Source organism: Epargyreus clarus, unplaced genomic scaffold, assembly GCF_041222505.1.
Source record: "Epargyreus clarus isolate Ecla_fem2 unplaced genomic scaffold, WU_Ecla_fem_2.2 ptg000018l, whole genome shotgun sequence".
Classification (NCBI taxonomy): Eukaryota; Metazoa; Arthropoda; class Insecta; order Lepidoptera; family Hesperiidae; genus Epargyreus; species Epargyreus clarus.
The window spans coordinates 22,667-166,845 of record NW_027332226.1 but is presented as its reverse complement, the minus strand read 5'-3'; the positions used below and the strand labels follow the sequence as shown (position 1 = coordinate 166,845).

The window sequence follows — 144,179 nt, the reverse complement described above, 5'->3', positions numbered from 1 at the left end:
ATGATTCATGAGAATCCAGTTTTGAGTTAGCTGAGTAATGTTAGAACGAAAAATATCATTCTGGAGGGAAATAAAAAGTGTATTAGATATGGGAATTATCTTAAAATTCCTAAGTATCTTCCTTTGTTTGTTTGAATACTCAATCGTCATAGAACGTATGAAGATAATTATGAACGAAAATTCGAGTATAGTTCGTAAGTTGGTATAATAAAATCATCAATTTGTGCAAATGCAACATCTAAAGAATGCAAATAACTACGAGTAAAACAAGATTTGGGTAAAGTTTCCACTCAATAAGTCCGTAGTATGCACTTAGTAATAAGAAATAAGTAACTGTATTATAGATATGACGAGTGATAATAAATAAAAATATAATTTTAATATAATTGATGAGATTTAAGTACCCTCACACTAAAAATACTTATCAGGTGTCATTTTACGAAGATCGTATCGATTCCTATTGATCTTTGAATTTGCTTCTTATTTGTTATCATGTATTGGTATGTTTTTTGTTTTCCCAAAATAAATAAAACACCATGTTTTATGTGTTCAGCATTAAAATACAGTAATGTAACAGTATAAAAATATAAAAATCTTTAATACGACGCTCATTGGAACTTTTTATGAAGATTGCAAGCTTTCTTGATTAATAAATTCTATACCCAGATGTAAGTCCTACATTTTTATGTTATTTTCCTGTGACGCATAATGTGTCGGCGGCATGCGGATGTGTAGGGCCGAGGGCGTAATGGGCGCTGGGAGCCGCCGCGCGATATATGGAGTGGCGCCTGCGCAGCCGCCCGACCTGCTTTATTAGTATAATTACGACACGTATGCGACCACATGCTTTTTAGGTTTAGATTTGATTATTGCTTGTTAGTTAAGTTATTCGTGAATAATGATGGATATTAAGAGTTTGATAATATATAAAAATGTCTAAAATTTTACACCTGTTTTTATTGCGCTTGTGTACTCCGTGCACACGTATCGTGTTACGTGTACGTTTGGGTTGTTAAAGCTCAAAATTTTCAATTTTTTAAACTATGTTTGTTCAAGTTCAAGCTAATTCTGCTTCGGAAAATATGTGTTATTTTCTTTACATTAGCATAAAAATATATTTGGTGTGCACATTTATGTAAAAAAGCGACTTATGTTTCTGAGGTATCGATTTAACAGTTGTATGTGGACATGAAATTCAATAATAGATCGCTAGATAGATAGATCGTTATTCCTGAAAATTGGTGCAGACCAGATCACGGAAGTACATATGTGATCGTTACCGTACATCATGAACATCATTACCGCCACTAGAACTAATTCCTGAAGTAGCAGCCCAGAAGAGTACGTGCGACGGCGGGTGCGTGGCGTTCTCACGGCGTCCAATTGATCGGCAATTACACAATTGCGGAGTGGTCGCGGCGTGGCGATGGGAAGTAATTGTCCACCGTTGTTTTGTTGCCACTTTACGCCTTTGCGCCGCCGCCCGCCGCCCGTCGCCGCCCGCCACTGCCCGCCGCCGGGAAGGAAGCCTGTTAGGACGCTGTATGTACCCATTATGCTACAAAGCGTTCTGTTTGATTGATAGAATCAAACAAGTAGTGAAACCGCTAAGCTATTATAGTAGGTTCAAATTCGGCCTCTAATTTAGGGGGCCGAGGGTCGAATTCCAGGCAGGTACCTCCGATGTTTCGAAGTCGTGCGTCTTAGATATTAATTGATTATCACTTGCTTAACGCTAACCGTCGTGGGAAATTCTACATGTCTGAGGGTTTTTAAAAGAAGTTCTCAAAAGCTTGTGAATTCACGCTTCACACAATCTGCGTTCAACTTCACTTGTCACTTGAGTTTGTGGACTATTAGCCTAAATCATTCTCACTATGAAAGCAGGTCCGTACCTAGTAATGTAAAGAGCGAAAATTTCACAGCTGTATTCCACATGCAGTTACATTCAATGCAGTTCTTCTTTCAATTCTATGCAGTATTTTTTATTAAAATATAATTTATATAATTCGATAAAATAATATATTATTGGTAATTATTCCAGAATACAATGCAGAATGAATGATGCAAGCTCAGGTAGAGCCCACGAAGCTACGCCGACCAAAATGTAAATAGTGGTTCAAAATAATAGGTTGCGTAAGCTGCGCTAATCGGCGGAGGTTAATAGACGAGCCCGAAAGCCCACAAATCAGGCGAGCGGGCCGCGGCGGGCCGTACGCAAATTATTTAATTGTAGCGGCGCGCCGCTCTCTATGGTTAGAGACCATAAATCTAGAGGAATCATCCGCGAATTATTCAAAGGAGCCGCTCGTAATACATCCTTGACACAGTACAGATGAAACGGTAAGACACTATATAACAATACACACTATGTTTTATAGATAATATCAAGTTGCGTGGTTATGAAAAGCTAAATGAAATTATTTTAAGTTTACAGGAGGTTGGATTAAATCAGTATTCACTTATGGCAATTCTATAGGTAACTATTTTAGTGTACCTCATGATAATTTATGCAAAAGATACGGTCAATGTATTAGGTATTCTTCTGAGATTCTGTGTATTTCAATCAGGTTACACTAAAAGACGTTTTTGCCTAACATAATAATTGACAGGCTTGTCAGTTACTTTCACAGCATTATGTCTTATGACATTCTGCTGTGGGGTAGTGCTGCTGACATAGACTCTATATTTACTATTCAAAAAAGAGCAATAAGGTCAATATATAGTCTGCGACGTGGTGAGTCCCTAAGAGAACTGTTTCCCACTATTAACATATTGACGGTACATAGTCAATACATCTATGAAAATATTATGTATATAAGAAAACATACTGATATGTTTGAAAAAAAATAGTAACCACCACAACTTTAATACTAGAAATAGAAATAAATTAGCAATTCCTAAACATAGATTATGCAAGGTGGCTAGATCTTTCATGGGTAACTGTATTCGCTACTACAATAAAATACCTGACCACATTTTGAATGTCATAGAAAAAAAGTTCAAACATGTCGTTAAACAAACGCTATGTTAAAAAGCGTACTATAAAATAAGTGATTATTTGACTGACAAAACGGTGTGGACTGAAGTAGTTCCAGCTCCACATGTACCATTAGGTTAAGTTTAACATTGTAAACCTCGTTTAACATTGTAAGCCGCTTCTCCTCCATAACAAAACAACTTGTGTAGTGGTGGTAGTTTTACTGACATTCAAAAAAGTGCTCTGTAAAGAACCTATTTTTGATTTGATTTGATTTATTTTGTGCCTATTAGTTACGCGTATACGAAAAGCGGTCAGTCGTCCGAACTATAGTTATCTTACTGTCCTGCCTCTACTGTGGAACAAGCTCAATAATAGGCGTGCAATAATAATTCATCGTCTAAACAAATGTTAGGACTGAATACAATTGGCGCGGCCGCTGCAGCGGAACTAGTTATTGTCGGTGCGATTGTGCGCTTGATTCATGGCGTCCGTTTGTCCTTCCTGCTGGGTGTCACCTGATAACGCTATCGCGCGCCACACAATCGCCCTCTATCGCGCCATCTCCGTGAAATATTCCACCTTCGCGACAATACTCCGCTCGCTCGCAACGATGCACCTGCCGCCCGCGTAGGCCCTACCGACGCGCTATAAGTGCGATATTAGTGTGGTGTTGTGTTCGAGACAATGGCATCGGACAATAACGACCTGCGGCCGCGTAATTCACGCCACCGCGTTGATCATGCAAAGTGACTCCGGCCACTTTGTCGACCGATACTCCTCCTTAAACCGCGTCGCGGTGAGTTCATTTTGTGTGTGTGGCGCGCATATTTGTGTCGCGGGGGTGTACGCGGTACGTACGCTCGCTATCGGAATTTGAATGCGGCCCGCGGTCACAGAGTGTTGTTAGTGGTTAGTAGTTCAAATAGACAGAAACGAACTTCGTTGTAAATAATTTGTATACATTATTTAGAGTTTTGCAGATTATGTGTTCAAAAGGTGTCTTTTAAGTGTTAGATTTTTGTAACTAATGGCGTCAGTAAACTAAAGCAAAATTTAAGCCAACTGCAACAGTTATTTAATGCGTTTTTATAAAGGTGCAGGAAGCCGATGTAAGCTTTTTAATCTTGTTCAATATTTATGGTAAGTCTATGATAAGTACCTAGATAGTGTCAAAAATTCCTTGGAGATAAAAGTTATAGTAACTCTGATTATGCGGTCATGTGTTTGCGAGGTTGTCTAGAGCTCTCACTCAAACAGGGGATGTCCTATTAAGGTGTGAGAAGGGTTTAGGCTATCTATTGCAGTTTAAAGGTTTAAACTCTGTATAATGAATACATTTGACCCTCTGTGCGTATGTGTCGCTCTGTGCGTGTGCGCGGTGGCGAGCGACAGATACGCATCGTCTTGTTAGCGATATCAGATGGCGCTGTAATTGGCGCGGTGGTACGACACCGCCGACACCGCGCCGCGCCGCACCGCTACCACGCCGCACCGGTACCGCATCGCGTCATACCGTAAAAATCCTATGATTATTTGACAATTATCATCGAATTATGAATACGTTAAATGATTTGGCTGAAACCGACACTGAATGTTATTTATCAAAAGTACATTAGAATCCGACAGTAGGACGGGTCTCCTCTTGAGTAAGTTGTTAAAAGATCTAGCAGGTTTAACAAATCGTTAAATCAATTATTATAATGAACATGACTGATAGGAAAATGGTAGAGTTCTTTGACAAAAGTCTACAATGGCAACACCGCTTCACCTTTTTATTTTATAGTAGAGTCGATGCTGTGTTCTGGTTTGAAGAGTGGGGTAAGGTACATTCATTTTATCCAGAAGTTACCAATTATTATTTAAATAGCAGTGCAGTTTGTGATTCGTGAGAGTAATGACAAATTTTATTAGGTATGTCATTAAAATGGTTTTGCAGAATCATGTAGGTATGTGTGCGTTGTATTTGAACTAGGATTTCTAAAATGAAGAGCACTGAACTATTACTGCCCTAAATCGCACTAAACAGCACTCCGTAGGTACCTTATACCTCTTCCTGGTAAGCACCTACCTATGCAATAATCGTTAAACTGAAACAAGTGGAATTATTTCACTGGGATTGCTCAAAATGCATGTTAAGTGAATTAAATATGATGCACTGGACGCATTATTTTTAATTATGCGCTGGACGCACGGGCAAATTAAAACAATCTTCAGTAATAATGGCTCCTAATTCACGCTCGGCTAATTTAAATTAAGTTATAATGTGCATACAATAAAAACTCAATTAGACCACCTTTAGTATGTGACGGTTATTAACTTTAAATAAGCGGGTTATGATATTTAATATAACATTAATTTACTATTCAAAGTGATGTTATATGTCCCGCACAGATTCGCGGTAAACACATGCGTAATATACAAATGCTTAAAAAATATAAATAGTATAGCTTCCGTCTTCCTATTGTTGTCCATTTGGGGAATTTTAAAAATAATTTTTAGGTTTTAGGTTCGACACTTCAGGTCGTACGCAACGGTCGGTAGTTATCACTCTGTCATACATAGGATTCCAGAATTCATTATCGGAATGATTCGTGTGAATCTAGTGAACATACTGTAGGTCTCTTATTAGTGCCATTTGCTTTGTATATCTGTCTGGCCAAAACATGATTTTTTGAGCTTCTTGTTGATTTACTTATGTTTGTATACAGTTAATTCGCAAGCCTGGTACATTTAAGAGCAACATTCTGCTCCATATCCTGAGGGGGAGTCGTAAACAATAGCTGGCAATACTTCAGAACATCGTTAAGAAGTAGCTGACAGGTGCGCGGGAGTGGTCGCACGCCGCAGTCGCCGCGGGCACGCGACTTGCTTGCACTGTATGCTTTGCGGATTTTGTGGAATTTATCAATTGAAAGGGTACCAAATGAAAAACAGGGACGTTTCTACTTAGCTACCATCACCATCTGTGATACTTTAGGTGTAATTACTTCTATTTCACCACTCATGTTAGAGCCGTTTCATATGCAAAAAGTTCAGAGTTCGATTACCGGTTAAGTAACGATCTAAATTATGAATTTAAATTTCTATTCTCCGTCTGGTTATATATGCGTATTTATTGGTTTTGGCCTCATCACCCCCATCTACAAGGAAGCCTAGTGTGCTGCTTGCTGCATGCTTGATTACTGCTTCTTACATAAAAAGTATCATACAGTTAGCAGCATGTGTCTATCAGTAATCTTGTATAGTACGCCATATACGGCGTTCAATAACGGAGATGAAAGATAATGTGGTGCGATACAGGCGACAGGTGCGCGGGCGTGGCGGCGTGCTCGCCCGCGGCGCCGCGCGCTGCTCCGTCCGCAGCAGCGCGCACCGCGCTCCGCGCACCGCCGCGGGCGCAGCTACTGCACGCCGGTAATGATATCATTACGTAACTTGCCAATGACGCTTGTTTGTTTATTATATTCATGTTGATGTTTGTTTAAATTACGATGCCTAGTTGGCTTTGACAATTTGAATAATTTTGAACGTAGAGTTCTTAATGTCTGTAATAAGTAGTAAAAACTATGTTTGTGACGTGAGTGAAACGAAATGAATTACCCAGATTAAAGTTCGTATTTTCAATTATAAATCTGTCCGGACAGTAACTGAACCTGGCTCTCAGCGAGACATTTGCAAAATGGTATGACACAACCAAAATATGGTACACATCTTAGTACCATATTTTGAATGTGTCATACCATTTTGCAACTGTCATAGTTCATGGCAGTATAGGAAAAAATGTAGCGAGAATAAATAGATTGCTGGCAAGGGAAACAAAATAATTATGGCATGACATTACTCTCATCTACTCGTATGAAAATAGATTATTAAAAAAACTGGTAAATATTTAAATCTCAAAATCAGTTAATTACTCTAAAGCATGCAGAAAGTAGCGATTGGATATGGCATGTATTAGTTGCTAGAGTGTGGTATGACAGGAGTTATTTACGACGTGGGGTCGCGCTGCCGTGCGATTTCACGCACATCTGTCGCTGGACTGCCGCATCGGTGCGTTATTCCGACTAATCTGCATTGTAATTTAAATACATTATTATTTTACTGCGAGTATATATATTACATAAACAAACTAGAAATAACTAAGTATGGCGGTGGCGACATACTGGTTCTACTACCTTTAAAAATAAAGTAACAGTAAATTAACAAACTAGGTACTTACAAACACAAAATACTAGTATACACAAAGTTTATGATTAGACGAAATACAACAAATATTATGACCTATGCAATAAAACAAAAGACGAAAATATCATAACAGATCATGTACTTAAAATATAAAGGTTGTGACGCAAATAGAAGGTCAGCTGTTCAAGGGCGAACGAATCAAACAGCTCTACAATTGTTGTACCTCACAACGACCCAACTTTTAATGAAACTCACTCTTACGTTGCTGTCCATAAGGCTTACCGAGTGGACCTTAATGACATAAAACGGCTCTTCTAAAGAATCTCTTTATTAAGTCGTTAGTAGTCGGGCGACATGTGATGAGATTGTGACATATTAGCGGGCGAATTATTAGACCATTCTGAATCGTAATTTTGTGACGAAATGTGCTGTAGTTAATATTCTTTCTTTAAAATTTGACGGATAAAAAAACAAAAGTAATCAAAAAGATTAAATGAATTAAGATATTAAATGGTAAAAGTTGATATATAAACCTTAATTTATAGCGTTATCTTGATTTCATGGCATGCATGCTCCCTCATTAGGCATTCGACAAGAAATTATTAATCGTAGTTTATACCACCTTAACATATTGTTTTAGATATATTATTTTTTAAAAATGGTAACCTAATCCTGTGTCTATGTGATTGATAGCAAACAGTAGACAAACTATCGAGGCAAGTGATGTTATTCGAACTATCTCAACAACGCTATCAGTGGTACAAAAACTACTTATTATAAAAATTAGTTATTACTTATTTCGAAGTAGTACAAAAACTATACGTCCTTAGGGCTACAATGGTACTACAATCGGTAGTCTGTCTCATATAAAAATCGAATCCTATCTGGTGTCAATTATAGTTGTCCATCACTTACCATCCAGCTGTAGTTGTCACTTACCATCCAGTGGACCGTATGTTTGTCTGCCACCTAAAGATTGCCTAATCATTCGTTATGTCCACATAAAAAGAAACATCTATAACTGGTTAATTATTTTATCAACATTTGGAATTTCTTTTTTATATATCTTGCTACACAATTTAATGTCATATCGTAGGCTCATAATATGATAACATATGTATTCCACTTCCAGTCTATTAAAAAATATTTCTCATATTACCCGTTACCGTTACAAATGTCAGTTTAGTTTTTTATTTAAAACAGTTTACTGTCCTGTCCATTACGCTAATGAATTATGAATTTATGATACTATTTCGTTATTAGCTTTTAAGAAAAATTACCAGCATCGTTTTAGATAGTAGTCTGTCTGTCCGTTCGTGCAATTAACTGCAAGCTCACTAATTTAACTTATTGAGACAGAATACTTGAATATGTATGCACACCATACGGGCTCCAATTAAGGCGTTTCAATTGCCGATTAAAATAATCAAGCGAATGCAAGTCGCGACTTTCGCAAGCGCAGTGTGGCCGCGCCTTAACCGCGCCGCGATATGTCACTGTTAGTTCATGTTAATAAGCAAAATATTACTATTTGTTTTTTGATTCATACTTGTAATCCATATAAACAATGTAAAATGTTAACAACGTTTTGGTGTGGTCAAGTCATTCTATCATCAAATACTCATGCATTTTAATACTGGAGGCATGAGCATGGTCAGGTCTTGTTGACTTTGCTATAAGTATAAATTACATACAAAGTAACGAAGACTACGTAATTCAAGTAGTTTCTACGTACAACGTCCAAATGTCAAGGACGCTTTCTATAGGCTTCCTTGAGTCGTGGCCACTCAATCAAGTAGATCAGAGATCTAAATTAGCGGTTAAGACACAGAGACATGTGATAGCTGTCAGTTCCTCTACCCGGATTTATATGTGTGTTAGACCAGTATGTAAATAGCGTGGCCACGCGGATCGCCATAGATGAAGAAGAAGATGCTTTTTACAATCACAGTCTCATATTAGGGTTCCTTGCGTTGAGGGTGCCATGGTTACGAACATAGACGCATGAGTACAAACGCAGATCCAGAACTGAAATCTGAATTCATAATTTAAATCTGTCTGGCAGGGAACGAAACGGGAACCTTGACGCGTCGGACCGGTACGACGACAGCTCCGCCACGCGTCGTCAATACCAACTGGACGCAATAGCTGGAACATACAAAACCATCAACAAATATGACAATGACACGCATACGTAATACCGAATAATCACGAGTCCGATCTATTACAATAACTAATCTAGGCCAGTACGTAGGAAATGACTTAGCACGTGAGCGCGGGGTGTCAGCTCATCATCATTCACGGGCGGAGGCGCCTCGCTCAATTGTCGGCTCCTTTTTTAATTCCCGCGGCAAATTACACTCGTCGCCGGCAATCACCCGCGGGAGACCCGTGTGAAAGCGGACGAACAGATGCCAGCAGCCTAAGTCTAAATATTAGCTTAGTAATCGCTAGTCTTAACATATTTATTGACGTCACACTAAAGCAGTGTTGCCAAATGCACTGTAATAAGTAGATTTACTGTAATTTTACTCTATTTTGCTGCATCTACTGTATATTGTATTATATTTATACAGTGCATGAAAAATACTGTAATTCATAATATCTGTGTAAAACCTTTCGCATTTTGCTCTACTCAAACTATTCTATAGTATTTGCTGTGGTTTCAACTCTAATAACGTAAATACGCATCCACACACTTGGAAAGCTTTGAAAAAACAGGGAACAATAATAATTACTGTTTGCCTGTACTGATTGTGGTCACTATTGGTATATGTATATGAAATATATAATAAAAATGAACCTTCTCAAAGTGATACGGATAGGGATTAATTTATGTTTTTTAAAACTACAATGTGATTTTTCAAAAATATCATGTGTTTTTATTTACTGTAAAAATACTGTATTTGACTTTATTATTCACTGTATTTTCTTGCCTATCTAATGTATTTTTTTAATCAGTGCACTGTAATTTTACACATATGACCTGGCAACCTTGCCTGACTGACATATAATACATATGATGTAACAACATCTAAATGTACGCGAATCTAGAAACTAGTCAGAGTTCATTAAGAAGTTACAAGGGTCCCTTCAAAAACTGCTATAATACAATTCATATAAATGTAACAGATTTACGGTAATCATGATAGATCTTAGCAAAAATAATGTCTTTTATTTTGACTACGATATTTTACAACCAAACGATAGAATTTTCACAACATTTTTTAAAATACTGAGCAACATATAAAGAAGAATGTGTATGAAATGGTAATTGTACCAAGTTCATGTAAAAAAAGCCAAAAAGCATCTTAAAGCATACATTGAAACCAGCCAGTCCAACTAATTACCCTGCACCAGGTGAAAAAAATTGAAAACTGGCTCATAGCGAACCTGCTGACTAAGTAGGTGAAGTGATGTGCGAAAAGGGCAGAGAGGCAGCAATTACAGCAGTTACGCGGTACCAGTATCGCCGGCTCCGCGCATTGTATGCAAATGCCCGACACCTCGCTCCCATTAGCCACTATATCTCGCTCGGTGTGCCACACTCATAGCGCAGCGAGAGCTTACAGATGTTTCTTAAGAAGGAGATACATTTGGACTTTAGACACACATTGGAATATAGCATGTAGCAATTACGTATTATTGTTCGTTTTCAAAATGTATGATTGAGGCCTCGTTTATATCAATAAATATTAAACGTGTTAGATATGTACGGGCTATAATTTCTTTTCTGTCCAATAATTCAATAGGCTATCTATCGTAACATAAGCTCAAATATGAAGAGCTTATGTTACGATAGGTATAAATTCATCAATACCTGTGGTTAATAGATACTGTATAGGAAAATACTTTTTGTCTGCCACGTCACGTGTCTGATACACTCTACGTCTGTCGATAAATGAAGATTACTACAAGGCGAAGATAATATCCTGAAATCAATTTCAAGGCAATTGGAAAATAATACGATGAAGTGATTTATATAAAACATCAAATGGAGTAAAATATGTATAATGTCCGAAGTTATTAAACAATAAATTACGAAATAGTAAATAATAGAGTATGTGTATGATACAAGAAAAACTGTGTATTGTATGGTAATACATAACACTTTCCGTTCACCGTAGCGGTTCATTAGTTGTTTAATCTTGCGGCTCAGGTACTAATGAAGCGGGTAATTTAATTAATTAGGTATACCCTTGTACCGCGTACGCCATGTCGGCCATTGATAGGAAATTATTAGCAGACCTTGTGTTTCAGTCAAAGTAAAACCTTTGTAACGGAAAATTATTGTTTTTATACCCATTTGTCTTAGAAATACTATTGGTCCGGTGCGACGTTGTTAGTAAGTAAAGACGTAAAGTGTAAATGGCTTTAATAAATCAATGGTAAGTCATGAAGGTATTCAATGAAATAAGAGGTACCTCATTTAAAGTTCTTTAAATAAAATCATTTTGCGTCGTTCAAATTTGAAGACGTCACCACCGTACCAATTTCTTCCTAATATCAACAGTGTCACTGGAAATCTATGTGTTCTGGATTGAAAGATCTCGTAAGGTAGCAGTCTTATACGAGGCATTAGAACCTAGAGTTCAGCGATTACCTTCAGAAAGTTCTGATTGAAACTGACTACATGTTCGACTGATGTTTATTTTTTTAAGAAAATTTAAAATAAAATATTATACTCCACATACACATTTAATTTTATCGCTCACACTGGAAGCCTGGAACTATCGTGCAGGTTGTCATACGACATTCTGTTATCTGATGGGAGATCAACAATGTATCTTTCTACTGCCTCTCGCACCAACACACCCTTGTGGCTCGACTTAACGCAATGCATGTTGTTAGGAGTGTTCTAGACATTGTGTACAGTCAGCGTCATTAGTAGATGAGTAGATCGATATTCCAAAAATATATATACACCCAAACTTCCATCAGAAATTCAACACCCCTAGCATCATAATTAGATGAAGGTTAAGGTGGTAGAACAGGCGGACTGCATGTTCGTCTGCTACTCCATATTATAAAAAAAGAACATCGTAATGCGTCAAAATTAGATGAACACCGTATGTGCAAAATGGCTAACGTCACTAATATGACGTTCATCTACTTTTGAAACTTTATGACGTTCACCTAATTACGGTGCTAGTTGTGTTTAGCTACTTATGAACGCTTGCGTGTATATGTATTTTTAAAACCTGAATCTGTTCATCTACTTTTGGAGCTGACTGTACATTGTTCGGATGTGTTTACATGCGAGTTGTACGCCAACACCTGACGGTAATGACAGATGGATGCTTTAGGCTGTGTTTGCGAAGTGTCTTCGTTATTGTGGTAAAGTACAATTAGTTTCATTGTATGAAGAGCCGATAACACCAGATCATTAAAAATGCAAAATGAAGTAAAAGTTACTAAAGGTGAGGGTTGATTTACATATGAGGCGATGACATTAGCCCTAAGGCGAGGCAATGCGAAGTGAATTGGTGACAAATGCCCATGTCTAGGAGGGACTACTTACAATCAGACTGAACAGAATGGACTGCATACCTACTTTATTAGGTACTACTTAGTCTTATACAAATATTTTGTACGTATAAATTTATTTGTTTAACTAAGTAACTAGTACATTTAATTATAATAACATTTAATTGAAATACCATAAATATCTCCGATAAGAATAATTCGTAGTACCTACTGTAACTACTAAGGAAATATTTTTTTAACATTTTTTATATTCAAAAGAAACAAAGAGTGATTACGAAATACAATTTTTAAAAACGTACAAAGCTTATCGAAGCTCGCGAGTGTGAAATAAAAAGCAAAGTAGTGGCGCGGAGGCTCACGAGATCGCGATTTGAATACGACGCCGAACGCATTGCGGGCCGTGGCACGATACTGTGGGGCACGTTACGATTTATACGCTTATGTTACATACTTTTGTGAAACATCCAGGATCTGTTTTTTTTATATAGAAGTAATGGTAAGCTAAGCATGATTAAAAGTAGCTACTGCTATAACATGGACTTCTGCAATCCACCCCACATAAGATTAGGGTCTTACCTGAGGTCGGCCACAAATGCGCCACTACCCCTGAGGACTAAGCTGGAACGCCTCGGAAAAGTATGTCTCCCTTACCACACCCTTCAAACCAGAACACAGCAGCGCTTAACGCTGCTATTATGAGGAAGAAATAGGCGTGGCGGTGGTGGCGCCGGAGTTGAAACACAAAGGGTTATACTGTTGGCCACGGTGCGATTTATACGCTTATGTTACACACATTTGTGAAATATCCAACATCTGTTTTTTTATATCGAAGTAATGGTAAGCAAATGAGTGTGCGGTCCACCTGATGGTAAGTGGCTACTGCCGCCCATGGACATCTGTAATCAACCGCAGATAAGATAAGGGTAAGATTATCTAAGGTATGAAACTTAGATAGGCATAGATACTTTGCTGCCCCTGAGGACTAAGTTAGGACACTTCAAATACGAATGTTTCCCTTACCGCATCCTTTAACTGCTGTTATTAGGCAGAAATAGACGTAGATGCCTTCTTACTTTCTAATAATGTTGTAAATCCATTACTGCCCAGTGCTGGGCACGGGTTACACAAAGACACGGTTATAGGCGATAGCCCACCGCGCTGGGCAAGGGCTAATTGATTGACGTCACCCCCTTGACAACTTCTTTTTTAAATAACATCAAGCAATTAAATAATAATGAAAGATATAATTTATTTCTTTAAAAGACGTCTCGTATATTTTAAATCTTGTAATGGGATGTTTCAATTAACTTTATTAATTAATTAGCAGGATTCAGGTTATATTACCCTAATAAAGTGCATTACGAATATGAATAATTATGCAACCATTAATTCTTATATTATGATTATGCATTTAAACAAGCACATAAAAGCAAAACATAGTACCATTTTAATGGATTTGCGAAATTCTCACCACATTGTATGTAAACAGGTTGTCAGGTAAGATTTTTAATTTATTGTTAAATGTTTTTCAAATAACTTTAATTCTTTGATGTAATATCGCAGGGGTATATGTAAAATAATTAAATTGGCATATTAATTATATGGAAATATGGATAATGCATAATCCTATCCTGTTGTAATATAAATAAAATAGTGTACTTCAAAATTGTCACTTGTAACAAAAATGTAACCAGTGTGTATTCGTTAAGGGTGTGCCTTTTTTAATATACATATTATATGTTACAATAAAGCATGATTGTCTGATAATAGTGAAGTTGAAGGTGGTAGAACTCTTTGTGGTTCGACTCCGGCGGCACCACCGCCACACCTATTTCTACCTAATAACAGCAGCATTAGGCGCTGCTGTGTTCCGTTTTGAAGGGTGTGGTAAGGGAGGCAGACTTTTCCGAGGCGTTCTAGTTTAGCTCTCAGGGGTAGCGGCGCATCTTTGGCCGACCTCAGGTAGGTATATCGAATCATATCTGGGGTTGATTACAGATGTCCATGGACGGTAGTAGCCATTTACCATCAGGTGGACTGCATGCTCGTCTGCTACTCCTATATTATAAAAAAAGAGAAAGAAAGCCTTTAAGTCTTTAATAAATAAAATTACTCATTTTATTAGAAATTTTCAAACTCTTAAATTTAAAAGTTTGATGATATCGACTTAGGACCAAAACTAAACATATCAACAATCTTACGTTCTCACCTCGCATTGTGGTGGATATCGTCGCATAAACAACGGTGTGAACAGGCGACATGCATCTGATTATAATAATAACGGTGTTGGACTAAAGATATGTCGTGGGAAGCTCTACGTGGCGTCTCTACCGCCGGTATCGCTACTGGGAACGCTGCGGTTATCACGCGCGTGCATATTTCGGCAACACGTCCTCAGATTATCGCGCGATATAACGGTGATGCTGTACTAAATCACTGTTTTACTGTTAAAATACGTAAACTTACAATGCCGATAAATATTGTATATGATTTGCGTTGTTGAAACGATTGTTTAGACATAAAAATCATCAATTGAAAGTAAATTGTCACTCCCTACTATGGACATGTGTAATTACTCTATCTACCTATGTAAATATCACGCTATTTGTAAGCAAGTTTTAGTTTAAAATTTTCAAGTTTTGGGTGTATTTTGATATACCCGCAGTCCATATTCGAAAAATCTGCGCGTGCGTTCTACCGACCTTCTCTACCTTAAACCAACACCCGATCGAATCGCAATCATTATATTAATTATCGATTTACATGCACTTAGAACTGCTTACTTATTGACAGGAAAATTACCGACAGCACGAAACCCTGCGACAACTTGCCATATTTGAATTTGTAATTAGTACTAATTGCCCTCGCTACGCGTCCGTTTCAATGGAAAGCATAATTTAAACACTATTTATAGGGGCTTTGGCTCTTTCCAGCTAAAACCAGGACATCGGTGTGTCAAGATATCTAATTAAACACCGTGTCTAATTGATCTTATCAGGAGCCACCCATCTTTTGGTAAAGATTGCTGTATTAGCAATTCTATTATAGCATTTAAAAATCAATTATTACACGCTCATTGGTAGAGAGAGATATTGATGTATGAGCGGAGTTGCGGAGAAATAATAGTTAATTTGTACCTATAACAAAGCTCTGTGTGGATGGATACCTATTTATCATATATTATGTACTCATTGATCTGACAGGTTGATTAAATTTGATCTGATTTGAAAAATGATCTTTTTAGAAATAAAAAAATTTGAGCCGTCACGGGACGCCTGGCAGATGTGAAACATCGACATTATTTTGTAAAAGTAATATGCAGAAAAGAACATATTGTGATAGGAACTAAATATGTCATAATGATAAAATAAAATATTACGATTTTTTTCCAGATAACGATGACTATTTATTGAATAAACATTTATTTTCATTAAATACAAAAATTTACGAATTTATTTCAAATCGTGACTACTTAATTCGTTTAATGAATCGCACAGTCGATTGCGCACGGCATGCGTCGCCACGCCAGAAATCGGTTTTACGTGCGGCTATAGATGTTTCACATCAAAAAACTTAACCCTCTTTGGTAATTGGGTAGGTAAAAGTTAAAGTAAAATTAGATAATTTGCATTTTTCCAAAACTGAATCATAGATTGATATTGATTAAGAAATCATACGTATACGAAAGACAAGTTGTGGTACGCAAGTGAACAAACAAGGGTAGTGTTATCGTGACCTCCGCAGCACTAGCCGCGGCTCGCGGGCCCGATCAGATGCAGGCGCGCTGACTCAGGGAAGCTGAGTTATGGCTGGGAGGCTGCAGTCGTGTGTGATTTATCTGGCTCGTTCGCGATAGCGCGTATGATGGCGGGCCAAGATGGCCGACCTCGATATGATATAATTAAAGCGCTGGCCGGAGCACGAGCGCGCGAAATATTACCATACCCCGAGTATCGAACATCGCCGTCACCGTGCGCCCGCCACAGATCACCTAGCGACGATAGTGGTTCAACATGGTACAGCAACATTGTCACACCTCGAACGTTGAATATTGTCGTCATTGGGTAACTGTTGTGAATTCTGTAAACTATTGTTAATAAAGCGCAGATTGTAAGTTGTACTAAAAATAAGTAAGTACTAAAAATCAGTTTGAAAGTAATTATTACGAACAGATAAGTATTATACGAATTTAATAATCATACTAAGCTAATGATTTTGACACGGGTGGATTGTAATTTATAAGGAACTTAAAGTGTCTATTTACTTTCTTTTCTTTGAAGGGACAACGTGAAAGTTTATTGGTAAAGAAAAAAGTCAAAAGCCTGAAGGCAATACCGCATTGTGAATCCATTTATGAAATGGAACCTCTGGGATAATCCCATTTACTTTGCCACTAAAAAGCTTGGCCTTCTGAGGTCACGAGCATAATACAATCTGGAGCCGCGCGGTAAATCGATGCGCCAGCTCGCTTCAAAATTTATTTGTCAGTACAATCAGCTCCGGAGTTCAATTAGCCTCGCCGATGATGAGGATAGATACTGTGCCAGTTTATTGTTCAAACGGTAACGGAAATTCAATTACCAAACGGTACAGGAAGGTGAGCTCGGCCAGGCGTTTTCAAATTGTTACTACTTCAAGAATTTCTTTGGTTATGCAAAGATTTAAATGTATTGATACATTTATTACCAAAGGAGTATAAAATATTTAACTCGGGATGTAGATCATAGCTGTCTCGCTATCGCGCTCGTGTAAATCGGATCGTATCATGTAAGTTTATGTATTTCAAGAAAGATTTTGAATTCAAACCACACAGTAGGTTGTTATAGGTAAAGCATGTATAATGGAACCACAAAAAGTTGTACCTTCGCCAACATTACCTAATGTATAATTTACCTATTACGAAAAAGTCTTTTTAAGGAGCTAAAACTGGCATTGGTGGGTGAAACATTAGGGACAAAATCTCTTCATTTATTTCTACCTGCCTCGGGTTTTACATGATGTATTGCCACTCCTGAGGATTTACGCCGCTGAGGAAAGTCACCAGGCAGCCACAGATTACCACCTTTCAAATAAAAAATATAAAATTACAACAAGAAACATCGCCAAATACAAAATACAAAATAGAGCAGTGAGTGACTCCACTTCGCGTCTCGTTCAGATCGACAACAAAACGTAATATTTGCATTAAAATTTCTCAACGATATCAGATTCGAGAATATTCAATGCTAATTCAGAATGGGTTGTTAGAAATATCCCCGTGGTTGTTTGAGCAATCGCGCGCTATGATCGCCATAACGGCGGGTCGCGTGCGCAGCTAACACTTATCATTTATTTGCTTATTATTTGCGCTTAATACTTCCACTGATGTCTACAGGTCTGCTGCTCGAGAAAATAATATTTGAGAGCAAGTATTTGTTTAATTCGAACTGTTTGTCGCACACTCGCGACACGTTTAGAAGCGATGAAAGATTCTCGCAGTTAGTGAAATATTTATTTAGAATTGTACAAAATTTCCAACAAGAGTACGACTTTTCGATACAAATTTGGATAATTGAAAGGATATGCTAATAGAGGAAGACTTATCAGCCACCTGTGTGTGTGTTTAGATAAACCTGTTACGAGAGTAATAGCTAGATTTCTCGTCGTGCGAAACCTGGGCGGGACACTACAGAGATAGTCTCAAAATGAATAACGTATTACAATAATGTAACTATATGTATAAGTTCTTTCTTAACTTTCTTGATTAACAAAACTCGATGACGGACTGCGCTGCGGCGAGTTTTTTCCTTAAACTGGATCGTTAATTTTCATACATCTTCATGGAAATATCAATTATCATAAGACGATAAGTGGGCGATAAAGTTATGTGCGTACATTATGTACGACACACGACGGACGTTCTCAAACGAAACGGAAAAAACGGAGAGATCCACCGATTCATATTCATAGCAAATGTTCGCATTTAAGCCCAGTGCGCACCCTCCGCTGGTATTGTTTCACCGTACACGAAATTATAATGGAGAGAAAAAAGTTGAAGATGTGCACAAACTGGTCCGGTGTGGTCGTCGGCCGGCAATATGCCCAGCGCGATACCTCCAGTATTGTGCACTCCACTTAAATCTGCATCGAGATCGATCGGACGAACACCTGATTCGAAAAAACACTATGTAAAGACGATCTGTATTGTCAATATTTTGACTCGACTAATATGCGAACACGTCTGTCTTATATGTGTGGGCTTAAGATTGGTTTTAGTAGATTTGGTTGGTTTCTTGCCGGTGTTGGCAGAGCGCACAATATGTTTGTTATGCTGCGCGCGCGCCGCACACCTGCGTCAAGCGTGAGCTGCATGTTCGGACGCGCATTTTCGAAGTATGAGGCCTAATATTTAAACTACCTAAACTACATATTGATTATAATTTTATCATTACTCGCCGAGTTTTTTTTATCGATCACTTCTTAGAAATAAGTCACATCATCGGAAGTTTCATATAAACTTTATAATTTTTTGTTCTACCTATAAGCTGTGATAGCATAGTGGTTAAGAAACTCGTCCTGTTGATCGAAGGTTTCGATGTTCAACCTCGGTAGGTGTATTCAATAATAATTATCACTTTCTTAAAGAGCGAAGAAAAACATCGTAAGGAAACCTGCATACTTGAGAAACTTAAAAAAAGTTTTCAAAAGTATGCGAAGTCTACCAATATACACTTGGCCAGCGCGGTCGACTTCAGCCCAGCAGTGGGTTGATGATGATTCTTCCTAAAACATTAAAAAATAGGGAAGGTAATAAGGCATACTTTTATTATTTTAAAGTTTATTTTAAAGATTTGTTACTTAGTACTAATTTGTATTCGTATAGTGGCGGACATTCCGGCAGGATTTAGGCACAAGATTACCACTCGTCAGCCCTTATAGAGCCTGGGGTCCGCCGCTGTCGCCCGCTTCGGCAAGCTGTTGTCCTTGAACTTGAGGATATAGATTTTGATCTTGCTTTTGTAATATATTTTTTGCAACTTTATATATCTTAACATATTTTAGAAAACCACTGTAAATAAAGCTTCTTGCACTTGTAACCCTAAAGTAAGATGATTATGGACACACATAGACGCTATAATATATTGCTAGATTCACCTAACTGGAGATCAAAAGAGTTTATTGTATATTTAGGTTAAGTTCAAATATCTACTTTATTGCAGTTTAAGTAATCGTGTCCAGTTCAGTATTCTTGTACCTACTAGCTTCTATCTCCAACTTCGCACACTCTACTATAGATAAATGTACACAACAGTTACTTCCTATGTGTAAATATCTACACTTTCCTCCTATATTCATACCTTTTTTGGTGAAAAGCACAACAAAATCGTATTAGTGTCCAATCTTGTAGATTAGTGTCTCCACTGTATTTTTATTATTAAATTGAACTGATTGATTATTAAATTGAACAATAATACAATAACCATTATAAGGTAATAAACTTATTTCATATCGATTAAGTAAGTGCCCGGGTAGAGTAAAAACACTCTACCTGCTTTACCTTTTGTAATCAATTCCGATGGAGATTATTTCTCCAAACCTACTTCTTTCGGCCTATTTCTTTCGCCTTCTCGTATTTCCAAAATTATTACAAAACTATTACCCGACTACATCTTTTGAAATTTGATCCCAGAAAGCTTTTTAGCTCCGTAGCTTAAAACCGTAATAGAGATCTATTAAACGTATTCGCAAATACCAAAATCTACACTTTTTGGTATTTTAAAATATTGAATAAGTAGGCAAGTACTCATAGAAAATTATATATATTATGCTTTAAGCAATAGGTATTCATTAAAGTAATCAACTGAATCATTTTGCCGCAATTGCGTAAATTATTTGATTACTATTTAGTAAATAACTATAATTATAATTAATTAAAAAAATTCAATTATAATTACCGGAATTATTCGATTAAATACCGTTTCGTGTATCGGAACCTGATTGGGTCGCAAAAAATATTAAAAAACAATTTTGTAAATCCATACAACTGACAATGAAGTTAACATCAATATTAAATAAATTATAAATAATTTATTAATTGTTTATAATAAATCAAATTAAAGTAATTGTTTTCAAACGCGCTTACTACATAAATGTTTTTAACACGGAACATCATCTTACTCGTAATTTTGGAATTCGACGTAATCGCTACCAATCATATTGATGTCAAGTATTTAATAAAACGAAAATAATTAATAAAAGAAAAAATATATTTTTTTATTAATGTTAACGTTTCTTCTATTAAATAATATCTAAAAATTTAAGTACCTCTTCGATGTTCTTTTTTTCCTAAGCGATATTACTGCAATCAATTTACTTATTTCAGAATAATAATAACGTATTGTACAATTTTTTAAAACATGTATGAATAAACAATGTATTTCGTTTAACAAGTAGATTAAATTATTGATTCTTTGGTAATTTCAGTAGGTGTGAGGATTCGTGCGTCCTGTGCTATGAAAACACAGGAAAAAGCTATTAACGCCAAAAATATCAAATATATTATCTTTTAATTAACAGTTAAACCTTAGACATAATTGCTTCGTGATGACCAGTTGTAAATTTGCAAACTTTGAAAATAGTAGATAGAACTTAGTATAATTTAGTTATACTAGCTTCACCGAAACTTGTTTTCTTCTCAATGCCACTTGATCGCAGCAGTGTAGCGGTGTAGCACTACTGCGATTTAGTTTATAAGATATCGTGACGTAGACTGCGTTTCAAGTAAATTATCAGAGCTGACCTCTGAAAGTTTACTTGAAATGAAATGCATTTGAAATTAGCTTCACATATAAACGTACAGTTTGTTAATAACAGTAGTATAGCTACTTCGTACCTACCACGCACCTCATGATGTCTAATTAACTTTATTTATATTGGTTATGTGCAAAACTACTAGGTATTGATCGCAATCGCTTTGTGTATCCTATAGATAAAGGAAACTAACTCAATTGGCTGCCTCTATATAACCCTGCAGGAAGCGTATATTTTCCTAATAACACATGTCAGTACAGCGAAACAATAGCATGTAACTAATATGTGTTGTTGCGGAGTGGCAAGTACATCGATTGCCATTACTTAGTACAACAAGGACAATGCTCATATCACTAAACACCGGAACACCCAATCTATAAATCAGTGGCAGTCGATACGTATGTGTTGCGCGTGCGTCTATTACAATGGAGGCGATGCGCGCGCGCATGGCAAGCGCGCGTTCGGGGAAGGAAGCGCTCTCGGAACCGCGCACCTGCGACGCGCATTGATATGCGCGCTGGGACCCCACTCATGCTAATGGATCATCATAACCACAATCTTAGCACCCAATCGACACTTTCAATCTTCCGTGTAGGTGGCAGCACGCGGTCTGCGAGTGACGCGCACTTCACACCTACGTCACGGCACGTTACTTGCTTGATTGCTTACTTGCGTGCTTAGCTTAGCGCTCCATATGAAGGACCTAGGTTAGGAGATAATTTTTAGACCTTCAGACAAAAGCAAGAGGTAACAGACTTATGATATAGGTAGTCCTGCAAAGCATTTATTATACCTAGTCAAAATAAGATAGGCACTTGAATGCTTCCAATAATATGTCCAAAGTTGTATATTCTAAAATTAGCTCTGCAATTAAGCACAATTATGAACTACTTACTTAATTTGTAATTGGAGACACATTACAATTTTAATTTGTTTTATGTGCCCTTGACTTGTGATGGTCACTCGATATTGTGTGGAATGCGTCCACTTTTTTAGTTCCATCACATAAAAAGTTATTTTCCTCCTGAGAAATTCACTAGGTATGTTATATATTTGACATTTAAAAAAACAAATCTACATAGTCACCTTTATAAGGTCATTTTTGCGTTCACTTAACTTTAAAGTGCCATAAAATAAGTGGCGCCGAAAACATAATTACGTGAATTAGACGAGAACGAGATAAGCAGCTCAGCTCGTTAGCTCTGCTACTCGCAGATTTGCGCTTTATATTTGTTTTATGTATGAGAATTGTAATTCCGCACGGCTTATTTGTTAACATAATCAAGGCGCCAATTTTTATTGTTATGGGAACATCAAAATAAACAGTATTATTACATTAGACTTTGGCAAAAAATACCCGCTTAGACAATAAATCCAGTTTTATTACAATCATTAACTTAGATTATAAAAATAATCTTAATATCTTATCCTATAAAAATTAAAACGTACGACGCAGGCTAAATATTTTATTTTTCGTTTGCTAATGCTACACTAACTTTGCCTGCTATGGCAATCATTAAGTCTACTCTATGTAAGGATAGGATATCAGTGGATGATATGATATTATGTATTGAGATGCCAAGTAAGAAAATTTTCTAATTTCAGGTGTTATAATATTTTCTATAATAAAAACGATTTTTTATTATTATATTTAAATATTTATGATTTCTTGAGTGGAGGGTTCCTTGGTCACGCACAGAATGAAGTACATATATCCTCGACCTACAAACATACATCTAGGATTATCGTGTACATTTAAATTAATCTCATCCATCCATCTCAGAATTCGAACCTGAGGCTTCACATTTGTATTATGTAGCTCATTATAACTTATGGAACATTATGATAAATCCACTATACCTATGTAAATATTTAAATTATGTCGCAATAATTGAGAACCGTTGAAGTTCACATTATTTTTGTTTTGGTTCCATTAAGCGGCCAATCTTTATCTTGGTCACGGCGTTTTGTTTATCAGAAGCAAATGACCCACTATTGGTATATTCGTGGAATCGATGTGTACAGATAGAAGAATAGATTGTAATACAAGGAATCAGTGTGATTGATAAATGAATTTATTATATCGCCGCGTATTCCGGGAAGTCGTGACACACATCACAATAGCTCGCCCGTCAATACCTCCAAATTAGCCACTCAGCTCTTTGACGACCAGATCGAATACATGTATTATCTAATAGTCTAGTATTATCCGATTCAATACAACAACGGCTATTGTAGGTATAACTCAGTCTCTCAGAAAATTCTAAAATCGGAATGCTTTAAATGAAGTGTAAATGTAGATGTTTAGACAATGCAAACAATAACAAAATTACTTTAATAAATGTGGATATCAAATATTTGTAAGAAAATGATTTGGCATGAAATGTTTATGGTAACTCAATGTCACTTATTCAGGGTTTACATGCAAATGGGCCGGCATAGAGTATTTATCACTGAATTTCTACTCAGATCAGAAACAGTCGCATCGGACCCAAAGTTCCAACCTGTATCTGTAAAATCGTTGAATTAACGAGTATTACAATTTGAGTAAAAAAAATACTATGGTAATTCAATAAGTTTCAAATATGTTTGATAGCTCGGGAAAACTACGTACCTATTTAATAACAAGCTTTGATATATTGTACCCGATACGTAAGCCGTACTTAGATGCTCGCTAACGTAGCCTAAAACAAATAAGAGCACTAAAGTGTAATTCCAATTACACAAAATTAATTTGAATGAATTCCGTGTGGTAACGAGCCCAGCTGGTGCCATGCTAAAGATCACAATAAATAACACGAAACGAGGCAAGTATCATCATTTCTGCAAAAAGTGAGGATAATTACTACCTTATCACCTGATCTGTTCGGACCGGGCGCCATATTTTGTCGAGACACCTTCGTTTATTTAAAAACTCGTAAAATTATAAGCGCATCAAGTACTGTCATCGAGTGAGGAATTAAGAGGAATTCTCAACAATCGAGGTAATTAATCATCACCTGCTTTTAGTGCGCCGCACTCAGTCGAATTCAAACATTGTATTTTTATGCTAAGAGATTAGCGAACCGCCACGTCGGTCACCATATTAACATCTCATACTCATAATAATGGAGCCCCATTCTATATTGGTTTGGAAAGGAAGAAAACTAGACAATGACGCGGGTTTTAGTACCCGATATGTTCTCAATGAAACACTAGCTGTTACCAACGTTTTCATACGCGCATATCATTACCCTTTCTTAGTCGGTACCTACATCATAAAATGAACTTATTGTCCAAATTTACAGTTATTGAGTTGAATTGTTTCATTAATGGAGTTTTTGTTTTTGTTCTTTGCGACTACAATGTCTTGCTTTAAGACAAATAATTTTAAACATACATACAGTGATAGAACTGAAAGGTGAACATAATATATGAGAACAGACTATGAGTAAGTCCTAAATCGAAATGCTACTCATTTATATTTTATCCTTATCCGTTTATCATACAACTTCACTCGATAGAGCAGCTCTCGTATTATTTCCGACATTTAAACAAAAAGCGAGTTGACCGCGGTATAAAATATATCGTTATTAATTAACCAAGCTTAAAATTAAACCCAAATTAGGATAGAATATAATTTTTATAAAGCGAAATAATATAATATATCATGCGATTGTTCGATTAGCAACCTTTATATAAATTTATCGTAATAAATAAAATTAAGTATAGGGCGTTGTGTTTGTGTTACTTCATACAAATGCGATTGAACATTATTTCATTTTCATATAAACACCCTATTGTATTCTATTCTATTGTCCCTCGATATCAAGAAGTCGAGCGGGCCAGACGAAATCCCCGCAGTGGTGCTCAGGACGTGCGCTCCCGAGTTGGCTCCCGTCTTAACGCGCCTATTCTCGCTTTCCTACACCACAGGACAAGTACCGTCTTCGTGGAAGGTTGCCCTTGTACACCCTATTCCCAAAAAGGGTGACCGCAGCGACCCGGCCAACTATAGGCCTATAGCGATAACCTCCCTGCTCTCAAAAGCTATGGAGCGTGTTGTAAACACGCAGCTCCTTAGGTACCTGGAAGAGCACCGGCTGATCAGCGATCACCAATATGGTTTTCGCAAGGGCCGATCAGCTGGTGATCTTCTTGCGTACCTCACTCACCGTTGGGCGCAGGCTGTTGAGAGCAACGGGGAGGCATTGGCCGTAAGCCTGGACATCGCTAAGGCCTTTGACCGGGTCTGGCATAGGGCCCTTCTCGCGAAGTTACCATCTTACGGTCTTCCCGAGAGGTTGTGCACATGGACTGCCAGCTTTCTGTCTGAGCGGCATATTAAGGTCGTAATTGACGGGTGCTGCTCAGACACGAAGCTCATCAACGCTGGCGTGCCCCAAGGGTCTGTATTATCTCCCACGCTTTTTATTCTGCATATCAATGATATGCTGCTAAAAATCGGTGGCATTCATTGCTATGCAGATGATAGCACGGGAGATGCTGTGTACACAGGCCGTGCGAACACCTCTCGGACATTCGTGGAAGAAAGCAGAATCCGACTTGTGTCTGAAATCGAGAACTCTCTGGAGCGGGTCTCGGAATGGGGTCGTCTTAACCTTGTTGAGTTCAACCCCTCGAAGACACAAGTCTGCGCGTTTACCGCTAAAAAAACCCCATTCGTCATAGCGCCTAAGTTCCAAAGTACCCCGCTCACCATTGGTAAAAGTGTAGGGATCCTGGGAGTCGACATCTCGTGCGACGTGCAGTATCGGAGTCATTTGGAAGTTAAAGCCAAGTTGGCTTCAAAGAAACTGGGCGTCCTAAACAGAGCCAAGCAGTACTTCACTGGGGGGCAACTCCTGCTGCTTTATAAAGCGCAAGTGAGGCCCCACATGGAGTACTGCTCGCATCTCTGGGCAGGGGCACCACAATACCAACTTAACCCACTTGACTCCGTACAGAAACGCGCGGTGCGAATCGTCGATGACCCAGTGATCTCTGATCGGTTAGAACCCTTAAGCCTTCGGAGGGACATAGGTTCCCTCTGCGTGTTCTACCGACTTTACAATGGTGAGTGTTCTGAGGAACTGTTTGATCTGGTGCCTACGTCGCCTTTCCTTCATCGCACCACTCGCCGAAGGATGAAGTTCCATCCACATCAACTGGACCCGTGGCGGTCCTCCACGGTTCGGTTTAATAGATCATTTTTACCGCGTACGTGCAAAATGTGGAATGAACTTCCTCCTGAGGTATTCCCTCAGGACTATGACATGGGGCTCTTCAAGAGGGGTGTAAAAAGAGCTCTCCTTCAAAGCCGGCGATGCATTGGCGACTCCTCTGGTGTTGCAAATGTCCATAGGCGACGGTGACTGCTTTCCATCAGGCAGCCCGTCTGCCTTATCGTTAGGTTACATATAAAAAAAAAAAAAAAAAAAAACACTTGATAAGTAATTTCTTAAGTATGATGAGACATAAAAATTACTTAACTGACTTGGAAAGAATGTTGACTCAAAGTAATTTATCCAACGGGATCTTCATGAATGGAAAATAACGAAAATTTTTAATTTTGTAATTCTTGAGTAAATCAAAATCGTCAGCATTGTTCTCTATGTCCTCTGCATTTTGAAAAAAATATATAATTAAAATACCATTTTTTATACTATAGTGTTTATGTATTTTACCGAATTATTTATCTTTCTTTCTTTCTATCATTACATTTAATAACAAACACATAAACAAATAACGTCACAGTTACGTGAATACTGAATTTTTTAAATTTCCTTTATTTAAATCGTAATCGAGATGGAGATGGCTATAAATGCCGGCATTACGAGACGCGGCGCAGGCGCAGGCGCAGTTAACGAGCGGGGTTTATGGCGCGTGTCGGCGACGCCGCGACGCCGCGACGCCACGACGCCGCGCCGGCTCGCCCGCGTCCTGCGAGCTGGAAACCGACCCGGTTTATTGCTCACGCCAGTACTCCTGAAGACTAAGCTGGAAGGCCTCCGAAAAGTTTGTCTCCCTTACCCTTCAATCAAGAAAACGGCAGCGTTTAAACACTGCTGTTATGAGGCAGAAATAGGTGTGACGGTGGTGCCGCCGGAGTCGAGCCATAAAGGGTTCACCATCGTCGACGTCTTTTTGAACCAAAACTGAGTATAATAGTTTCTATCACTTTACTTCTCGTCGCTCACGTTGATTTGTACAGGTACAGTTCGTGAGGTCGACCTCAAACTCGATGTTACTCCTGAAAAGTTTACTGTTGTGGCAGTTGTCTCCAGAATCGAATCATTAAAAGCTCTACCACCTTCATTTATCTACCACAGCTGTCCTGTGCAACTATTAAATATGAAAGAATTCACCTTTATTCCAACATCCCCTTCTCTAGGTCATCATGATTGAATATGATAGCGATGAAGCGCACAGCTTTGATGGGCAGCCAATCTCAATGGAGTTTTGTTTTGGAGACACTATGACGTTGAATTTAAATCGATATTGTAGCCGAAAACGTATCAAAAATTGGACATAAATATATAATCATTAAAATAATTTATAACAACGAACAAATACTGCATGGAACTGTTATGTTAATGCCAATAAAAAAGTAATTATGTAAAGTCAATAAGAGAGTTGACATTAGGTATAGTTATACTCACGTGGATAATTTGCAGGAATTATACGGCAGTCCAATTGTTTCACGTAATCAATTATTCCAAGGAAAATACCATGTTATTCCACGAGAACACTTAGACCAACCTTACTGCTAATTATACGAATTTACATTAACTTTTGTACTTTTTAATCAATTTTCATTTCACAACAAACAATTTAAACTTTGGTCCGTTAAGAAATAATTTTAACGACAATTAGTCACGAATACGACTTTACTCCATTTCACTCGGTTTTTGTGAGAACTTTCTAGGATGTGAAGGTAACGGTCGCGGGTTCAGCGCTGGGCAAAACTGCACTGATGTTCGTCTGTAGTAAGCGATCGCGATAGACATATCCACAACGTGATCTACAAAGGTGTGCTAGACACGCGTATTGTCTTAAAAACGTCGAACAAACGCTGCGTACGCGCCGCTAATACCGTATACTAAGACGCCGCCGTTGATGACGTTTATTTACGAAAATATTGATGATTTGTAAATGCTATATTACTTTGTTATACTTTTTAGTAATTTTTGAAACAGTACTGTTACAGTTACTGTTAGTTTTTTCAATTCTTTTGTTCACGTTACTCCATCTTAAAAACTACACAATGTACTGCGACCATCGCAATTCACTTTCCTAATCCGTATCGACAAGCTACGCGCGGTGTACGCTACGCGCGTTTACGCGGCGGTTACGTCTGCGCTTAGCCAGCGTTTAGCGCAGTCCAGTACAATTTCTCCGGAGAAGCGCGAAGGACAATGGAAAGTGCGCAGGCATTTAGGTCCCGTTGCGTGCCCTTTGCGCCGCCGTACGGCCTTCGCCTTCAATTCGACGAGGTCAACTGTTGGTCAATTTAAACTTTTGAGACTATCTACTCGTAAATGAAGCAATGTTTAACATTTCCTAGCGGAATATTACGAATAGCCACCTTTTTGCCCTCCATTTTGAGTTTTTTATTGGACGATTACAAAAATAAACTTACCAAAAGAATTATGATTATTTGTACATTCTTTTCTGTTGCTTAACATTAAGTATATTTTTTTATTAAATATCATATTTAATTTTTCGTGAAGACGGTTGTAAAATTTTGATCTGCCTACCTTAGGACCGCTTACCGTTTTCGTAATTCTGAGGACACGTATAAACTAGTGCAGTTTAAAGTAGATGTACATATGATAATATAAGATTATGAGTCTAAAAAATAGAATCTAATTTGAAATTACAATCTTTCATTATAAGTAACCAAACAACGAAAAGTTCCTTGTATAATTTTTGAAGATCCTCTGTTCGATTCGATTTCTGCTTAAAAATAGCAGTGTTTAAACGCTGCTGTGTTCCGGTTGGTAGGTTATGGTAAGGGAGGTATACTTATCCCAGGCGTATCGAAACCCTTTTCTATACAGAGTTAGCATTACCATCAGGTGGATTGTTTGTTACTTATATTTAAAGTAAAATATGGTAGTGTTCCATCTCAATATATCGTAATGACTGATAAATTCGTCCTTAAGGCCGATGCCACGAGTGACTTATTCCCGTCTGGAAGCTGCCCGCTTAGCATTCACCGCGCGTCGAGATACATGTGCCGACCTTCCCTCCACCTCACGCAGAACCTTTGACATACACTAACAACGTACAAGTACAAAAATGTATGTAGGTAAATATATCATACGTGAACTTGTACGTACGCAGAAATAGTCTAATGGTTTGAAATTGTAGCTGTTTACTAAGAGTCCGAGGTTCGAATCGTACACACTTCTGATTTTCTGTCCAGCTTTGTAATACTGAAGTAAAGCATCCTGTAGAAATATATACGATAAGAGTTTTAAAAAACTTCTCAAAGCTCTGTAAAGTCTACCTATAGGCATGGCCAGTGTGGTGGACTGTAGCCTAAGCCCCTCTCAGTGTCCAGTAGAAGGATGATGAGTTGTAGATGAGACTTGCAATTAAACTGCTGCGATAAACTACAAGTGCACTTTTGTGTTTTGGTTGAGAGGCGACTTACTTTTTTTTTTAATATTTGAGCCTAAGGATAAAGCAGACGTGCTACCTGATGGAAAGTAGTCAGCGTCACCTATGAACATTTGCAACACCAGAGGAGTCGCCAATGCATTGACGGCTTTGAAGGAGAGCTCTTTTTACACCTTTTTTGAAGAGCCACATGTCATAGCGCTCTGGGAATACCTCAGGAGGAAGTTCATTCCACATCTTATTCCACTTATATGACTTATTCGAAGTTGATTACACAATTACAAATGTCCATTGACTGTATGGGTTTATTAGTTTGATTTGATAGTATATATTCTGCTGCTAAAGAGTCTGAAACGTCGTCTAGGTAACAAACAATATTATGGATCTGAGAAAAGTAGTGGAGTATAGGCCTCCCAGTTGTTGTAACTATTTATAAAACGAGTAGCCCACAAGGTAATTTATACGAATGGTAGCAAATAACTATAATTAGAGAAATTTTTGCTAAATAAGCTTTCATTGGTAACACTTATTTCTAGAACATATCATACATGTAGTAATTGAGCAAAATGTAGTACTGACTTAGTTTACTGAGGCACAGAGAGAGGAACATTAGTCAATATTTTTTAGCCTTTTAAGCAATCATAATTTTTCGTAGTATTGTAGGTTCTACGAAGGAACTAACTATTGTTCAGCTGTGTTGTGGCCCTTTCAATGTAAACTTTCACAGTCCCATGGCTTCCCCATCCAATAACCATACACATTGGCTTCTTGTCCATTTGTCGTAAGAAGTATGCGCGTGTGGTTGCGTGCGGGAGATAAGCTGGCCCTCGGCGACGGCCCTGTCTGGCCAAGCATGCGGACTGGACTTCGAGATTGCGGACCCCATTGCTTTGCTTTGTGTTCACCATATTCAAGTGTCATGTAAAATCATGTGACAGGGAAAATAACAACTTTCTACATCGTTGGGTTTCATGAGTTTTTGAAGGGTTAGGATGAGATTTGAAACACGTTTCGCAAAGTGTTGGTTCGGCTCAAAGGACCAAAATGTAGAGTTTTAGCGCGCGGAGCTATTCAATGTTGAGTAGAGGTGACTTAAATAATAAATGTTTCTCAACGTAAATAGTTTTGAATTAGGTACCTACAAATCATATTCTATTTAAAGGTTTTCTTATTAGGCTGATACGAGACATACGAGTGCGTCATGTATTGCTATTATGTAGGTAGTCCTAACGTCACATTTAAAAAGGTAGGTAAGGAAGGTATAAGATTAGCTTCTACTCTATTGTAGAGATATAACTGTCGTGATATTTCATTAGACTAGTTATTGAGATAGAGTTTTACAGTACTAGATTAGTAGTAGCTTTTGATACGCAAATGGATGAATAGTGGTTGGAAACGTTTGAATGGTGTTCATGGTTCCAGCAAAGTGGGCGAGGGGTTCTGGTGTCTCAGCGTGGCACAGGGTCGCGGGTGGCGAGCGTGGCAGCGTGCAGCGAGGAAATATCAATAGTGGAGCGGCGCGGAAGACGGCGGCCTTATCGAGCCGCACACGCGCCCCGCCGCGCGCCGCCCGCGAATTTACAATGTACGGCGCCCGGCCCGCCTCACACCCGCGCCGCCCGCTCCGCCACCCACCACGCCACTTTAAAACCTCCCCACCTCGCCTTAGAACCCAAAATCCCGCACCCACGCCCGTCCCCGACGTCGGTGTGCGTGAGATTTTCTCGCCTGGAAATTCTAATGCGCCGCGCGACTGCGATAAAAAATGACTAGCTCGGGAAACGTGAATACATTACCGAGCGAGACGGAGCGCGGCGCCGCCTCCGCCGCGACGCCGCCGCCTCCTCGCTATGTATTTTACACCGTTTTATATTTAGATTCCGACTGAAAAAGGGAAGGCCATGTGCGACATCGCCTGCTTAATATGTATTCGGGACGCCCGCTCCCCGTCGCCCGCTCGGTGTCCATCTCCGAGCTCATACAACACTAAATCTCAATTAGACGCACACCGAAAGGGGTCGAGAGCGATATTTATAGTATTAGACGATTAATATCGAGTAATCGTCGTGAGAATCTAACGACTAATTTGTTCCGGCGAGGGTCGGCGTTAGACGGCGGCGATAATTGCCGCGCAGAAAAAACGCGGAATAGGCGCGACAAAAGAGTTGTGTTTTTGTGCGGCGCGCGCGGCCTTGCGTTTTTCTAATGCTTCTTGCGTCGGCACCTGCGAGCCGCACGTGGGGCCCGTCAGCGGAACCCGTTGTCACTCTATTGTCACAATTAATAACGTCAATTGGAGCGCATTCATTAAGGAAACATGTTTAATAATAGCGCTCTTTTGTTAACTCCCGTTTCTCAGGAAATTATGTCTTCATTGTCCTCGATTAAATATGTCATTTGTCTTGTTGTAATTAAGTACGTAGCGGTACGACTTTGTGCATTTTAAATTGCGTTGTGTTATCCACAAAAACGTATCAATTTATTTACCCCTAAAGCAAATAAAATATTACCTTGCAAAATGCTTTGCTGGTAGAGCACCAAAGGTCTTGAAAAAACTTGTATCATTACTAACACACGTCTTCAATCATCACTCTAATCTCACAGTATCTATACATAACACATTCAACATAATTTCAGCATCGATAGAAACTATAAAGTATCGTCTAATGGAGCGATGATCGCTTGTATTCGATAGCTTATCGTAATAGAAACGGTCACTTTGTTCTTCTTTTGTATGTACCCTTTTTGTAGGCCAGTTAAAGAGCCCATAACTTGCTGAAGACAGCATGTGTTCAGCTCTATTGACTAGCATTTATTGATTTGTGGGTGCTGTCAATATCTACGCTTTTTTATCAAGTTACCTGTTAAATTGAATGCACCTATGACCATATATAAAATGTCAAGGAAGGCAGAATTCCGACTTAACAAACATTTTTGTATTGTTCAACGTATCTACAAAATGAACATCACCTACTGTTACATATACCTAATAATATTATTATGATTATATACCTAGGAACTAATTATAGACTAACGATGACTGTTTAGTAATCAGTCATCAAAATGTTAATATGTAAATGTTAAATCATATTACCTTCTCAGGTATTCTAATTTTGGGTAACATTTTATCAACACCATCAGTCTTTAATTGTTTCACGGTTGGCGCCGGTCTGCTCTTGTAATGAGAATGGTTAAGGCCATAGTGAACCACGGGCCAAGTGGTAGTAGTGTATACAGTCTTCTGGTGTCAGGTGATTACAACCCAGCGCTCCACGACCAACACTACATATTGTTGCTTCTCCCGCACTATAGTCCTAATAATCATAGAACGTAGTGGATACTGCTACTTGGGCGGTGTAATGCATATATAGTCATGGCAATGGTCGTATGCAGTGATAGCCTAATGGTTAAGAAACTCGGCCTCTCGATCGAGGGGTCCAAGGTTCAAATCCCAGGCACCTCTACGCACCTCTGATTTTTCAAAGTTATGTGCGTATTAGAAATTAATTATCACTTGCTAGACGGTGAAGGAAAACATCGTAAGGAAACCTGCATACCTGAGAGATTTTATAAAAAAACATGTCAAAGGTATGTGAAGTCTACCAATACGCACTTGGCCAGCGCGGTGGACTATGGCCTAATCCTTCTCATTCTTAGAGGAGACCCGTGACCAGCAGTGGGACGATAATGGGTTGATGATGATGATGATGATGATGATGATGAATGGTCGTATAGTCATCCCTTTTAAAGCAGCAATGTCCCTCTGTCTTGTTTTTTTATAATATATGTGTAGTAATTGAGCATGCAGTCCACCTGATAATTAGTAGCTACTGTCGCCCATGGACGTCTGTAATCAACCCCAGATAGGATTAGATTCCTACCTGAGGTTGGCCCTAGACGCATCACGTCCCCTGAGGACTAAGCTGGAATGCCTCGTTAAAGTACGAGTATGTCTTCATTACCACACCCTCCAAACCAGAACACAGCAGCGCTTAACATTACTGTTATGTGATGGTGGTGCCGCCGGAGTCGAACCATAAAGCGTTCTACCACAGTGTGACAGTGACCTTCTGTGGTGACAGGTTGTATTGTTATTGTTGCAGAGGCGCGATGTGTCCCGGCACTGGCTGGAGTACCCGGCGTCGCGGCTGCACCGCATCCTGCGCACCGCGTGCCCGCCGCGACACCGCACCGCGCCCGCACTCGCAGCTGTTCGTGCAGGTAATCTAGTTCATCATCTACTCATTATTCGCTGGTCAAGTGTGTATTGGTAGACCTCACATACCTTTGAGACTTTTTTTATAAATCTCTCTGGTGTGCAGGTTTCCTCACGATGTTTTCCTTCACCGTTTAATGTATAATACGCACATAAATTTAAATAAGCGGAGGTACGTGCCTGGTGTTTGAAGCTCGGACTACTCGATCTAGTGGCCGAGTTTCCTAACGACTAAGCTATCACCGCTAATAAGGTAATCAAGTTACAATAAACAGTTTGCTAGCAATTAGCTTTACAATATTATAGGTAATTATGCAGGAAAACCTTGTGGAGGCCAGCAGCCACCTCAGGACCTTGATTAGAGAATCCATTAAGTCCACCACCAAGATTGAGTAGGCACCATTTTGCCAGCCGTATAGATAGGTATAGTAACAACGTGTGGTCATTATTCCGATTACTTCGCATAAGTAAGGGAGTATAGGTCGTCTTGTGACAAGGTGAACTATCATAGAAAATGTTAGAGAATTGATCCGATTCCACCCAAACGGCATCAATCCAGGAAAACCTACCAATGCACATTGTACAGTTGTGGATGACGTATTCATAAAGAATTTCAGAAATAATAATCAAAAATAATTTGAAAAATGAAAGAGTTCTTGCTTCATAAACTAGAATAGAATAATCATAATTCATAGAGGTATCTAGTTTCGACCCTTCTAGCAATATATTAATGAACATAATACCTAGAAAGGTTTCCTGAGAAGTGTTATTTCAAGTAGGTTACACTTAAAATATGAACAATGTCCAAATACAAAGAAACACAAGCAAACAAATGTCGTATTGAAAAATAAAATTGGTTTTCATTAGTGTGGCGGCGGCGGCGGCAATAAATATGTGATGACGGGGCGCCCGCCGCCATCAAATATGTACACCTTCGCTATGTGGGCCGGCATTGTTGTTTTATGCCGAGATGCTATGGGTATTTCATACCTAAGGAGATTTGTTTGCTTGCTTATTATGTTTTATGTTGTTAAAGTGGCGAGAGTGGTCGGAAACTTGCCTCTCAATCAGGTGGTCCGAGGTGCGAATTTTAGACACACCTCAAATTTTCAATTATACATATCGACACTAGCTCACCCGGCAAACGTTGTGTTGCCATATAAATAAAAAAATGTGAACAACCCTTATCACTTAGGGGTATGAAAAATAGATGGTAGCCGATTCTCAGACCTACTGAATATGCATATAAAATTTGGTGAAAATCTGAAAACCGTTTCGGAGGATTATGGTAGCTAACATTGTGACACGAGAATTTTATATAATAAGATTTATTATCTTTTGTTTAAAGGGTGAAGGAAAAACTCGCGAGAAAACCGGACGCCTGAGAGTTTTTAAAAAGCTTTCAAAAGTGTGTAGGAAAAGACTAAAAATTCGCACTTGGCCAGCGTGGTGAACTATGGCCTAAACTGCTCACACTCTGAGGAGACACGTGCTCAACAGTAGATCTGATTAGATAGATACTGATTGACGAATAGAAGTGGCAAACGTTCAGAACAACCGTAAGTCTCGTAGCAGTGATTATATGCTATGTTTTGTTTTTAGTGGCAGTGATCACTTCAGGTAGACTGTAACGGTAGACCGCATATAACTTAATGTTAAACAGCTACCGCTGCCCATGGTTTCCGTAAATATCTCATAGCATAAAAGATCTATGAAGGTGTATTGCTTCCCTGAGGAGCACCTGATCTAATTCAGGTGCTCCTCAGGGAAGCAAATTTATTATCCGCCTACTAAAATTACAGAGATATATTCAGAGTTTGTTATATTGAGCTACTTTTCCGTCATATATTAAAATAAAGTTAGCAAACAAGCAAATGGGCCTATCGACTTCGTTCTTGTTCTTCGAATAAAACGCTTTCTTGCATTCTCCTTAAGGCACTCTTTCAGTTCACGTGGTTTGGTGAAACTGTACCTAGTCCTACTATATGTCTTCAAATTTTTAAAACTGTCACAGATATATCAATGTGTTCCAATTGTCAATGCCAATACTAGTTATATATAACTTGCTCTTCTTTAGGCAGTCATGTAGGTAGTATTGGCTATCTAGGTGTTAAGTATATGTACTGTTTACTTAAAAAAAAATTAAAAAAAATCCTTTCTCAAATATACCACTTCATTACCCTTCTGTCTATAACGGGCAGAATTTCTAAAATACATAAGAAATTAAAGTCTTATATACGTAATCTAAAAAGAATTAACTTACGATAACATAAATTTCATGCTCATTTTTCCAAAGAAATAAAAATTAAGAGACAATAAGCCATACCTTTATATATCCATCGGTAATAAAGTACCTCCTTACACTAACGAGGTATTCCAATCGGCTATTGATTAAGCGAATGACGAGAACATAAATATTAATCAGTTGCACTGTCCTTGGAGGTTCTCCAAAATGGCGCGCGATGTTTATTCTGCCCCATTGTGAGGCTGCTCGCTTGTTGACCTATTTTTAACACCCCAACGTCACACCGTCATGTGTAAATGCTCTAAACCGTACATTTTGATAGTACAATTGTATTTATTAAACCTACTTGTAAATTTGAAATGATTTAAAGATGGTAGAGTCGTCGTTCTATTCGTAGTTGGTCGTTTGTATGATTTGAAACACTTGTTCAAAATTCCCAATAATAATTTGGTAATGCTTGTGGACACGTTAATTTGTTCAATTAAAGCACCTGGGCCGATCATTATAGGGTAGTAAAAGCAGTCTTAGGCCAATCATTTATGACAAATCTATTGACAATATCAAATTGTTAAATTTCGATTTATAGTAAACATTGGATAGTTTGTTTATTAATAGTGGGGAAAAATCGGTAGAAAGAGTCAATGTTTTGACAGAGACTATTATTCATATGTTATGTAGTTCTTTATTTTCTTGTTAGGCATAATTTAAGTAACAATTCAAAGGTTTTAACTTATGTACAGGAAGCATCTTCGCTGAAATATTCTCGTTTCTTCGCCGGATTAAATAAACGGCAAGTTTTTACCAAGAACGTACCAACTGGTGTCAGTTGTCATCGAGCATTAACATCAGGGCTGTCAGAACGCATCAAAGCTGATAGCTGTATTACGGCAGATGATTGGTCCTGCAGCAGCAGCCGGCGCCCGCAGGACATTTCAATCCCGCGCGGCGTGCCGGCCCTTACGCGGCGCGACACCTCGTTATACCTTATACGACACTCCACACCGCAGTACACTTCGCACTCCGAGACCCGTTCCAAAATACACCTCGATTTTGGGAACACTCAAAAAAAGATGATTGATCATGATGCCCTCAAGATTACAAGCAAACACTTTGTTTATTGTGCCGTAAATGTATTACTGTCGGTCTGTACATGGTGTGTAGTATGTGTTACGTAAGAACACCTTACGTCTGCCACAACACTTTCTAAGAATCAGAAGACGTGACTTCGATACCTATAAGGGACCTTCAACTAAATCTGATTTTGAATCTGATCTTTATTGCCAATGAGATGTCATCCATACCTATATTGGAATGGTATACCTGTCAACCTGTGTACCTGTCCCAGCAATAATTGTTCTCTGGTGTCTCATCTTTGGCATTTTTACTTGTGCATAAACGCGTTTATGACACTTTCACAATCTATACAAAAAGTTCTACAAACTAATTGTATCGATGTTGGTATTAAATTTTCGATCCCAAATATAAGGGACAGATAAAGTTTTCTCTGTTTGTTAATAACTAAACTAATCGAAAACCGTTTAGGTTAGGTTAAGCTAGTTAATAAAATAAACAAATGATTAGAATTAACTTAATAATATCCAACAAAAAACCATATAGCAACTAATTTCATATATTTTCAGACAGCCAAGAATTTTATCATAGTCGATGAATCTTTATCTCAAATTATATTATTATGAATTCGTATCAGGCGTGAATAGAGTATAATTTCGTTAATTTATTGTTAACGTGTTTCAACTATAGGTTAAGGAAATCGCTAAATTGTTGGTTAAAGTAATTATACGGTTATCATACAATTATATACATTTCAAATTATATTATTATGAATTCGTATGAGGTGAATAGTCTAATTTCTGTTGTCTGTTTCTAAGTTGTTTATAAAGTTTAAACTAAACGTTAAGGAAATCGTTAAATTGTTGATTGACAATTGATTGACATACAAATTTAATATATATTTTAAAGCTATTTGAATAATAATATATTTTAATAAATTAATTGTAATAATGATGTTACTTTGTAACAATATAATGATAATTTGCACACCTTATAAAGGTAGAATAAGAGACGATGTAATTTATAAATTAAGATCATTTTATGTACCTTATCCTTATGCAAATAAAGAAATTGAAATTGAAATTGATTAAAGTAATTATGCAGTCATCATACAATTATTATAATAATATAACCAGCATACTGATACCCGCCTATTATAATTATTATACATATTTCTGTATAATGGCAGGTCCTTAGAATTAATACGGTTTAATAACTGGCCGACTAATATAACACTTTGCCTGGAACTCAGTAATGATATGGTCGTTTAAACATCGTGTGCATATAAATTACATAAAATATTTAAATAGAATTAAAAAAAACACACAAATTATATCAGTTAAATTATATATAGGTACTTATAGAATATAAATGTCCACGACACCTGTGATACTCAAAACATGGCTCTTAGAACTAGCAAATAACATGGGCACTATGGATATTTGTAATCAATCAATAAGATAATCAGTAGATGAGGGAGTCTTGAGGTCGGCTACGGATGCGCTGCTACGCCTGAGGGCCAAGTTGAGACGTCTAGTATAAGTGTCGTTACCTTATTTCACCTTTCAAACCAGATCACAGCAATGCTTAATACTGTTGCTATAAGTCAGAAATAGCATAGCAGTGATAGCCTAGTGGTTAAGAAACTCGGCCTCTCGATCGAGGGGTCCGAGGTTCAAATCCCAGGGCACGCACCTCTGATTTTTCGAAGTTATGTGCGTATTAGAAATTAATTATCACTTGCTTAAACGGTGACGGAAAACATCGTGAGGAAACCTGCATACCTGAGAGATTTATAAAAAAAATCTCAAAGGTATGTGAAGTCTACCAATACGCACTTGGCCAGCGCGGTGGACTATGGCCTAATCCTTCTCATTCTGAGAGGAGACCCGTGCCCAGCAGTGGGACAGTAATGGGTTGATGATGATGATGAAGTCAGAAATAAGTGAGACGGTGTTTCCTCCGGAGTCCACGAATGGCTCTTCCACCTGCACACAGTTCTTCAACTTCCTAAAAAATATTTTAGATGAAGTCTCTATTTGTCCTTTTCGTCGTCTGTCAGAGGGCTCTATCTCTCTAATTGTAATAGATAGACACTTGAATTTAGACACATACTTAAAATACTACTACTACTAGCTTTCCCATACACATACTAGGGTAGTAATTTAACAGTCATCTATATCTATCATAATATGTGTATACCTAATATGCAATCGCCATAAATAATGACTTATTATATTAACCCTGATGATTACCATATAATTGCTATAAAACAGCCCTACAATAAAACGGTTGACAAACCATTTCATTAACAATTGTCATTTGTTGTCATTTCATAACCTGATATTATTGTCATGATAATGCACACTTTTAATTCACCTTATAAATGTTTTCTAATTATATCTCTGAGGTAACGCAGTTGGACAAAGTACTAAAGCGCTTGGCTGTAGGGGGTGTTTAGAGGGTGAAAAACACAAAGTACTTAATAAATTTTGAAGCTCTAAAATAGGAGCTCTATGGATTAAGAAACGTCTGAATTAAACGTATATTTATTTAAAGGGTTTACAAGATGATACACTGGCGATTTTATAGGTTAAGTTCTAGGCCCACAACGGTAATTTATTTATTAAAATAATTGGTAGTCTAAGTTCTCCATCTAACGTCAGCTAGATGTCAGTGAAAATCCTGTCAAAATCGATTCAGTTGTTTCGGAAAATAATCGCAAGAGACAGTCAGATATATAATTAGGTTTTTGGTATATCTAAGCACTGTGCTTTCATATGCAATTAGTAAAAGCTGTTATATTGACATAACAAACAGACTTCAATTTTATTTACTTGTATAAACTTGCATGTACACAAATGGTCAAAGCGTGATGTTTATCAGGCAGATATTGTGATCACTAATGGTCCGCAGCTCGACACCTTTCAAAGGGTGGCTGCAAGCGCCGGACGACAGACGGACTTATCTGACGTGATGGACCACGACCTAGGATTACTGGAAGTGTCATAATCGCTTGCACCTCATACAAAAAAAAATTAAAAATCTACATATGCTCTACATTAGTAATTCAAATTTGTTCTCAATGTAATATACGTATTTTTGTACAGTTTTTAGAGTATAGAGATTTTTTCAAAAAGGACGCTCTTGAAATGTTATACGTGGTATTTTCCCTTCAATAATTAGGTATTTTAAACTGATTTTATAATTTCCTACTTTATATTCATTTTATACCATTGTAGATTGGGTGTCTCATACTAAATAAATTATTTGATAACAAGTAATCCCTTATCCGTGCACATATGACATGATGAGCATTAATGCTATTATCAGTCACGAATCGGATGATCGCGTTTCTTAGAAACAACACGATTAGCAATAAATTATTCAGATATCAATAATTTAAATACTTATTATTTTGATAAGAATTCGATGCATAATTTATATTGTGAACAGCTATAGTTTATTGATTAGATTTAGTAGTTCACAGGTAAAGTTTATGTACTTAGAGGTATTTTTAACTTCCTTAGTCATGTGTAGTACAAATAGTAAATTTCAGGAACAATTTCGCATGAAAAATAAGTACCTATTCAATCATAACTGTATCTAAAGTACTGTAGACGAAACGTACACTTGTATATTGGACGAACCTGTAACGTAATGTAATTTACCTGTTACTTGGACATAATTTCAATTCATTCATCTTGCAACCTGCGCTCACCGTTCACCTGTGGCACTTCAAGTCTCTCTAACTCCTTGGTCCATAATTCGGTTGTGCCATAAATCTGCATGCACTACGGGGAGCGCGTGCCGTGCGGGTGCGCGGGGGTGTGCGGGGGTGCGGGAGGGGGGTGTCGGCCAGGTGCGGGGGCGGCAGATGTCGCGTGACGTCACCTGACCTACATCTCCCACGCACTATTCCAAACCTTATCGTCGGAGCATAAGGCACTGCGAGCCCAGATTGCACGGTTAATGAGGGAGAGATCCGCGGGTCAAAAGCTACTTTACACAACAAAAGCTGATTGTGTCGTACCGTTTGGCTCCAGTTCGGTGATCGATGCATCCATAATATTGTCACTGGGCAATAACCGAAACGTTTTAATGTCTCTATGTTTAATACGAAATACATTACGAAAGTGGTAGTCATTACTTGAAGATAAGGAAACACTTATGATAATTGATGACGAAAGTTTAATAATGTAGCAATCGGAGTAATCTAATGTATTTTATGCTAATCAGGTTACACGATAACTCATAGTTATCTGCTATCTGTCGTCGACCTCCAGAGTCTCGGAGCACAGTAGGTGTATTAATCGCGCGGATAACAGTTTGTCGCTTACCCGCCAACTGTTAACACCTTACAAGATAAGACGGACAATAGCTAATTTATTAGGTGCCGTAGAAGGAAAGAAGTTTTTATAATAGAACGTTTATCTTTAAAAAGCAAATCACAATCAGATTGTTTTCATTTAACCGGCTAGAAATTACGCAAAGAATATTAATAGAATTATTACTACTTATTTTTATTAAACCATGGTTTTTTCAGTAACTATAGTATGTACAGTGTAACCTCACGAGTTATTTAGAATGACATATAAAATCCACCAAGAAATTTACATTGATCGAGGCACACCTATATAAGCAATAAATAAAGATATTTCAATTAGTACCAGTTTTTGTACGTCGTATCGCCCCCCGGTGAGTACCTCTAAAAGAAAATTGAACAATTTATAAGTTATCGCAAATAAGCTATTAAAGGTGTTACTTGGCAAAACCTTGTAATGTCGGCGACGATGACTGCATTTATAAATAAGGGTGGTTGTCAATTCTATCCTTTTTATGATGAATTTCTTGACACCTATTTACATTCATGCGACGATAATATTAATTTCGCCGTCATATCAGATGGATGGAAACAATTATTGCAGTAATTATCGTAAAATAGACATGTGATAAGCACCTACATGTGACAAGAATGAGTGGTTATGCAGTTTGCGTGATAGTTTCTGCCCCCGAAAATAGCACATCTAGTACCGAAGGTGACTGAAGCCTTTGAGATCAGATAATTCGGTGCATTCTGCTTCATCACACTTACATCAGCAAGATATGGAAAATAGTGAAACATACCAAATGATCTGCAGAGAAATTATGTTCAATATCAGTATTGTATAATCGCGTGACAGGTTGATACATATCGAGATATTGCAGTTAGAGTTAAAAACTAAAAAAATATTATGTAAAATTTTACTATGCTACCACTTAATATTTTAATATTAAAATCTTCAAAGACAATGTCTTGTTTTATTTTCTTTGATTCACTATCCAATGTAAAATAAAGAAATATATTTGAATTATTCCAAGTAAACATAATAAGTATATACCTACTAACTATTAATAACATTTGTTGCATAAGTATTTGTTATATTGATAGCCTTTAATTAAAATTCCTTAATTATCTCACCCGTGTGACATCTCAGAACCAATCATTGTTATAAAGGTTCTTTACAGGTACGTGTTAGCAAAAAGGGACATCAGTTACCATGATATTTAATTAAATAAATATACCAACATTTGAATAGTAATTAATCAAGATGATATTGGAGTGATTTATATCCGCGGTATTCAACTCAAAACACTTTACTCTAGTCGTAAGGATTCACGAGAACTTCATCTAGGTACTTATCTAATCCTAGCTTTCTAATATAGAGCTGCAAGCCTGCAATATAAAGTCATTATTGCGAGTTAATCAATGCATCCAATAATTTGCCCACCAAAGATCAATGACAATTTTTGTAAATAGTCAAATTTCGATTTTGGTACGCAAAAGTTATAACGAGCGTATAATAGCTGCATCTGCAAACAACAATTTTACTATCAATAAGCAGGTATTATAACAATTTTGTTATTTTTTATGAATGTCGTAAAACGGAGGCAGAATAAACGGTAGGCGAATAACAAATTTGCTATAAAACGCGGGCTGGCGTCTGCAATGTAGAGTCGCCTCTTGTTTTCAGCTACTGGGCGAAGTGGAAAATGTATAAAATGGAAAACTTCACACAAAGCAACCCCCCCTCCCTCGCTACCCCCTCGAGCCTCAACATACGAAAGTCACGTTCTGGGCCTTTAAAATAATTACGTTATCAGCAAGTTCACTCAAAGTAGAGTCGAGTTGAGGCATGACGTAACAGGAAAATATACATCATTATACTAGTTTCTGCTTTTCGACATTGTTTATAGGAATATAATTATATGGATACCTATAATAATTTTTTAAAATATAATTCCTTTTGTATACACTTTTCTGAATATATCAATTAATCTCTCACTCTAAGAGCAGACCCGTGCCAATAGGACGGTAATGGGTTTACGACGAAGGTTGCTTGCTTTGTGCATTACACCAATACGCATACAATTACACAAAGACAAAGTCACCAAAACACGACTAAAACTCAGTAAAAACCGCTACGTGTTTTTCCGAAGCAGTTACAATAGGAACAATTTAGGTAAGACTACTTTATAAACATCTATAGTAGTGACTTAAAAAGATACCGCATCCATCTTAATTTAAATATTTTTAGAACTCTTTAACGTTTGTCTGTGATGGTACCAACACTCCATCTATCTGCTTTATGCAATATAGCGCTACTGTTTGACGTGCGTTATAAGATAAATTTGTTTGTTTCAGGAATATTTTTTAAGGAATATCGCAATTACGCAATTATGTAGGTAGGTACATGTTTCTATGGACAGCATGTGACTATTTAACATCAGACAGGCTGCTCATTTACTCTTATCATTAGACGAAAAAAAAGTTCTTGCGGTTGAAATACTTTTACTGCTAATGAACTTCAAACATGTAGAGCTGATAGAGTAGCTCCTGTGGAATAAGGTACCTACGGGTCATGTACGTGCTGTTCTTCTGTTTTGATAGTAATGTACGAGTAAGAAAACTGTCATTTACAAAGATAGAGCCTCTACTCCTCCGAGGATTAACAATACCTCAGGAGTTTATACCTCACCCGTTTATAGTGCATAGATGGAAGGGTGTGATTGCCGGATGGCTTACATGATAATAGTACTTATGAGTGGAAATGCAGCAGTGATCGGCTTCATGTAGAACCCCTTCTGTATGTGATTGGTTACAAATGTCCGTGTGGCAGTGACCATGCATAAGTTATAAGTAGGTTAATAAATATTTCTAAGAAAATAATGGATGAAGTTAGCTCTCCACATACGAGTAGTACTAAACGCTATAACACTTATTATGTGGTTCAATAACAAACGAAATTTAGTAAGCAGATTATAGTAATCACAATAATTATATTTTCCGAGATAAAAACTCGTTTATTGTTATAGCGATGTAATTATGTATAATAATCAGTGTTCTACATCTATATATATTACATTTATTCTTGTAAATTACATTTTTCCTCTTAGAGAACATCCAACTTTATCCAAATCTATCTCTATCTCATAATTGTGAGAACGACTTCAGGGACTCTATTATAGATTTTTCGTAATCAAATTGATAAAATTACAGAATTTTGATTTATACGTGTAGCGTAAGGCTTTTTCTAGGTGAATAGTTAGTGTTTCCTAGAAGTGGTGAAGTAGTTTGAGAGCGTGCGGTATCGGAGCGGCGGGTGAACGACCGCCGCGTGACGTAACGCGGCAATGAGCAACCTCCAGGTTAAGCCTTTGTCTCGTCCGTACTTCACGATACAGCCTCTCTAATGTTAACTTTTTGACTGTTTTCTGAACTATTCCTAAAAGGTAGAATAAAAATATTAATCGTGTGAGACATTGTTCCTAAAATATATTTAATGAAGGCTTTAAAATCATTGCTTTTTGTCGAATGATCTTATTTAATTTTATGGAGTTTTTGCATGAAAATAATTTCTGAACTGTTATTTCTAGGAACAAGTAATATTTACAACAGCTGTAACATTCCTGCAAGTGACAGTTCAGTTACGAAGGCTCTGTTTTCTGAGCGAGGGTGAGGCGAAGCGTATCGGTCCGTATGTAAAGCGGTTCGGAAAATCCATAACGGCCCGCGGAAAACCCTTTTAATATACGGCACGTAAATAAGAGTAGGTTCGGCGCGGGCGGGCGGCGGCGGGGGGCGGGGCGCGGCCGCCGGTGGGCGGGGCGGGTCCGCCCCCGCGCGCTCCCGAAAAAAACCTCGGAAAAAAGCAGCGAGCGCGCGGCAGTGCCACACGGACGCGCTCGGTGGGCGGACGCTCGGCGCGCGCTCGGAGAGACGGCGCGACCCACGACCGGCGGCCGCGGCCGCGCCATGCCCGCGCTGGCCCTGCGCGACCAGCCGCTCGACTGCTCCATGCGCCTGCGCGAGCCCCCAGCCTGGCCGCCGCCGCGCGCCCAGCGCCACGGTCAGTGTCGCCGCCGCCGCTCGCCCGCTCCCGGCACGCGCAGTGCCCGCCGCGCGCCCCTCACGTAAACACCGGCCTCACCTTCTCTGGCACCGAGACCCCGAGGACCACGTGCGCGCCGTCTCTGGGGTCACATTCGGGATCTCCATTATTGTCATCCCTTCGAACCCGCGCGCGAACAAATCTCCACGTAGCGAACCCTTCTCTACATTATAATAATAAATACTTATTTATTGACGTGTGTTCGACCGATAGGCGTATTTGGCACGTGAATGAATTTGCGCTCCATGTGTCCAGTGATTGTTGAATTGTATTGCATGCACTTAATTCATTTTTTATTGTTATTGTTATTGATATTGACTTGTGAGCAAGTAAGTAAATACTCTTATTTTTATTATTTTTAATAACATTTGATTTCCTCTTCTTTAAACATTTTATTAATGTTATTTGTTCTCCGTGAAAAGATGTAACCTGTTTTGATTTTCTGGTTATTGTACCATAAAAAATCTTTCAATAACCTTCGGCCTGATGCCCTTTGCGGCGACCCGCCGTCAACAGGTCATCTGCCGGTAATCCCTGCAGCGGCGGAAGGGTTGTCCCCTCGACCGATATTAACTCTCTCCGTAGAGCCCTTTCGCTGCAAAACGATTGCTTTGACACGCCCCGCGTGCACTTCACCTCTTTATTGTGGAGCGGAGTGCCGCCGAGGGCCGCCTCGGGGGCTCTCATCCAATTTATTCTATTAATGCCGACCTGTGAATGTGATGGATTCCTTTGTAAACAAAGATAAAACCCACCCTCGGCGGAAGGGAACCCGCTTCGATAAGAGTTTCTCCGTTCCAATTCAATTCCAACCTTCTTGAGGAAAGGCTCCTTTTATGTTTAAATTAAAATCACTTTCCCTCCCAAAACATGTGTCCCCTCGCCGGCCAAAACATTGCATTCAGACATCGTTATCTTGATCTTGATAAGAATTTTTATTTACAATCTCTTCAGTAGTTGATACCTATTCCCTTTATCATTTTATATACTAATAAACAATTATTTTTTAATATTAAAGTCCTATGGACACATAATTAACTCTATATCAAGTAATTATTTTTCAAATATCTAAGCTTTAATTAATTTGGTACAATGATTTAAAAATATTTTAAATTTAAACAGGTTAATTAATTAATGCCAATCCCTTATAACGTTAAATAGTAAATTTAATATGATTATAATAATTGTCAATATAACAAGTCTCGCCCAAGCACTTGATCGTCTCAACAGTTATGTTGAATTAAAAACGCATTAATCGCGTTGTGGGCTTTTGGCGTTTCACATTCATCATTCAATTACTGGCATCGTGTTTTAATCACAATTTTGGCTCTATTAGGCATAATTAGTCATGTGGCAGCAAATTGTGGTGTTCCGTGTCACTTGCCGGCAGGGCCTGGGAGCGCGCTGCACTTTGCCCCGCGCACGCAGCGCCACCTGTCGACATGTTGGGGTTCACCACCAACCTATAAATGACTTGCTATACATTTTTTGTTTGGTATTAAATACAATGATTTATTGTTGAATACATTTCTTTTTCGTAGACATTTCGATACAAACATACTTTTGCTCAGACGTTTCCAATGATTTACACCGGTATATCAGGGATACGGAGCAAATCGCAATTAATTAATCAAGTCTATTTACGTTTTCCATTTGCATTAAGCTAGTGATAAATTCACCCACCCCCCACCGGCCGGTAAATATCATAGCGGACGCTAAAATAATGGCCGTGAGTGAGATTATCGAGTCGTGGTCGACGCGATATTGCCTTTAATTTATAACGTCTTTTGCTACAAAAAGGATTTACAAACTCTATGAATTATAATTGAGTTTTCTCTACTTTCTTTGTGCATCTAATCTATGCCTTATTAATACCACGGTAGGGCTTAAGGATAGCTAAATATTTGGTCCCGCGGTCCGTGCCCAGATCTCACAGTAATTACAGGCTTTCATATGGCAAGTATTTTGAATAAGTACTCACAGATTTAATTAACATATTTATTGTGGCTCATTAAAATACCAACTTTAACTTAAATTACATCGCTATTTCAAATTTATGGCCGGTTTCAATATTTCGTGCGCTTTGTCTCATGGTAGTAATATTATTTGGTTCAGATCATAGCAAAGGCACCTGCTGACAGAAGCTCTAATCAAATAAATTTGTCAATTTTAATGCAGAGATAATTTATAATGGAATTATTTCAATTAAATTGTAACAAATTGTAATTTTAAATTACAAAGAATGAACAATGTTTCAATAATTATTTTCTGATAATCATGCAATTATTATTTAAAAAACAGTAATAAACTGTTATAAAGCATCTAATATTAATAATATAAAATTCACTTAAATGATAACAGAAACTCTCCAATAGTAAATGATTTATTTATTGTTAACACTTCTTTGCTTTCGACTCTAGCTCAGTAACAGTATATCTAACAGTAATAAGGATAGGTAGCTTCATATGACCAAAGTTATAATAATTATACTGCATTTATAATATTATTAACGGTTCATTCCCTATTATTGTTTCAGACAGATTTAATTAGTAGTGGTAAAAATGTTACAGATAATAACCTGTTTCATTTTAAGTAAAAGATAAAATACAAAATCACATATGTTATTGTTGTATATTTGATAAAAATAGAATCTGGTTAATTTTTACATAAAGATAAAGTTATCCATAAATAATTCGGTATTTCTAATAAAATGTGAATAGTAATTTACCTATACAATAACATTCGTGTCTGTCAGTCAATTGGATTATGTCTGGCGACTCAGATTCTTGTATAGACTAGACCTCCGGTACACAAATTCCGTCTAGAGCTATATCGCAGACAATCTAAAGACAGCTCATAAATTGAATAAAGTACAAAATGAAATAAATCGTTCAGTGAACATTAGTTCAATGACACCGGCAGGACGATAGCTGATTTTATAAAATACTCTTAGAAAAACCCGTCGCTGAACTATGAAACAGTTTACGCAGATAATTAACGCTTGCCGTATTGATGATGTTGGGTTTATTAATACATTGTGGCATATGTAATTGATTTCGCCTTAAGCAGTAAAGTGATGGCCTACGGGTTCTCGGAACCATAACTGCGGCCCTACTAACTAACTAAGTGCAGGATGCGCTGAGTTAGACCCTCCTACTCGGCGCATGTTTGCGCGGTGACTGCCGCCGCACTCGGTGACAGATTGTTAGCATTTGCATTCCACTTTCACTCGATTTAAATCTAATTGTAGGACATTTGTCTAAATTTACGTAAGATGAACTCAGTTGTTCTATTCTTAACGCATTACTCAAGTTGTGGGTGCTAACCCGGCTAGAAATATCTTCGGTATAAGTAGATTTATTGCAGACATTTTATTATAGTTTACATGTGTGTATGCTATCCCAGTACTTACATATGATTAGTAAAATATTAATTGCGAATACAAAATGCAGTTTTTGAATACAGTTACATACCAAATCAAAATATAATTAAAAGTTAAATTGAGAATACTACAATTGATATTTTTTTTATCCGCCGGCGTTCTCCTGGACTCTACATTTCTTAAAATTTAAAATTATAACGATATTTTAACTACATGGTTTTAGTGTTAATTTATTTAGAAAGATATAGAATTTGATTAATGGGTTAATAAAATATTTTTCTCATTCATTCTGTATATAGTTGTATTTAATTTATTCGTAGTTTATAATTATAAATAGTAATATTAAAATATTGTTCGTTTGAGCTTGCAATTAACTTCACTTTTTTATTTGACTGGGTATTTCTCGACCGCATCATTCTATTATATTGGTACAGTAAGATACAATATCAACATAGTTATTAACGGGTCATAATTGATCACTTACTGACGAAACCGGGTTTAAAGAGTTATCAGGCGGGCGGCTACCCGTGTGACGCGGATATACATTAGGTTTCTTATTGTAAGTAGGTGTTTAAATGATAGGGGGGAAATAGCAGAACATCCTTATGTCAAATAAATCCTTGCTTTATAAATTTTTACAGTGGTAGTAGCGTGAGAAATACCGCAAATGTATTTTATTGTAACATTTACATAGTGCGCTCCGTAAAACTGCAGAGTGTAACGGCTCATATCAACGGAGATTAATATAATATGCTCACGAGAATGAAACATGCATATCTAAGTTGAAATAGAAAGATTTATTGCCTGCTATTTCAGCAAATAAAATTTATATTACTGTAGATATCAAGATATCTTTTAGAACTCAAATTGTGAATTATTTATACAGATGCAATTTTAAAACAGAAATATTTACAACATATTACAGTACTTTTGAAGTACCGTATGGTACGTACTTGTTTTTTATTAGGTATTTTAATTTTAAGATATTATATTTATAACGTAAGAAAATTCGTTCGTATTATTGTAAAGATTACGATAAACAAGACTTTAAATTATCTGAAATGAATTAAGCGCGTGGAGCTTTTTGTCGCTATTTGAGACAATTTACCTTTTTCCCTTTAACGGAGTTGATTACTGCAGTCGGCTGCTAATCAGGGCCCGAGCTACGTTGGCGCCATCGCAGCGGTTATCCGTTACGGAGTTACAAGTGGTTCCAACCAAACTAAATACAGAAACATTTACAATTCTAGTGTTTCTAACTAATTAGTCCATCTGTCAGGGCGTCCTCGCGGCCTGCGGTTTTTGCGGCGCCCCCAGCCCTCCGCGCGGCGCAATATGCGCGTACGCACAAATCGCGAACATGCGCTTCGACCGCAACTATTATATCACCGCCGGAGACCAACCTAAGCTTCTCATTCAGATGAAATACATTATTCATCGCAGAACTCCGCATTTTTATCCATACTTTCGATCCGAACGGTGTTATAGTGATTTAAAAGGGCTCATTATCATGTTACTATGACAAGACTAGACTTAGGCTGAAGACTATGGAGGTTGTATTCAAACGTTTACGCAATAAAAATACAAATAAAAAGTTAAAAGGGTAATCAACAGTCCAGGTACCCATGTTGCAAGAAATGCAGTAAAATATAAAAATACTGCGAAATGTGATTGGTAATTTTCTGTTCGTCTCAGTATTGAAGAACCACCAAGCGGTACTATAGACACATTAAAACGCTAATTGTTTTACGACTTAAACACTCGACGAAAAAAATATTGGACTGTCGAGACACGAGACGGTAGCATAGTGATTGAAAACTTGTCCTCTCAATAAGGAGGTCCGAGGTTCGAAAACTGACAGCTCTGATTTAGACGTTATACCTACTCGTATTAGAAATATGAACATTTCGATTAATCAATTATTATTTTTGTATTTATAGTTAACGTCTTTCTTTTCTGTTAGATGTGACGCGTATTAACTATAATTTGCACGGGGGTCAACACCGTGATTTGTCAACGATGTGTGAGCTACCACTGGGCTCTTGACAATAATGGGTTTATTCACGAGTTGGGTCTTCAGCTCCATCGACGGGGCTGCATATGTTGTGCATAGTAAGTGGGAAAGTTTATTCAAATGAGATCGATTTGAATGGCATGCGTACATCCGTTTAGAGACGCTATGGACTTGCTGGAAATAGCACATGTTTTCATCCATATGTGGTAAAAGAATTTATGCAAAGCGAAGAGACGCGGCTAACGGGCCAAGTATTTACGAATGTAGGAAAAAATGTTCATTCCGTAAAAGAAAGATATGTACAATAACTATTTAAACAAAAATAATCATTGATTTTTCGAAATATTATGAACATTATTTTTAGCAGTTTGGTAATTACAGGTTATATATAATGCCCAAAATAATCGCTCCATCAAAAAGAAAACACCAATTTTTTGATACGCTTTGGGCAAAACTTCCAAAATATGTTTGATCGAATTGTATATGCATTATGGTAACATTTTTCGTTTTTATTTAATTTTTCTTCGGAGCCGAAAGACTCTTACTTTATAAATTTATCGAAGATAGCTTAAAGGCTAGTTTGAATCAGATATGTTTGAATATGATATTACCCAAATCTCGTTGTTTTGGTCGGTTAGTGTTGTTGACGAGATAAAGCGTGGCTCGTCAAGCGCCAATTGAACTTGTGCCCGTTACGTGTTCATCGATTTTCGTATATAGGGCGAATGTGTTGCGTACGGCGACGTCATGCGAAGGTCTGCGTGACCCGGGGCGGGGGGTGGGCGGGGTACGCAATTAACCACCCGCGGTCACTCACCCCGTCTCGAGATGCGAGCTGGAAGGTGTTTTGATAGAAATATGTGTGTGTGCGTATGTGTGCCGCCAAAACATCACAAGTCGTAGCATTCTTCTCTGGAGGAGGCAGCAGCTTTCTATTCTCAATTACATACATTTTGCAATATTTGTAACCTATACTTTGTTTCTATCTATTTAAGAAATGTCGTTCTAAACTTCACATGTAAAATGTAGAGTCGCAGATAAATTTAAATCTCGGTTGGTTCACAAGCATTTTTTCATACAATTCAGTTGAGTAGTTATTGCAGGTATCCATAAATAGACTATTAATGTAGACAAACCTTTAAGACATTCTCTTTAACAAAAACTAGAAAACATTTAACTGAACGATACAAAAACAGGGAATAAGAACTCGATATAACCGGCAAATGAGATGTTGTCTCTACATTTGCATAGAAATAGGAAAACAACACTAACTATTTATATCACGCGGCCCCTCGATTAATCACCCCCGCTGCCTACCGTTATAATTCCTGCGTCTCTCCAAGTCTCCACATGTAGCGATGAATAAATATTATTGTACTGCTGAAGGTTTTGCCAAATACTATTAATGTTTCTGGCTACAGGTCAATGGCAGCAAAGGCATTCTTTAGTTGTGTAGTTGTAGGTACTAAGGCTTCGATAAGTTTCCCTTTGTGTAGGATTAAATTTCTTATTTTCTTAAGCTAGCAATGTTTTTGTAATACATAAATTTAACGCAATTAATCTGCCTGGCAATTGAGGTTGTCTTAAGCAGTAGTCAATTGTTACGATCTACTTCGATACTAATAAACGTAAAATGATACTGGTACATGGTTGGTTCGAGTTGGTTGCATTTTCTTTTAACAAAACGTTTTCTTTGTAATTTAAAATACGTAAATAACATTCCTTCATTTGATTCCTTGCTTAACCGTATTAAGAAAGGCGAGGATAAATGATATTTCCCTTATTTAGAATTTAAATTCATCGTATAAAACTTATTTTATTGTAGGTTTTCTGTAAAAATGCTCATTTTTCACACATATACACGTCTGTATGGAAATGAAGAAAATAAAGACCCTTCGAGTGTCGCTATTGTATATTCCACCACCTTGTCTTATACACAGAACTATTCCTGTACGACACCTGATGCCAGTGACATGCCTCCGAGAACCATGCCTCCGTTCGCGGACAATGATATACGATATGTTAACGCGCGCTATGGAAAGTGATGGAGAGTGTATCGACTACGCTGGACGCATATTGTATGACCGAGCGATGTCCAAAGCAGACGCGTTTATATACTGCTACAAATTAGTTTAGATAACTACAAATATTGGAGTTTACTCCTTAAGAAACGATTTGAGTTATAAGGCCCGGTACGGAAATTTTATGAGGAGTAAAATCAAGTGTAACACGAAAAGTTGAGGCGTAACGGTAACCAAAATATGAATCAAGAGTGCTATTATTAATTTAAAATACAGTAAGTTCAAATCCCATATGAAAGTAATTATTACAATAAAAATAATTAGCAATATATAAAACATTAAAACGTCATTAACTAATTTGTTTACATTTTTGCATAAATTAAGTTATAGGTTTGATCATTTATAAACACCGAAAAATATGAACATTGGCGCCATAATATGATTAACAATCTTTTATGAACGTTTTTAAATAAGAGTAACATATAAAATCAGTAAGCAATTGAATAAGATATAATATTAGCAAAATAAGTTTTTAACATAAAGAGGCTTTTGTAAGTTACTGATATATTAATTTAACTTATAAAAATGGATGCATTATTGATCAGCACCATCTATCAACGATAAACGGGCAAAATCAAAACAGTATTATTTAATATTTATTACAGAATTATTGCTAATGAATTATGTTCAAAATAAGTTATATAAAATTAGCAATACGTTTTAAATGAATTCTAGAATTATAAAACATTCAGAAACAATCCAAATTACATATAATAACATGTTTATTGAGTCTCATATACATTTCATCCGTAAATTGCAACAAGGATATTTTATAGATGGCAAAGAAATTATAATTATTAAGTTTTAAGTTATAAAACGTTTAACATTGTTTTAAATATAAATAATTATATTATATTAAAATTTACTTTAATATAAACAATTATATTAAGTTACCATTATAATATTTGGAACCAAAATACATAGATTGATAAACTTGCAAACTTACAATTTATAAAACTTGCCACTAGATGGCGCTATTTTATATTATTTTGTAACATACTTTATGTAATACGCATTATTGAAGTAATATAAATAATCCGAATAATTACAGATATATGTTTGTTTCTCTTATCATTTTAGCAGATGCGTTCATTTACCTACCCTTTTTTCTATTCGATATATATCATAATTATCATTCGTAAGGAGTAAACTCCAATCGTGCGACGTAGCTGACACACACACATTTTTTTCGTTTTATTCTGGTGTTTAAAAGCTGTAAGAAGTCTCGTATAAATCGATAAACTGCTAAAATTTAAACAGTAATAGCGTAGTGGTTAAAAACTCTGCATCTTAATTGAGGATTACGAGGCATATTCCCCGGGTCTTCTAATATCAATGACACAATGATAAGACAAATATCCCATGAAGTCATCCATTATCCATCCATCGCTGGACGGATCCATCCATGTATTATGTATACCAAATTAATCAACATATGTACTTCATCCCACAATATAGGACTGCTTAATTTCAAAAATACTCCACGAATTACTGCTACAGTTGAACTCTGAAGGGAATTCTTAGTGAAATTATAAACTTACTTATTTATTCTGCTTGAAGGTTTCCTTTAAATTTATAGTTTGCTTATAATGCGTAAATATCCAAGACTGTACCTACACACTACCTCATTCCTAACCTAAACGTTACTTTATTTTGTTCTAAATGTCTTATTTTACTGTCTTTAGAGAACACAACTTACTGTCATGGTAAATTTCAGTCGTCGTCAACCCAATACCTCAGAATACCAGGCCAAATTCAACCGCCCTGGCCAAATGCAAATTGATGGACATCACAAACTTTTGAGTTTCTTTTAAGATCTGTCTGTGCAGGCTTTCTCACGATGGTTTGCTTTATAGCAAGTGATTACTTATTCCTAATACGCACTAACATTTTTCAAAATCAGGGATACGTTCCTGATGTTTGAACATGGCATCCCAGATTGGGAGGCCGAGTTTCTATCACTAGGCCATCATCGCTTAAATTTTTATCGAGTTTATCGATTCATATGAAGCTTCACACAAAGATAGATTTAGTAGAACGTGTAATGGGCTATTTAAGCTAATATATTTTGGGACGTCTTGTAATTCGTAGGTAAGAGGAAAAAAGTGAAACTTTCTAATATTTTTTGTTGTTTTGAGTGAGAGCGCTCGAAGCATGTTTTGAAATATAATAGCAGTTGTAAATTTGAGCAAGAGCGAAGCATGTTCGGCGGCCGCCGTCGCCGCCGTCACTACACTCGGTATGACGTGAATACCAACCTTTTTGCAGCGAATAATCGGCCGATAATCTCGCATTACCATGTGATATCGCGACGGGCGATTTCGTTTAAAAAATGCGTGATGTCGTTTCTACTGTATCACATTATCACAAAATTCCTTAACACTCCATATATAGAATTGAGTCTCGCTGTCGTTAGATAGTCTCGTGTATATCGCTAGAAAGGAAAATATTATTTAGTACAAACAATATTATTTTTATAGGCAATTTGTATCATTTGATGACAAGCCACTATTCTCCATGCAATTCCAAGGGTGTGGTAAGGGCTCAGTTATCTTAAAATGAATATTTCACACTGAACCGGATTGTGCAGCTCAAGTCGTAGCGTACTGGATGTACCCCGACATACTCACGCACGACTGACGCAGGACAGTGAGGACAGCACGGGACCCGAAGGGTGCAGGCTGTTGATAATAAAAAATGTGCACATTTACATCAAAACAAATGGGATAAATAGCCTAAAATGCTGCGATGTAGACTAAAATGAGAACATTTCTCAGTCATGTACATTTCATAATACCTACCTACTATCATTAGACATTACGGAGAAAACGATATTTTATCTAATCTAGCTACCACCTCATAGTTTAATGTTACCTTGTATATTTTCTTGGAAATTTGTTAACATTTAAATGTTACACTTATGTTAGTCAAATTCATTCATACTATTATTATTCATTATGATGTTTCACGCTCCAAATAATGGAGCATGTATTTAGGTATGCCAATTCATGAAACAGTTTTGGTGGCATGATGCAAGTGCAACTGTAATTAATGATCGAAGGTCAGATCAGACGTGATGGACCTCGATTGACACATTGCGAGGAAGGTTGTCGGCGGCAATGTTTATAAATGACTTAATGTTGGCATATTGTAGCAAACACAACGTTAAACAGTTTAGATTGACATCAATTTTTTTGAGAAAGTAAGCAACAAAAAGACTATTTTTTCCATTTTTTCCTTTCAATTATATGGAAACCCAAAGATTATCTTGATCATTGTTAGGGTGAAGGCGCGCTCGGCGCACAATCGAGCGAGAGTAACACGCTTGCCCGAGGACTCGCGCGTGGAATCCTAAACCTCCGCTCGGGGGTGCTCTGTATTTGCAAGGAGTTAGCGGAGGCAGCCGTGCGCACGGCGACACGGCGGCCGGTGAGCCCTAACACTCGCGAATCATAATTTAAAACCGGCGATAAGCCGCCCGGGCGGGGTGAGCTCGGGGTAGGTTCAAATTGGATTTAAACATTGCGAATTACCTCTCTTTGATTCGCGGGTTAGCCAAATGGGGACGATTTATGGCGGTGGCGCGGGTCCCCGAGGACGGCGGGGCCGCGGCCGCCGGTCACTCGCAGTATTTCACGCGCGCGATTTACTGCGCGGGGGCCCGCGTGAGCGATGGCGGCCACCGACGACCCCGCTTTAAATACGGCCGCCTCGTTTATTTCCCTATCCTTTTAATACGATGCTATCTTTCGGGTCCGATTACGGCGGAATGAGAATTCTTTCGCGACTACATCTCTTTTCCCTTTGATGTCGAACGCGGCGGTGCCGGCCGCTGGACCCTCGCCTCCTCATGAATAACTAGAAAGGTTTTCTTCGTTTATTTTACTTCCTCGTGACCTACTATTTACATAGATTCACCGTCATAGGCACAGATACGCAGAGTGACTTTGGTACTTCAAATAATAATGATATTATCAACTTAGCATAATTAAAGGAATTACACCATTTTAAACTAAAATAAATGGTTTAGTTCAAACAATTCATAATCATACTGCCAACAACGGTTATTATAGTTAAAAATAACATTGTTTATTCGTAACCAAAGCAGGAAGAAGATATCAATCACTATTAAGAGTGGACATAAAAAGTTGTAATAAAAAGTGCAATAAAGGTAGGTAATCGATGCATCAGTGGGGTTCGTGGTGCCGTGGTCGAGGGGCGCGGTGCCGGTGGATCAGTAACCCTTCCGCACCCGCCACCTGTGCCACTGTGCGTACCTGTGCAATGTCTGTGCACATTGTTATCGATCAATCTTCAAACATTGACCTACTGCTATTTAATAGTGAGTGCTTTTTGAGTTACGTAGGTAGAGTTTCATGTGATGGAACACTTTTTGTGTCCCGGAAGATCTCTAAATGATATAATCTTGCAAATGACGTGACAGACATTACAGGTAGATAAAAATAACACGGTTGAAATGTAAGTTTTGCGTAAATATTAAAAAAAAAATCTTCCATCTCTACAATGATTCTTCATTCTAGACGTACGTAGGACACACGTAGATAATAATAATCGTCATATATGATAACCGGGTAGTCAAATCTGTAATATGTACCTATTTTTTCCAGTTATACCTAATATCAATAGTCGTTAACATTAACTTAATTACCTTAATTACTAGAGTAAAGTATAGTCTTAATTATTAATTAGTAATTAATAACTAATTTGTTGTCCTATAAAAGTATGAGTAAATTAAATTGACTATGTAACATTGTGCTAATAATATCCCACAAGTAGAAGTAAAGTCGACGTTAAAAATAAAAAAGAAACAAGTAAAAAGTTCGACGACAAACGAAATTACAGCTACCTACGGCAAACACCGGTGGTCTCGAAATGCTATTTAATTGAGATATTGTGGCCACTTCGAGAAGAATGCCCTCTAAAAAGACTTCAGCCTCCGCCAATTGGCACTTTCATGCTAGCTCCGAGCTCGAAGACTCAATTGCCTTTCCAAAGACTTAAAAAAGTATGCTCGTGCCGCGCCGCGGGCAAAAAATAGTCCATCAATTTATATTATGCCGAAGTATCGCCGATATTGAATTTGCAAAAAGTGCAATTCGATTGCCCAAATCATAAAAATGATTCAAACGTCGTGAAAAGGAATAATAAGGCGAATAAATTGTGGCATTATGACGCGGTGGCCAAACGTTTAGCGTTTGCGGGATTGTCCTGCGGTTCGTCTAGTCCCAAAAATGCCGAAAACTCTGTCGCACAATAAATTCAATAAACTGAAATAATAATAAACTATTTAATTTTATAAGCACTTTATGTATATATTATTTAAGGTATTTTGCATGTTTTTACAGTTACTTATTTAAGTACACGTATAGGTATCATTCATCTGGATTCAACCTATATAAAAATATTGTTGAAAATTTTCTTTACATATTTAAAATGTGTTAAGTGAATTAAAATATAGGGGAATAACATAACGGATTATACAAATCAAGCGTTAAGCTTTAAAGTTTAAGAAAAAACTTTAAATCCAAATACATTTATTTGCAACATTAAAGTAATTCTGAAAAATATCCTCGTTTACGTATTCGAAATTTTGGTCATCACTAGACCAGTAACGTGCCTGACTCTTGCCAGTCGATTCATTTAAAATAATACCAAGAGTACTGCGCAACCGCTTGCAAAACAATACTGAGCGGACAGCGGACAGCCTCCGCTCTATCTGCGATCTAGCTGCTCCACGTAATGTAGTCTAATGGTGGACCTATTTCTCTTCATAAATAACAACGGATTACGAAGATGCTCGGGTTACAAAAGCTAAAGGAGATGTTATGTTTTAGTTCAAAGTTTGTGAATAAAACTGCGCTACCGTTTAATCAATTAGTGGCGTTTAAAAAAATGAAAATATTACCCATAACTCAAATTATCCGAACCATCAGTAGATAACATAACTTAACATAACCATTTTAACCTTTCTTGCAACCCGGCCTTTCCCCTAAAAGGTCGAGTATCTTTTTCTCCCCGAAACCAAAAAAAAGGTAACATAACTATTTCTGATAAACCCCAGAAAGTAGGTTAATACATATTATTATATTTAGAGTACAGTTTCAGGATAATTCTGCATTAATTACGTAGCGATCTAATGACATCCAGAAAAAAATTGTACTTGGACATTAGAACTACGTTATAATGTTACTTCCATTTTAATTGCTGTTTTTATACGAAAGGGTATACGATTAATCACACAATGACTCAGTTAGGATATTAATCGTTAGATAATGGCTCATTTAACATAATATAATATATTTTTACAAAACCTATAATTAAATCTATATAAAAATGTACAAAATATTGCTTCTATATAAATATCCTTGACATTATACTAATTTTAGCAGAGGTGTGGGGGGTAAACGAATGAGCTGAATATGATTGTATTATTAGATAGATACCTGCCATTTTTCATGCTTAAACTATTTTCAATGATGTACAATCCCGGTAATCTTTATCAACTTTTACTTTTGCGAGCAGAGTCCATACCTGTAGACCTTTATGTTATTCACATAAGACTATATTGTATCGCACCTTATCTCTGTGGAGTATGTTTCACATTGTAATAACAAACGGTTAATATTCTGAATATTAACGCTACCGCCACAATTCCTTAACAAACCATCACAATTCTATTTGAATTGTGTCTATGATTAATAGATTTCATATTTTTATAATATAACAGTGGCAGACGAGCATACAGTCCACCTGGTGGTCTGGTCCACTAAGTGGCTAATGAATTCAAACCACAAAACAGCAGCTCTTAACACTGCTGTTATTAGGCAGAAATAGGTGTGGCAGTGGTGCCGCCAGTGTCGAAACACTGGCTTTTCTATCGCCTTTAAAGTATGAAGAAGCGGCCCACAATGAGTCGCTTTATAGATTTTACGCAATTGCTTCTAATTTACGAGTACAGGTTACCGTGACGGCGTCGTAAAGTTAACGACAAAGAACGCTTACCACTCCAATGATATTATAAGTGCATCAGACGTTATGCAAAAATAAATAAACGTAATACTAGTAATAAAACGATGTTGCGACTCCCTGTGCGTGAATGTAGCTTTCTGACTTCTTTAAAATCATTAATGAAGAAATGAAGAAGAACAATAATAGAATCCACTGTTTTCATACTATCTGTATAATAAATTATTACAATAGTATACATAAAGGTCATTAAAATTGTGTTAGCGGTCTAACATTAACAAGGTACTTATTATCTTTTTAAACATAATCATAACATTGAATTCGTGTAACTAACTCCATCATTTATTGGAACTAAACGCTGGAGAAACGTTTTAAAAAGTTTACTCCTTACGTTCTTGTCCAATATAAAAGTTAAATAACTATGTTGGTTTAAAACATGTTTTTTATATGGCTATAAATGAATAATTTAATTCCTTTACTTAAGACCTGTGCAACAATAGCCATGAATAAAATAAACGATTCAATAACGATAAATCGAAATAACAGTAAGATAAGTTTTAACTTAATTATAAAGATGTAGTTCGTATAAATATGCGCGCGATCGCTGTGCCCACAAAAACGGCGACGAAAAAACCGACGGAGTGACTGGCGCTTTATATTATTGTGATAGCCATCTATTTTATAACGTTCTGTACGTAATCGTTTGCATCGCCAGAACTCGTAAACACGCGCCTATTAATGACTAAGATTCAATTACATATATAATTATCTAACGCAATGAGCGACGTACTTGAGTCGGTGCGGTCCATTGGAATTGTAGTGTAAACAGTCGAATAATATAATTAGGAGTCTGGGTACTGGAGCTCTTATGTAAACATATGTGACACATTGTGAAATTCGAACCAAAAGGCAAGGTAATTATTTTTTACTTTTTCTTTATAGTGCTGATGTCTTTATTTACTCACGCGCTTAAATGAAATTTTGTTTAATTTATAAAGTGTCATTAGTTATTACAATACGTGAACCGAAAGATAATTATAATTATAGATTGCCTATAAATAAAAAAAATCGGTGTAAAAATAAAAAGAACAGAATGATTAAGCATTATAGATACTGTAAAGGCATCTAATAAAATAAAGAAGTGTCGAAATAGGTTTATTTCCTTGGCACCGTGCCACAACTAGACTTCAAACTTATAACAGTTTTATGTCACAAATTGCAAAATTTTACGTCGAGTCCCAATAAAATGAGTGAGTATGCAGGGTGTTATGCGAGCAAACCTGAGAACAAAAACTAGTTAGTACTAAGTTAACATATTTTTTCCTGCCAATGCCTCACAATGATATATTTGACTTTGATAACTTGTAGTGATAAGTGGCGGAGGTGTTCTACAATTGATCTTAATATACAATCTTGTCCATCATAATTGACACCGAGATTTGATTGAATGTGGACCGTAGGCAAATACCACAAATACTGCCGGCTCTCGATGCAGAGCCGGCGGGAACGATGGGGCAAACGTTTTGACTATAGTTTTATTTGACTGCGCAAGGACGGTAATGATTTCCGAACATTTGTGCTCGAGTATAGGTATGTCCATTTCTTCGGCACGTTGTACAGCTCAAACGTATTGACGGATTTCGACGTACACCTCGTATGTCTTTAGAATGAAGCTTATTCGCTACCTGGTGCAGGTTATTTCCATTCATTAGCTAGTAAAAGTTTCATAACGTCACTGATTGATTCATGTCGTCGTCAAACCATTATTGTCCCAGTGTTGCGCACAGGTCTCCTCTCATATTTTACCGCGCTGATCAAGTGCAACATGGTAGATTTCATACGTCTTACAGATTTTATTTTTATTTTTAAGAGCTTTTATTTCTTAGATGTGAAGGTTTCGCGACATTTTCCTTCACCGTTTAAGCAAATGATAATAAATTTCTAATATGCACATAATTTCGTAAAATTAGAGTTGCCTGGGAGTAAATCTTCGGACCCACCGCTTGTGAGGCCGAGTTTCTTGGCTATCACAAAACTTATTTTCTTACAATCCTCCTAATTTGAAATGTGTAATATGATGTTACCTATGTGCTACTTAAATTTTCTTATTAGCCGACAATATAATGCTAAAGTACAGAAAATTCATTCGTTTGATTCGAAATCATAACGATGTTTTTTCATCTTTAATCAAAGGAAGAGATGTAAGGCCTAATGCCTTTCACTCCAGCTTGATCTAAATCTCTTATACAAGCGTTTATATACCGGATATTGAACAATTTTAAATGTTAGTAATATGCAAATGAGAATACGATTCAAATATCACTGTTGACACTTATTTTTTCTACACATACGTATGTGGGTAATGAATTATCCGAATAAGTGCTAAAAGGAATCGCATATTTAGTCCATATCGCGCGACCTCGTCCGCGGGCAGGTGACACACACAATTAGCAGACACCGTTACTAGCAAATGCCGAGACGTGGACCAGCAGCTGTCCGCAGCGCCCTCTACACCATGCCACGAGCATTTATATCCCAATATCAACCACTTTTTAAGGTTCCGTACGAAAGGGTAAAAACGGGACCCTATTACTAAGCTTCCGCCGTCTGTCCGTCTGCCCGCATGTCCGTCTGTCACAGCTCTACCTCTTAAAACGTTATAGATAGCTGACACTTTTACAGAGTGTGTACTATGACAACAAATACTAAAAATAAGTAACAAAAATTGGTAGTACGTACGGAACCTTCCTTGTTTGAGTTAAAATCGCACTTGGCCATTTTTTATGATAACATACGCCAATGAAGCATGTGAATCTGGAACTACTTCAGACCACACATCTTTATCGGTCACATAATCACTTCTTTATTATATCCTCTTTACATGTTTACTGTTTATTTAATGACTTGTTCTAACTTTCTTACTAGGTGATTCCAGTAATCCACTACCAACCTGAATCGGTCTGTAATAAATATAAGGTGATTAATCACTACGACGCATGGAGTGTTTCATAAACGGTACAAAGTAGATGCATTCGGAGCGAAACGTGTTTTTATTCTATATTAGTCCGCGTATTATTCATATTTACGAATCAATTACCTATCGGTTTTAAATTGTACGTAATCGAACGTCAGTACCTTCGTCGCGGTATTTACCCGGGCGCGAGCGAGCGGCTTACACTGTTGTAACGAAACAGATACCAACTGCGAGGACAACTTCGCAATCATTATATGTGTTCTATTGTAAATAGTTGCAAATATATAGGCCACTTTCGTTCTTAGGCAGCGGTGCGAACGTCGCCGAAATGTCCCTGTGCGAGTGTGAGTGGCCTACCTACCTCCCGCGGAAACATTCCGCGCTCTTCTAATTAGCTGGTGTCTTTAATTACAATATAATACTGTTGTTGCAGTGTCGGGCCGCGGTGACGTCAGCGGCTTCTTCAACACACAAATGGTGCTCGACCTTAACGGTAAGTGGATAAGACTCATTTCTTAACGTATCGCCGCTCATTTGAATATTACTTCGTGGTATACCCGAATTAACCACTCGTAATCGTGTTTTTGTATCGGCGGCCGCGGACCGGCATCCTGCTTCTTTGATTCATTCACCGCCGGCCTCGCGTCTCGAATAATTCGTTACAATTTGGGACGTTACGTTCTCGAGCGCACGACTAATTTAATTATAAAAACAAAAATAAAATTGACCGATTATTGTGAAGGAGCGATTCAGTGCGGTTACGAAACAGTAAGTAACGAGAGATCGAGCGATACAGTTAGGCCGGAGCGAGCACGAGCGGCCCACGTCCGCGCTGCGGGCACGCGGCGGCGACGCGGCGGCCGCGCACGACTCCGCTGCGATTAATTGCATCACGCCGGCGCGGGCGGCGGGCCGCACCGAGACAAAACGACGACATAATTAAATTAATACAAATTCACAGCTGAGCCGCTTTTTGTGACAGCGCCATGGACACCGAGACGTTTCTAATTTTCGTGTAGGCGCATTTTTTGCCCGCGTTAATTACGGGATGAATGGATTGCCGCTGGACGCGCTTTTTGTGTCGCGCGTGCTTCACGGAACTCGCCGCGACCTTATTCAAATCGTCCGCCGGCTCCGTCGTCCACATCGTCTCCGACACGACGAGCGCGCATAAAATTCGCCCCAATATGCGCGTGTCGGTGTGACATGCGCGTATCATTTTAACAAAATTGTAGATCACGATGCAACTACCGAGCAAATCATTCACAGTAGTAACGGCTTATTCATTTAAAGATTGGTTTATCTAAAGATTTAAAAAAAATCAACTACATAGTTACCGATATATTATTTATTTTTAATGAACAGTTACAGTTATTAAGCTACAATAATTAAGCGAGATATTGTAATTCTACGTATTTCATATAAGCATTAACCATATTGTAAACCTCACTAATATGAATAAATTACAATTTAAGAAGCGACATAACACGGATCGTATGCGCGCGCAGTTCGTGTGACCAACGTCCTTGTACCGCCGCATCACCGCCAGCGGCCACGGTAACATATGTAAATTGTTGCAAATGTATGCATCATACACTAGCGAAAACCAACTCGAACATGCAAATCTTTGTTCAGACTACAATAATAATTTACTCAAGAAATGAATTAATTTAACACTTATTAAGCCGAACTGAGCTGTTATAAAAAACGGGTACATCGTTAAATATACTCCGTAAAATGTTAACGTTACGATTGTTAAACTTACAAGTGTAAGTTATATAGCGTGCACCTCACGGCGCGGTGGACACTACCGGTCTGCCCAGACTTGGGATTAAATTTTCGGCTAGGCAGATAAATTATAACATACGTTTATGTTTTTCTTTAGCCAGCACATCAGGTAGAACATAGGTAATCTTGGAGTAGAGTGCGTTATTGTATTTTTAATAATTACCAGCATTCACCCGTTCTTTTCGTCGCAGTCAGTTTTTATCTATCCCTCGAAAACAGTATTTTGTCAGGACAATAGCTACTTTATGTATTTTTTTGAACCCCTGACAACGTGTATACAAAATTTCAAGACAACCGATTATTATTTAACACGTGAAAGCATTGCAAACAAACAAACTTACATTCGCATTTATTTATTTTATTTATTTATTTATTTACATGCCAACAGCAACACACACAATACATTATATAGTACTTAGAAGTACACTATAGTAGTATTAATAATATAAGATTCGTATGAGTGCCAATTATAGGCATGAACAACGCTTATATTATATTAGTCTGTATCTTTAATTTGTATGGAACAAATCGAACCATACGCAACCATTATAATGCTGACAGAGTATGGTAATAATGAAACAACCGCAACTGTTGCCCACTAGTTTCAATCTGTGCCATTTAACTATGATATAAGTTCTACTGATATAAGTAGTGGGACAGTAATGGGTTGCTGATGATGATGATACGAGTAAGTGCTACTTATGTGCTAAAATTTTATTTTTTAAAATATTAATTTATAATATTAGTTAGGACTCTTAGGGTCTAGTATTTTTGCCTCCGTTTAAATATTTGTAAGTACCTACTATCCGTATCAGAAACCAATTAGTCGTGGAATCTTTAGTCTCTTACGCCTCCGTGACGCAGCAGCCTCGTGACCTGAAGTCACTCGAATTATTACCCTTTACCTACACTGGAAATTTTAATACAATCATTTTATAGCAAAGTTAACGTTATCTCGTGTCCATTGCAATTAATGTATGTGTTATGATTTGCATTAACTGGGCGAAGTTAAATGTAGGTTTTTCGTAATTTGAACTATGCGTGACTCGCAAAGATGAGTCGGAAATGACTCCGAAATGATCTTAATAATAATAGATGTTATTTAGCTCATATAAACATTATATTAATTGTATTCGGTAAACTTGAAAGAAAAAATATGGCCTGTTAATATAGATAGAAACTATATCAATCCCACACTAGTAAGAATGCCGATAATATTTGTATGGTTAGTAAACTACAATTATGTCAATACTGTCAGTTCTGTGCTCATCATTACAATACGCGTATCATAATTTTATCACTATGTATATCTCCTATTGATCGCTATATATATCCAGCAATCATTATCAAATTATAATATTATTGCAGTTTAATTATTACTAACTACTTAATGAACGCGAGGTTCATGGAAGAGCTGATAATGTATTCATAATTTGCACTCGTTTTACAAGCTATAGGTCGCCATAAGAACCTTTGCAGTCTACAAAATTGCAGTAACGTAATTACATCGAACAAAACAATGTTATTCTAAACAGGAATTATTCTATTTAGAAATAAACAAAAACAATTACAATGGAAGCAACAAGAACACATCGCGGATAACTATTGTGTCACATGTTCACAGCATTTGCTTACGCTACTCTTTAATTGTAATGAGAACTATAATATTTAAGTACTAATACAATACAAATAATAATATTAAAGTAACTAATCAATCTTATATATAAACAAAGAAGTCATATGAAATGTTAGTTTTAACGTTTTATGAAACGAACATTAAGAACCAATCAGTGTTAGTTTTGTGAAGCTCTTTTGAAATTGTGAATATTTTTTATGGTTTCAAAACAAGAAAAATTACAAACACATTTTGAACTGAAATAAATTCAAAGACATGTATTTAAAAAGAGTTACGGCACCTTTTAAATAAAAGTGCTGATTAACATACTGAATTAAATGTAATTAAAATAACTAATTTAAATGTAATAAAATAACGAGGATTTGATTTGAAAATGGTCTAATGAGATATAATAGATGAGAAACAGAGGCGTCGCGCGCGCATGGTGCTCGTTCCGCACGCGCGCGCGTGCTGACTTGCAGCTTCGCACAATACGCTTTGCATGTCAACGCTCCAACACCGCCGCCCGACCTGGTGACAAATACTGGAGCATTCGTGCTACCCAAACTATAATCTCCATTAATTCACTTAGAGACACTTAAATTGAAAGTTTAGTAACTTAAATAATACAACCTCATCTTGATTATGTTAGTCTTAGTAATTGCTGTATAAGTTTCAGCAAATATTAACCAAAGTTAATAGTTAAGTTAAAGATAAGTTAAATTGGTGTGAGAAATGTAAAAATTGTGAAAGGTTTAGCTAACACTTAACACAAACGGGAAACTTAAAGCTTGTTCGTGCCCGCAATGCACTTTGCATAACCGAAATATTGCACTACAATACCTTGGAAGTAGCGCAAGTCGAGTCGTGAGCTGATAACGAAATTGATTCAACAAGTTTCGTTTATATCACTCCGTCAATTGTTAGGCATTGTTTATTATTACAATGTTTACTATTTCTCATCAATTATCTTTCTTAGCCAAATGTTTCTTTTCTTAAGCTGCACAAAAACAATGAAAGACGTTCAGAAGGCTGACGAAACTGTATTATATTTTTCAAAATATCTACTTTAATTGATATTAGTTCCAGACACGCTAATATACTCGTACATACATATACAGACGTAAGAATGATGACAAATGAACTTTGATCATTAGAGGCTATTTGGAATTAGACAACTTTATCGTAGTGTCGGTTTGGGCGTCTAGTCGCCAATTGAGTCGTCAAGTAGCGTTGCGGCAAGCGCCGGAGGCCGCGCGGTAATTGCCCAATAATGTGTACAATCTAATTGAATTGCATCGACGATCATTATATTGTTGGATAAAATATTTATTACTTGACGCTCTATGTGCACCACCCAGCGTCGTCGTACATATATTCGCACTCAGTTAAAACCTAATTTAAATACTCACGATGTAGAGCCAACCGTAACTCATTTTCGCTGAATCTAGACCTGAGCATTTATTTGTCACGTGTTTCAGTCAGGTGGATGACCGCGGATAGTGTATAAGCCACCTTACACGAGCTAAGACGAACGTTCTCTCGCTTTGAAGCAAATGACACTGATTCAATGATGTCTAAACAAAAACATGAGCAGCTGTAACGTGAGCAAAAACTATCATTTAATATTTTGGTAATTTTGTGGTTGGCAAAAAGCCGCTGACTAAGCGAGTGAGTGAGCCAAGCGCACAGAAACCGCCGCCTTTTTGTAACTTTTGTCTAGAACTTTACCTGGTATTATTTAATCGAATGGTCTGAATCGCGATATGTTCGCAAAAAATATTGAAATTCGCTCTTTCTACTATAAATGATACTCGAATGTTTTTAATTTTAAGAGCCTAATTGGCATATAATTTGATTTTAAAACTTCCATTAAATAGTTGTTAATGGACATCGATATAACTTTCTGGATCAATTACGACAAATTGACGATTATTACAAATGGTTCCATTAAAACTTAAAGAGACAAAAATGTACTTTATTTCACAGTAGAACGATTGTTGTTTATCGCATAAATCATTAATTTTCCGTTTCCAAATTCATTAAAATCAAAGTAAATATCAGTTTATTTTTACATAAATACTTAACCTTGTTTTTAGTAAGTAATGTATCATTATTTAAGCAGTAAATTATTGAATAATATGAAATGTTGATAATGCTAGGTGCATGCAATTAGCGCGAGTACAACAAATGAGTACAATAAAGCCGGTGGCGCTGTGCAAACGTCGTAAAGTGTGGTAACGATGTGGAATCAAGGTTAATATCTGTTGCGTTCTGCCGACTTCTGCTGCAGCCGCGCGGCCCGCTGCCGGCTATGAACTATCTATAGCGACTTCGTCAACCTATTACTGTCCCACTGCTGGGCACAAGTCTCTGGGCTATCTATAGTCCATCGACCCAGCTAAGTGAGAATTAGCAGACTTCATACATCTTTGAGAATTTTTCTGTTTAAAAACTCCGGTGTGTGAGTGTCCTCGCGATGTTTTGCTTCACTGCTGTAGCAAGTGCTCATTATTTTCTAATATCTATAGCAGCATTTTTTAGCTTGACGTGTTACATCATTGAAATAATAGGCTCTAACTATTTATGGCTATTATAATATACATTTGCTAAAATTTGAAAGACATCGTAAAGACTCATCGAAAAAAGGGGCTTTTTAACTTAGTTCTGACTATTTAGAGTGTATTCCCAAGGTCTATGAACTACTTAAATAAAATGATCACTGAAACATTAGGCAGCTAGAAAAAAAATATTACACGAAAATAAAACTTGGTAGATAGTGGTAATCTAAAGACTTATAATTTACTATACTCGTACCTATCTATAAATATTCTTATGTTTCTCCTGTCCAGCATGCATGTGTTACATCGCCTATCGCTTTCTAGTTGTCAGTGGGTGCGTGTGATGTATGTAATGCGTGTAATTGTTTGATGGCTCTAATATGGCCCATAATGCTGGCCCCTACACGCACACCACAATGTAGTAGCGGTTGTAATACTTCCTCTCGTGCTGACTTCTTGGCCCAGAGAGCTTCCGGCATATTATCTGTGGTCTTGACATATGATCGAGTCGGAATCTATCATATATCAATGGAGTCCAATTCAGCTACTATTAGAAAGGTGTTTTAGTTTTTGTCAATAAATATTGATTACACCATAGGTCTTAGAATTTGCAATAGGTAATTGATAACTGTCGCACATCGACAGTGAATGTTCATAGTCATAGGTTTGAAGCTCCCTACGAAGTTGCTTACACTCTTCAAACCAGAACAGAGCGGCGCGGCGCTTGACGTTGACCCTGCTCATATAAAACAAAAATAGGCGTTCCGGTAGCGCCTCCGGTTCAAACAAGAAGTACCTACAAAGTGTTCTCCCTTAATTGTTATTTCTAAAGTTATTTTTTTTCGATATGATAATCGAGAGGCGAAGACTCACACGAAAAGATCTGTTTGTATAATTTTACGTTATCCGCATTATTGTATTTTAAATTGAAAAATATCTACAATCTACTGCATCATATAATTAGTATAATTATGCTCTTAATTTTTAATAATACCATAAATTATATATATTTGTTGTTATTTCCCGCTAATATTGTTGCTCATTTCTCTCGGGATCGCTGTCCGCGGTGTCGTTGCCGCTGCATAGATTTAAATATTTTTTGCATGTGTCTGTGCAGTTCCTACCCACAGATCTTCTAAAATAAAATTCAACATTTCATGTTCCACGTCGAGTTATCGTTTTATAACCCTCCAATAAACGTAAAACCATCAACGATCTTAACGAAATGCTCGCAAATATTAAAAATTCGCTAAGTACGAGTCGAACTCACACATGGAGGCTTTCGTACCACCTTTTCATTTTATTTAATTTCTAATACTTATTATTATAGCAGCAATTAAAGTACATATATTGTGAAAATTGGGACGTTTTACCGATAACGGTTCAACAGAAAAATACCACCATGTTGTATGGGGACCCCTTTTTATATTTTATTTTTTTATTCATTGTTATAGCGGCCGCCGTTACACATTCTCTGTAAAAAATTCAAGTGTCTATTATGGTTTTTGAGATATAGCCCTGTGGCTGTGGACTGACAGCAAAGTCTTAGTTATAGGGTTCCGTTTTTACCCTTTGGGCACGGAACCCTAAAAACGCGGAGATCGAGTCGCGCCATTTATCTCTCGACCGCTCATCATTACAGAATTAAACACACCACATCGCGCCATTAAAAACTTTACGCTCCGAGTTCTGAGCACCGTGAAAAAGCCATTTTGATTTTTGATTTTAGCCAGCTTAAATAAATTGCTGACATGGACTCTAAGCACAATTATAATCGCAACTAATCTGATCTAAGATGTAAATTATTAGCTGTATTTCTAAGAACTAAACATGAAGACAAAAAGCGATTGAAATAATAAGCTTCATCTGGGCATTTCATGTAATTCATATTGTTATAAAGATACATTTTGCGCAGAGTTGTCAGGGGAACTACCTGCTATCGTTTCTTACAACATCTAAAGAAATCTAGTTTGATGCAGTTCACTATAACGTTTGCTGGTTCAAGAAGCATCCGTACTTACTGAAGGAGTCCTTCAGGGTAGTAACGACCTGATCAAGTTTGGATAAGACTAAGTACCTTCTTGTTTGATAAATCTTGCTCGTTCACCTATTCTGATACGTTAAATCTAAATATTTGTACATATGCTTTGTCAGGTGTCTCGGAATACATTTTCTCTCTGCGATATGCACGATATACGAGAAATGCAGAAGTTGTTTCGCCATGTGAAAAATAATGGAGCTACTTAGTATCATGTCAGCCGTCGTCTCGCATAGAAAAAGCACTACCGTAAGCGACCCGCTTGAACCGTACCAAATCCATATCTGTATTCAAATGACAGCGGAGAGAGCAGAGCAGGAACTGTTAGTATAATAAGCAGTAGTTAAACTACATATCGATTAAATGATCGACTCGACGCACTGAATTGAAAATACTTTTTTATCGATAAATGGGGCGAAGTCCGGTGTAGTTAAGTTGCACTGCAGAAACGGAATCAGTAATCAACTTCAAAACGTCACAATGACATATCTGTCCTGTCCATTTCTCAAAAGGTTTCCTAAACAAAGTGGATGCGTGCGGTACTCTCTAGGTAAGAGTTAAGTCGACTTTCGGCCACCAGGCCACAAGAGTTGTCTTCTTGTAAAACTTCTTGCATTTATTTCCATTAAAATTTCTAATTTTCGATTAGTTAAACTGACAAGAAAATTAATTAAAAACACCTTAAACTTTTTGGTTCTACCAATATGCAACTAAATGGCGTAACAACTTAATTTGAACAATATTAAATTGCAGTTAATTATAAACTTTACAATTATCCAAACCTGTTATAAATTTCTAAATTTTATCGTCTTAATGTTCTTTCAGTTTGTCTAGCGGGCTGTAGAAATCACCTATTTGCATGCGCCCTACCTGCGCACACGCATCTGTTCGCGTTTTTTCACCATCGCCGAACAATCAACGTCTTGCATATTATTCCTGTAGCATTCGTTTATCGTTTTTGTTGCCTTCAAACCTGAATAAGGGTTTTTTGAAGATTTATTGCGAAGTATGCATCGGAGTCCGAAAACTAATGGCGCAGTATTGTGATGCGCAACGGTTTTGCGATACTTGGACTTTTATTTTCTTTATTGCACGTGTACGAAATGTATGAAAGAATAAAGATATTGCATCGATACAAAAATACATTTTATAGAATTTCGTCAACCAATACAAAGCCTAGTAACATCAAGTTACTAGCTAATATAGTGCAATGTTGAACAAATCAGAAGTGTGATTCATAATCATAAAATGCAGCCTGATTCAATGTGCGGTACATTGAACTATTTCTTCTTTGTTTAAGTGAATTAGCTTGGAAAGTGTTTTTGATTTAAGTATTTTTTTGCTCTGAAATCACTATTCTGTCTGGCTTTGCTGTACTTTTACTTTGTTTTTTACTATCTCCATGCAGCGATGGCCGGCGAAGTCGTAATTAATGCTAATACATAATTTCTCCTGCCCTGCGGAGCGGTGAGAACGGGTTGCACGTGACCTTTGCTAGCATTCGGTGCGAGCTAAAAAAGTGGAATTGCAACTATCCTGACACATTTCTTTCGAATGCTTTGTTCGAGGATTTACCGTAATATCGCTAAAGGCTTCGTTAAAGTATTCTGTAATAATTGCACTCAAATGTTTATCGTTCGACGTCAAGTAAGATACATATATTAACTAAACTAGCGTCTCGTGATACTTAGGAATTATATTTCCAGAATTATCTTGAACTCTTAACAAAATATTTTAATGTGTAGCGAAACACAATACAAAAGAAAAAATAGCTGCTTCTTGCTCTTTTTTTTTAATTCTTGTACAGATGTAATTATTATATTATGCGTGAATATTTTTTTGTAATACTATGTGTATTTGTTTGTTGTCTAGGGCCATTAATTATGTAGCATATACCAACTAGTCTACGAGCTCATTTTATAAACAAATTGTTCGCAAGCGAATATAATAACAGAATAGATATAATTAAAATATGCTAATTAATGTTTTATTTGGGTGTATATCTTTGGATCAAAGCGGCGATGGCAAGATAAGGAGAACATGCAAAATTATTATAATTTGCATTAAAGAGTTTATTGCGCGCGGTGTAGGTACCTATGTTTCGTTGTGAGATGTAACCTATGGTCAAGACTAGGTTTCTTTCAGGAGCCATCAGTGCCATCACCATCATTTATAGTAGTATTCAGGGGCGGGTCTAGGAATTTTGTTCAGGGAGGGGTTGATTCAGCCGAAGGCCTCAAAGAATTTGATGGCAAAAAAAACAAAGTCTTTCTATAAGGTCAAATATGGTCAATAAGGTCAAACTCCGAAATGAGTCGAAAGTGTATAAAGAAAAGGTCCTCCTATATCTGTAATTTTGCCGCCGCCTAAAAAGGTTACGAATGGACTAAGTACATGACTACATTTAGGCTGGAGACACATTAGGTTCTACCGCCCTGGCACATGCCGTGGTCTAGCTTAGTGTACTTTAAATTATTGACTCATAATGTTCTCACACACACTGAGACCACTTATGATCAAATTAATAGCATATTCGTCTGTTGCTTTTGTAAAAAAGCAAATTATAAGTTTTTCCACCGCCAAAATCATATCTCATATATATTCAAATTAAAATTCAAATGAGATCTGATTTATAGTGTGTGCATAGTACGAATGTTCCAGACTCATGTTAATCTTGTATTTACATACATGTAGTGCTTACTTACAAGTTTTTTGTAGTGTACTTTGTATGTAAGGTTTAATAGCTAGAAGGTTAATAATTATGTTTGCAGTGGTCTGGTGTCTCAGAAGAGCACTAATTACTTTATCTTAGTTGATTGGTACCTAAAATAGTTTTCGATGATATACTAGATAGTTTCATACTATGAAATCTAATAATTTACAGCTATGTAGCAAATAAAAACACATGTATTTTATTATTTTTAATTAATGCGATTAAACATCGTTACTAAACAATGATAAAAATAATTAATTAGGCATTCTCAGTTACTCAAAAGTCAAAATAGACATGTTTTTAAACTTTTTGTTTAATAGTAATAGCTACTTGCTGTTTTTATTAATTTTTGAAAGGAACATAATTATGAAGAATAATAACTAGGTACAAAAAATATTGTATTGTAAAATATTTTTTTACCTTTTAAAATCACCTTGCAAATACAACATGAGCATAGTTGAATATTCGTAGTTGCGTGCGTAGCAACACGCTAAAGTCGCCTGAACCTACTTGTATCTGTATCTATATTTGTTTTTATGTGTTTAATATGCAAATTTTGACTGTATTTTTTTAAGAAAAGAGATTATTACAAAAACTTTAAAATTAAATGAGTAGCGATATCTAGACGCAATGTCTAGATTAAGAAGTAACAAAAAATATTTAAATGTAAAATTTTAATAAGTACTTATTACTATAAAATATGGTTATTTCTCTAAAATTTTCCACAAAATCAAGATATTTTCTAAAGAACTAACTCACTTCTTAGGTATATACATTTTTACAAAATATATACTCGTGTATAGTTTTCATTTATTATTTAATTATACTCTTGTGCACTAGGAGATAGGTACTTAAAATTAAGGTTTTCACGGAAAACTAATAGTTAACACCATTGTTTACTAAGTTGCATCATATTTCATGTTATATCCAACTTATTGAAAAGTACTAGAAGCTTTATTTTCTATCAAACATTCAAGAGCTCTAGACATTCATATAAATCTCACGCGAAACTGGGTCGCAGTCATTTTGAATATGTTATGTTCCACTTGGCCAAAGGTTATATAGATTTACTAAGTCCTTAGTAAGTACCTTTTACCTTACCTTATTGTTTTACTACCTTTTTATGTTAATTTTGTTTCTTGAACGATCAAAGTCATAATATACAAAATCGTAAAATGTGCAATTGATGTGAATTTCAAAATTTGAAGATTGTCAAAGAACACAACGACACTTATATTATTTTGCCTTACTTATGTTATTTCATATTTGGCAAATCGTTAATTATGTTAGTAAATAGTTTATTTGATACAAAAAATTGTAATTTATGCTTAAATTTTGACATAGTTAAACATACATTTCAATATTTCTCCTGCTAAGTCCACTGACTAATCAGTCTAATCTGCACAAAAAAATAACCCACACACAGAGGCATTGTGACTAATAGTTTTATCTGCATATCTGCCCAAAATGTTGTAGTCGAAATTCTCATATTTTTTTCAAAATCATCGGTCATGCGCACCTCCGGGGTCCGTGTCAAGATATTTTTGGTTCTCGGAAGTTTAGCGACGCGCTAGTGCATAGGAATAGTGAAATTTATGGACGCACTTAGATCGCAGATTGCGTCGCCGTGAGTGCCCATGTGAAAAGGTTTGCGTGTACCACCGCGCCGCACACGATACTACACCATATCTCTATTACTTAACACCTACTTTCCTACAAATAGTTGGAAACAGCTTAACAAAGGATTTGCATACGTTGTGTCGGCGCGATTTTTTGCCAGGAAGCTTTTTGTCCAGGTTTGGAATCCGAAAATCAATCATTGGAACCTTTAGAAAACGCAGCCGTCGGCCTCGCTCCGTCAGATTTTATTACCCGCCGCCAATTAAATTTCGGTAGAAAAATAATTCTTGAGATGTCAGGAGTAGGCTGCTCGAATAAAATATATTTTGAAACATTATGTTTGGTTTACAGTTTTGACGGTGGTTTTCTTTATTATGAATATATAAGTCGATTAGGAAACATATTTTAATCCTTACGAAATAGTAGGTACCTATATACCTCATACTCGTATACCTAATGATAGATTTTGAATCTACCTGTAACGTGTTTCGTGCTACAATAATTACAAGGTGATAGCCTTTCTATTGATTTTGCTACTTTGTTTCTTACACGGCGTGCATTTCGTGCATGCTAGGAATGATTTCATATTACGTTACTTAAAAGTTAAATGTTAAACAGTCAGTCTCATTCCCGCTTTACTAAAGGCTCAATTTACAATGGCTGGAAATGCATCCATTTATACTAATGCGTGTTTTTCTACTCGGTGGTCTTGATACAACTTACATTGTAATATGTGCATAAAGTTCAATATAAAAATAAAGGTAGGTTTAATAATAATCGCTAATCAGCCCGCTTTCTCCGTACAGTCCACCGCACAGCTTGACGACTCCAAATAAAGGCCTTCGCTCCGTGCATATTCATATGTCTTGACCGGTGTATTTTTTGTGAGCCAGGTAGCGTATCTTAACACGGCTACATTGAACCTTATCGCCTCGTAGTAGGGTACATGTGAGGCTATGTAAATTTTATTGTTTGCCAGCTTACCTGAGGTTGCCGGTGGCAGCGCCAACAATAGGAACAATGGTTGCCGCTAACGATGTCGTAAACCTGCGACACCCAATTTGCATGCGACCAGCCTTACCGTAACATCGTATACACCCTTGTTATATAGAACATTTTTACACTTCTAAAATGTATCAAAGACTAACCTAACATTGGATGACTTTAAGCCTACATTTTATAATCGTAACATCATATTATCTAAATACATCGGCTAATCGCGCTATTGTTATTGATCAGACACGACATTTCAAAGGTGAACAACTGAATACTTGAACTCATGGATTGATGATTTCTTAACGCATGATGCAGTGTATGCAAGTGAGGCAGTGGCGCGGTTGCATCACCTGGGGCGCACGCAAATGCGCACGGTGCGCGCTCCACACGCACTTCCGCGACGCTCCACATCGCCTTACTTTTTCTCCCGCGCCATTATCATGCGTGTAAATAGTTTTGAAATTAATATTATTTGCATGCAAAAAGTTGATTTACACTTAAAAGGTGACATGGAAATAGCATACCCTGTCTATATATTTTCCATAGTGACTTGGCCTGACTGGACCAGAACTGGCTGCTAGAGTCTTAGTAGCACTTATCAAAATACGAATACGAACATTATTATTTTGATGTACGATTTGTCTCTAAGTTCGGCAATAATTAATTAATCATTCCGTTACTTTTATATATTTCGTACGAATAATGTCTTAATACGTGTTTTATTTTAAATATTCACGTAGTTATGTACCTGTTACTTATTCTTTGAGCATTTTTACAAAACATGTGACAGTCCATAAATAGATTTCAAATCGAGATCCTTCGCTGTTGTCCGGAACGCTTGACTGACTTTGTTCCTTTATAAATGAAATGCAATTAGGTACGTACAATTATATCGGTGGTTGGTTGCTATAAATCGCGGGTGCGGACGGAGGCTCTTACTCAGCCGTTTGGTAATTGTGCGACGCATTCCCGCGCGACGCAAAAAGCGGCCGCGCGCCTGGGAACCTCTGGCGGACCTCACCGCCTGCGCCTACACTACAATCGGAACATTTTAGTGTTTTTCTTATTCAACACTCATAACTTAAACATATTACGTTTCATAACATAACATTAACATACCAACTGGTGTTGCCGCTGTATCTTGCTTAAATTAAAATTAAGTGTCAGAACATAAACATATCTTCAGCCGGTCCATACATAAGATGATAATTTTACAACAACCATGTTGCATATTTTTATGAACTAATAAAAAACATAGTTAGCGAATAATTAAATCACAAGTGTGAAAAGAAGGCCATGTAAATTAGCGCTTAATGCAACATTCTAATTTGACTAACAGGAAAACATGCAAATATTAGTCAAGACTTACTTGGTTAATATCCGCGCAAAGTGAACATGTAGAGTTGTCTGCCATCCGTTATGGTTCGAAACGGTTGAACTTTCGAATGGGTATCATAATAGACATTGGTCCGTTATTGCGGCGGGGATGAGCGCTAGGAATAGTAATCAGCCCTAGGAGCCCTAGCACGAGAGGTCCCGTTAGCCAGTCTGACATTTGAGCCGGCGCGGGGTGCACCGCTCGGGGCGGGGCGCGCTCGCCACTCACCACTCACCACTCGGCGCATGGACTCGGGTGAGTGCATTGTTCTACCTTCTCTCCACATTTCACCCTTAACTTTTGACCTGCGGTAACCTTTTGTAATTTTATGCGTTCGTAAGTCAATCGGCCCATGCGTCTGTTACCAAGTGTCTTGTAATATTGGAAGCCTCCTGCAGGCTCCAACCAGCCTTAAATTGGCTCTACCCCTACATTCGCCTCAGAAGTTTTCTTTTTACATAGAATCTTAGATATTTTCGCGTGAAAGCAATTTTAAGTTAGATTTATTTGAATCTTCCAGTAGACTCTAGGATTACCTATCAGACAAGCATCTATTTTGATACCTATTTCTCCAATATTACATGATATGAATATCTCTAAAATATGAGACTTATGAGGTTCAAATGCCATTAATTTAAAAAAGCGGAGAGAATCTTAAATGTTATTAATTTATATAGATCGGCAACAAACCTATAAAACCATTAACGTCATACACCGGCCACCCATCAATGTATACTTTAAAAGGTATCTTGAGGTCATAAAATTATGTGTTAGTTCAAATTTTTATGACAAATTTAGTATATGGGGATATGAGTAAATATCTATATAACTAGTAAAGTGTAGGTATTTAATAAGAGGTATATATATTAAGAGGTCTTTTTATATTACTCTATTAAAAAGATATTAATTTAAGTGTCAAATTTGTTGTAGTCACCTATAATTCAATATTTAATGTGAAACAAGTGATAATTAAAATGGCCTATTGTTGTTCTTAGTGCGGTTGATAAGAAAACATGTATTCCTCACTTTATACGAATACATACATCCAATATGTACTGTACTGTACTGTAATAGTACTGCGGAGGCTTTAGCGCGTGAGTTCCACTCGCACTTGACCAATTTTATATGTTACACAACTACTTTATAAATGTGTAAAATGCTTACGGTGACGAGTGTATATAGGTAATTATTTTCGTTAATCGAATAACACACTAGATTTGAATAATATGTACATATTTATTTTTAATGAATATATTTCTACATATATAAATAACTATTATGAAAAAGAAATAATATAATTTATGTAAGTTAAGTGCCATATAATTTTAAAATACACGTTTTAACAAAATTACAATAGTAACGGTAAGTAACAATGTCTCTTAATAAGTGTAATAAACGATATATTGATGCAAAATAAAACTTTCTTTAAAAATATTCTAAAACGTAAACAACATTACAATAAAATATCAATTGTTTCGTTTTTTAACAAAGCTTTTTGTTTATAATTACATTTCTCTGAATTAGGGGCACCCCCAAAAAAGCAATTACTCGGCATTGTGGCGGGGAAAGCGATCGCGACAAAAAATGATTCGGATTGCGACGTGCGGTAAACGCGCCACTTTCTAATTTATTGCCTCCACTGATTCCAGCCGACAAAACGTTTAAAAAGTCCCAAAACACTCGGAAAGCGGAATTGCACAACCCCGCGTTAACGAGAACAATTGCAACCCGCTACGGTTACTGTACGGCAATAAAAGAAAGCTATTCATTTGAATATTCATTTTATCTCTAGGACACCTTTTAAAAAACGGTAAACTAGGTACAGTCGTAAAATGCCCTGTTAGGCTGTAATGGATTAGGATATAGTTCCGTTGCTTCGAAGTTCTAAGGGTGATTTTTTTTCTGTGTAACAGCAGAGGGTCGGTGTTTTCTGATTTGATAGTTCAACAAGATATATGTAATGTAGAGCTTTAAGTGATGCAATCCTATTCTCAAGAAATAACAAAAATACGACGATTAATATCAAGTGGGACGCCTGTCCTGTAGGAAATTAATTTTAGCTGTTTATAAGTAACAGTGACCACTTAACACCAAGTGATTCATATGCTCTTTAGCTACTCGTATTACAATTATAAAACAATAAATACTTAGGTACTTATATTAGCTCGTAACAAAATGATTAACTTAAGTACTCCCTTCTCGTAACATTGTCGCACAACCTTTTTCTATTTTAGTTGGATCTGACGTTTGTTATACACAGTAAGACTAACTTAGGTAACAATTACAAAGGCAGTGGTTGGAAGAATGATGCATATTTGAATTCGAAATCCTCGAGCCTCAGTGTCCACTGAACTAACATGGTCATTTGCGACGACATTCCCGTCAACTGATTATTCCACAAAAACGATATGAAAATGGAAACCATGTTGCTTTTCATTGGAAAGACGTAAAATTACCACTTTAAGAACTTTGCAATGCATTGTTTAAATGAAGTGTTGTAAAGAAATATATATATTATATAGGTTGATGTCAATAAATGTTTTAACAGAAAAAATACCGGAGAAACCCAGATGAGTACCTACAGTTTTTAAATTTTTAAACCTTAATTACGAACTTTATTGTAGGTACCGTTTTAAAATATTGATGGATTACGTTTAGACTCATGAAATCGATTTATTTTAACGGAGAGATAGCCGAACTTCATGACTACCTGAGTTGAGCTCTGAATAGGATACAATAAAAGAAAGCAATCCATTTAAATATCGTCGTAAAACATTGCGTATTCTGTTAAGTCTTTTAAACTGTAATAGACTTGTAAAACACTTAAAGAATTGTTTGAAAGTTCGCACTCCGGCGACAGCTAAAACGGGATGCATTAACACGTAATACGTTTCAACCTGCCCGGTACGGGGACGGGGACGTAAACATTTCTTAGTACAATTTATTGGTCGCGGGAGCCGGGGGTGGCGCAGTAGTTTAACGGGGTAACATATGCATGCGCTCTGACCTTTCGGTCCCGTTGCGGGCACCTGCGCGGACGTTAGGGTCCCGCTACTCGCGACACGCAACCCCTAACGGAATGCTATCGCCCCGTCTATCTTACAACTCGCAATTTCTGTCCGAATAATTAACACTCACATTTTTATGCAATTACTACCCTCTAATTGTACCCTCGCGTAATTACCGAGTTGCTCGTCCCGTACGAATTCCTCAACATGGTTACATTGTGTTCGCAACTTAGTGGACTATAAAAATAAGGAATGATTAGTTAAACCCGCTTAGATTTTCAAACCTAAAACTGAATGAACCTCATAAACATAATTCTTCTATTAACTACGTATAAATTCTGTACAAGCTCCACACTTCATGATAAATTATGGTAGAACATAAAGCATCTCGTTTACCATACACACGTAGTTAGATAGTTCAACAATAAGGTCGCACAAACTGCATTAAGCGTTGCTTATTATTCGTGATGGGATAACGGACCGTCCAGCGAGACCGAATTAAGCAGTCACCTCGGAGGTGATTGCAGCGGTGTGATTTTATGGCGGTGGTATCATTTTTATTATATTACATCAATACGTCGGCCTTATGATGTTGCGGCCCGAATGTGGTCTAATCGTGCATATCTCGACAGCTTATTACAGGGAGCGCACGGCGGGCAGCCCGCTATTACGCACCAACATGATTATTAGTGAAATGGGCGCGCGCCGGTAAAGCGCAGTGTGGCGCGGCTGTGGCGCGAGTGTGGCGCTGCATCGGCAACAGTGTGGCGGGAGCGCCGTTCATACGACGCCCGATCGCAATCCAATAACATGTTTATATTGATTTCCCTATCGAATAACTGAACATAATCAGATTCATGCCGCAGAGATTTAAATCGAGTTCCAATTTAAACTTGGAAATTATGCACGAGATACATTACATGTGTTAATTCTGTGCGCTTTTTACGAAACCAAGAAATTTTAAATTTAATAATAATTATCTTCAAAACTTTTCGTAAATGTCTAATTCGATTTTTGTAAAACCTCTCTTATATCTTGTCACGCCATTAACATCTGATAATATATACCAATGTACATTAGAGAAAAATGTCACTTCATGTATTCTAATTTCTTACCCACTTCTTGTATCTATTTTCAATCGGACGCATTCACCTGTGTGCGTGTGGATGCGCGTGCGCTGGTGCGAGATCAATCATCGGGCGATTAGAATACGTGCGGTTACCGGTAACGACATCTAGCGGCGCTCCCACGCCGCTGCCCATCCTCCGCATTCACGCGTCAACTTATATCGCCCCGTAATCTCATTCCGTTCACGAAGCCAATATCAATTTACATTAAAATGTGAGGAAATTATATCTATTGTAAATAAGAATAATATGTAAAATCATTATTATAACAAACATAGGGGCGCTTACAAAAATATATATTTTGTCTTATTACTCGTATGTTGGAATTCAGCAAGAAATAATTAAGTGCTAATGATGAAATTCGAAGTGTGAAGTTTTTATCATCACGTTAAAAATAACTTAATACAAAAATATTTTAAATCACGTTTGCGTATGTGCCGTAAAGATTTATTTTACGCGATCTTCAAGTGTCGATCGGAATACTTAACGTCGATTTAGTATTCATTGCGGACATATTAAAATTTAAAGCTCTAATTTGCTATTGGCAGCCCGTCCTGTGTTTACATGCTACGATACGATCTCCGTGCCTTTAGGTACTTTGGGTATTTAAGATTAAAGATACCAATGAATTATTACTTTGCAGTTAACCAACATTTTGCCAAAGATATTATTTTATTTCCAAAAAAGCACTAAAATACTTAGTAACCACAATGTAAAAAAACTTGATGAATGCTATAAATTCAGCATTACAAAAACGTCTTGTTACATAAATCGTGCAAAAAAGGGCTATAAGCGTTTGACCTATGGATGTTCAATTAGAGATGTTATCTCGTAGCGTTCGTAGCATTATTAACACAATTTGCTTACGAGGTAACGGGACCGACTCCTGGCGGGAGGGTGAGTGACATTCGTTGATATTAGAGCGGCGCGTGCGCAGCGCACCTGCCGCACGCACACACCGCCGCGCCGCATGCGTGGCGGGAGAGGAGGGCGGCAGGGTCAAGGACGTGCTCTAACCGTTTTCACAGTCTACATTAACGGGCAGACAACCTTATTGATAGCGCTTTTGTTATTATTAAGTGAAGTTACGAAAATTTTGCTAAACCATACTGACTAAAAAATAATAACAATATTAAGTAATGTAATTTTAAAGTGTATTCAAAAATGAAACATAACGAAAATATAGTATCAAATATCCGATCATTTTAATCGTATTTTTTTAAGACTGAAGTAGTAAACGCGCATGGAGTCCAACCGATGGTAAGTGGTCAATGCCGCTTATAAAAATTACTAATCCTAACTAACTCAATTTAGAACAACTCGCCTCTACCTGAAGCCATAATAAGTGTCATTCTCGGGGACGAAGATGTAAACTTCCACCGAAAAGCGAAAAGTACTTGACGTACAAATATATGTCGCGGTTCTACCTCCCTGGTCGAACTACGCTGGTCCCCGGAAATTACATTCCTATATTACATGAATAACAATTGCTTAAAGTAGAACTGTTCTAAAGTCTAAATTCTATAAATTTAAATTCTAATTGCATCAAGTGAGCGTGCAATTAGAATATAAATCAAATATAATACGGCCCGTCTCGATATGCAACCCACTGGCCACTGAGCCTCCGCGTCCTCCCCATGTACTTACACATACATTTATTTATTCCTCTAACATGCATTGTTTCTATCGTTAAATAGATCAACTTGTATATTGTAGTAAACTTTTGTAAAGTAGAATTTACTGTGCGGAGTTCCCCTGTTAATGTATTAAGGTACCATGGTAGCCATTTGCAAAAATAAATACTTCAAATTATTATCTCAGAATGGGAAGGGTTAAGATCATACACTACTATGCGGACCAAGGACGGAATGGCTGACATCTAACAAACATTTTTCAAACTTTTACTCCTATAAGATTCCTTATACTTTTTTTAAAGATCCAACCAATTCACCTTTAAGGCAAGTAATTAATGTTTTAGTCTAATTAGATAAATTTCCAATACGCACATAACTTTTAAAAACCTGACTTGGAATTAGAACCTGCGTACCCATAAATGTGAAATTCATACCACTATTAAATTTAGAAAAAGGGTTTTTTTTAACAAATCATATGTCGTCGCGTCACCGACAATTCCGCTGTAGGCTTCCCACGTTCTGGCGTGCGTGGCCCATACGTGGTCCGTACGTGGCCAGCCAGCTGATGCGAGGCGTCGCACTATTAATGTAAGCATAATAATATATTTTGTTACTCACTCGACCATGTTCAACAGTAGCAAGCCCACTTCCAGTTATCACAAAAGGATTCAGGATTGGATAGGTGAATAAATTATTTTTTCTAGATTATGTCTTATCTCTTTAATTCTTTTAATTTATTTATTCACTTCATTCAGATAACAGTCAATAGAATTGTTAGTAATTATTGTAAGCAATATTTAAACTAATTAGTTTATATTGTAATATTTACAATCAGGTTCATTTTGCCAGCATTTTAAAAGTTTATACTTCCATTGTTGTCACGGGGATTTATGGTCATTATTTATTGCCTTAATTTTAATCAACACTCAAATACATACTTAGCACCAAAATCATATTTGTACGAACATTTTTTAATATATGGCAGTAATTCTTAAAAAATACCTTATTAAAGAGCCACTAAGTAATCCGACAACCATAAGTAGATTAATCAGTAGCTCTACATGTGCGCACAATTAAAGTATAATAGTCAAAAACAAAGCAAATTACAGGTCTCTACATAAATTTAATGTAACATTAATTAGGCGGATTACAGCCATTATGTCAGTTCTGCTTGTTGTCAAAATAATTTCCGCTTCCTTTTTTACCATAGAGCCGAAAAATGGTTGAAGACGCTATAATTACTATTTTCATAATTTAGGTGTAGGATAATGTCTATTATTTTTTATACAATGGAATAGCAAACGAGCATGTCCATTTAATGTTCAGCTTACCTGATAATAATATTAGAATATCTCAATATTGTATAGAGATACAATATTGAGATATTCTACCTTACGTACCCTTTAAACAGAACAAAGTAGTAATGCACTTGAACAACTAAACGTTGTACTTTTAAAGTTCAGTCAAAATAACAAAACTTTGAAATAATCTCTTATAAATTAATCTATAAAGTTTTACAATAAACTTTCGTCGAATAATGTAAAATTATATAATTTAAGAAATGTAGGTATTCATATAGCATAAGTCTACGGAGGCACTCACAAATTGACGGTTTGACAATATTTCGTCGTATTTAATCACGGGACCGGAAGGAGGCCTCAAAAGATCAGGAAAACTATCCAACAGGATTGTCTTTTCATTAATTATTTTATAAACACATAAAATAACAAATACCTCTCTTTACTATAATACATACACATTATTTGAATTGGTTCATGTAACACGTCATCAGTAAGACAGATTTGTTTAAATTTGTAGAGTCATAAGATTATTGTTGTATTGCATCACGAACCCTTTGTGAGCCACAGCGGTCCCGTTACGTTTTTAATTACCGGATCAGTCGCGAGCTAATTATTAAAATTAAATTCATGTAGGTCGTGTAGATGCGCTGATATGGCAGCTAGAGCTAATTAGAACTATACGGACTGGCAATTGAGGAATTTCAACTAGCTCTACATAGAAGCAAGCCAAATGACTATAGAGAACTAACAATCTTAAATGCTTTGTACATACACTGCAGTTTTAGTACCTATAAGAGAAAAAATATTTTTTTTTAAATAATAATACTTAACGTTAATGTTTAAATGTTGTAATTATAATTAAATGGTGTGCAAAATAAATATGCAATAACTAAGCGCTTAACGTTTAATAGTAATTGTCTGACATACATAATTGCCGCTAAATTAACTTGTTTCGTGATTATTAGGCATAAATACTAATAGGACAATTAATTTTCATTGCCAGCCTTCAGCAGCCGCAGAACCGTTGTCACCGCCGCCAGTTTAATTACTTATTGTAAATAAATAATGTAAAATAGAACAACCAGTGTTGAAAGCTGGTTTCGTTAATTAAACGATTGCATTTTGTTTATTTTTTTTTATATTGAAATAGCAAAGGAACATGCAGTTCAACCTCAGGTTGGCCATAGCCGCGTCGCTCCCCCTGAGGACTAAGTTGGAAGACTTTGGATAAGTGTGTCTCGCACTACTCTTCAAAGCGGACTACAGCAGCGCTTAACACTGCTGTTATTAGGCAGAAATAGATATGGCGGTGGTGCCTCAAGTGTTGTACCACAAAGGGTTATTGTACCTAATTCTATCAGTTCTTAATTTTATAGACATTTGATTAATGAAAAATTTATGCGAATTATGACCACTAATAGGTAATTTTATAAGCTTTTTCGAGCTTTGCGGGAATCGAGCGGTTAATCCTGACTATTATCGTTAAGCAACGTTTTAATTTTCGTGAGATGTTGGCCACTTCACCTGAACTAATCCGCAATTGAGCTTCATTTTTTATGCTTTAGGGTGATTGATCTTATGCATAATTAACACATGTAAGATATGGTCATAAATTCACGGTAAATTGCTTAATCAAAAGATTTATATATTTATAGACATCATAAGATAACTACAAGATAACACACATACAAATAAATACACACAAACAACTTCATTGGATTACACTAGGTACACATTTGTAAAAAAAGTAGCTATTCTATGCAAATTATCTAGATATCTAATGAACCACCACAATGTGACAAATTACACATTTAGTAAGTATTTCTTAGGGTTTAGTTACATGTGCTTAGTTAAGTGTACCTAAAGGGGTTGGTAGCCAACAAAGACATATTAAAACAATAATATTAATTACCTACGTGGCGGAGCGGTTATATACTATACTGGCTTAACTTGCAGTGGATTCCGAAATCGATCCCCGACCACACAGATATCGAAATAATTAATTGAGATTTCTGTTTCTGGTCTGGGTGATTCGTCTTATTGTGTGGCCATGGCACGTTAGCACCCATGACGCAAGATAAGTCTTAGTATGGGCTTATGAGTGTAGAAAGCGTTAATTAATTCATCATAATTAGGCATGAGTTATTGCGCATTGAAACACTTTTCATATCTATAACCTAGCGACTCGTTGTCGTCACTTATTTAAGTTAATACTCGATTATCCCTTTGGATCTGTAATCCAAATTTAAAGCGTAAGTGACCTTGTTGTCATTATGTAAGGCAGGTTGCTCTGCGATAGACATGATCTTCCGCTTTGTTCTGTAATGCGTTTCGACATCATCTTCATATTTTCATTAAGCGTTCGGTATGAATGGCCAATTCGTCAGTTCCCACCGGCCGTGTAATGTAATGTTTACAAATATTAATTGCGCACGTCAAATCTTTCGGTGTTCCTGTGAAGTGTTACGCTTACGGCCGCATGTAAATTAGAGATTACATAAAAATGCACATTATTTTTTTATTACCGCTGTGAACATTTTTAAGATATATTTAAATCTACTCTTTAATTATAGGATCATAATCAACGCTTTGTGGTGGTATAAAATAATATGTGTTATAAAAGACATGTTTATTTTCAGAAAAGAATCCTTTAACATCAATCAAATAACTGGTAGAGTCCTCGATACACCCTTCGGAACCAATTATACTTGAGAACATTTGCTTTCTAAATCTCATCTTTATAAAAAGCATGAGTAAATGTTTTAGTAAACATTTTTTGTCCACGCGCCGGTAGCGCGACCCCTCGCGAGGGACCCCAAAGGGTTGAGGGTTGAAGTGATTTTTTATATCCCTTATATGCCTTTTAATAAATGTCCGAATCCAAGGAGGATGTCGATAAACATGTGTTACGTTTGAACTTACAGCTCGAGTGGGACCCTTTACATGTTATGTCTATTTATGACTATACGATGCCCGTCTATGACTTTACTATGAAAATTTACACTGATTTATTGGTAAAATATTTAACTTAACGCTTATGATATTAAAGCTTCACGATATTTTTACTAATTAACATATTTAAAATTATTTAAGATATTAGAGTTTTATAAAGTAAAATCATTTTATAAGACATTTAAGTACCACACTCGTATAACCAACTTCATTTAGAAGAAGTATGCTTCCTGTAGCCGATCACAGATGCATTGCTACTCCTGAGCACTCTGAAAGTGGCTTCATATGTAAGTCAGGTATATTGTACTGTAAGTAAATTCTGCACTGCCTTTCCACATTAACTTTAAGTATGCCAATCTCGGACTCTCCTGTGGGCAATATCGCTTCACGTAGTAATATATAGATTACAACTAAACAAACATCTAAAACGAATTCTAGCAATTGAAAGTAAACAATGAAATAACCCACGTATGATCGTTATGAAGTTAGCAAATGGCACGGTTCAGCGAGTGTTCCCGAAGCCCCAGCAGGGCCGCTCAAGGACGAACGCAACATCATTACGCTATAAATTATGCACACGAACGACCCTCGCGCGCTGCCCCTCGCGGTGTCGTATTCTAATGACGCAGCCTCTATGATCCTTATTGCGACGCTATAAGGACAATATTCCTAATAGGTTTCATTTACATAAAGTAATTAGACTATTTTATGGGCTCACTTGTCCCCTCACACAGTTTTTGCTCACTGAACTCTATTATTTTACACAAACAACATAGCTGTATGCAGTTTATATTTTTTGTTATTTAACAGTCCATGAATATTCATTTTATATTGACATTGACTCACACTGATAATTATATTTTTATAGTGTTTAGGATCTTCCTAATACTCGTACAGGGAATTATAACACTGATTTTTTCATATTTTTATTTTTAAGTAAAAATAACTTAGAACTAAAAATCATATATACCTACCTATCTTCAGTCATTTTCCAATTAGAATAGATGCCTGAAAGGCATTTCTAAGAATTAAATAGCCTTCATTATGCAAGTAAAGTAGTGCAATAATAAGCAAGAAATATCCAGTGGTTCTAAGATCATCCATATTCATTGTGATAAGATTGCGAATCTCGTTTTCATGTCCAATTAATCAGACGGGCGTCCGTCTCGCGTCTTCCTCTGGAGCTCGGCGGCCGGCCGACAGAAACAATTATACTTTTGAGCGCAGCTGCTTCGCGAATTCTTTCAACCAAGTTGTTCAATCAGCCGACTATGTTATTTTGGCCAAAATTAAATAAATGTTTATTGTCTATGAGACTAACAAATCGTACAGGTATTCGACAAATATAAATATTTCAATTTTCAGTTATTCCCAGACTTTCATTTATTGTATACGTAAATAACAGTTAATTTTAATATTTAAATTATTTTGAATAAACATGAACTTGTTACAAATCGATTTATTCATTTCATACGGAGCTGACCCTCTGTTTCCCGCGACATTAACTATACTATGACAGGCGCACGTAAATGGTAGGCCATGGTAACCACCGGCTGTGATCGACAGCTCCCGCCGAATTACATCTCATTATTATTACTCAATACGTGTAATTAAAGCGCGGATCTGATAATTACGATGAATAATAGCTTAAATATTGTAATGAGATGTTTTGGGACGTGCGTGCGGTAACGATGGAGTTCCGCTCGGGAGCCGCGACCCGCCGCCCAGATGCTAATTAATTCACTCTAATTTTAATTATAAATCTCAGCCGCATTCCGCTTCGCATTGTTCCTAATTCACAATCGCTGTATTAGATTTAACCTTCTCTAATCTTTTTTATTTATACGAATTGAATCACAAGTTTTTGTCTTCGCCTTAATTTTTTGTTTTGTGGGTTGGTGTTGGTTACTACGTCAGAGGACCGCAAATGTTTTACTTAGAATGTTCCATTTTATTATAACGGGACATACAAGATTATAAAAAATCTTGATATTCCTGCTCGACCCAGCTGTGAACAATGAAGAACACAAACCTATTTAATGTCTTACAAGAGTTTCCTAAGTTTATGTAACTCATGTAAGATCATAAGATGAAGCAACAGGTAAATGAGCATACGGACCACCTGATGTTATATCACTAATCACGGTCAATACTGACCAGGAGGATCTGTAATTTAGTCCTAAGTCAGTCACAGATACGGTACTATGTGTGACTAACTTAGGATTACTGACTATTAATTGGAATACCTCTGATCGTTATCTTTGCAAACTTTGCCTGGTAAACTAGAACACAGCTGTGTTTAGCTCACTGCTGTTAAGAAGTACGAAAAGTTTTTAATTTGTTTCTTACATATTACTTTGTTTCTATAGAAGCACTGCAAGCAATGCACCGGCAAGAAATAAGTAGGTAATCGACAGATTGCAATTCTTAGCTTTTCGACATGTGCATTTAAAAATACTACAGGTGTATTCGTTTCGTGTTAATTGTCAGTCGAATTTAAGGTTTTTGTAGCCTAAGATTATTTATGTGTGAGTATCAAAATCGGATAATAAACAGGTGCTGTTAAATGCTTCGGTTATTTAAGCATCATTAATTAATAAATCGGATTACCCTTTGTCACACTAATTTGAAATGTCACAACTCTAAACGACCACAAGTTGTGGCCACAAAAAACTGAAGAGCTTACAAACAAAAAACGTTGACGTGACGCGGGTGCCACGGATCAGAACGCGAGCGCAGGTGTAGCTTGTACACCACTCATGCTTAACTTATTGTATTTTAGTTCTTTACTAAAAGTTGTTTTTAATGACAGATTAATATAAAAATAATAACTCATAGTGCCTAATTTAAATCGAACTTCTACACCGCTGCCGTTCACTAATATAATTTTATTGCTTATCTATACAAATAAATAAATTGTAGTTCCTGCTTATAACGTAAAAATAATAGCATTTTACTAAATGCATAATTATGAAAGGTATGCATGCGGATAGGTACTTAGGTATAACAAAATAAAAACAATTATTCACAATTTCGTCTGTCTGTTCCTAATCTCTTAAACGACTTGATGGTTTTTTAGAGGACTTTCACTGACAGTTAGCTAATGTTACACTCTAACATAAATATTAAAACTTATGAAATTACACTTAGGAAACCGTGGGGCGCAGCTAGTACAAAATAAAAACATACACAGGTTTGATAAAGATTTTATTAATAATAAGTACCTAAGCGAGGCATGAGAACTCAGGGCGTGTTGATGTAATATATCATGCAAATATGTAAAAAACGTCCCCAGTTAATAGTAACAATGCAAGGCAAATTATTATTGTTGTAAGAACTCCTAATGTACACGACACTAGCCGTTGTTGCCCCACTGATGCTATACCATTACTAAGCTATCATAACATTTTCATATTAAGCTCCATTTCCATTATAGAGTACATTACCTCCGTGACATTTAAACTGTTCGTTTTGTTATTTACATAATATTATAAGTTAGTGTCATTTTGTGTTATTGTAAAAATATTTCTTATCATACGGAAGAACAAAATAAGCAATAATACGTATAGATAAAATTGTCTGCCCAAAATAGCTGCTGTTAGTTACGTGTTTAACGAATAAATTACTGGGTTTAATGAGTTATATTAATTTTAAACTATATTTATAGATTAAAATAAAATCCGTTAGCTTCAATTATATCTTCACGCGCTCGTCTACAACAGAGGGTAGCCGGTAGCCGACAGCACGGTGGACACAATAACCTCGCCGTGTATTAATCACCAGCGTAATGTAATGCGATAATTACAGCCGAACAACGGGACACCCTTGTGGACGACACACATCTTAACGCAGTACATCGGTTTATATCATATTTCATCTGTCGCAGGACTCTATCTCTTCAACCGCAATAGATGGATTAAAATTTGACAATACATATACTTACATAGCTGCTAGGACACTAAAACTTATATATAAATGAATTTTGTTGCAACAAAACCCTCCGTGTCAGCGATCTTAAATCGCTCGGGCAATTATTTTTGTTTTCACATTAGATACTCTGCTCGTCACAATTTGTATGCCAATGTAAATAAAATAATTTAATGTATGCATCCTGCCGATTATGAAGGAAATGCGTATCAAATAAATTTTAATAAGTATAATAATTACCAATTAATCTGATTAATTATATGTATCCGTGCGCAGCTCCATCCGCCAATCGATTACTTGCCCTACTATTTTTTAAGTAAAAAGTAAATTAAGTTATTTCCTGCAATTCCCTTCATTTTTTCATGAAAATGCTGGCAAAATACATTCAGCTAAAAAAATGACTGTTTTTAAGTATACAAGGATAGCTAATAAATATGGATATTACATATTCGTTACTATACCTATAAAATATAGACAGTTACCTCAATTTAAAAGAAAGCAGTGATTCTAATTCGGCCTCCCGTTTGGGGGATCCCGTTTGAGGGATGGGTTGAGGTTCAAATCTCAGTCACGCAGCTCTGATGTTTCGAAGTTATGTGCGTATTACAGATTAATTATCACTTGCTTAAAACGGTGAAAGAGAACATCGTGAGGAAACCTGCATAACTAAGAGATCTAAAAAAATAGTTTTCAAAAGTACGTGAAGTCTACTAATACGCACTTGCCAGCGCGGTGGACTATTGCCTTATCCTTCTCATTCTGAGAGAAGACTCGCGCCCAGCAGTGAGACAGTAATGGGTTAACGACGACGACTTTAATTTTATTGAATGATTTAAATAGACCACTGTGATGTATACAACAACGCTCGAATTATCGTACGGTACGATAGCAGTCAGTGAGGTGTGAAGCGACCTGCCGCGACACCGGACAGCGGGCGCTCCTGTCTGCTGACATTTCCGATACCACCGTTACTCGGATAAACGTTTATCGGGAAAGTTGAGCCGTGACATTTACCCTCCTTTGTATCTAACTTTAATTGATACAAATGGCTTTTTACTAATAAGTGACATTTAACAAACTAGTTTACATTGCATGATTCTTATCCATATCACTTTTCCTAAAGTGAAGTTTGTGTAAAAGGTTGCGAACAATATTTTAAAAAAATATATATGTATTATGAAGATGGCAGAGCCCTTTGTGATCAAACCTTTTGGTCTCCAACAGCAGTGACAAGTTCTAGCTTGAAGGGCTGAGTAATCTTCCAAGGTACTATTGCATAAGTACCTGACCAAAGCTAGGGCTTGATTTCATGAAAAATCTAAAACAACGTATATTTATAAAATAATAATGTACTATGAGGATAATCGTAAAATACCAATCCGCTATATAAAACCCCTTTTTTACACTTGTAGAGCCAATATCATAGATATTCCAATTTCATCTACTTGTGTTGATGCAGATTTTAGATCATTTCTTATAAGATTCTCTATCATATCAGATTTTAGTCATCGCTTCCTGAAACATTAAGTAAACAAGTTCTTCCTCTGAGTTCCTTAATTGGAAACGCTATGGAGTGAAAACAGTAATTTCGCATTAAGGTTTATGTCACATGTTGCTTATTCATAGATATATGTTATGTCGAATGATGTCACCTGTAGGTAATATGGTCGCATGCACAGCGCCGAGCACCGTTAGGTATGTCGTCGCGACGCTGTGATTGGCCGCGCGGCCGCCTCCCGCGCGACACTTCCATGTGCACTCGCACAATGCCAACTGCATAGCAATGCTAATTTATGCAGCACTCACTAGATGGGCGATGTATGCTTATATAAGCATATTAGGTTGGCTAACATCCGTGATGTAAGATAAGCAACGCCTCTCATGTTCGATATTTATTATGTGCATTCATAAATTAATAAATAATTGATCAGGTGGCAAATATGAATTTTAATCATGTGAGAATGTCAATCATAGTTATGACAGGTATAACGCTGGTCACGCCGAAGGTTACGGTAGGTGACGGCAGATTAAAAGTTATTTTGCCATTAGTTCCATATGAAAAATATTAAATGTCTACAAAAACATAAAAAGAAAGGTTATAATATTAATTCCTTACCTGTCTAAAAGTAGAAGACATGTCTGAGAGTTGTATTGAATAGAAAAAACACATTTACGTTCCTTATAAATTAAGCTTATCTGTCTGCACGTCTCATAAATTGTAAGCAATCTAGTATTAGTGTTCAGTATTCATTTAGCAGCATGTATAAGATTAATTTAATTATAATTATTATTCATTACCTTCATAAAAATGACATGAGTCCCCACTACATTTTCATCAATGTAAATTGTGCTATAAATATAATGAAGTCAAGGTATGTTATGTCGTAAGGTGTCGACCAAAGCGTGTGCTTTCAATCGAGTTAAACTACTGCTCGAACAAAATTCGCACGTCTATAAGGGTCGAGTGTGCCGGAGGGTCGCGCGTGGCGCTCGACGCTGTCGGTAGCGACTGCGGGCGACTGCGCGCGACTGAGCGGCCGGAGCGGGCCGGCTCGGGGGAGCGTTTATTCTGCTTATCTGAATTTTAAATTGCGGCCCGCTCGCATTCCTAGCGGTAGCGGGCCGCCGTCCACCCGTAAAAACCCAATCAACTGGCTATTTTGGAACCGCGCCGGCATTTGACACACGATTTCACTTTCGACTCGCCGCATACAAATATTTTCTATGCGAATATTTCTAGCGACCTTTTTGAGGGCATCTACGGATTCGATTGTTAAATTTAAATTTTATTTATCTTTTAATGTTGCCGGTGACTTCATTAAAAATAAACCCTGCTTATATGCGTAGGCAATTCCTTAAAATATATCAAATACGCATTAAGAAAGTCGTGTTCTTGTTTAAAGAAATGTTAAGTATAATCATTACATTATTGTTTAGTTATATTTCTGGATAAATATGTAATACATTATTTCAATAGAACAAATGAAAAAACGTTACGACAACGTAGTTGCGTTGTCGTAATGTGAATTCCGGTAGCTGAATATTAAATATATTATTTTCTATTCTAGGACCTAATATTAGTGGTGACTGCATCTGGTAGTCACAACTACGATTATGGAGTACGGTGGTGATAGGTTGTCGCCGGCAATTTGTCCGTCACGAGATTTAATGGCGGCTGCCGGCACCGCGCCACCGCCGCCGCCGCCGCCGCCGTGGGAACCGCTGCCCAGCCGCCGCACACCCACTCATTATCTACGCCGCTGCACGTCACGCAAATTAGAATAACATATTCTATACTGAGATCGTCGAAAACATATCGGTGTTAGAAACTGTAGGTCATTAAAGATTTGTAAAAAGTTGGTGAAAATATAGAAAAGTGAATTCCAGATTTCACATTTTTTGCAATGCTAATTAAATTCACTAAAGAGATGCTACAATCAAAATTGCTTTAGCATTTCTAGCGGGCCACGTATCAACATTCGTTTCCAATTTACATAGTGCGTGCGCAACTATTAAAAGTCAAGATGCAAATAAATGAGAAATGATTCAATTTCGCGCAGTTGTTCAGCGACGGACGGCCGCGGCGGGCGGCGGCGGCGGCGGCGGCCGGCGGCCCGAGCGGCCCCGAGCGGCCCGCGGGCGGTCGCCGCGACCCGCCTAATTAATTAATCACGAGCACTGTATTTATTGTTCTTTTGCGTCGGTGCTTGTGTTCTCCGATAGATAATTACGCCGCTCGCATACAATGCTCATATTTTACCGACGACTTGCATACCGTCTCGGATAGCTTCGATGTAACCTAGTTCAATTTCGTCAGCGGTTCGAAGGCGCATCGCGTGATCTTCATGAATAGGATTTAAAATTAATCGACTTCTGCGATCCCGTGAAGTATCGGTCGAAGCTACATCAGATGTCATTACAGAGAAGCTCTGACCGGCGGGGTATAATCATAGTAATAACACATTATAGCGCAGTTCTCATATGAATATTAAAAGGTCAGCGGAGGTCTCACGGGGCGGATATTACATGTCGCGCAATTCGGCCCATCAGCTACCGCGCGGCGGCGGCTGCGTGCGCCGCGCGGACACACGGGCACGCAATGTTTTTATTTATATTAGTCACACAACGGACATACAGCCTGCGACCTTGGAACTCTATCTTAATATTATAATTATCATTCAGTTGGTACATGTACGGTTACAGACAGATTATCATCGATTATATTATTCGATTCCGAGACTCTACCTACACAGAAACAACATTGAAAATACACACATAATATACCGACGCTATTTAAACCACAATCTCTAATATAATTACTAGACTTAAAGTTCCGCTTACATTGTAATTAAATTTGCTAATTATAATTAATTTAAATAGGAATTTCAGAATTTTTAGTCCAACTCACCTGTTTTATTAAAATTATATTTAACTTTATTAAATTATATTCTTACAAAAAATATAATTACTTGTTACCCTTTCCTTGGAGCAAATAAGAATCAGGTAACAAATAATGAGTAATAGTCACTTTATTGCAGTAACAAGAGTTTGTCAATGAGCATATTAAAATTATGGTAAAATTGTAGTTTCAATTTAATAGGTGTCCATCGACGATAATGTATCATAATTGTACCGCTAATAGCAAGTACAGCGCGTAATGGATATTCAAGTGGGCGAGAGTGCGGGTGGTTGCAGAGCAGCTGACTCCCGCGGCGCTCGCACGCTTCGTATATTTCACTTAAATAAAATTATTGTTGGTTTATGGTTATTAAGATGAGTAATTTTAACACTTGGTTAGGGACTGTTGAGTCCTTAAAATAAATTAAGTAAACAAATCAATAATCCCAGTTTAAATGACAGATAAATTTAGCACCAGCGCAAAATATGATATGTAAGTGAACAGATACTTAAAAAATCAAAAAACATAGATTATATTCTATAACTACGTATAAACAGTACACCTATAATTTTCGCGATATACAATTACGATATTTTATGGTCTTCTATATTATATCACTATTATTGCATTATTTGTAAAATTAAGCTTTTTAATAGGATTGACCTTTTATTTAATAAGGGTTTCGTGTAAGAGCAACATTACGGTGATGGCGGCGGTTTCCATTACGGCGCAAATCATTTTGTTTGTTTATTGATGTATGACATTTACCGGCCGAATATCATTAGCCGCCGCGGAAATAGAATCACGCCATCACAAAGGTCTCGATCGAAACTCATTAGCTCGGTCGTTAAAATTTCAGCCGGAATCGAGTCGTCATCGCGGCGATATCGATTCAACGCTCCCTCGGATTATCGGCCGACTCTAATCCGCCCTATTGTTTCGCGTAAACAATCGTCTCCATGGTCGGCGGACCATCTCTACAATCGATTCGATTTATCAACTCCTCGTTCGCCGCTCAAAATATATCGATACACGGTGTTTTGTAAGCATAAGAGTGGCAGTAATTATGGGCGAGCGATACCGGGCGGCCCCACTAGTCGCGACAGCTAATTAAAGGTAGTGACTTTGATAAACAAACAACGCGGCTCCCGACGCCGCGCGCATAATGCCGCCTAATTGAACCGCCAGCATTCTTCCTGCAACACACGCGCGGTGAAAGTACTACTAGTACTATAGGAAATCATAATGAATAATAAATATAACAACGTAGAGAAAGTATGCCCTTAAGTGGCACTTATTGGAGTTGTTTGATAGGTTACAAAAAGTTATCGCCCAAACTTGCTAATTATGCTCCTTTATTCACATTCATTCGTATACATAATTCCAATAATCTATCTACTATTTCCCCTCGCTCCAACTATATATGTATATGATTATACAGCGATTCTAGACAGAATCTTACAAGTTAAATTGCAAAACAACGAATGTCGAACGAGCTCGGGGACATTGCCTGTTACTTTTTATGCTATTTTAAAATCAAATAAGATCTTAGTCACCAAAATAATAATAATAGTTTTGATATAAATAAACGAAATCGTTAAAGCATGTGATGCTGCAGCTTCCACATGTTTTTGACTCTGTTGAAGTATCACTGGGTTATGGTTCGCTAACGGTTGCATTTTTGTAATTCAAATCAATCCGTTGTACGATATTGTCCTTCCCCCTTCCCTCGATGTGTGGTCGATGCGTTACTTTAACGCCGAGTGAAGCGATCTCGCGAACTGCCGATTAACGTTGCGTTGTGTGTTTTCCTCGTAAACACACTCTTACTTAAAATAAGTTTCATAAAATACCAAATTAGTGACTTAAAAACTATCTTATTAACACAAAAAGTCATTAGTCTCTTAATAGGCAGTAATAGTACTATTAATCACAAATACTTCATTAAATTAAAATAATGATATCTTGCCAATACAGCGATACATAAAAACTAACAGCCAATTCTGGATACGATCATACGTTTAAACAACTTTCTCGTAAAAATAATGAATTGAACTTGCAAGGAATAGTTTTTAACATACACGTGTTGGCTTTAATGTCAACGTTTCTATTAACATTTGCAGCGATACAGCGATAGGTGGCGATTGTTTGCGACATTTGTTCGGGAAAGCATAGTCAATTTATTGGCCCAGCCGGTGATGAATGGAGGCTCGTTTCATACTAATTGTCGGCCGGAGTGTGCACTTCGTGCCGACGCCGGACAGGGCCGCACAAACGACATCAACGCACGCGCCACGCGGCCGCTCGCCGTATGCAGATCGGACGCTCGGCAAACTTCAAGCATGTTTACAGATAAAATGTTATTAAATAAATATCATACCTACTTCATTATTTTATTGAATTTATTCAAACTACAGCAGTAGGTCCAGTCAGAACTTTAGATTTTGATAAAGTTAAACCCATGGTATATGTTTAATTATTATCGTAGAATAAAAAAGCAAATGTCAATAAGACAATTTTAAAAACAAAATATATTACGCCAAGGTATTTAAAACTTTAACCCATACGTTTGTCCATCAGGAGTATATTTAAGTTTAAAAAAATACGATTTTAATTATACAAGTAATGTATAAACGGATTTTTCCTATTGGAGCCCCATCTTGTTGGCGAGTACTAAGCCAATAAGAATGACAGGCGGCTCGTGGCCGAGGTTGCAAAGTGCCTAACATTGTTTTTAAGTCTTTTGTGCGGTCAGTTTCATAATGACAAAGCGCGGGGTCGTCGCCCCGCGATTAATAACTACAGATAACGAGCAGCCGCCGCTACGGCCCCCGCCGCCGTCGCCGCGCGCGGTGCCGCTCTCCACAATGATAACAAAGTATATATATCACAATAAATGCCTGTTAAATTTATTCTATTTACTTTCAAATATTTAAATAAAACATAAATATCAAGTATAAGTATTTACTTTTTCGAAAAAAGTAAAAAAAGTATATAAAAAGATAGTGACAATGCAGAAGGATGTAAGTCTGCGTATACTCTCTTTGGTACATACAATGTGCCTGACAGAGAAAAAAGTGTTTTCTTACTCGGCAAATTAGCCACTTCTGGCGACTATTTTATTACTCTATCATTATCTACTCTTTACAACTTTATGACTTATTGGTTTATAGGTTCACATTTTTTCTTATCTATTAGATAACGTCAAGAAAAATATCTAATCCTGTTTAAGCATAACAGGGTAGGATAATATTTACTTATAATTAGTATTGCTTTGTCGTTTTATCCGTCTACATTCTTACAATGAGCGCGGGTTGTACCCACGCTAGTTTGATGTGAATATTTATGCAATTTCATTTTTATTGTAGTATCTAATATCACCCCATCATTACGTGACAATTTTGATTAAAACAGTATGAAAGGTGTCTCTCTAAAAAAATCTAGAAAGACAGCTACCTCGTGGTGGCGGCGGTTGCGTGTCGCTCCGAGTCTCTCGCTGTCTATACTCGTACATATGCATCCGTCACAAAAACCGACTGAAAGCAAATGTCACTCCGCACTGCGCTTTATCGCCTGACACGAACTCTTTTTATATAGCGTCGTCGCATATGCTATTTGATTAAGCCGATATCAATGTCATCCATGTAAAAATTCATTTTTTTATAACCTTAATCGTAGATATTTCGAACTAATGGTTATCTAAATTTTAACTAGGACCACCTGGAATCATTCATACTTACATACATTAATTTATATCCAACAATTGAGTATGTAGATTTCTGTTTACAAATTTTTAAACGACATAGTATATAAGTAGGTAATATATATAGGTATTATTTCGTACAGGAATTTAAACAAAGATGTCGATTATTTATTAATATAATACATCTATTCGCCACTTTATCCCGAACACAGTCGTTATTACGAGTCGTACATCTTAAACACGACATGATCTTCAGTACCAAACTAAGATAAATACATACTATCTTATTTGATTAAAAAGATCCTTAAATAAGTTTAAAAAAGACGGCTAAATAAAAAAAAGTAGACATTGTCACTGTTTCATTCTATCTATTGTTTTTATTGTAATTGTTACTAGGCCTATGTTTAAAATACTCTTGTCTATGTTTGAATGTTTCTATCTATTGCCACCTTAACGAGCAAGTGCAACCGCGGGCGGGAGTTAGTGGGCCACATTTTCGAATGCGGTGGTCCTGTTAGCACTATCGCTTACGCAGCTGAGTGTTGTCCGGCGCACGCGCACGACAGATCGCTATCGGCGCGCACGCTCCGCCGCCCCGCGCCGACCTGGATACCGTACAGGTACACAATGCGCTTCGGTCCGAGTTAAGGGGTTTCACTGCAAGTTTTGTTCCATAATATAGGAGTAGCAGACGAGCTTTCAGTCCACCGGATGGTAAGTGGCTAATAACGCCCCAAGTTACCCCCCATACAAGATAATCCCAGATAGAATTAGATATTCCTACCTGAGGTCAGCCACAGATGCGCCGCTACCCCTGAGGACTAAGCTGGAACGCCTTGGAAAAGTATGTATCCCTTACCACACCTTTCAAATCAGAACAGCAGCGTATAACACTGCTGTTGCAGTTAAGGCAGAAACAAGTGTGGCGGTGGTACCACAAGAGTCGAACTATAAAGGGTTCTACCACCTTAAATTGCTTCAATTACATGGCTAAGACTATTAATCCCAAGTTCCTGCCGGCCCTTCACTTATCTATCACTTATCATATATAAAGTGCTGACCTTAAACTTGAAACGGTAAACTTTTATGCGATTTTAAGTACAACGTAACGACGTATCACACTTAGGTATCACTACTACTTTAGTTTAATTATGGCCAATACTTGCTTCACACTCCGTTACACTGCATTTTAAGTGCCTACTCAGACAACTTATTTTCATTACTTTACGTTTCGCACTTGACGGTTTGATCAATGTATCCCGAGTGAATTATGTGGGGAAATTTATGGAATATGTACTTCAACAATACAACTTAACCAAAAATTTCTAGTACTCGAACAAACGGATTGGAAATAAGTATATTACCGTTTTCGTGATATCAGTCCCGCGATCGATCTTTCCTGTAAGATTATGTCTGACCGTTTGTTAGACGATGCGGACTAGTGGAACGGATGCAAATGCTGGCGCAGCGGCGGAGGCGGCGCGGCTGATTGACGCGGCATCCGCGGCGCGGCGCGCACAAAGCGGATAATATCTTCATAAATCGATATTTCCACCGCTAATAAAGCGATATTAATTATCTAGTATTCAAATCTCGGATGCTGGGCATTCGTGCGGCGATCGTGACCGAGCCCCCCCTCCCCCGCGCCGGGCCCCTCTCGATTAATAATCGCGGTCGTCGGCCCGATCATTGTAGCTCGTGCGATTAACGATCTTGATTCGATTACAGGCGCGCGGCCGCTGTCAGCGCCGCCGCGCCGCCACCGCGCTGCCCGCCTGCCCGCCTGCCTGCCTGGCCCGCACGCCACCACACCATCACACCACTACCATCGATTATTGTACTGACCACCACTATAACTAGGTTTGATCCTAAGAACTATAGGCACCCCTAACGATCCTCTTTCTACTGATTTTTTCGTCAGACTTTTCTGGTATTTATTTCAATTTTATTTAAAAACCCACTTAGGTTCAGTACCTTATCTTAAAATGTTTTATTTCTTCCTACACGAGGATCCTACTTCCTACTTATTCCAAAAAAATAACGTGTAATAAATAAACTTATTATATATCCTTATAACAGAATACATGTAAAACTTCACTTAATTGAAGTATCTATCTCCAATTTTCAAATTAACATCGTTTTCTTAGTCCAACTGATTATTTCAACTTAAGCAGACAGATTTTAGTATAGTTAAATCCGATTTGTCAAAATTAACGCCAATTTATAGACAACTTTCTAGACAACAAATGCTACTTTCATCCCTCTGAATATCCTTCTGGGAAAAGCTCCCAACAAGTATAAATGGCAAGCAAGGCGAGGGAGTGCGCGTGAACGGAAATATCGTTTACTATATATGTTTATGTTTTTAACACGCTTTTATTAGCTTGGGTTGGATGTATGTATGTAGGTATGTATGTATGTTACATACATACATAGTAACAGTAACGGAATCTTTGAACCCGATTTCTATCCACTTTGAACGTTCAGTCCAATTCAAAATTTTGAAGAATTATCAAAAACCGATGACAATACATGATTTTAATAATTTTGTACCATTGTCCTTATCAACATCCTCAGGATTAACGATTTTCGAGGCTACAAAAGCGCCTTAGGGAAAGTTCAGGCAAAATTACTAGATTAATTTTTAGTTTTGAAAAATAATAATGTTATTTCCCTATAACTCAAATGTACTGAAACATATCTATAATGCCATCTTGTAGAATTATTTTTAGGATTCCGTACTCAAACGGTAAAACGAAACCCTCCGCTATCTGTTCGTGAGTCACAGGGCTTTATTTCTTAGACCGTAATAGATAGACACGTGATTTTTTACAGACGATGCATAATGATGGTCGCTATAACAACAAATACTGAAAATTAATAAAATAAATATACTTCAAAAAACCAAAAAAAAACACGCTTTTATGATAAACTCAACTAAAAAGAAGAAAATAATTTTCAATCTAGGAATCAATTAAGGAACAGTAAATAGTATAATTGTGAAAAAAGCGTGGGGTGCTCCACTTATCAGTTTTCGAAAAGCACCCCTAAAGAACTATATTTATTTTAGTGTCCATTTAATACCATACATCACTTTCGTAACGTGAATTGAAGGATGAAAAACAAATCATAAAAAAATATGCAAGTTTCCATAAGCAAATCTAACGGTCCATTAAAATATATCGTTTTTAAAAATCACAGTAGTTTTGAGTGTGTTACTTATGAAATATTATTAGCGTATTTTAACAATACGACCGACAGTATGCAACAATGTGTGCCGCGATGACTCTACACAACGTAGAGACGTATTATACAGCGCGTCGCCTGCAAACTCTACTATTGCGGAACTCCGCGTTTTTGCTCGGTAGATTTCATTTCTGATGCGTCGATGCAGTAATCGATTCGTTCGTGACGCGTAAAAGAGCCCATTGTGCTGTTGAAATACGAAATTACTTGTCATATTAACGATATTATCGCGCTCGCCTGTATTGACTGTAGTTATTTGATAAAGACTAAGCATTGTGCGGTTGCGATAACTGCTTAGATATTTATTCAGATTCGTTTGTTTGCATCCAATAAATAGATTACCGAGATAAACAGCGCTTGCCTCATCGCTTGCTACATCTGTATCTGCCCGAAATACTATTGTGTTGAGCCAACTTAACATCGAAAGAATCTGTATTTATACACTCGTACTTACACTTCTCACTTCTACACAAAAGGGTAATTATATGAGAAAAGTACGAGGTTTCTTATATTATTTTTCTACCAAGTGTGCGTTGAAATTATGTTAATTTTAGGCCGAGGCCTAAGAGTTGTCGCATACATTTCATATCCTGTCCGAACGCATACTCGCGTGACACTTTGAGTAGGAATGTAATTACACCATCCTCTAACAAATTTATTACCATTCCTAAATACGTTACTGCATTTTTGTACATTTAACTGAATAATAACAAGGCAATGCTACTACTATACTATACTAGTACTAGTATATTTATCTTTGTTTGACCTATCAAGATCTACTTTGCGCTACTTATGTAAGTTTAAAAGTGATTAAATCTGTGTTCCGAGAGGCTCCCGCAGCTATCGCACAGGTAGCTCGTAATTCTGTTACTGAGCACGGATTAACTTATTCAGCGGAGAGAAAGCGCGATAAACTGTCATCTACATAATGCAGATCGCCGTATCATGTGCATGCGAGCGCGATGCAAATGCACCTTATACTGCGCAAGCATCGCAGAGGCATGCTAATGTAGCCGCTATGCTGCGGCGGTAGGGTCCGCTTTGGGGTGCTGCGTATTTAAATGAGGTGCAATTTACGCACGTCGATAGCATCGGTGCGACGCCGGCGTTGTAATTGCGATATTGTTGTCACCGCTCGACGCTCCGCCGCCCGCCGCCCGCGCCGCCCGCACCCGCCACGGTACGCCGCCGTAACACCATTCCGTATAAAGTGTCATCACTTAGTAAAACAATTCTGGTCAACAAACTAAGTCGGATTTGCAAACCTTCCAAACTAAAATAAACAGCAAATTGCTCTTAAAAACAGTACAGAGTATTAAAGAGACGAAAAAAAGATAAGGACAAAACAATCTCTGACCATAGAAATATTTGTTGGCGAAAAAATAGTCATCGTATTTTATTTTTTACATCATCGTATATTGAAATCTTCCTCTATCTCATCTAAGATCCTCCTGTATAAAATACACATTATATAATGGTAAACCTAATTGATCGTTTTTACGTTATGAAAAAAATGACTCTTTTTGTTTTTGTTAACGTATTTCCCATACTATTCCATTCTGAGTCCTGATACAATCCGCTAGGGGCGCTGATTGGAAATTTATGGACAAATACGTAAACAAATACCAAAACAGTCCTATTTGTAAAAACGTAAAAACTCATACTAAGGGTACAGAACCCTATGTTGCAACAGGCAGCCTTCGTTAACTTAGTTGTAGCAGTTTGCAGTTGTCAGGCTGATGACACACGGACCAACTGTTACGTGAGATTGTTAAACAACGTTCTCATCGTGAGCTCTTATTCTTGTTGGATAAGATACCCTTGTCATCGAAACTGACATTTTTTTTATAATATAGGAGTAGCAGACAAGCATGCAGTCCACCTGATGGTAAGTGGCTACTGCCGCCCATGGACATCTGTAATCAACTCCAGATAGGATTAGATATTCCTACCTGAGTTCGGCCACAGATGTGCCGCTACCCCTGAGGACTAAGCTGGAACGCCTCGGACCAGTCTGTCTCCCTTACCACACCCTTCAAACCGGAACACAGCAGCGCCTAACACTGCTTAAAAGGTAGAAATAGGTGTGGCGGTGGTGCCGCCAGAGTCGAACCACAAAGGGTTCTACCACCTTAACATAATTATGTGTCACGTCATTTGAGTATCCTTTAACCTCCTTTGAAGATTGTAGAACCCTTTGTGGATCTATAAAAATACATCAAATACCTCAAAGCAGCGCGCATATGGTCAACCTCAGGTAAGACTTAAATTCTATCTGAGGTTAATTAGATATATCCTACAGTTATCACTTTGCAATTTACATTAAGCAGAGTACCTGATTGCAATTTCTTAAAAAAAACAGCAGCTCGACAAGTTTAGTATAACGCTTCTCCTTATTGTTTCTCTTACCACATCTCAGCCTGCATTCTATCATGTTATTTGCTTCCCTGCTCTGCCGCTAATCACACTTCGCTTTCCCGTTATTCGGGTTTACTATAGAAATATGATATTTTAATATGTTTTTGTTCTACGATGTTTGATTGACTATAATAAAGCGTCGATATTGTTTGCGTGGCGCAGGTGCGCGCAGGAAATACCGGCGTAGGAAGCGTATGTTATTGAGCATTTCAATGAGCATCTAACTGTTTGTAAAATTAAATTATTTTGTTTACAAAGTAGCTCAGACCCTTCTATTCATAGTTAGGTATATAGTAGAGCTCTAACACTAGCTGACTGATATGTCATGTTCAACGAACTTGTTAACTCCTTTGAAAGGAGTATAGTCAATATGAGCACTTTGACTAACATATAACGTTTTTACTTCTTTATTATTAATATATGATCAAACTTTAAAAGATATCATTTGTAGTACATTATTGTGGAACAAAGTGCCTAAGTATGGCAGATACCTTATATTAAAACGTATTAAAATATTAAAAAACAAATATTTTCTTTTTTATCAAAATAGGTTCTTTACAGAGCACTTTTTGAATGTCAGTAAAACTACCACCACTTCACAAGTTGTTTTGTTATGGAGAAGAAGCGGCGAAATAAACTATATACCACACAACTTTTAAAAAAATGTTTTTACAATGTTAAACTTAACCTAATGGTACATGTGGAGCTGGAACTACTTCAGTCCACACCGTTTTGTCAGTCAAATAATCACTTAGTTATAGTACGCTTTTTCACATAGCGTTTGTTTAACGACATGTTTGAACTTTTTTTCTGTGAGATTCAAAATGTTTTTTATGTAATTGTTACTACAAGTATTAATTGTATTAATAACGTTAAATGGCTTTTTTGTGCTTGTGGAGGTCGGGGTGAGCATTAGCGGACAGTCGCCGACAGTGGCGGACAGTGCGGCCACGCATGTGACGGACGCGGCGACACTCTCCCGACTGTCCGCAGTCACGTCACAATATTGCGCGCTCCGGCCACTCCGCTCAAACCTCGTTACCCGAGTATGCACTCCAATCTAAGCTGGAATCGAATTTGCGCCCTCCGCCCGAGTGCCCTCCGCCCGACGAGATGTTGATGGATTATTTGTGAAGTGGCCGGGCCGCCTTTGAAATCTTTCACGCGTTAAAACGGAGGTAATCTCGTCCCGAGCCGCCCCCGCCGCCCTGCGCGCCCTCCGTTTTGTTTACCTAATCATTTTATTGCTCCCTCCCGACCCCCTCTCCCTGGAAGTTCGTGAATTTACTCGAAATCGGGTCGCAGCCGCGACAGATGTCTCCCGCGGGCAACCCTTGCCGCGCGCCTCCTGTACTACACGCCGCGATTACATTCCACGAGAAAAAACTCCTGAGAAAACTCGAGCGCAAGCTGCGTCGTAATTTTTACATTTTTTACCCCAAAAAAAGTATGTCAAGGGAGCGCGAGAGGCGTCGCGGGGAGCGGGGCGCGGGGCGGCGACAGGTCCGCGCCCTGCGTCTCCGCCGAAATCTCTTTTTTAGCGCAAAAACGAAGGAGCGGAACAATGCGTGACCCATTTCCCGGCCGTGGGAAGGAATAACGACCGCGTCTCCGCTAAAAGCTCGCGATTTTTGCAATAAAAAATGCATTACCCCACATTTTTTAAAAAATCGACGAGTGTAAAAAACACGATGCGAACGAGCGTATTGTTCACCGGGATATTGAAATTTGAAAAGTTGGGAAGGGTGAGATTTATGTGTAAAATAACGGTTTTCACAAAAAAGTTGCGGAATCAGCTGCGTCCATAAAATAAACGAGAGTCGTTAGCGAACAATGGGCGGCTCGGTGACCGACTGAGCGCCGAACCCTTCGCGTCTCCGCGCAAACCGCGACTCCTTATCCACTAACCCAGTGAGCGCTAATGATCCTCGGCAACTCCTCGCGCTGCTAATGGCTGCCACGTCAATCACCCGGCCGCATGGTTAGTAGAGCAATTCGATAAAAACTTGTATACACAACTAATAATATTTATATGTGATCAATATACAATTATTGTACAAAAAAAAATCACATCGTCATTAAGTAAATCCTAAGAAGTTAGAAATCGGATTATTGACTTACTTCTGTTATTAATAATCAATCTCAATTCGAAATTTGACAATTATTGCCTTGTCAAATTTTGTACGTCGGTTGATATTTAAAAAAAATTAAATTGCATATTGCTAACGGTCGTTACATACGCGGGTGTAAAAAAAATCTTGATTAGTTATTTGTTTCATTATGCTGATCAATTATTATTTGCTTATGTCTTATTTATATCCTTATAATGGCTATCCATTCGGTATCATTAGACGCACATGATCTGAACACAAAGAAGATAATATCTTCCAGTCAAAATTAAAACAAGGTATGTGCCATAATTTACATGTTGAATTAGACCAAAGTTTTATTCTGGTACTAATATTCTAAAGAGTTTCAAGATTTACATAATTCATATTAAGTCAATTACCTATGTACCATTAGTGGCCACCCATCTCCTATAAGAATATAAAGAGCGTACAACATACCTAGGTACTTGCTGAGTGCGAATTACTTAACAAAATATTACAATTGTACAAATTCCTCAATATGTTTACTCTTAAAGCAATAAATGGTTCATTTACAATTTTCCCGTATACCTATTTAACTTGACAAGTCCGAAATTTTAAACAGTGTGGAAGGTCAGTGTCAATAAAGTTAGATCTACTTAAAAGTAGATTCTTTCGTCGCTCCTATTCTCTCCGTGTCAAAAAAAAACTATCTATGTAACATTACTATCATTTATATAACCATTGGGTTATGCCAACAAACGTACAAAAAGATTTTTATAAATATCATACACATTTATTTAATACCAACCTGTGATATAACATTAGACCACAAGTTTTTGTTTTGCAATGAAATGAAATGAAATGAAATGAAATGAAATGAAATGAAATATATTTATTTTGTATAGGCCAACGGCGGCACTTACAAATTGTCAGTTACAATATTTTCTTAAACTACTACCGGATCGGAACGCGACCTCTACTGAGAAGATCCGGTAAGAAACTCAGTGGGTTTGTCTTTTTTAATTTTAAAAATAATTATTCTCTTTTTAATTTTTTTTTTTTTTTTTTTAAATGCCATTGTTTTTACATATAATTAATAAAGCATTAGCTCCAGTATCTTGCTTTACATTTATCTAAAAAAAAGAAGTTTGTTCAGCAAGATACGCTACACTTTGACATTTTCTTAATTAACTAATAATTATAATTAAACAACTAATAATTAACTAATAATAAATGTTTTTCAACATTATTTCGTATCTTACTTATGAACAAAAACATATTAATGTATAATGGCGAAATACTTTCATAATAAATACATAAAAATATATTCAATTTTTAATTTTTTAATATAATAATATCTTTGTCTGATGCGTTACAACTTAGTCCTCAAAGATACTGACGCATACGGTTGAAGGTGGTAGAACCCTTTGTGGTTCGACTTCGGCGACACCACCGCCACACCTATTGCTGTCTAATAACAGCAGTGTTAAGCGCTGTTGTGTTCCGGTTTGAAGGGTGTGGTAAGGGAGACAGACTTTTCCGAGGCGTTCCAGCTTAGTCCTCAGGGGTAGCGGCGCAGCTGTGGCCGACCTCAGGTAGGAATATCTAATCCTATCTGGAGTGGATTACAGATGTCCCTGGGCGGCAGTAGCCCCTTACCATCAGGTGGACTGCATCCTATATTATTTATTATTTACGAACATTTATTATTTAGATCATTAAAATAGAACTACACGTTATAGATAAAAATAATACCGAGGCGAATTCGAATTACAATTGAGGCGACCATTTTAGTCCTCAGGATAGCAATGCATATGATCAGCCTAGGTAAATCCCCTGTTCTATACAGAGTTGGTTACAGTATGCAGGATGATGATTGCATGCAGAAAAATGTTTCATAATTACAATTATCTATTAATATCGTACACACAATAATGTTCTACAGCTGGGCACGGACGTTAGAAATTTAGAATGAAAAAGATTACGGTGACAAATAGTGATATATGCAATCTGATGGTTCAAGTGTAAATTGATTACTTTTACGTGCTTTTGATAATATTACGTAGAATTCTTGGAATCGTAAGTTTTCTCGCAATAACATTTTCTGTAATATTTTAATTTATACACTCATTCACAAGGTACATCGCATATTACAGGTTAACTTATGCGTAAATGAGCAAAACATAATGATTAATTAATTAGGTCGAAAAATACCGGTTTGTTGCATCGAGACCCCCTTTAATATACCACTTTATTTTATTTTCAGTTTTATTTTATTATAGCAGCCACCATTATGCATATTCTGTAAAAAATCAAGCGTCTATCTATTATAGTTTCAGAGATAGAGCCTTGTGACAGATGGACAGATAGCGAATCACCTTACCTTAATTAGCGTTTTTTACCTCCAGGGTACGGATCCCTATATTTTTGCTTTTAATAGCATTAAAAACAAATGCAGAAAACGAACGTAGTAGAAAACGAGCATGTAGAACACCTGATGGTAAGAATCTATTGTCAACCATGGTCATCTATAATGAACCCCAGATAAGATTCCTACTACAAATGTACGTCGCCTACAATGATCTACGACGTACGACGCGTCGCTACCCCTGAAGACTAAGTTGGATCGCTTCGGATGATATACCTATCTTCCTAGCACATGTACAAGTTTACACATATTTCGCCATTAAAATAAATTTTGCTAATTTGGAATAATTATCATCGTCGTCGAACTCAAAATCGCAATGTCGAAGAGCAAATTGTCACTGGGTTATCGCTACTTGCAACAAAATATGTCAATAACAATTGACATAAGGTCACATGCACGCGTTTGCACAGGCGCACAGGCGCACAGGCGCTGGAGCACAGAAACAGTTTACTACGTCGTTGCTTGATCGCAATTAATAACTTAGTTGATCAAGTTTGGAGTGAAGCGCCTCCACTGGCGGCTATCCCGACAAATTAGCGCGACCTTGAATTTTGCTACAACGAGAATAAAGATCCTATCTTATATGTATGATGTGTAGGTATACGAGTATATGTAAGTCAAATTTTTTGACTTGCCCTGAAGTCCAAATAACTCGACGCATTTCAAAATTAGAAATGACGCTAAATTATGGGAGTGACATAGACATAGTAATTTAAGTAATAGAGTTTTTGTTTTTATAATAATTACCAGTAGTATCTATACTAACATAAAATCGGGTACCCACCTACAAGAGTTTAATGACACTGTCTTACAAATGGAGGTATTTATTAAAATTACTTACAGATAAAAAACCAGTTCAGTTACAAATAAAAGCATTTAAAGTGATGACAAGTTACATAACTGAACATTCATGGCAATAACAAGGTAATTAAATGATGTTGTTCTGTGCTGGCTGTAATGTATATACAGGCACTCTACATAATTTCAGGGTCATGAGAAGTTTACATCAATGAAATTAATATTTATAAAGTATTTTGTCTTTAAGTAAAAGTCAAAATAGTCTCAGGCGTTTTAACAAATGATCTACAAGACTGTAACACATGAGTAAGTAAGCAATTTATTAAGTTTTATTGTGGAGGTGATGAAAAAAGAAATTATAAAATAAGATAATGATGGCTACGGTTCCCGTATTAACATTATAAGTAATTACATTCATTTGGAAATTACAATCCTATATTGCAGTATTCTGAAATAGAGTAGTATCCTGAAATCAAGCACCACGTAACATCAGGATAACTTGACTGAGTATAGCTCGACAACTGTGCGTGTCTCCAGCCTCGCTCCGGCCCACTCTCGGTCGCGGCCTCGCGAGATGGCGCCGCGTGCGAGCCGCCGCCGTATGCAAATGTGGCCCCGCCCCGCGCCCCGCCCCGCCCCGTGCCCCGCGCCACCCGCGAACCCCCTCACTCCTCACCCCGCTACACGGTGAAGGGTGACGCGGCGATGCGCGCGCGATCGAAGGGTTGCTCGTGCACGTGCGATTACGCACATGTGTGCGGTGAAATGCTCTCCGCGCACGCACACAGAGTCACCTCTTTCAGCTAAACGTCATAAAAAACGCATTGTTCTCATTTACAACCGCCGGTGTGTCGCGCGTGTGCGACAGATGAATACGCCTCGTTATGTATGAGCACAATAAATAAATTTTGCTATCGAACAATTTAAAATCGCAGTCAAACAATGGTATGTAGCCGGTTATAAATATTAAAACCTACAATGCTAGTGCAATGAATGGCTCGCTTCTCGTACCTAAACATCGTGTGTTTATGCCATTTAGCGGCACAATGTCGTACGTGTACATAAACTGAGCAAATGATGACTTGAGTTTACACCTACTTACAAATAATGAGCATCATTTCAATTGTCATTCCCATATCATGTGAAATAATTAAGATAAATCTTTACTTGGTACCTGGAAAAATAATAAAAATAAACAATTACTATGATAAGTAATCGTTTATTAAAATAACTGACATTATTTTAGTATTACGAAGCCTTGTTTTATAAATTGTTGTCTCTGAGTGGATATTAACGGATTTTGGAATCAGCTGAAACTTTCACTGATCTTAAGTTGCAGGATTTACGAAACATTACCGGATGCTTAACATTTACCAATTGTAAAAATACTCAGCGTTTTTGCCTGAAATGATCTCACAACACAAGCAAGCCACTGGCGACTATACGTCAATTAATGAAACTCGTAACAGTAAAGAAAACAAGGATAACTTAGAAAAGACTACTTCTATTCATTTCGAAGACTTTTTCTATTCATTACATGTAATTCCTTCATACTAATATAGTCGATAACTTGCCTTGCAAATGTCAGTCTTCTCAACTGCTATAATAAATTTGTGAGAATAGTCGAAAATGATACGGACTCTCGCGACTCTATCAAAATGATCATTCTCACGATACCGTATTACCTAATGAATATCCAAGAAAATTACGTAATTATGATAAAATTGAACAAATAACATAATCTAAAGGAAATGAGGCACAAACGGATTGTTTCCGACGTCGTCTCAACGAGTACCTACGACTCTACTTGTCCGCAGCGCGCGGCTCCACGGCCCGCCGCACAGATTGCCGCGGTAATGCGCTTATAATGCTGCCACATGCTAACTACCTCACACCGCTACCAATTACTGTTCTGTGAAGCAATCACTAGTATTAACAATTTGACAAAATGTATAAAATTATCCACATAACACGAGGCCCTTGATCGGAAGAAATAACTTCAACCGTTAAGTTTGCCACGGTGGTAATAACTTTACATCATTCATTTCTTATTTATAAGATAGTGCGTATATTATAATACACACAATAGTACAGTATAATAGTATAGTCAGAAAATTTACTACTGGCTTCTAGATCCTCACTATATTATATTATATTTCCTTTTGCCATTTTTATGAACATACAATCAGAATTTTGCTATCGATTAATTCAATTTATTTCCTTAATTAATGTATCTATATAATATGTATTTTATATTAATTAATACAATACTTACCCATACAAACCAGAAAAATATGCCCAAAGATAAAGAAAATATTACAAATAATTATATATAATTTGTATGCGCCCTTTGTAAATATTAAAATCAGACATTATTAATACAAAATATATATATAATTTTAGTGTTTATTTCAATAAATAAAGTAATAATTTGTTATTATTTTAATGAAATGAAATGACACATTAATTGATATTTCTATTAGTAACAACTGTTTTGCAATTTTGTGCACCTAATTAACTGTACATTAAATGTGAATACAATATTTTATTATTTAAAATCCTATTAGACTTCACGCAAGTGATAATGACGACTACTTTTACGAAGCATGATCAAGAAAGTGTATAAAAATGGTATTTTTACGAAATCACAAACACACTCTACATTTTTTTATTTTGATAAATGAATGAGTGTCAATACATCGTGCAAGCTAAATCTACGCATCACGGGAATTAAAAAACTATTCAATAGGGTCGAGCATAGTTTTGTTCCCGAAAGTTTTGGGACAGAAATCCCATTTTAATTCTAAATTGCAGTGAATTCCTTCCCTCGGAGGGCGAGGGCGCACGCCTCGCCGGACAAAGCAAACGCACAGTATTCAATTTGCGAATTGGCTGCACTTGGCCCTCGCACTCTACCACGTTATACATCTACTGTGCATGTAGATCATTTGAAGATGTAATTCAGATTAACATAATGGGTATTAACGATAAATACTTATTTAAGAAGAATTGCTGCGGATGGCAAGTAAAATCAGGTGTTTTGAACGTATATGCAAGGTCATCTTATATTTCGAAGTTGGACGACTCATGGCAAAGCGTCTAATGTATTAGCCAGGTTAAATACCTGATCGATTAAACACCTGATTAAGTAGATATGTACATAATTTATTTAGATTGCACTGTTGTAGGCTTTGGTGTGCCTTCTTGTATTTGAGTGTCATAATGGCAGTTTCGGTGGGTACACCATATCCTAATATTTGCTATTAGTGTACACAGTATACAAGTCTGCTGAAAGTTTTATCAAAATTATGTAATTTCTTGATATCATTGCCATATCCTTATTAAACGATGGAAATTATAGGTACAGCCACCTCATTGCACAAGAATTCAACCTATGTGGATACAGAGTGAAGGTCACTTGAAATTTCAAACTACAAATTTCTTAATATTTGTCTCTTGTGAATAAAGCTACATACGGGAAGTCATGTGTGATATCAAAGCGAATCTGTTTCGTGAGGTCATGCTCAGCGGTGACAGCGTAGCCGCGGGCGCCGCCGCCGCCGCCGCCCGCCCTGTCACACGCACGCGCATGCCTCTCTACAAAATTTCTTGTCTAGCAATACATTTTATAAAATTATACATAATAGTGTAGCAACTATAGATATACATTATATCAATAATATATATTATACTTATGACACTCAATTACATTCAACGAAACACGTGCCTAGTACTACATCGATTTACTAATAATACATGTATTTTCAAGTTATTTTTATTTATACTTTAAACAAACTACTAAAATAAAATGTCTCAATAAGAAATAATACCAATACATCGATTGTAGCCTATGGTGTTTATAAATATAGGTGCATATAAACCTAATTACCTATATACTCGTATGTTGCTTTATACATATTACTTTTGATGTATGAACATGTTCTGAAAGTTTTGGTTTAGATCAGTTTTACGACCGGACATAAACAGTTGGCATTCCAAACAGTTATTATTGCAGTTCTGCTGGTGAAGGAATTTGTAAAGTACCTACTTATTTTATGGAGTCATTTCTTCCAATTTAATATTAATTGTTTTTATCGAAATAAGGCGTGTTAGACTTTTTCTCATTACCCAGTATGAGTATTGTGATATTCGATTCCGTAGTAATTGCAAGACCAACAAAAAATAAATACGGGATTTATAAAACCTTATCAAACAATTATAGCATGGAATTGCGCCACGGTACAGGAAGCGGCATAAAATACTTTCTAATTAATGTAAAATTACTTGCAAATGGAATAAAACTGCGATTAGAATAATTCACACGTCGAGTCGTCGACGAGGAAGAGCTCACATTCCGGCGGCGGGTTTTTTAACTGTTAACTTATATATCATAAGAGGGCCATTGCCGCGGCGCGAGCGGCCATCGCGGCCGATTAAATCAATTTATAATGTTTATTGAAGTAGTTCTCGTAACGAGCCCGCATCGGCAGCGCGACGCCCGCCGCCGTCGCCGCCGCCACCGCCGACCGCCGCCGCCGCCGACCGCCGCCGACAGCAGCGGACGGTGGTCGGCGGTCGGCGGCGTGTCGTTGTGTAACTGTAATGATTACGAATTACAATTATTATTAATTGTATCACTGTACCTACGATACGATTCAGGTCGATAACTCTTAAGATACAGATTACACATAATATTTTACACTCAATCAAATTATCAAATATGAATAATACCAATCTAAACACAATTAATTATGATAGTATCCACAGATTATAATAAGCAATTGATAATGTTAAAATACTAGGTAAAAACTGAAAATTATACAGAATAAACAGATAGGTAGGTGTATTTTAAACATTTTCCTCATAAATTAAGATCTGGCTATTGTTTGCGTCCGTAAATTATATTAAGTTTTTTTATTAAAAAATCTTAAAATAAACAAATACGCGTTCTGCTTTGTGGATATTACCCAAATAGGTATCAGAAAAATCACACATATATGTAACATGTTATAACAAAATTTAATATAAGTACTCGTATTTACTGGAAGGCTTAGTGATCTATATTCATCTGAGCAATATTATAGACAGTTTTATTACCAGATAAAAATGTTCTTCCACGGAGATTCAAATTTTCATAGAAAAACATTCTCATGATTTCATTTGTTTACTTTTCTGTTTAATAGATAGGTAGGAGATTTAAAGCAGGACTGTAGAACATCATCGACATATTAAGTAAAATAATATTTATTCTAAGTCTTACCAAGGATTATATTATTTATTTATATCAGCTGCTATTAACTGTAACTTAACATAACTGAAAATTCGATATCACCGTTTACCATTTATTAAAATGTTAATTTATCTCTATTACAGTAACGTAATGTGACAGTATCGTTCGTCAATGTGTTCTTAAGTGTTAAATAACGGATTGTAGCTGCGAGCGAGCGTGCCGCGGCGGCAGCTGGCCGGCGCACCGGCGCACGCGCCGCTTCCGAATTCACTCCGCGCTCGCTTTCCAGGATAGGGTTACAAAGCTGTACAATGAACTATGGACGCACTTTCGTTGGCGTACGGCACGGCAAGGTGAGCGCTATTGTATAAACCATTGTTTGCCGATATCGTATTGAGCAAAAAATCTGCGGGGGATGCTGCCGAGTACTGCCCTGGTTAAATGTTTGAATTTCGAAGCTATTAAAAACCATTTATAATAGTAAAATCTTCGAATACCTTCCATTTCAATTGTATAAAATATAAAACCTACTTAGAAAAAGGAAAGAATCTTTTCCTAAGACTTACTGCACGTGTACGGCCCAAATTATTTATTTAACTAAATAGTGCTTGTTAGACTCGTAGCAAATATAGTACTCGTACCTACACTAGGCTTTGTAAATGGTACCAAATGTCATAAATATACCTAGAAATGAGAATACAAAAATATTCAGATCCGAAACAAAAACTAAACTTATCATTTTAACGATGGTCGTAGATCAAACCGGGTCACTCAACGCAACAAGGCTAAATGATGATCATTGAGCCAGACGGTTTGTTTATAAATAAATAAACTATTTGTGCCATAAAATATTGTACAATTTGTATACTAGAGACTTCTTCGTCCGTCCAGTCTCCTTCAATATAAATTACAGTACAAATACTTTTACACAACTTACACATCAATAACAGCCACACCAAGTGTAAACTGTGTCTAATGTAAAGTATGTATAAGTGTATAAAATGTTTCCAATGTTGTTGCTATATAAAGCGAGATCACATCGTAAGGTGTTACAGATGTCGAGGCTGCCGGCGTCACAAACTTGGCCAACTGCGAACCATTTCCATATGATTTTGTCTCTAACACACGTAACGCATGCAACACTGTCGATCCTGTCGCCCTCTGACGTTCATCGCTACACAACTTAATTCATGCGTTAAAATCAAGCGTTAGAACGAAGACATTTGATAATTACGACTACGTTGCACGGCTGATGATAAATAATGTTGAGTCGTAACAATACATTAGGTGTGTAACTGACACACTAGTTTTTTATGTTTATACAAATAGGCGTTTTATTGCTTTTTTTCTTCTCCGCGGACAAGAATGTTTTTCGAATATGTCTCATTCTTTGACACAAGCTACAGACCAAAAGGCTTAAACATACGGTGTCGTTGGATTTTTATAAACTGTGGCAGTAATGTTGTCTATATTTTTAAGCAGTTGGGGTTTTATTATTTTCTGGTGCAAATCAAGTGGAAGATAATTTTAAATTTAAACTTTCAAACACACAGTTAACACGTGATTGTAATGTGTATTTTCGAAATAGGTGAACTACTCATTATTGTGTAACTTATATCGTCGTCGTGTCGTAAAGAAGAAATGTGCTTGTACTAGAATTGTAAAATTTCAGTGAGTGACTTATCCGATTACTGATTACAATCACCGCCTAATGAATCTACAATGTAATGGATCAATTATGTGGCGTCGACGTTGCCCAACCATCGGCCGCGTTGCGGAATTATAACAATCCATCATATTCTAACCAGTTGTTAATCGCACAATCTCTTAGGTGCGTTCATTAGACTAATCTTTGTCCTATTTGTGTAACACCTTATTGTTTATTTCAGTACTGAAAGTGAAATTATAAAATATTTGGCTTATATACATGATATATTGCGACTTTTACACGTGGCAAAGTCCGTAGTAACCGTTAAAGCAGTATAAAAGCAATTTTTTCCCCTTCAACCTTCACTTTACCGTAAGTGCCTGTTCTAAAATCAAATTTCTTGGCACTTTACACTTGAGGTGGAGCTTGTGTCCGCTCTCTTCGTTCACGGACTTTATAAGAATTTGATTTGCGAGCGGCTGTCCCCGTGCAGGGCGCTCCCGGCGGGAGGGGGCCGGGGGGGAGCTTGTTCGCAAACAATCTGTGTTTGCGCTCGTCTGTTTGACGACTGCTACTACCTAATATTGCTATTTGTCGTGTTCCAAATGTTTACAGTCATAAATTCATAACGAAGCGCCCGCCCGCCGCCCCGAGCTTTTCTTGTAGCTTTTCACTGCTTTTTGTTGGAACAAGTAGTATGGAAATAACGGGAAATGAACATTGTTTACTTTACAGAATGCTGAAGTGTGATAGCCAAGTTGTAAAGAGACGTGGAATATTTGATCGAATGCAACAGTATCGAACGCTATACCCATTAAAATTTTAAATCTCAGTTTAAATTGAAGCGTGTACATAGAAAGGGATGCGCTATATATCAATAAATTTGAACGTTAACGACGATCATCGAAGCGCTCAGTAAGCGGCGCCACGTGCGCGCCGCAATACATCATCGCGTTTCGAATTAACGACGTCACACGAACGCAATTTACAAATGATGTCGCGCGTGATAAATCATGTCAACCCTTCCGCGACCCGCGCCCCCCTTGCCGCGACCCGCGACCCGCGCCCGCCCGCCAATCGCGGCCGCCGTATGTAGATCGCGACATCTACATATCATTTACATGCCACAACCCCGCCCCGCTACCTGCTATATTCAAATCGCTTTTTAGGGGCATGTAGATTAGGTACCGATAAAAAATCACGCACCTACGGGGTTAGTGAAGGGTTAAACGCACGACCCCTTTTATGGTAGGTACGTACACGTGTGATTGGTATATTATAATTTGATACATGTTTAAGATTGTACCATTCATGAGATTTGTTATGTATTCATCGAGCACTATATTTATTAAATTAAAATACCATTACAATGAGTTATATAATTATTTGGATTCAATATGAATATAAAAATATATTGACTAAACGCTCAAATATACAATTCATTCTAGATTCTTTTAAACTTGACACTGACTATCCAGACTCAAGTAAATAAAATGTGTTAATAGTATTTAAATTTTAGTCAATGCTTGCATTATCATGAGCTAGTAACGGCGTGAAACAGTTTGATAAGCACCGATTGTCGTGCTATTTATCCCGCGCTCAAAGTACCGTTTGCTCGTTCGATTGGCAATCGTCGCTCGAATCGAAGGAGTTTATCGCGAAGGTTTAATACGCATTAGCTCGCGCCACTGCAGCTGCAGCTATTGATTAGCGACCGCTCCCCCTCCCCGCCCGCCCCACCTGCCGCCCCCCGCGCCCGCCCGAGACGGGAGACTGCATCCCGCCCGCACGCGCCTCCTAATGAGCTCACAGAAACACTGGTCACTGGGAATATAAATATACATTAGAACTCCATTCTAATGCATTGGAATAGCGATGAAACGGAATTTTAGAAGCGAGATTTGAAAATCAAAATAAACAGTTACAGTACACACGTAATGAAATCCAGAAGATACAATGTTCAAGCTGTTTATGTAATTATAAGTTAAATTATCATTTCACAGGATTTAGGCACATAAGATTTTTACTTTGATCATAGCTTAAAAATAGTTTTTTTATTACATAAACCCAATTCGAAATAATATTCAAGTAACATTTTTGCATTTTTAAAACTCATGCTTAGAGCAACTTAAAATGATAGACGTGCATACGTAGACCCGTTGTCCAATGGTCACTGAACATCGCAAACAAACGGTGATATGGCTCGTTACTACTGAAAATAGTCATATTCAGTCGTGCTCGGAGGTCACCCAGGATAATAATAAAAGCAATTGGAATGTAAAGTCGGCAGTTTAAAGCGATTGAGCAAGGGTTGGGCCCCAGCGTTGATACGCCATGTACTAGTTAAAGGGATTACGGGTGCACGTGGCTGCAACCCTTCCCTGCAGCCCGCCGACCTTTCCGCATCGAATTGAAAATGCAAATACGGGTTAATCCAACATGGCCGACGCGTAAGTACCCCGATCTGATTAGGTCGATCGATTGATAGAGCTCAATAGTTTCAATTCAGATGACAGTAGAGTTTGGAATATTTATAAAATTGAATGGAAGTTCTAAATCTTTTTAATAGAGTTCAAAGATAATCAAATCATAGTTAAACAATTCGATATTTATTGATAAACCATAAGTAAATAAAAGTTGCACCTCATTTAAAATGGGACACCTTTTAAAATTGTTTCGATCCACTTAATATTATCATAAGCACGAATAATTATTAATGCAAATCCTCGACTTATCCAAAATTAGGTCTTGTCCGCGAGCATCTCTTATCTATAAACGCAGTAAGAGTCAGAAGAGCAGCTAAAGGCTAGGCTAGCTAGGCTGAAAAACTGGACTACTAAAAGTATTAAATAAACCTATTGTTACCTTTCAGATTACTCTTTATTGTTCGCGCTTTAAATATTATTTTCTCAGCACTTCTCCAGTAGCTAATGATTAACTATTGTATCGATTGCTATAATAGATCACCATTAAGAACTCCTCCCATTGCTGTGTGTGTAGAATTCAAGTCTTTGTAATCTGTGTAGAAAGACATGCAGTCAAATCAAGCGAGTTACCAGACTTATACTCAAATGATCAATAAAAATAAAACTGTAATGAATTCGCAATATCCAATAGTTATTTACATGTGACAGATATGAAGCGTGCTAGTGGGACAGCGGTGCAGTGTAACTGCTCCCTGGGGACCGGGGCCCGGGGCCGGCAGCTCGCGGCATGTCCTCCTGTAGACACCGAGCCTCCTGAGGGAATGTAATTAATGAGGCTCAGGTTTTGTGTTATACATGTTACTTACTGTTTTGTTATTAAATGTACATTAAGTATTTATGGTGTCCGAGGGTATTGCGAAACCAAGTATAGTGCAGTTCCTAGTAAACAAAAATACAAACAGTACAACACAAGGACAAAACACTGAAAACAGAGACGATAAAGCATAGCAATCAAACCACCCCTCCCGCGCGAACTACACGTATGAGCAAAATCAGATAAGCAACATTAATCAGCTTCCAAACCGGTTGGTCGCCGTGGAAGATTACGACCAAAACCCTCCAAAGATAACAACAAACATAAAAACTTAAAACTCCACATCCAGATCAAACAATAAACTCTACATAATCGATATTCGCAAAACGGCAGGGCCAAGCTGGATACCAACAGCACAAGCCAGAGACACTTGGGCTTCTTTGACACTTGGGCTTCTTTGGAGGAGGCCTACATCCGCGGAGGGGTTCTTGTAGACTAGATTAATTTAAATTTAAATTATAGAACAATTAGAAAGTATTTTAAATTGTTACATTGTTAAAAAATAAATATTAAATGCACTAAAAAGTAGTAGATTAGATTATTTTAACTCATAGAGCAATTTGAAAGTAGTTTAAACTCTTAAGGAATAAAAAAAGCATTATTAAAATTAAATATTAGATGCACAAAATAGTAGTGATAAGATACCAATTTAAGCATTTAATTAAGACAAAACTTTGTTACTTTTTACAAGAAATAAAAGGCTTTTTATTTTTATTTATTTTATTTTAAGTATTTATGGTATTCATAGTTTACACAACATTGCCCATCAAATGAAATGAAAATTTGGGATACGTTTAATTTGTAGAGCTATCGGAAATTTAAAGTTTTGAATAAAATGAATGTTCATGTTGTCAACCTCAAAACTTAAAAGTACTCAATCATGTTAAAAATATTTAAAAAGCATAATATAATCGCTCAGCTTTTCCGCGTTACTTTCATCAAACTTTATATAACTTCTATTCAGGATTGTATATTGTGCTTTAGAAGTTTTTTTTAAGTATTTTCGTAATATCTAAATAATACGACCTAATTTTTTTTGAACATATTATGATTGTGACGAGTCACATTGGACCGAATAGATATATTTCAAGTGACAACATAATGTAATAAACGTTGAGACGTTCTTAAAATAGTTACCGAAAGGAAAATTGCGTAGCGTCCATTGACAATGAAAGGTAATAATTGTACCAAACATTGACTTGTGTTTAAAATAATCTTGAATTACTTTTTTCTATATTTCAAATTATTCATCAACAAGCTAGAGTATAAATCTCTAGTATATATTTTTACTGGACAAATTATCCATCCATCAGCCTTTACTGGTCCACTGCTGGACATAGGCCTCCCCTAGTCTGCGCCACTCCGACCGGTCTTGGGCCGTCTGCATCCAGCGGTTACCCGCCGTCCGCTTCAGGTCGTCAGTCCACCTGGTCGGGGGGCGTCCTGTACTCCTTTTGCCGAGACGTGGTCTCCATTCGAGGACCTTCCGACCCCACCGGTTATCGGTCCTGCGAACTATGTGGCCAGCCCATTGCCACTTCAGCTTGCTTATTTTGAGAGCTATGTCGGTAACTTTCGTTCGCCTACGGATTTCCTCGTTACGAATTCTGTCGCGTAGGGAAATACCGAGCATAGCTCTCTCCATAGCTCGCTGAGCGACTTTGAGTCTTCGTATAAGGCTCACAGTGAAAGACCACGTCTCGGCACCGTACGTCATCACTGGCAACACACACTGCTCGAACATCTTCGACTTCAGGCTCTGAGGTATCTTGGATGAGAAGATGTCACGCAATTTCCCGAACGCTGCCCAACCGAGTCGGATTCTACGAGTGACCTCTTTCTCGAAGTTGGACTTACCCATCTGGATTATCTGTCCCAGGTAAACGTATTCGTCAACAACTTCGAGTGTGACGCCATCTACAACGACCGGCATGGGTGTGACATGGACGTTAGACATGATCTTCGTCTTGTCCATGTTCATCTTAAGACCTACCCGTTGAGAGGCGTCACAGAGGTCATTGAGCATGGTATTGAGGTCCTCTAGCGACTCCGCCATGATGACGATATCGTCTGCGAATCGAAGGTGAGTGATGTATTCGCCATCGATGTTGATGCCGAATCCTTTCCACTCCATCAGTTTGAACACGTCCTCCAGTGCAGCGGTAAACAGTTTTGGAGACAATACGTCACCCTGTCTCACACCTCGCTGCACTTGGATGGGGTTCGTACTTCTGTCGTGTAATCGGATCGTCATTGAGGCTGCCTTATACATACACTTCAACACTTCGATGTATCGATAGTCGATCTGGCACCTCTGGAGTGACTCCAATACCGCCCACGTCTCGATAGAATCGAAGGCTTTCTCATAGTCCACATAAGCCACGCACAACGGCAGGTTGTACTCCTCGGACTTCTGTACCACCTGCCGCAGCGTGTGTATGTGGTCCATGGTGCTAAAGCCTTTTCGAAAGCCGGCTTGTTCGGGAGGCTGGAAGTCGTCAAGCCTGCGAGCTATTCGATTGTAGATGACCCTCGAGAACACTTTGTAGACATGGCTCAAAAGCGCAATGGGCCTGTAGTTCTTCAACAAAGACGTATCGCCTTTTTTGAAGAACAGTACCACCACGCTTTTGCTCCACGCCTCCGGTGCTATACCCTGGCTAATGACGGAATCGAATAGCTGTTGGAGTGCTATTAAAATCGGTTTGCCACCTGCTTTTAGCAGTTCCGTTGTTATTCCGTCTTCGCCAGGGGCTCGGTTGTTTTTGAGCTGTTTGAGGGCCATTCTTATCTCGTAAAGGCTGACGTCCGGGATATCTTCGGTATAGTGCCGGGTTAGCGTGGCTCGCTTGTCAAAGACAGGTCGTAGAGGCGCACGCGAAGTGGTATATAACTGTCCGTAGAACTTCTCAATTTCTCTCAGAACTTTAGGCCTCGTGGCAACTGTGGTGCCGGCATCCGTCCTCAGCTGCGTCAGCAAGCTTTGCCCAACCCGCAGATCCCTTGCGAAGACTTTGGAGCCTTTATTTCGCTCAATGCACTCTTTAATGCGAATAGCATTAGAGAGGCGCAAGTCGTGTCGCATTCTATTAAAGATCTGTGCGTTGAGCCGCCTGTACTTAGACAGTGAAGCCGGAGACTGCACACACATTGCCCGCCGCTCTGCCATAAGTCCGAGTGTATGGGCTGAGAGCCTTTGAGTTGTTCTTTTGGAGGCGGTCTGGTAATACTTCGACCCCACCTCACGGACAGTTTCTACCAACTTGGTGTTAATATCGTCAACATCTACGCAACGTTCTAGGCATCGCAGACGATTATCGAGCTCGAGTCGAAAGTCTTCAGAGCCCTGGACCTGGCAAGGTGTTGGACGAAGTATCGACTTCATAAGGCGGGACCGTTCCAGCTTGACTTGGATATTTAGCGTGCCTCTAACCATCCGGTGATCGCTTCCGGTTTTAAGCCTATTGATCACAGAGACATCGTTAAATATATGCCGTTTGTCCGCCAATATGAAGTCAATCTCGTTTTTGGTAGTACCATCGGGACTCATCCAGGTCCACTTCCTCTGGGGCTTCTTCTTGAAAAAGGAGTTCATCATATAGAATCCTTCCTTTTCCAAAAAGTTAGCCAGCAAGTGGCCTCGATGGTTCCGATGACCAAATCCAAAAGGCCCCACCTTCGACTCATCGCCATATTGGACACCTAGTTTTGCATTGAAGTCCCCCATCACAACCGTGAAGTACGATTTTGAGGTATGTATGGCTTTTGATATGTCCTCATACATAACCTCAACCTCGTCGTCGGAGTGTGTCGATGTCGGCGCATATACCTGTATGACCTTCAGCGAGTATCTTTTAGATACTCTGAGTATAAGGTATGCTACCCTTGGCGACACACTCTTGATCTCCACTATGTTGTTGACGAGGGATTTGTTGACGATAAACCCGACACCACCTTGGGACAGATGTTCGCCCTCTCGGTGATAGAGCAAGTTACCGGATTTTAGGATCGTCGAGTCCTCCCCCTGTCTTCGGACTTCAGACAACCCTATAATACTCCAGTTTAACTTGCCTATCTCTTCTTCCAGCTCATATATCTTCTCATCGTTCCTCAGAGTCCTGGTGTTATATGTTGCCAGGTGCAGCAGTCGTCGTTTATGGTAGCCCGATCTCTGCCGGAGATTCTTAGCACCCCCTGCCCCGCCGTAACCGTGACCGCTACCGTAGCCAGGAATAGCGGGGCTGCCGGGGACTGGGGGCCGGGGTTTTGTTGCAGCTGCCATTAGGGGGTTGTTGCCATAGTCACCGCGCTTGGCTGTGCGTGTTGGTGACCGCAGTATGGTGGTAAATTCACAGAGAGACGCTGCTGCCCATCTCCTGGTTTTTGTCCCTTAGTCGACTCTTACGACATCCACGGGAAGAGAGGGAGTGGTGCTATTCGCAGCCGGCACCACACGGCACGGCATGGACAAATTAATGTCATCTGAAGTTTAGCAATATGACCAATCGAGATATGAGAGAAAGACGCTCATAGCGTCAACCATCAGGAGGCGCTGATGTTATCTGTTGTTGAATTTTAAGCACTTAGTAATGCCTTGTTAGCAATGTTACGAGTCGCCGCCGAAGACGGACCGGTATTTATTAGTCCGCGTGAACATATGTAATAACGATACTAAATCACCACTCATGAGCTGTCCGAAGTGAACAGAATCAAAACACCGTGAACAACACCGCTCGTTTGCCGACATTATTTATAGCAACGATGCTGACGTAGTGGCATTAAGGTAATTTTATTACTAATCTACACAATAAACATATAATTTTGTATTTAAGGAGTACACTTATAGACAACTACACTAACATCGTAAACATATCATTACCTATAATCACATGACGAATCATCACACTGCAATATGTCGTTTTGATCCCACTGTCACACATTACAGGACGTTACACATGTTTAGGGTTAATATCACACCCCTTTCGCGATCTTTATTTCTTCATATTCTAGAAAATAGTCAACAAACGCATTTGGTCGCGACACTTATTGAGGTAATAAAATATGTTTGCACAATCCGAGGAGGGTCCGAGCGGAGTGCACTCGGCGAGCCGGCTTTGTTTTGTGCGGATTGCGGAATTTTGGATCGGATAACATTCAATGATTGTACGGTAATAATTATATTTATACCTCTTACATTAAGACACTACAATGCGAACATTGTTATAACAATAATTAATAATGGTACATCGGGTTCTTTAACATTGAAAACAAAATCTTACTAGTACTGTGATACTCGTATGTTCGCTTATCATTATTTATGTGTCCATATTAATACAGTCCATCGATCAGGAAATATTAGTTGGTACCCCTACGACAGTATCGTAATATCCAATTGAGGCGTCGATTACTCGTGAGTTATGGAGTCAACCCTTCGCCGGCTTAATTAAATGCTGGGGGAGGACGAGTGCGCGCTCGCCGTGCTACGCCGTAGCGCGGCGTAGCGCCGGCATACATTTGCATACGTATCGTATCGAAGGTGTCGATCGAAAACACCTACGAAGGCTAATAAGTTACTTCTGACTAACACGTTTTCTATTTGAGCCCAAATTCCCTACTGAACCAAATAGGAAAAGATTATTCAGTGGGGCGATCAGGTTCACATTTACATGTACGAGTAATAAGGACTCGCCCTCGTAGAATATGCGAGGAAGCATATGGTTCATTGCACTTTCGAAAACACCGTTCTCGTTGCGAAATAACATTCATTGTATCCGGTCCCGTTTACGTAAACATAGTTTATTCAGCTTTTAAAAGACCGTTATCGAGGTGCTCCACAAAGGCCGAATATCTTATTCAAAGTAGCAATATGTCGGCGCCTAAACAAACAGCGGGCACATTACGTAAATGCATTCCGATAGCAATGCATGAGAAGAGGTTCAAAGTGAGCGGTCGAATGGACGCGGGAGGGCGAGGGCGGGGGGTGAGGGCGCGCGGGACGGGGAGGAACATTAATGTTTCATCCGCGGCCGATGTTTGCTCACATTTCCATTACAAAGGGCCGCTGATCAGAATTTCAGCAGCTCCTCGTGCCTCGTGCCGCGTCCGGCGCTGCAGTTAAAGCTCTCACAGGACGTTGCAAGCGCTGCGATACTTAGCCGTAGTTGAGGCCAACATTCAATTCAGAACTCTTTAAATTATCGGGTCCAAATTCTTATTTATGCTACATACATATATCAATGCATACGTTATTGAAATAAGAAATATTTACATGAAGTAAAAACATAAAGCACGTTCTGCGGACTTTAAGTTTATGTAATCCATCCCTTGTTAAATTAACCGCATGAACAAAACATAATTGTAACTTATTCAAGCACCGTCCTTCCCTTCAGTAATTTATAACTAACCTTACTCTTATAATCGCAAAACGCACGCTACAACTGGTAAAACATTTCAATGTCGTTTGTTTGTCGAGTTCGACAATAGGCGCTGTGACAATAAGTGAAGTAACGATTTTTATCTATTTTTTGTTTCCGAATATTTGCGGAGGAGCCCGGCTTTGTTCCGCAGCAACAGCATCGACTCGCGCGCGCTCGCAACGTACGAAGAGGTTTTTTCAATCGAACCCGATATCGGAATTCGCGCATCGGTTAGCCCAACCCGTCGCTCCCCTTTCCTAAAAAAAAATTAAACAGCTTTTAAACGCGCATCGGGTTCGAAAAAATTCATCTCAGGTAATCGAAATAATGGCGAGACGCGCGAAAAAAATTCACTAAGGGCGGAAAAAGAAACGGATTCGTACAAAAAAGTTCCAATTTTTAATTCGTTTGCGTGCGGGGCGCGGGGCGGGGCGGCGGGACGGCCGCGCGCCACGCCACTCGCGCCACTGCCGCCAGTCTCCCATCTCGCGCCGCCAGCGCCAGTGCCCCGCTCGCCGCCGCTCGCGACACTTGCACTTTTACGCGTACACTGCCGCTCTCGTACTCGTCTCGACCAAGCCCGCGGAGCCGAGCGCGCGATGGTGCTCTCGGCGTGCGTACGCGCCGCCGCGCGCCCCTACTGCTCCTCCTACCGTGAGTCCACTTAAAGCTTCCGTGAACTATCGCTTTCGGAACTTGTCGCATGTATTGTTTTTCTATCTTATTAAAACAGCTTATCAATAATTTTCTTGAAATTAATAGTTAGAAAATATTACACATTTTATAATAAAGTGTAAAACGTAGACCTACCTATTTTTATTACATAATAATAATTATGTTGTGTACATATTTATTATAAGTATTTGCATTTCAAAGTTTAACATCCATGAATATGTTAATATAATTAATAATAAAATATTGCTTACATAATACTTACTCGTACTTGTAATTTGACGGACGGTTTACCTGTATTAACATCATAACTAGTGCACTGACCCATTGCAATATGTATCCTGAATGAGAACAGTAAAAAGATCTAACTTTTCTCTAGAAGATTTAATTAGTATTTTGTAATTTCTAATGTAATTTCACATAATTAGATAATATTCGAAAATCAAACGGTGGTCTTAAATTTTCAGATTAATTATATTAGTGAAGTGGAAATTATATTTTTCAGAATAGGATGTGAATATCTTTTTGTTGTTGTTTTGATTTGTGCTTTTTCTGAAGATAATTATATAGATTATGTACCAATTAGGATTCCGACATAAATTTTAATGTAACTCGTAATAAAAGAATTAATTAGGTATTAATTTGGCCGCAGTCGGTAATTACATTCATTCTAATTAGGAGAAAAATCTTGTTTCTAAGTTAATCAATGCATAATCAACGTCTGTTTCGTGTTAATTTTTTTTGTGTCCGTATGTAACCAAAGCGCTCATAAATTGTTCTTACTTTGCAAACAACTTTTGATCAAATACATATATCACTCCAACATCTCTATCATTGACAGAAGACAAATGCAACCGAAAAAAATGGATCACTTTTTTAGTATTCTGTAACTTTATATTCGAAAACGAAGTAATCCAAGAAGATTATATGAGTGCAAAGGATTGCTCAATTGGCAAAAAACGGACAACTGGCACTTTTTTAGTTTTCATAAAAACTATATTTCTTACCTATACACCTCCGTTGCAATTCTAGGATTGCACCCTTTCCGATGGCGAACTGTTGAACGCGCGGCAAAAAATGGCGATGACGGTTCAATAAGCGGCGGTCGCACAATGCGTCGTTTTAGTGTTTTTTGGGAATCATCAATTTTTTTGCATCTCCTGTCTGCTCCTCGTCTCCCGATATTTGAATGCTGCGCCGACGCAAATCCTCTTTATCCGCGACGGCCGGATCATCCGCAGGTACCGCTTCCCACGGCGGCCCACGACGGCTTTTGTTATCTACATGTGGATAAAAATGTTACTGTCACTACACCTACTAAACACTTGCGATTCTGAAAAATAAATTCATATTGTTTTTCTTATTACTCTCGTTGCGTCCTACACGTGTCGTAGCTCTGCTACGCTACTCGTAGGCCTACGTTTTAGGTGTTCATGAGTAGTCAGTACACAAACTTTTTAAGTATGCATTATCATTGCCATTATTTTTCTATTGTGTTGAATTAAATAAGTCTAGTTAGACGGAAATGTATTAAATATTAATCTTATATTTTCGTGTCACAATTTTAGTTACCGTACCTACCTACCAAAACGGTTTTACCGATTTACACCAAATTTTATATGCATATTCAATAGGTCTGAGAATCGGCTGCTATCTATTTTTCATACCCCTAAGTGATAAGGGTTTTTCACCCTTAACATTTTTTTTATTTATATGGTAACACAACCTTTGCCCGGTCAGCTAGTTTTTGTATATAATTTTTATAGTCTTGTGCAAAAATCCAAAATTTAGAAATCATTCATTTTGAACATTCAACAAAACTTTCGGCATGCAATTGATGAATGTTGTCCAAACTATAGGTTTTCCGTCATTAGAAGCTCGGGCTAAGTCGAGTGGAAGACGACTAAGCGCGGCCGCGTGCGGCGCCGCGGATTAGCGGCTCCTTACGACGAGGCGCATGTAGATTAAGACGGGAAGCGCGCATTGCTCGTATGTCACATTACAGCCACTATTTAAACATTACAGCGCCGCTACGCTGTACGATAATAAAAAAACAATAATTAAACCTGCGATATCAATTCTCAATAAAAACCAACGCAAATGTCTGTATTATAAATATGCCATGAATATGAAAATTTGACTAATATTTTATACTTTCCATCTAGTGTTAAAGGAAACTTGTTTGACGTAGATTTTTGTAACATTTTGTCAAAAAACCATTGTGATATTTAAAAATGAAGGTTGTCCTTGAGTAGGCGTTACGACGTGCGTCCTCGCGCAGTCCTACGATTATCGTGATCCGATTAATCGCCGCCACTAATGAGCTGATCCCGTTACCGCGCGCGTCAGCGCTCGCACCACAATCCTATTGCTACTGGATATCAATATCATTCTCAAATTAATTACATTTAACACCAGGAACACTGTGTCCGCATTTTTAACATAGATATAGAAATAGGCACCGCAGTCCTACTGTCTTATTTAAGACAGTTGCTAGTGGCTGACTGTGAAATAGTCGCCGCAACAAGTGGACACTTATAACAAATCAAACTTACAAGAAAATCGTACGTGTCTTAACTCATCATCCTACCTGCCCCTGAGTTCGACCACAGTTGTAAAGTCTTAACACATCATAGAATTTACCAGGTCTTAAAAAATACGAGTAGGAACAAATTACCAATTACAAATTAATCTATATAATACGATTGTTTCCTATTACACAAATATCTATACGCGGATCTTTTATATATTCTTTCTGCAACATATATGTTGGTTTATATAAAAACTGGAGATCTTTTTTTACTAGTTCTTCTTCTTTTAACACGTGATATTTTTAAATAAACATGTTAATAACTTAAGAAAATGACATAATTTTTATATCAGTTACATAATATTAACACTACATTTGTTTTGTTTCAGAAGAGTCGGGTGACCTAATCAAGTCGCCTTCGCCGCCGCCCAGTCACGGTAAGACATACATTTTTACACACAAAGTTTTCATTTATTTATAGTCAAGTTATTAGTATACCATACACTTAGTAATAACACCAACAAGTACGACATGACTTGTACAAAATACCTTTATATACTTATATTAGCATTGGAAACATATTATATGTCTTTTCTATTAAAGCATATATACGGTCGAATTGAGAAACCTCCTCATTTTTTGAAGTCGGTTAAAAAATGAGCTTACTAAAAATAAATAATAGTACAATATTTTATTTATACAGTTTGATATATTATAAAGCTAACCCGAAGAAATAGAATGGATTCTGTCCATTTACCAGTAGATGCATCATAAGAACTTCGCTTGATAAAAAAGTTAAAAACATAGACGCAATTTAAAAAAAGGGTTTTCATCGATTTTGCGTAAATTTGTCCACCACACCACACCACTCAATTTTTATTTAAATCATATAACGTAATCAGCATTTGTACCGTTTAATATTTCCAATACCTAATATTATTTATTTGGTGGCAATTAGTAAGCCAGATCAAAAATGCACTCAAACTATTGATTAATTGGGATCACGCTAATTGCATAAATTTTACAGTTCAATTAATTGAGCGCATTATTTTCCTTACAAGACGTAGGTATAAAGACTCGATTTGCATGTTTCCTTTAAACAATTTTGTTTAATAACAAAAAATGTTACCGTGTAGCAATTATCTTTGTTCAGTGAATTAGTACATTGAAGATATATAGAATTATACTTCATTATACATACAAATGTGCATTAATGTCTTTTACTAAGAAATAAAATAAGGATAACATTATCCTTCCTTTTCTTTCAAACAAAATCTAACTAACTTCGAAATTCTATTAGCATTTAGTTAACATTAAATTATCTTTGAGGTAGGTTAAAACACGCCGTTTAAACCATTAATCATCTCGGGTATATGTTCGCAAAGGTGCGTACCTGTAAGATCTTCGAGCCGACGGCGCGCCCTGCACGCGCACGCGCATACACACGCGCCGCGGAAGGATTATGCGCACACGTCAACGCAAAAAACCTTCACCCTTTACCTCGAGGAAGTCATTTCGGAACACCTCGTGTTTTTTTATCTGTCCCTTTATTGTAACGAGCACGTGTCGCGAGTCCAGATGAAAGGAACAGCGGAGAAAGATTCGTTTTCTTTCGCTTTGTACCACATCGGAAGGGTTGATACCCTTATAACAACTGACGCGCTCGTTTTCATTGCTCTTTTTTATTGTTAAAAAAAACAACATGCAGTAAACGTTATTTGTATTTAATTGTTAACAAAGATCTTTATAACTACTCAAACTCATTACCTAATATTCTTATAGGTTTCTGTTCGCACAATGATCGGAGGTAATTTTTTTGTAATAATTAAAAAAACTGTGAATTAGTATTGAACTTCGTAAAATATTATGAACGCGGTTAATAAATATCTAAACCGACTTCTCAAACTTGTTAAGATCAACTATTCGTCGCGAAAATATAATATTTGTAAAATATATTCGATTCACTACTAGGAGACAGATAAATCAGAAGAATATTTTATGAGCTCTAGGTATTATTAACATTTTAATTCATTGAATTAGTAAATTACACTATTTGCTAAAAATGCGTAATTTACAAATTCACTTTTACAAAAACCTTTAAAAAATTAATTGCACTATGTTACTCGTACAAGTAAAAAAGGGTACATTCTGCTTAGACTAATAAATGCAACCACTCTTCGCTTATCAATGCATGTGAGTACTTGAAATAGCAAGCAGTGTCAGTCTTTAGTGTCAAATTATGCACCCCGCGGTTACGAGCTTGCGGTAGATCGAGATCTATATTAGAACATCGTTTTACATTTAAAAACGAATACATTTGAAAAGGTAATTGCGAAAAGTTAATAACTTTTTTCCTGCAGTTCCATTACTCCATAGAGTCAATTTGCTCCACAACATATCTCAATTTTTTAACGTTTTATTAAATCGCAATTTACTATTAAAAGTAATAAACCTGACTCCACTTATAATTGGCTCATAAACTCCATTATCAACAGACACTCCATTAATAAAACTAAATGGAAATATGAAAGTAATAAACGAACATGCAAGCCACAGTTAACGTCTACCAACATAGCATACCGCTTCCAAATAACTAGTCATTGTAATTGTGTAGCAGTTTTCTCGTAACCCTTAAGTATACCCGGCTAATGAGGTAGATGACGTTGTGGGTTCATAACACGAGTGGCTCTATGTAATTTCCGGAGCAGGAGTGCATCGAGATGAGTGGCGTCCGTGCGCGACGCGTTCGTCACCGGACCTCTGAGAACTTGACGCCTCCTCACCAAACTGAGGCTGGTAATAGCTCACAGCTCTCAGTTAAATGACCTTAAAATAATTTAACTACAAACGAACCAGCACTGAAATTTATTTTAATTGTAAACTTTTAATTATGTTAAAACCTTAACAATACCCACCATCCCAGAAGCCCCCTTTGGCAGGACTGGCTTGGCTTGGACTGGCAGGGGATACCGTAACTCTATTCTTGTCCCGGAACGACAGGGATAAAAAATAAGCGACTTAACAAAAATTTTAAACATCTAACTACGACATCGTTACCTACCTTATTTACATATATGTAGAGTGAATTGTAACTTGTATAACTGGACTATGCAGAGTTATTTATTGTGAGTGGCTAGATACTGAGTAGTGTTATGTCGGTGGTTACAGACGGTTCGGCGAGCGGCGAGGGCGAGAACAGCGGCGACGAGCGGCCGCCGTCCGCGCCGCACGACGCGCCGCACCGCGCGCCCGCCGCGCCCGCCGCCGTGCTCGTGAGTACACCATACACCGCGCTACACCACACTACACCACACTGGTTCGCCACAACAATTCATGCCACAGCAGTTTTAAGCGCTGCTGAGTTCTGGTTTGAAGGGTGTGGTAAGGAAGACATAGACATTACCGAGGCGTTCCAGCTAAGTCCTTAGGGGTAGTGGCGCAGCTATGGCCGGCTTCAGGTAGGCATACCTTATCCTATCTGGGGTTGATTACAGATGTCCATGGGCGGCAGCAGCCTTTTACCCTTAGATGGGCTGCCTGCTCGTCTGCTACTCCTATATTATAAAAAAAACTATACCACAATACGCCATGCTACACCACGCTACACGACTAAGCACCGCTAGGTATACTACAATACCTCTAAATGTCTTTTTCAACTTGAGGACGTGTACACACTCTCTCACTAACATACACACACACACAATCACACTGACACACCCTCACAAACACGTACACACTACACACACAATACACACACACTCACACACACACACACACACACACACACACACACACTACACACACACACACACACACACACACACACACAAACACACACACACAAAGTTGCAGTTGGCTAAACTATAGTAGATACATATTTAATTTCATAACTTAATTAATTAATAATTTAAACTATTTTATAAATTAAATAATCTAATTATGTTAAAAATCAGAAGTAATATTGCTATGTATAAGTTTATATAAATTCCAATAAATCGGATTATATAGTAACTCGGACACACTTTAGGGAGAGTTCAGTTGCCTATATTACAGGTTTTTTTAACCCAGTTTAGGCAGCTGACGATACTTAATTTTGTAAAATAAATTACTATTATATAAAGATTACCTCGAGAACATCCAAATATACCTTTGTAATGCTTTATGAAATAAAAATTTATTAAATTTATTAAAAAATAATTGATTTGGCTATTAAAGCAACCACTTAATGTCATAACATTTAATTGAATAAGTAAACTCACAAATTCGTACATTAATGTGTATTATATAATGAAAATAATAATATTTTCTTGCAAGTAATACAAAAATATACTTAAAAACAAATAAAGACTTGTTTGGCACTTACTCGTAAGTTACGCACGTAAACGTAAATTACATGACATTAACATGAAATAATGGTTTTAATTTTAATAATATTTCTCATTATTTCTTTTATGAATGAGAACCTAATTCTGTCAAAAATCCATTGAGGTAGTTGATTTCATATATTATTTGCTTTAAATAAACGCAAATAAATTTTACTGAATCAACTAATAGTTATACCTATTAATGCAATTAAAAGTTATTCATTTACATGGCTCATGATTGACAGAATTATAAGAGTAGGTACGTATAATGTCAATGTATCTGTAATATAATGTATATATACCTGTTTCATTATTATATTTGTAAGATGAATAGAGAGATAAATGTTTTTAAACCTAAACCTAGATAAAGATTAAGATAAATATGTAATTTTGCAACTGATGTACTGGTATTACACTTTATATATCAGTATTAGGTATATGATTTATTTGGTTGTTATAAAAAAAAAAAACATTTCAATAAATAAACAAGTCGCAAATTATTTAAAACATTCACACTTATTGATCAAACATTTTGTCAATTAAACATGGTTTAATCTGATAGCAGCTCTACTTTAGCTCTACACTCACCCTAACTTTACACACAACGCCATCTATCACCAATGTTTAGTAAAACAAATTTATGTTCAATAATAATATTCCTATAATATTACCAGAGTAGATTAAATATACGGTTATAAATGTACGTAGTAAGCATGAAAAACCACTCAGTCATATAGCATACCTTAGCTAAAGTAATAAATAGAATATTTTAGATATAAGAGAGCTGTTGTAAGCACGGAATGCCAGCAGTGTTGTTGTTGCAGAACGCGGCGGGCGCCGGCAGCGCGCTGGCGCAGCTGCAGCACCTGCTGCTCACGCAGCACGGCGCGCACTCGCTGCTGCTCCACACACAGGTCAGCTCACACACCTTGTAACTTTTTATATGTAGTGTTTTATATGTAGCTGGCAGTGTTCTTCGCGGTTCGTAACAGCGTTCGAGGTAATAGTGCCTCTATCTACTTCTTTCGGAATCGATGAGCGAAGTGCTCTATCAGTTTTGGTTGCGTTTAAATAACATAAATTTAATCTCTCAATTACCTCTCATACGTACCTGTAATTGATTTTAGGCCCTACTCTATTATTACTTACTTTATAGGGCTATAGGAATAACTTAGAGTTCACAATTCGTACTTCTGATTTTTAGAAGTAACGATTCTTAGTACTGATTTTTCCATCGATAAAATACATATACGATAATTTTATATTCACAGCCAAAAAAGCCTTATTAGCGCCAAAGTGTACTTCGAGACAATTGCGTCTACATATTACATTGATGTTCTTCGTTGAACATTGCTTTTTCTCTAAGGCCTTGGGTACAACCGGAACTAGAGCCTAGATATAACGACCCCAATCATTAATATCATTCCTATGGCCACTTTCATCGACCATCCATCTCAGTTGTACCGTAATGTTGCGTTATAATCGAGTTAACATACGAATATTTTAAATAGTTAATTGTATCAGGCGTTACTTTGCAGAAATCCATGCTATTAAGTTAAGATTAAAACTACTTCGCAACAATCCACTACAAATATGTAACCATGCAGTATGTACCACCCTCCCTCCCTCAAAGGATGCGTGCAGATGCAAAAATTAAAAATTGCTCAATCCGACAATCGGTAGTAAATTCTTTAGATTTATGTTATGGGCATTCGATCGACGGAGATGTAAAAAAAAATAGATATACAAGATATGTTAGGTACTTTATTGTCTTTCATGACTAAACCATGTACTGATTGTGCAGGTTCAGCAAGCAGTCGCCCAGGCGGCTGCGCAGCAACTGCAGCAGCTACAAGCACGAGCAGCTAACGTACCCCCTTCCTCAGGTATATACCTAAACATTTCTTTACTATTTACCCATTAATGCTTAATGACATTGCTACTTACACGATAGAGCCGCCTGCCTGGTTCTTTTTTCGAGCAAATATATATTTACAGATTATCTCTGATTATATCTTATTTAATGAAAGCAATATAATTGTAAGTGTAACGTGTTTAATTGTCAATACTGAATATTTCATAGAGATCACGCGGAGCGGCGGGTGTGGCGGCAAGGGCTGTACTAAGGAGGCTGTGTGGTACTTTGCAGGCGCGCGGTCGCCGTCGCCGGCGCGGCGCACGCCGCCGGGCGCGGCCGCGTTCCTCACGCCGCACACGCCGGGCCCGGGCCGCGCGCGCTCGCCGCTGCGCCTGTCCCCCCTCCCGCTGCACGCGCCGCACACGCCTCTGCACGCGCACGCGCACAAGCCGCGCGCGCTCGAGCCCGCCGACGACACCGCCGACCTCGAGGAGCTCGAGCACTTCGCCAAGACCTTCAAGCAGCGCCGGATCAAACTCGGTGCGTGCCTCATCGATCGATATTGATTCTTGTTATCGTTTAAGACATGTATTTTACCGTAACCTATTTTAATTGTTGCAGGATTCACGCAGGGCGATGTCGGCCTCGCGATGGGTAAGCTGTACGGGAACGACTTCTCGCAGACGACCATCTCGCGGTTCGAGGCTCTGAATCTGAGTTTTAAGAACATGTGCAAGCTGAAGCCGCTGCTGCAGAAGTGGTTGGAGGACGCGGACTCGTCGATGACGGGCGGTGGCGGCTCCACGGCGGTGGGCGCAGGGCACGCGGAGGCGATCGGCCGCCGCCGCAAGAAGCGCACCTCCATCGAGTCCGGCGTGCGCGTCGCGCTCGAGAAGGCCTTCCTGCACAACCCCAAGCCCACCAGCGAGGAGATCGCCGCGCTCGCCGACGCGCTCTGCATGGAGAAGGAGGTCGTCCGCGTCTGGTTCTGCAATCGCAGACAGAAGGTATGCAACTTGCACCACATGTTTGCCTCCATGTACCATGCGCTCGATTAGTAAGTAATATTTAAAACAGATGTTTTTTAATTTCCAGGAAAAACGAATCAACCCGCCGGCGGGCGAGGTGGGTTCGGGCGGCGCGAGTTCACCCGGTGCGGCTCTGCTCCCCCTGGCGCACGCGCGCGCCCTCCCGCACGCGCACGCCGCGCACGCGCACGCGCACGCCGCCGCGCAGGCGCACGCGCACGCGCTGCAGGCCGCCGCGCTGCAGCCGCTGGCGCTGCTCGCGCGGCCGCCGCAGCGCGACTGACGCGCGCTCACACACACATATCTTCTTGTAAATAGCCCCCCGCCCTGTACAGAATAGAGTACGTGTAAATATTAGTGAGCCGGTGACGTCGGAAGCCGCGGAGCCCGGAGATGTGAAATATTAGAGTGACCGTTCGGATGATGTAGTTTTATCGATGAATGCGGTTCCAAATTATTTTATTATATCGATTATTTAAAGTGACGCAAAAATAGTGTCCGAATGAGGTCCTTAAGGATGACGTTTTACGGAATCTGGCTAGAGCTACTTAAAATTTTAATCAGATGAAATCCGGACTCGTGAAATTGACGAGGCCCCTTTATAGACTCGAGATCACCGTGTTGTTCAGTAGTCTCGACGTTACGAGCCTGTAAGCCGTAGAGTACGCGGGCCGCCGGTCGGTCGGCAGCCGCGCGGTCGCCGGGCGTCCGTCGGGCGGCCGGCAAGCCCGCATCTAGTGTGTAAGTTTATATAATTATGTGAATTTTATTTATGTGAGGCGCGCCGCCGCCGTGTACAGAACTCATATCACTTAGCGCACGACGCGTATGTAAGGTGGATGTGTAGAAAACTATCTATATGTTACAATAAAACATGATAGATGACTTTGACTTTTACTTTACTACCTATCCTTTTTAACCAAAAATGCAAATCTAATTAAGAATTGTCTAATATCCATGCGAGTAAATAAAGTTGAATTATCAGTCTGTTCTTGGGTTTTTGCAGTTTGCAAAATATATTATTAATGTATTTTGAAAACTGATGAATCGATTTCAACGAGATAATCACATTGTCACATGAAGGTGGAGCATATTAAACTATTTAGGTAACATGAAAATAAAAATTAGACAATTGCTTACATAGAAGTTTTACACTTTTTGTTTCAGGACAAACTTAAAAGCTTAAGTGGCAATTTATACTAATCAAAAATACAGGCACAATTTTATATACCTATGGGCGATTCCGCTAGAGATGATTCTGGACATCAAATTTTAAATCTCATTATTTATTACTGTTTCTATATAAATACAAAGAAAAATAGTCAGTACGTAACGTTAAAGATAATTTAATGAAAAATTGCTTGATATTATTTTTTGGCGCAATTAGAAACATATTTAAAGAATTGGGCTTTATCTGCAAATTCGTCCTTCGTAAAAATTGCACGAAACAGATTACTGACCGTTCCAGGTTACATTTTACGGACTGTGCGTGGAGTAGCACTATTCATTTATACAATTGTTTAAAAAAAATTGTTTTTAATATTTAAGCATTATTGAATACAAATAGTAATTATTAAAATGTTGCACCCGCAATACAAAAGATATAAAAGTTGGCTTTTCTTACAGAAATAAAGCGCTTAAGCTCTGAAACTTTATAAAAGACAGAAGAAATTTAAGGCAAACCTAAATCAATTGTTTTTATGAAAATAATGTTATCTGATTGGAAGTAAACGTTAACTCTAATTGGTTGCACCCGCGACACTGGTGTTAGAATCACGGGTGCAACCTCTTGTCTACTGACATTATTATGTCATTTATTATATATTTTTTTTATTTTGTTACGTCTAGAACAATTACATATGCTCTGTATCATTGATGATTTGTATTCAATAACTATACTTATATATAGTTCTTTTTTATTAAGAAATATCGACAATATATTTACAGAGATACAAATGACGAGAATTCAAATAATAAATATCCAACGAGTCCTCGTGCACTATCAAAATATCGCTATTTTAGTATACTGTCAGGGTGTGTTTGAATGAAATAGAATATGGAGAGAGGTAAATGTAGAATTCTCTGGTAAATGTAGAAAATCTGCAAAGTGGGGCCAAATTTGTAGCACCCGTAATGACACTTTCATCCTCTCTCCTGACTATTTAAACAATTTGTTACGGATTCATCTAAAATAAAAGGAAATAATCTCTAAAAAAATATATTAACCAAATTATAATAGAAGAACTTTTATTTTATGACATATAATAATAATATATAATTAGAACTTATATGAATAATTTTAAATTAGGTAGATAACTAAGTTCTAATCTAGGACGCCAAGAGAGTTTTTTTTTATTCTTGCACTAAGGGCTCGAACACAAAACTGCGATGCGACGCGATGCGAATTCGCAACGCAGAAAATTGCGATGCGAATTGCTGCGATGCGATATCGTGCGGCGTAGCGTCTCTCAGGGTGACCAACAACAACAACCACTGTGCGATGCGAATCAATTCGCAAGTTCTTGCGATGCGTCGAGGGAGCACGCAGATTTTTGCGATGCGACGTCGCATCGCAGTTTTGTGTACGAACCCTAAGTCTTCAAAGTCCTGCAGTGATTTCGGAACTCTGCCAAAAGCGTGCCACGGCAAATTCAAGGATTTAAAGAATCTAATTTCTGTTAGTACTTAGATGGAACTTGTAGTGTATTAGTAAGTACGCTCATAATTAGACACTAAACATAGATACGAGTACTAGTACGAGTACTGGTATGGCGTGCGGTATTGGTACGCATCTGGCGACATCGAGTAACTGTCAGTTGATCTGGTACGTCACTCTTACTCGTCTCGTCACTTACGTGTCGAAGCCGTGCGGGTAGGACGGTAGTGGATCGATTTGCATTATATTTGTACTAACCGAACCAGTACAGAACTACAACCCAAAAGGTGGTTCAAAGGTGGTAGAACCCTTTGTGGTTCGACTCCGGCGGCACCACCGCCACAGCTATTTCTACCTAATAACAGCAGTGTTAGGCGCTACTGTGTTCCGGTTTGAAGGGTGTGGTAAAAGAGACAGACTTTTCCGAGGCGTTCCAGCTTAGTCCTCAGGGGTAGCGGCGCATCTGCGGCCGACCTCAGGTAGGAATATCTAATCCTATCTGGGGTTGATTACAGATGTCCATGGGCGGCAGTAGCCCACTTACCATCAGGTGGACTGCATGCTCGACTGCTACTCTTATATTATTATAAAAAAAAAAAAAAAAATATTCCAAAGGGCGTCTCACTAAATACATAGCCAAATACAATTGGCCTTACACTTTTAGATTTAGTGTAATAAAATGATTTCAATAGCATTCAGCATGACACTCCATTTTTGCAACATCATCACGTCTACCGACGATAGCGTACGATCGCGCGTTCGCGATATCAATCATGCGGAGGGTACATTTCTATTAAAATTAAAAATACGTAATAAATTGATATAAATTCTTATAAGCAAATAAAACGTAAATAAGTTAAAATGTAGCCCTTCCAAGAATAATTTCATTAAAAATGTGGTTTATGTAATATTTATCACACTTTAAATGCGTCTAAATGTTACACCCGCGCTAATGGAATCGCCCATATTTGTATGTGCCGTCACTTTACAACGATGCCAACACAACATTAAACTTAAAAGGAAATAATTTTGAAATATGTTTTGCAAACTGTGATAGAGGGCAACAATATGTATAACATGGTAATGTACTTAATGGCAATAAACCAGTGCATTTACTTCTAACATAACGTAAGTAGTCGTCATCATCATCAACCCATTACTGTCCCACTGCTGGGCACGGGTCTCCTCTCAGAATGAGAAGGATTAGGCCATAGTCCACCGCTCTAGCCAAATGCATATTGGTAGACTTCACATACATTTGAGATTTTTTTATTTTTTTTATCTCTCAGGTATACAGTTTTCCTCACAATGTTTTCTTTCACCGTTTAAGCAAGTGATAATTAATTTCTAATACGCACATAAATTTCATTTTCATTTTAAAAATCAGAGGTGCGTGCCTGGGATTTGAACCTCGGACCCCTCGAGCGAGAGACCGAGATTCTTAATCATTAGGCTATCACTGCTCATCATGTAGGTATAGTCGTCACAATTTAATAGGCCCATTTTGACACATGCCAACCTAACGTCATATAAATTTTGAACTAACTTTGTATGAAGGTATAACACGTAACTGGAAAGTCAAATACTTCTAAACGTACAAAAACGAAATAATTTATTAACAAGAATAATTATTAAAATTTATAAACTGCATTACACATTTTATATCATTTAAAATGTGTCCAGAAACCAATTTATCATACGTCGTCGGCGTCGTTGCAATCTTATATCAGTCAGGTAATTTAGCAGTTTACGACAATTTACGGCTACAGTTTGCAACTTCAAACCATTCGGAAAAAAACATAATCGATTAACATACAAATAATCGAAACATATAATTACCAATAATTAATTATTTATCCCTTTTCATCATAATCACAAAAAAAATTTTAACAAAAAATACAACCGACTTCTATCTCACTACAAAGTAAAAAATAATTGAAATAAATGTTGGTTTAGTACATATTTCTGAAGTCGGCGAATCAATATATTACATTGTGACGACTATAGTAGGAATATATACTCGTAGTACCTTACACGAATTTAAAACCTCACCCTCACAAGCTTTAATTTTTGACGACGATAACGATACGCTATAATTATACCTATATTATTCGACCAAAGATTCTGTAACAATTTAAAATTTGATTTAAAAGAATTTAAAATAAAATAATCGCAAGTGCAATACAATTCAGTATTAAAACATTCGCTTATTCAACTTTATTACCCACTACCACGTAGTGGTTATATTCTATTTGCAACTACCCACATACATATCAATATCTGAGCGGATATAGCAGACAGATCAGCAATAATACCCTGCAGTATCATATAAAACAGTAATATCTAATAAAAATCTTTTACTTTCCTATATATAATTTAAAAACTAGTCGGTTCAGTTCAGTTCAGTTTTAGATGACTGAATTTTCATAACTCAATGAGGGATTGCAGCCTTTTGTGAAAATGTTTCAAGTGATTGTTGAAGTAAATAGTAGCAAACCAGTAATCAATTTAATTTTATAATACCGAAACGTGACTTACAATTTTCAATTTAAAATTTTCGCAAGAAAACCCGTTAGACCATAAGCATGGCGGTTATACCATGCTGTTATGGTTCATGATGTCATTGCTTTGATAAACACTGATTTACCAGAATACGACTGCTATAGAAAAGTATATTTAGAAAATTAATAATAAGTTATAATCCAGATCATTGATGTTGGTAGTCGGTACCTAAATGCAAGAGTAGGTAATAGCGAAAAATTTGGGGAAAATTATGGATTTAAGTGCCAAGAGATATTAATATAAGAAATTACTAATATTAACAGTTCTATTTTCTATGTCCATGAATACCAGAGTTTATTGCTGTGAATTATAAAATATGTCACACATTTTGTAATTTGTTTTTAAATTATGATAGTTAGGAATGAAAGAATTCCAAAGATGGAAAATTACATGTAGAATTTTTATAGGTACATACAATAATTACAATATAATGCATTATTTTAAATAAATTCCGACAGTAACTTGTCGTGATAAATTCGACAACATTAATTGTGATGGTGATTTAAAAAATCTAGTAATTAGTACTGGTAATACTACATCATTAATCGCCTTTGGCTTTGACTTTTATATCTTTGTTTATACTGTCTGAAATAAATTATGGTTGTTATTATTATTATTTGTGTGTATTAATTTGATTATAACTTTACTAAACAAAAATTAATACAAGTATAATTTGAACACCGTAATCTACCTGTTGCAGCGCCATCTATGAATGAGCAGT

The 144,179-nt window shown here is 37.6% G+C and overlaps 2 protein-coding genes across 3 annotated transcripts; one reads left to right on the top strand and one right to left on the bottom strand.

The window, feature by feature from the left end:
* Window positions 1–45,807: 45,807 nt before the first annotated feature.
* LOC140749479 (uncharacterized) lies at window positions 45,808–139,125 on the top strand. Of its 2 annotated transcripts, none has more exons than XM_073082544.1 (9): window positions 45,808–45,974; window positions 63,888–63,947; window positions 131,380–131,427; window positions 134,159–134,262; window positions 136,179–136,268; window positions 137,159–137,240; window positions 137,504–137,752; window positions 137,834–138,219; window positions 138,308–139,125. In XM_073082544.1, exons 1-9 carry the CDS (start codon window positions 45,881–45,883, stop codon window positions 138,521–138,523), a joined length of 1,329 nt encoding a protein of 442 aa, XP_072938645.1. In that variant the 5' UTR covers window positions 45,808–45,880; the 3' UTR covers window positions 138,524–139,125. The 2 variants fall into 2 exon arrangements, with proteins under 2 accessions (XP_072938645.1, XP_072938644.1); XM_073082543.1 differs by having other exon boundaries at window positions 137,438–137,752.
* Window positions 122,678–125,826, bottom strand: LOC140749619 (uncharacterized). The gene is made up of 2 exons (XM_073082726.1): window positions 124,636–125,826; window positions 122,678–124,173 (listed from the first exon to the last, which is right to left on the bottom strand). Exons 1-2 carry the CDS (start codon window positions 125,652–125,654, stop codon window positions 122,682–122,684), a joined length of 2,511 nt encoding a protein of 836 aa, XP_072938827.1. The 5' UTR covers window positions 125,655–125,826; the 3' UTR covers window positions 122,678–122,681.
* Window positions 139,126–144,179: the final 5,054 nt, after the last annotated feature.

Bases quoted from the DNA above. Each gene is read 5' to 3' on its own strand.
- LOC140749479 (XM_073082543.1), top strand. From the start codon at position 45,881: ATGCCCGCGCTGGCCCTGCGCGACCAGCCGCTCGACTGCTCCATGCGC. The intron at 63,948-131,379 runs GTAAGTGGATAA...GTTTTGTTTCAG, and splicing joins AATGGTGCTCGACCTTAACG to AAGAGTCGGGTGACCTAATC. The intron at 138,220-138,307 runs GTATGCAACTTG...TTTAATTTCCAG, and splicing joins TCTGCAATCGCAGACAGAAG to GAAAAACGAATCAACCCGCC.
- LOC140749619 (XM_073082726.1), bottom strand. From the start codon at position 125,654: ATGGCAGCTGCAACAAAACCCCGGCCCCCAGTCCCCGGCAGCCCCGCT. The intron at 124,174-124,635 runs GTTGGTAGAAAC...CCCGGACGTCAG, and splicing joins GTTGACGATATTAACACCAA to CCTTTACGAGATAAGAATGG.